This window comes from Hydra viridissima, unplaced genomic scaffold (genome assembly GCF_058129835.1).
Source record: "Hydra viridissima isolate aposymbiotic clone 2 unplaced genomic scaffold, HvirCarnegie_v1 scaffold_10, whole genome shotgun sequence".
NCBI classification, from domain to species: Eukaryota; Metazoa; Cnidaria; class Hydrozoa; order Anthoathecata; family Hydridae; genus Hydra; species Hydra viridissima.
Window position 1 is genome coordinate 17,848,919 of NW_028324309.1, and position 119,185 is coordinate 17,968,103.

At 31.4% G+C, this 119,185-nt stretch overlaps 6 protein-coding genes, 1 long non-coding RNA gene and 4 pseudogenes across 9 annotated transcripts; 6 read left to right on the top strand and 5 right to left on the bottom strand.

Moving 5' to 3' along the window:
- Window positions 1–17,280: 17,280 nt before the first annotated feature.
- LOC149883449 (uncharacterized) lies at window positions 17,281–18,598 on the bottom strand (annotated as a pseudogene).
- A 1,288-nt stretch (window positions 18,599–19,886) lies between these two features.
- Window positions 19,887–21,154, top strand: LOC149883450 (uncharacterized). Its single transcript, XM_090101194.1, has one exon. It carries the CDS (start codon window positions 19,887–19,889, stop codon window positions 20,682–20,684), a length of 798 nt encoding a protein of 265 aa, XP_089957320.1. The 3' UTR covers window positions 20,685–21,154.
- LOC149883451 (uncharacterized) lies at window positions 20,730–25,153 on the top strand. Its single transcript, XM_090101078.1, has 4 exons — window positions 20,730–20,740; window positions 20,800–21,427; window positions 21,515–23,819; window positions 23,895–25,153. Exons 1-4 carry the CDS (start codon window positions 20,730–20,732, stop codon window positions 25,151–25,153), a joined length of 4,203 nt encoding a protein of 1,400 aa, XP_089957204.1.
- A 7,497-nt stretch (window positions 25,154–32,650) lies between these two features.
- LOC149883452 (uncharacterized) lies at window positions 32,651–33,698 on the top strand. Its single transcript, XR_016456687.1, has 2 exons — window positions 32,651–32,885; window positions 33,313–33,698. It is a non-coding gene; the product is annotated as an uncharacterized LOC149883452 (long non-coding RNA).
- Window positions 33,699–43,333: 9,635 nt separating this feature from the next.
- LOC149883453 (uncharacterized) lies at window positions 43,334–44,140 on the bottom strand. The gene has a single exon (XM_090101079.1). The coding sequence runs from the start codon at window positions 44,132–44,134 to the stop codon at window positions 43,334–43,336; it is 801 nt and encodes a 266-aa protein (XP_089957205.1). The 5' UTR covers window positions 44,135–44,140.
- A 53-nt stretch (window positions 44,141–44,193) lies between these two features.
- LOC149883454 (uncharacterized) lies at window positions 44,194–45,466 on the bottom strand. Its single transcript, XM_090101080.1, has 3 exons — window positions 45,123–45,466; window positions 44,255–44,933; window positions 44,194–44,199 (listed from the first exon to the last, which is right to left on the bottom strand). The coding sequence occupies exons 1-3, from the start codon at window positions 45,464–45,466 to the stop codon at window positions 44,194–44,196; spliced, it is 1,029 nt and encodes a 342-aa protein (XP_089957206.1).
- An 8,638-nt stretch (window positions 45,467–54,104) lies between these two features.
- LOC149883455 (uncharacterized) lies at window positions 54,105–62,014 on the bottom strand. 2 transcript variants are annotated; one of them, XM_090101082.1, is made up of 6 exons: window positions 61,981–62,014; window positions 58,629–58,890; window positions 58,381–58,409; window positions 58,258–58,303; window positions 57,966–58,158; window positions 54,105–54,494 (listed from the first exon to the last, which is right to left on the bottom strand). In XM_090101082.1, exons 1-6 carry the CDS (start codon window positions 61,996–61,998, stop codon window positions 54,290–54,292), a joined length of 753 nt encoding a protein of 250 aa, XP_089957208.1. In that variant the 5' UTR covers window positions 61,999–62,014; the 3' UTR covers window positions 54,105–54,289. The 2 variants fall into 2 exon arrangements, with proteins under 2 accessions (XP_089957208.1, XP_089957209.1); XM_090101083.1 differs by lacking the exon at window positions 57,966–58,158.
- Window positions 62,015–65,983: 3,969 nt separating this feature from the next.
- On the top strand, window positions 65,984–67,994 carry LOC149883456 (uncharacterized; annotated as a pseudogene).
- A 1,573-nt stretch (window positions 67,995–69,567) lies between these two features.
- On the top strand, window positions 69,568–82,728 carry LOC149883457 (uncharacterized; annotated as a pseudogene).
- Window positions 82,729–83,137: 409 nt separating this feature from the next.
- Window positions 83,138–86,770, top strand: LOC145185199 (uncharacterized; annotated as a pseudogene).
- Window positions 86,771–100,155: 13,385 nt separating this feature from the next.
- Window positions 100,156–101,537, bottom strand: LOC149883458 (uncharacterized). Of its 2 annotated transcripts, XM_090065581.1 has the most exons (3): window positions 100,816–101,537; window positions 100,521–100,586; window positions 100,156–100,250 (listed from the first exon to the last, which is right to left on the bottom strand). In XM_090065581.1, exons 1-3 carry the CDS (start codon window positions 101,522–101,524, stop codon window positions 100,219–100,221), a joined length of 807 nt encoding a protein of 268 aa, XP_089921707.1. In that variant the 5' UTR covers window positions 101,525–101,537; the 3' UTR covers window positions 100,156–100,218. The 2 variants fall into 2 exon arrangements, with proteins under 2 accessions (XP_089921707.1, XP_089921706.1); XM_090065580.1 differs by having other exon boundaries at window positions 100,207–100,586.
- Window positions 101,538–119,185: the final 17,648 nt, after the last annotated feature.

Sequence of the window (119,185 nt, forward strand, 5' to 3'; positions counted from 1 at the left end):
TACCGTTCAAGTCTTGATGAGAAAGCTTAATGCTAGTATCGGTTTTGTCTTGAATGGCTTTTTTAATTTTATCAGATTGGCTCTGCGAGATGTTAATTTTGATATTTTGATAATTGCTCATTTTTTTATGTATTAAAAATTATTTATTTCACTTCTCGAATATGATATCGTATTGTAATATCCTCTCCACGAAAATCAACCAAATCTCCATTCTGATCAATGATGCGAGTAACCATTGTTGAAATTTCAAACAGTTTAACAGGAAGATAAATCAAATGCGTTGGTCTCTCGATGATTTTATAGCCAGGACTAACATTCGGATAAAACGAGTAAATGCAATTGAGTTGGGTTCCATTAATATAGGATGATCCAATAACGTTGTTAACGATTCTGATGGTGTTAATGCTTGAAATTCTAACGATATGATCCGACTCGTATTCGGAATTGGAATTTAATTTTCTTTTAGTAAATCCTAAAAGTGAAGAGATGCTATTCTCCACATTAAAGTCAATCAAATAATTCAAGCCAAGTTTAATGGTTGATTTTAAAGTATTAAGATTGATTCCAATTTGAAGGTTGTTTGGAGAGTAATTAATTTTATTTGCAATAATATAACTTCCACGTTGAGCTGATTTTATTGTGTTTAAAATAGACTTTTGCAAATACTCATTGATGTCTTTAATGTCATAGCTTCCTGATGGAATGATAATGTTCTCCCAATTAGCTCCATTGTTCATGCTGTATTTGAAAGAATTGTTTTTACTGTTTACATTTGGAATGCTGTTGTAAGTCTCAAGACCGAGAAAAGCCATTTCATAACTTTTTCCTTCGTCAAAAACGATTTTATCCAAAAAATCAGTGGTAATAACACTTGATTTTCCATCTACACCGATTATTATACCTGTCATTTTTTTAAATAAGAATTATTTTTTAAATTGTTTTAGAAAAATAAAAAATTGTCAAACCCGCTTCGGTACTTTCCCTCGTTCTTTTTAGAAGAGAGATCAATAACGGCAAATCCGTGAGGTTCATTCCAGCCATGATTGCAAAAGGCTTTAAAATCTTCTATTTTCATATCGCACAAAACGTGGTCTTGATAAATGTGATTAACGCTTTTTTGGTCCTGTTTAAAGAGGCAAATAAAGTTAGCATTTTCTCTGATGGTATGTCTTGGAATCTCAAAATAGTTTTGAGCGAGGTAAAAGCAGTCGACGTTAGAATGTCTTCCTCGGATGTAGTATTTTTCGCACTTGTTTTGATTGGTTAATTGCAAATCGTCAAAGATCATTAAATTGTTTTTGGTTGAGTCTAAGGATTCAGGTTCAGGCACATCGTCCGCTGTTTCAAAAAATTGACACTCCATATCATCATTGTTGGAATATTTTTTTGAAAGGTTGTTAATAACATCTTCAGGGTTTAAATTCAATTTTTCCATTTCGTCTTGTACATCATCCGTTAACAAATCAACAATATCCTTTTTAGGAAGTTTATTTTCGAAGGATCTTTTGAGTATTTTGTATTCAGGTTGAAAAAGGGATTTTCCAAAGACATACAATCGGTTGTAATCTAGCCATCCCGGTCTGAGAAGTAGATTGAGCACCAACGTTGTTTTTCCATATCCAGACTTTCCAACGATGATTCCTCGAATGCTTCTCGGTAAAAGCTTGCTGTTGTTTCTTTTGGTTTTCCCAATTTTACACGACAATTTCATCACTTCCATTTTTTATATTTAAAAAGTTTTTATATATGTTAAAATGTACTGCGTTAAGTGTAGAAGAGAGACTGAAACCATTCACTTGAAAAACGAGATCACAAAAAACAACAGACCTATGTTGAAAGGGACTTGCAACTCTTGTGGGATAACAAAATGCAAGTTTGTTTCTTCTCATACGCCCAAAGGATCATCTTCGCATGCGGTCAATGGAGGAGACTTGGTGGAATCGATCAACAAACTCTCAAACAAAATAAAACTTCCATGGGCAAAGTTTCCAGGAGAAATGCACGTTCCAGGGATGAATTTTGCAGGACCTGGAACCAATTTAGACAAAAGACTCACTTCCACGGACATGTATCAAGATTGGAGCAAACCGGTGGATAGAGTAGACAATGCTGCATATCACCACGATTTAGCTTATAAATATTTTAACGACCGACAAAACAGAAATTTAGCAGATCGAATGATGCTTGAAGAAATGAATTCGATTCCCAATCCCACTCAAAAAGAAATGAACGAAAGAAAACTTATCGCTCCCATCATCAAAGCCAAAGCTAAATTTGGATTGGGTGTGAGTGATTTGAAATGGACGGATCAGCTTGCAGAGGAGCTTCATAAACCGGTGATTCATCATTTTAAAAGAAGAAGGGTGATTGTAAACGACATTGATGAAATATGGGCCGCAGATTTGGTGGACATGCAATCGTTTTCAAAATTCAACAAGGGCGTAAAATATTTGCTAATGGTGATTGACGTGTTTTCAAAGTATGGATGGATCGTTCCGTTAAAAAGCAAAACGGGTCTTGAAGTGGCAGAATCGTTGAAAAAGATTTTTGGTGAAAGAAAATGCGTCAAATTGTGGGTAGATAAAGGAAAAGAGTTTTACAACAAGCACGTGAGAGCGTTGGGTGTGCAATTATACTCCACTGAAAACGAGGAAAAAAGTTCTGTTGTCGAGCGATGGAACAGAACGATGAAAGAGAGAATGTTTAAATATTTTTCAGCCAACAATACCAATAAATATATTGACGTATTAGATGAGATGGTGAAAAATTACAACAACACAAAGCACTCTTCCATCAAAATGACTCCATTGGAGGCCAGCGATGAAAAGAATAAAGGTAGGGTATGGTGGAATCTATATGGAAAGGATCAAACATTACCAGCAAAACCGAAATTCTTAATGGGTGATCAAGTGCGGATTGCAAAAAAGAAGTCTCATTTTGAAAAAGGGTATACGCCGAGATGGACTGAAGAGGTTTTTAACGTGTCAAAAGTTCAGTATACGAATCCGCCTACGTATAAATTCGCTGATGCTAACGGTGAAGAAATTCAAGGCACTTTTTACGAGCAGGAGATGCAAAAGACGCAACAAGACGTATTCAGAATTGAAAAAATCATTCGCAAAACCAAGAGCAAGTCGTTAGTCAAATGGTTGGGATATCCAGACTCGTTTAATTCATGGGTGAACAATAAAGAATTGTTAAGTTTGCAAAAATGATCTAAAATTTAATTTTTAATATGAAAAATGCATGCTCCTCACAAGTTTTTTAGAAATGTTGTATCAGCAGAAGTTCACAGTTTGGATTTGCAATTAAAAATTTTGGAAGAGAGAGTTAGAGAGTTGGAGGAAAGAAGACCGAGTAACATTATTGTGTCTACGAAAACGTTAGATCATCCACCTTATTTCAACGTTAACGAACAATATGAGATTTTTGCTCAGAAAGAAATTAAATTTGCTGCTCTCTCACATACAATGATAGCTTTATCCATTGGGCTGAATTTGGAGAAAGGTATTGCAGTGATAACATTAATGAATAAAATTACTGATCAATTGAATTATAGAAAAAACGAAGTTATTATTTCAGAGTCTGTAGATGATGTTATTATGGACGTGAATAGTAACAGCAAACAGGACGTGATTGTTAAAAAAGGAGAAAAACTTTGTAAGATTAGTTACATTGATTTAAAATATTTTTTTTCTTAATAAAAAATGAAAATATTGAATGAAAAACTTTATCCAGTTCTTCCATCAGCTCCTATAGAAGAAGGAGGGCATGTTTACCGTCTTCAGAAAATAAGCGAAATTCAGAAAGAGATAGAGAGTGAAAAAGCAAAGCGAGTTCATCTAAGCAAAAAGTACCATCGCGTGTTTAGGATCATTTCTAATGTGGATAATACAATGCAAGCCTTATGCATTGCTTTAGGTGCGACTGGAATTGGGCTTTTGTCAACCATTATTGCTAGTCCTGCAGCGATTGCGTGTGAAGGTGTGGCTATTGGTATGGGGTTTTTATCCATTGTAGGAGGGCAAGTGAATAAAAAACTAGCATTAAAAGCGGAGAAGCATGAAAAGATCAAAGTGTTGGCCGAGTCAAAATTGAACACGATCAGCGAACACATTTCCAAAGCGTTGATAGACGGAAAAATAAGCGATTCAGAGTATGAATTGATTTTAAACGAGCTTCAAAAGTTTAAATCCTTAACAGAGGAAACAAGAACTAAAACAAAAAAGGGAATAGATGAAGTTACTAAAGAAAACTTGATTCAAAAAGGAAGAGAAGATGCGATTCAAACGTTCAATAACCTTTTTAAGAAAGGATCAACGTAGTCGTAAAACCAATTTATGTTTTTTTCCACGTATTTTAAAAAGATGTTTTTCTTTAAAATACAAGACATGAATAAAAGGGATGAAATTGTGAAAGAAATTAATGACAGAAGAAACGGCAACATTTCAGATGCTAATCTTCAGACTGATTTGAGAAAGCTTTACAAGCCTCTGATTGAAAGCAATGAAAAGATGATTAAAAGCCTGTCAGTCGATCAAAAAAAGAAAAGACCTTTCGAAGTGAACAAAGTTGGAGATAAAATGTACATTGGAAAAATGGAGGTTGAAATAGATGGAAATGATATCATTGTCGGTGAAGAAAAGTATAATGGAACAAAAGGTCTTTGGGAACTGATGACTGAATTAACAATACCAAAGAGCTATACCGATGAAGATTTGCAAAATTATGAAAAAATTTTAATGGATAGTGATGCTATAAGATCTGATTCGCAACCGCATAAACCGAAATCATCAAGAAGACCAAAGTATCAGCAACTTATTGCTCCTATTTGGGAAAAAATGATGCGTATTGAAAAAGGTAAAAAAGGTCGTGGAGTGATCATTCTTCCGAGCGATCCTAATGCGTTGGTAGAAAAGCTTGAATTGAGTATTGCTGCATGGCATGCTGGGAATAAAGAGTCAAGAAATGTGGCTGTTGCTATTTGCGATGAGCTGTTGAGACAGGGGGAGATTAATAAAGAGGAATATAAATCGTTAATGAGGACTATTGATAAAATTATTTAAAAAATTGTTTTTATTTAAAAAATGCTCATTGTGAACAAAAGAAGATATGTGAAAAAGAACGTTGTTGGTGGAGGTGGTATTGTGGACATGATTAAAAATTTCATAAAAAGAGCAGCTGCGTCAAGTGTGTCAAAAGCAACAGTGAATTTGCTTAAAAATGCTGCAACAAGTAAAATTGGACAAGAAGCGATTACAGCTGCAAAATCTGCTGGGACAGAGTTAGCCCTTTCAGCCATTTCCGCTGCTAAAGATGTAGCTATTGATAAAGGTAAAAAGACCATTGAGAAATTAAAGACTGGTTCATCTATTCAAATTAAGAAAATGTCTAAAAAGAACGCGATTCGAATTCAAGACCTGGTGAAAATGGGACAGGGCATGAAAATAGTATGAAGATAGCATTTTGTTGCGATGACTTGCAATGAGAGACATTTAAATGAATTAAATAATTTTTTTATTATATAAAAAAATGATAAGTACTGAGCGATTAAGAGTTACTGAGAACCCAGAGTATGATATTGGTATTGAAAAAGTTGATTTTTTTGAGTATCTTCCAACCAATCTCGATTTAAATTCTTCAGGCACGATTACTTTTGAGATTGATTGTCAATCGATTCAAACAGTACCATCAGAGGCTTACATTCTTATTGAAGGAGTGTTGAAAAAGAGCGATGGAACCTTTTACGATGCCAAAGACAACATTGCACTGGTGAACAACGCTTTGATGTATTTGTTTAATGATGTGACTTATGACTTGTCGGGAGAGCAAGTGGAAAGAGTGATGTATCCAGGTCCAGCCACCACCATACTTGGATTGATGAAATATCCTTATGGATTTCAGTTTGCTGATGGATTAAAGCAAATGTGGTATATGGATACGTCAAATCTTGTTGAAAATTCAGGATTTAAAGTTAGACGAGACCATTTGTTTGCAGACACTACATCCGTTGGAGCTTTTTCGTTTAAAATTCCGTTGAAGCACATTTTTGGATTTTGCGAAACCTATGACAAAGTTGTTTATGGGTTCAGACATACCATCACCTTTACAAAGAAAGAATGCGATGATGCGATTTACAGAGCGGAGAGCGTTAGTGCAGGAATGATCAACCTTAAAAAATTCAGACTTTATATGCCTCGCGTTGAATTAGATATTTCGAAAAAGACTGAATTCATGAATTTAATGGCTCAAAAAATTCCCATTCAAGTGGCTTATAAATCAAACAAATGTGAAAGACAGCTTATTCCAGCCGGTCAAACAAAATTTACCTGGTCGCTTGGAAGAGTCACTGACAAAAGCATTCCAAGATTTATCTTGTTCGGACTTCAGACAAACAGAAATTCCAGTCAAACAGTTAATCCGTCACTATTCGACCATTGTGATGTTAGCAATTTTTACGTGACTGTTAATGGAATAAAGTATCCAAATTACAATTACGACTTGAATTTTGGAGAAAAGAGAGTGGTTATGGCTTATTCAGATGCGTTCTCTTTTGATGAAAAATATTACGGCACAAATGAACTTGTTTGTCAATCTGGGTTAAGCTTGCTTGAATATATAAAATTATATCCGTTGTTCTTTGTGGATATCAGCAAGCAAAATGAAAGAATGACGTCGGAAACAGCTGAATTAGTGGTAAACCTTAAATTTCGAACTTCAACTATTGCAAATACCGTTATTTTTGCAGTGGTTATTTCTGACAAACTGCTTAAATTTGTTTCAGATGGAACCAACATGACTGCTGTTTATTAAGTTTATTAAGATGTCTTTTCAGGAAAAATTGAATTGACTTAAAAAAAATCTTGGTATAATAAAATGAGATATACAACATCGTATTTGAAAAATTTGCTGAATGAAAACGGTGTTAGTAAAACAGCAAACGATTTAATAACGTTGATGATGCTTGCGGTTGAAAATAATTTAATCAGTAAAGATGAGACTTTAGAAAGAGCGAAAGAAAAGAAAATACGTGAAATAAAGGAAAAGAAACCAACCGATCCAAAATGGGAATGGCTTCGTTTTGTTAAGAAAAAGCCCATCACTGTGAGAATAACCAACATTGAAACGGGTGAGGTGACTGAATACAAGTCTCTTTACAAAGCGATGGCAGGGACTGGACGTGGATGGAGATATTTAGAGCGTCGAGATGGAAAGGTGGATAATGGAATCAAGATTGAATTTTTAAATTCTGAAAAGCTTGAAAAACGTAAAAAGCAGCAAAATTGATTTTTTAACTTTTAACATGTTAAAAAATTGACTTAAATAAAATTCTTGGCATAAATAAAAAGATGGAGAGGAAGTATGTGATTGAATTTGATACCATGGGTCGTGCGCATCTGTTTGATGAAGAAAAAGAAATTCATGCGGCTGGATGAGAATTTACTGCACATGACGAGTGGGGAAGAAAGTATACGATTAGATTTGATGAAATGGGTCAAGCACATGTATACGACTCAATAAGCGAAATTTTTGCCAATTATCTTGTTTCATAAGTTTTTAATTCTCCCGCGAAAAGAATTAAAAAACGGTAAAAACTTTTCGAAGAAGAAAATATGCTGAAAGTATGCCAAGATTTAAAAAAATTGAATTGACTTAAAGAAAATCTTAGTATAATAAAAATGAGTATCTATTCTTCAAAACCGGAATTAATTGATAAAGAGCGAAAACTTGAATGCATCGAAAAAAATTTTCTTTCCATTAATAAAATGGGTGATAAAACTGATGCTAAAAAGCAAAAAGCAAAAACTACCGCCAAAGAGCGAAAAATTGAAAGTGACATAAAGAAAAATCTTTCCGTAATAAAAATGGAAAGTAAAACTGTTAAAGATCGAAAAGTATCAATGGCATCATTAAGAAGGGATGCTAAAGAAAGAGCTATAAAAGGCTATACCAGAATGACCAGGGAAGAGCTTGTTGAGGCTATTAAAACAACAATACCTGTCATTGCTGTCAAAGAGCCTGTTAATGATCGAAATAAAATGACTGTGAAAGAATTAAGAGAGATGGCTAAAGACCGTGGTGATATCAAAGGTATCTATAAAATGAAAAAAGCCGAGCTCATTGAAGCTATAGGACCTGTCATTGGTTATGGGTCTGCTCCTCGTAGACGAACGACTGAGGCAAGACCGTTGTCTGTTAATGAAAGACCTACCGTGGTTAGGTTTGTTCGACCAGCTGTAAAAGTTTCTGTAAAGCCGACAAAAGTTTCAATAAAGCCGACAAAAGTAAGGATTGTTGTCAAACCTTCCACAGCGATAAAACCACCCATCGCTCCGAAACCTGTCATTGCTCCTAAACCATTGTTCATTCCACCAAGACCTGTGGTAAAACCTCCTATTGCTCCGAAACCAATTCATTTGCAAAATCCTAATATTCGAAGACCTGTTCCAACTCCAAGACCAAGGTCTAGCGACTTGATTTCATTCGAGCCTTCTGCTCTCTTGCAAAATAGGATGACAAGAGATGAACCTTCTATTCTTAACACACCAGTTATCGATTCAACAAACGTCATTACACCTATACCGGTTCCAGCACCAAGACCTTTAATTTCAAGTCTGAAAGCAGTTGCAAAAAGTGTGACGTCCTATGTTAAAACTAAGTTTAATGATATTAAAGAATGGATAGATCCTTACGTTCCTGAAGTAGTCAAGAATAAGGTAAACGAATCAGTGGATCAAATCAATGAAAAGGTAAAGTCTATCAAATCACTTGTATTAAGAACAGTGTATAAACAGCCAGTGTCAAAACCTTTTACAGTAAAGTTTAATATGACTGAACATTCTGCAGAGCGTACTGCTAGACTATTTTCTTACACATCTTCTTCTCAATACCAAGACATTGTTCCTTTTTTAAACTTGGTGAGAGAGTCGGTCATTCAAACCATAGAAGGAGAAAGAAACACAAAGGTAAGAATTGTTTTAATCTGTGAAATGACTCGCGTAAGCATCTTAACAGGTGAAGAGACTACTCAGATGGCTCACTTTTCATCCAACTTGAAAATTATATTGGAGGGTACAGATGTAAGAACGGTTGTGAGTCAAATGGAAGAAAAAATCTTGGAGCGAAGCGCTAATTACAACAAGATGGGATCCAATTGCGTCTTGTCTAAGATTTTAAAAATGGATATCGGATTTATCGATTATGAACCTTTCAAGGGTTCTTCCTACATGGAGCTGTCTAAAAAGCTAAAAGGCAAAAATGCCATCATCAACATGAAAAACGATGACGATCAATGTTTCAAGTGGTGCGTCACCAGAGCGCTTAACATGAAAAATACGCATAACGAACGAATTGATGATGACTTGATTCTAAAATCAGAAGAGTTGAATTGGGAAGGAATGGAGTTTCCTTTAAAGGTGACTCAAATCGAAAAGTTTGAGAAAAATAATCCTGACATCAGCGTGAACGTCTTTCACTACGAAATGAATAAACCTCAACCTATGCAAATATCCAAATTTCATGATCGAAAACACTGTGTTGATTTGTTGTATATTTCAAACGAAGAAAACAGCCATTATTGCCTCATTAAAAATTTCAGTCGGTTTGCTCGTTCTTCAGCATCAAAACATCAACATAAAAGATATTTTTGCAGAAGGTGCATGCGCGGCTATGATCAAGAAGAAAAGCTCCAAATTCATCGAAAATACTGCTATGATAACGCGCCTATGAGAATCGATCTTCCAAAAGAAGGGTCGACCCTTGAGTTTAAAAACTACAACAATAGTATGAGAGTTCCGTACTGCGTCTATGCCGACTTTGAAAGTTTCATCAAACCTATCGATGATAACACTGAGTATAATAATAAAGAGTCATATACCAAAAAATGTCAAAAGCATGTTCCAAGCTCCATCGTCTATTATATCAAATGCTACGACGAAACCATTTACAAGGGAAAGCTTGAAACGTATACAGCAGAAAGCGATGAGGATGACGTTGCTCAAAAATTTGTTACCATGCTTGAAGCTAACTTTATAAAGATTTATGACGATAGTTATTAACGGCAAGAACAATGGAAAAATAAGAGAATAGAGACTGATAAGGATAAAAAGAATTTTGAGGTTGCTACCCAATGCCATATTTGCAAAAAAGATCTTAACGGTGATAAAGTATGGGATCACTGTCATTTGACCGGAAAGTATCGAGGAGCTGCTCATAACAAATGCAACTTGGATTATAAACTTCCAAAATTTATTCCCGTTGTCTTTCATAACTTGTCTGGCTATGACAGCCATTTGTTCATCAAGAGATTAGGTGGAAAAAAAGGAAAGATCACTTGTATACCTAATAACGAAGAAAAATACATCAGCTTCTCAAAAAGCATCAAAGTGAGAGATTCTATTGATAAGAAAGGTAAACCAAAAATAGTGTATAGAGATTTACGGTTCGTTGACAGCTACAGGTTCATGTCAAGCCCTTTAAAAGATTTAACTGACAACCTTGTTAAAGATTTGAGTGAGGAGTGCTCAAAATTAGATCCAAAAACATGCAAAAAGGACTGTATGGTTAAGAAAGGTAAAAAATGCAAATGTAAAGACAATTGTGAAGATTGCGCTCATAGAAGATCTAAAAAAGGAGACATCATGTGCAAAAACTTAAATTCATTCCACAGCGGAGCAAAACGAGATTTGCTATTAAGAAAAGGTGTTTACCCTTACGAATGGGTGGACTCCATTAAAAAATTCTCTGAAACACAATTGCCACCCAAAGAAGCCTTTTACTCTAAACTAGACGATAAACACATCAGCGATGAAGACTATGCACATGCTCAAAACGTTTGGAAGGTATTTGGATGTGAAACGTTTAAAGATTACCACGAGCTTTACAACATCTCAGACGTGCTCATTTTAGCTGATGTCTTTGAAAATTTCAGAGACACTTGCATAGAAAGTTACGGTCTAGACCCTCTTTGGTATTACACCTCTCCTGGTTTAGCTTGGGACGCCATGTTAAAGGAAACTAAAACTAAATTGGACTTAATAACCGATATTGATATGCTCAACATGATCCAAAAAGGAATACGCGGCGGAATATGCATGATCTCCAATAGATATGGAACTGCTAATAACAAATACATGGGTAAAGATTATAAACCTTCAGAACCTTCAAAATTCATTCAGTACTTAGACGCTAATAACCTTTATGGGTGGGCCATGAGCAAACCTCTTCCCGTTAGAGCATTCAAATGGATGACTGATGTTGAAAATTGGCGTAGCATGCCGTGCATTTTGGAAGTTGATTTAAGATATCCTGAAGAGCTTCACGATACACATAATGACTATCCTTTGGCTCCTGAAAGAATGACCATTTGAAAAGTGAATAAGCTCGTTCCAAATTTAAACAACAAAGAAAAATACGTCGTTCATCACGAAAACCTAAAACTCTATGAACGATTGGGTTTAGTCATCACCAAAATTCATCAAGGAATCACCTTTAAAGAAGAACCCTTCATGAAAAAATACATTGACCTCAACACCAATAAAAGAAAAGTCGCTAAAAACGACTTTGAAAAAGAATTCTTTAAACTCATGAACAACTCCGTCTTTGGTAAAACCATGGAAAACATTCTAAAGCATGTCGATATTAAACTGATCACCACTAAAAAAGAAGCCTTAAAATTATCCAAAAGCCCTCGATATGATCGGTACACCATTTTTGATGAAAAACTCATCGCAATTCATATGAAGAAAACACAAGTCACTTACGACAAACCCGTTTACTTGGGAATGAGCATCCTTGACATCAGCAAAACACTCATGTTTGAACACCACTATGACTACATGAAGCCTAAATACGACGATCGTGCAAAACTACTCATGACCGACACTGACTCGCTCATTTACGAAATCAAAACAGATGATTTTTATCAAGACATTGCTGATGACGTACTTGAAAAATTTGACACGAGCGACTTTCCTAAAGATCATCCCGCCATTCAAAACGCTGGATTCAAAGTAGGCGAAAATAAAAAGATCATTGGCAAGTTCAAAGATGAAACCGGTGGAAACCAAATCACGCAGTTTGTTGGTCTTCGACCCAAACTCTACTCTTACTACATCCCTGAAGAAATAGATGATCAAGAACATAAAAAATGCAAAGGTGTTAAGAAGTGCATTGTTAAAAATCACATCACTCATCAAGACTACTACGACTGCTTAATGAACAAGACAGAAAAACTCACCACCATGAACGTCTTCCGATCACGTCATCACGATGTCTACACCGAAGAAATCAACAAAGTAGCACTCAGCGCTAACGACGACAAAAGGCACATCTTGGAAGACGGTATTCACACCTTGGCTATCGGGCATTACAAAACAAGGCAATAAAGAAGAACAGGCATCTTGAAGAACTGGTATAGAAATAACATGATTATTTTTATACTTCTTCTTAATTTTTAAAGACGACTCTTAAGTATTGGTTTTGTCCAAGAACATGATATGAAGTGCTCACCATTTTTTATGCATCCTTAAGTATGGGAAGGGGTCGATGTCCTGGAACCGCCTTTTGACTATATATTCGCTCATTTACAAAATCGAAACGGAAGATTTTTACAAAGATATTGCTGATGATGTACTAGAAAAATTTGACACGAGCGAATTTGACAAAGAACATCCTGCCATTAAAAATGTTGGGTTCAAAGTGGGAGCTAACAAAAAGGTTATTGGCATGTTCAAGGATGAGACTGGAGGCAAGCAAGTTAAACAATTTGTTGGGCTTCGACTTAAGCTCTTCTCCTACAATGTCCTTGAAGAAAATGAACACAAAAAATGCAAAGCTGTTAAGAAGAGCGTCGTTAAAAATAAAATAAATCATCAAGTTTACTACGACTGGTTAATGAATGGAAAAGAACAACTTGCAACCATGAACGTCATCCGATCTCATCTTCACGACAATTACACCAAAGAAATAAACAAAGTTGCACTCAGCGCTAACGATGACAAAAGAATCATTTTGGAAGATAAAATCAGCACGTTGGCAAAAGAACATTACAAAAACAGACCTTGCCCTGAGCCTGCTTTAAATTAATGAATTATGATAAGTTTTTCAGTCCAGAAGAAATTTAAAAAAGTAAACAAATATTTTGCTAAGAAAAAAATTTTTATTATATCTTATTACAACAAGAAAAGAAAATATTGTAAAAAGAAAGTTTTATTACATCAGCACGGGAAGAAAAGAAAATATTGCGGTAAGAAAAGCGCATGAAAGTTATCAAACTTAGGATTAAAAAGAGACGCCATCTTGGAAAATTTTAAAGATTTAAAAGATAACCTTAAGTATGGGAAAGGTATCAATGTCCCAGAACCCGCATTTCCTAGTAGTGTTACGATTCTCCAATTGGAAAGGAATTGCAGAGTTTTTTGGGAATGCTTTGAAATTAAATTGTTGAAAACTTAGGGAACAAATTACAAGAGCGAAACTAAAGTAGAACTAACGTACCGGTTTATTTCATGCTTTAGTACCTCCATTTTTTTGTGCAAATATTCTTTTCTTGGATCTTTAAATAAACAGCTGGTTGCTTGACAACACCAGCGTTTGTTTCGGCAGTTTTTGTCGAATTCATATAAGCCAGTAGGTAAAAAAATTTTAAAATGAAGCTTTAACCTAAACATTAAATACAAAAGACTGAATCATGCAACAGCAAACCATAAAAACCAAGAAACTAAACAAAAACCCATATCAAATAAATAAAAAGTTTGAATCGGTTTTGTAGTAGGAAAAATTAACAAACTAGAGCTGTGATGAACGAAACTGAATTCGGTGTGACCGTGTTTTAGTTGTTATAATTTGTATTAAATGGGTTTTAAGTACATTAAATCTCTTGCAATGAGATTAAACTGAGTTACTAATTGTTTTTAAATTGATACCAGATTTTTTTATTTTATAGAACAATAGCCGTCGATGAATTACTCATAATCAAATGACATGGGTCAACAAAGTAATTGATGAAATTATATTACTTAAGCAAAACACGTGCAAAACGTTTTATCCTAAAAAAAGCCACAACGGAGGATCGCTAAGAAATCAAATTGAAAAACTATTATTAAATTGTTTTTATATATTAAGTCTATTACTAAATTGTTAACAAACATCAAGATTTGCTTTTTTCCGTTAATGACAAAAAAACAACGAAATTTAATTCGTTACTTATACTTTTAATTTATTTTTCACCGAAACCTTCAACAACAGTATTTGTACGGTGTTTATCATCACCTAAAATAAACTGTTAAGTAATAGATAATAAGGAACAGTGGAAAAGTAACGGAGCATAAAGATGTTTGAAATAACCGAAGAAAGCTTCGGAAAAACCTTTTCGTCTTTTTCGATTACGTGATACTATTTTAGGTAATTAAAATATGGTGGCATTATAAATCCAGCCTAAGTATCCCTTCCTTCTTACTTGCTCCCTTACAGAGTGTATTACCTTAAAAAAAAAAATTTGGGCCGAAAAATTATTTAATAATAAACAAAAAAAACTTCATTATTTTGGTTACAAGAGTGATGTTAAGAGATTTCTAACTATTAAAATTCATGTACTCATACATCTTTAAAATATTCTCAAAGTAGCTTTAAGTGATATAATTTAAATCTCTTTACATTCTTACGAAAGAATATGTTTCCTAATAAGAATGGAACTGAATTGACTGGTAGGAAGCAATAAATCACTGGCAATTAATATTACTTATACCAAGATACATATCTCAAAAGCATCAAATCAAGAATACACTAAGACAATAAAATAGTTGCTCTTATTTCTTCCTGTGCTCCTGATCTTCTTGATCGCTGATTTTTTTGTAATCGGGTACTTTTGTGGTAGACTGATACTTTAACTAATTGGTTAACTGGTTTAAAAAAGGATGAACATTTTGAATATGTATTTACGTTTCAGCAATTTCGCAATTCAGTGTGCTGCTAATAATACTCAGAACTGCTTTTTGATGAATTTAGTTCCTCAGTCTTTACTATACACTTCCTATAAAGCTTCATCTAAAACATCAAACAGAGTGCAGCAAAATGAATAAAAATATACCATTTTGTTGTATGATTGTTTTGATGAAAGCTGATTGTCAAATAAATAATGCGTTTTACAAAAACCAAAAGTAATGTATGGAATAGTGAGCAGAAGCAATTAAGTTATTGATTATAATTGCAGCATAACAAGCTTAAGCACATTGCTCTGACGTTTATAGAATGCTAATTGTAACATCTTACTTATGTTGACTAATTTATAAATTTTTAGGGGAGATCTGACAATGTTGCTGATGATATTGTTGTTTTAAAAAGAAAATTCATAGATAAATTTAGAGAAAAAACTTTACTAAAATTAACTTTGAAGTTAAAAAATTTAAAGAAGAACTATAAATAAAAAATTTACAAAAAAAATCTTTCAGATGAAACCGAAACAACAGATTTTAAGAAAAACAATTTAATTTAAATTATTAAGAAAAGCAATATACATTTAATAATATTTATTTACGAATGAAATTTGAAGAAAAAGCTAAAGGATGAAATTTAAAGAAGCAATCTAAAAAAGATATTAGAAAGAAAATCAAAGAAACTTAAGGAAGAAAGTTCGAGAAGAAGTTTTAAAAAGTAGTTAATGAGGACCTTTAGTAAATATATTTAAAGAATAAAATTAGATAACAAGACTAAAGAAGGTATTTAGAGAAGTTTAAACAGGAAATTTGATAATGGAGCTTAATAGAAGAAATATGAAAAAGTAACTCTATTTAGAAACTTTTAAAAAAATTTGAAGAAGAAATTCATTAATAAGTTTAAACAAAAAATGTAAAAGCAGGAACTTAAAGAGTTTTGAAGTTCAAAAATAAACAAGTAAGTACGAAGACAATTGCAATATAAAACACAATATCATTAATAGTGTTAGTAAACATAAATATAATTGAAAAATGTAAACGAGGAACCAATCATATTTTGTTCATTAAGAAACGAAACTCGTCAAGAAATTAATATTCGTCAAGATCCAAACACAAAGAAATCAACATAAAAGAAATGTTAAAACATCGCAATTTGATGTTAGAGATTTAGCTTAAAGGTGTCGAGAAAGAAAAACATCTATTGGAATAAGCAAAAACAATCAAAAAAAAACCAAAGTATGAACGTAACTGAAATAAGTATGAGTGTTACCATTAGTCAAAATCTTGCGCCATACCGAGAGCCTTGTGATCCAAGTTATTCAAACCTTTATTGATATTAAAAGTACTTTTATTTCTTAATATTTTGAATTTTTATTAAGAAGCTTAAGCAGTGCTTTGTTATTTTTACTCAGTTCGTTAACCAAATTTTTGCAAAATTTCTAATCAGTTTTTAAAAAAATGAATTAAAATATCTTTATTTTGAATGTAATTTTACTCCTCATAAAACTTTTAGCCATCTGAATATTACTACAAACAAAAAGAATTAAAAGCGCCGAGATGCTAAATTCACTTCCGCCGAGAGGATTAACACCCATCTTTACCAACTCAATAGTTATTTCTGTTTAGTTAGAATAAGAAGATATGGTAAACTTCTGCAAGCCTTTATCTAAACTATTCTTGAAGTTAACAAGTTTGTCAGGTACTAAGTTCGCGTCTCTATTGGTCATAGATTTGAAATTTCTTATTTCAATGGTTTTCTTAGACTTCAGAAGAAGTTATTAATTTGAAGCATTTAGGCTTTTCAAACCCGATTTTTTTTTCAACCTTCTTACAAAAGGTTTCAATATTTTCAAAATTCTGTTTTAAACTTATTTTCAGATTGAGATTAGTGTCAGTAAGACCTTTTATAATATGCACACCGTTTATTATATCTTCACCCCATTTTTCGTTTAAATTTGAGTAAACACTTTTTAAAATCTTTTTAACTTGATTTTATAAAGCTGCCATTTGTATATTGATCATACAAACAGTTTTTTATTTGGCTTCTAATTCATTTCAAATAAACTGCCTACTCTTTATGAACATCTTCTGTTTTCGACGATTTCCTAAAATTCCGAAGAAGTTTTTTGTTCAAAGCTGAGAACCCGCAAAAATACTAGAGGGCTTACAATATGAAAGCTGCAACGGTAACACAAACAATTTATGTTAATAATCAAACTGTACTATTTGTATACTGTAATAAATAGCTTATTTTATTTAAATATTACATTCTTCTATTGTGTTATATTACTATATCTAATAAAAATACAATATGAATTCATTACCATAACATAAATATTAGTTATCACTAAATGGTACTTTTAATAAAAAATATAGTAATTAACTCTTGCATTGAGGAGAGAACAGGAACCTCTTGGTTTCCTTGTAACATATACTCATGAGTAATGAAACCATTTTTGGAACAACTTGTATTACTGCATGAAATCATGAAACCAAATTCAGGTTTCATGCAATAACAATACTGTTTTCTATGTTGAATGTCTTTGTCTCTTTTTCTGCTGACAATTTCTAGTAAAATAACATTGAAGAAATATTTAGCCAAAAAATTAACAACTACTTTAAGAAACTCATTATCATGCTGTACACTGTAAATAATTGTTTTGCTCAACTGGGGACCACATAAAAAACTCACCAAAGGTAACTTTGCAAACGAACATCTGTAATTCCATCTGGGAAAAGTAAGGGTGATTTGATTTTAGACCATTACTGTGAAGGGGAAATTTTTCATCACTTTGCCAGTTAATAAAAACATTTTTATAATTATATGGGCATTTAATCTCTAAAACACTCTTTCCATGACAAGAACAGGTAAATATTCCATCAGGAGAAGTTCCCAAAAAAGGCATATCAGCCATAACATAAAAGCTAGAGTTAATAAACGAAAAATTGCTGTGCTTCTTTAACTGGACCTCATAATATGTATCTTTGGCCCAATTTTCCATTTTCTTACCGTATTGTGTAAATATGCTATAAAAATCTTTTTTATATAGCATGATTTCTTTGATAAGAGATTCACTGAGAACAAATTTATTTGTGTGAAATACATTAAAACATATTGAAGCTGTAATTCTTCCTGCCCAATGAACTTGCCCATATGATGATAGATTTTGTTGATATGTTACTTTGGCAAGTTCAGAACCTGACTTAGTATAACTTGATTTATGATGGCTATTACAATCTAAGCTGGTAAATATAACAGATTTAGGATTGGATTGGTGTAAGGTGTTAAAGTCGCTGACTGATATGCAAAATGATGGGTCAATATATGAATAATATCCATTTAATTTAAACATAGTTGATGCTCTTATGCTTTTCGTTTGTTTTTTTTAATACAAGATCATTAAATGAGGGTAACTCTCCTCTTTTTTTATTTTTGCTAAAAATCATAGCCCTTAATGGTGTTGAATTAACATTGAGCTTTGAGGCATTCCATGAACAAAGCTGACTTGTTGACGCATCTTCTCTATTTAAACGGTGGTGCACAGCAGCCTCAAGTTTAAAAAGTAGAGCTGCAATATGTGAGCAAGCTGAACCTAGTCCCACTGGACAAGTGCAGCTGCTTTTTTTAACCCATCCATCTTAGTAAAGACAAGCCCATACATCATACATGGAACTTTTTATGCTGACTCGCTGGCTTGAAAGAACCAACAATCCTGCACATGGCCACAGAAAAAATAAGTTTTTTTATGCCTCGAATGATTTATATGCTTTGGTATTTTCTTTTGTAAACTCACTAGGAGTGTCTATGAGAAAAATTAAAACGTCTCTCCAAGTAATTTCAGGCAACTTTGTAATGTCTTTCTTCCAAACACTTTCATTTAAATTTTCTGGATTAATTCAATTGCGATTGAAATATTCATTTTTTATTTATTGATAATTGATTTTAATATTTTAAATAGTTATGTTTATCAAGTTAAAATAAATGTTGACTATAGTTAAACCGCTATTTTAGTTTTGTTTTGCCTGCCAGTATCCGCGCGCTTATTGTTTACATTTTGCTTATACGTCACATGAAATTGGTCTATAATAAAAACCAGGCTGGCAATATTTTGCTTTTGAGAACAAAATCAACTATGTTAGTTTATTTAAGATGGTGAATATTAGGGATTGTTGCATTACTTTTAATGCAACGAACTATTTTATGGCTTTTTGTTTTTAAAAGAATGCTTTTCTCGCAACGGCTTTTTGTATTAGAAAGAGGGCTAAAGCATGCGAGCTTTGTAATTGATTTTGTTATTGTATATATATATTACTTACTTCTTGATCAAGAGCTATCTTTTACTTATACTTAACTGCTTATTGCAAAAGGTAGTTAAACATGGAGCCCACGGAGTTTTGTTTGTGATTTAAGCTTGTTACAGTAGTGATTATCCTGAAATCTTATTCGGTTGGATGCTAAAGATATTTCCAGATACTTGCAGCTAAGTTATTATTTTTCTTCTGTAATATTTTAATGTTAAATACGTTGTCTCTATTTGGAGTAATTATATTTCGAAAGACAAGTACTGTAATTATTCGAAGTGCATTTTAAATTGGTCTGGATTTAAAATAATTTAAAACTTTCTGCTATTTTGGACTTGCTTTCATTGAAAACATTAAAGTTAATGTGGTTACTGGTAGGCAGTCCTAATATGCTTTACATTGACTAAAAGGAAATTTCATTATACGTGCAGATTTTAATTGTTATAATTGTTCTTTAGTACAATCATCTGAGATTCATTTTTATCTTAATTATTTGTCTAACATATTTCATCTTAACTATTATCAACACTTGCATTCATCTTAAAGAGTTGTGTATAAACTCATTAATATCATTATTCCCTTATTTTTTTTTTAAAAAAAAAAAAAAAAAAAAAAAAAAAATTTTACTCTGTGAGATTCTAGATTTGCACCATGTCCAATCTTTCTACTAAACGCAGAGTTCGTACAATGAACATAAATTCAGTTATAAAAATATTTAATCAAACTAATGAACTTATTAGAGCTGATAATCACATAGAAGTTTCAAATGAGCTTATAACCTTACAAGACACTGCTGCAGATAAGTTTGAAAAAATCAAAATGTTAGATGAAGAGATTTCTGTTTTAATTGAAGATATTGATGAATTACAACTCGATGATGACAATTCTACTCAATTTACACTTAACTATAAACGTGAAATTTTGAAAATTAATACTTTCTTAAAACAATTTGATTCAAAAGGTAATGAATCCAGTTCCGTTGCTACATTTAAAATTAACAAGGTGGTTAAACTTCCTGCATTAAACCTTGAACCATTTGATGGCAAAGCAGAAAATTGGCATTCATTTTTTGAAAACTTTAACTGTGCTATTAACCAAAATGAAGAACTGTCTAATATTCAAAAAATGACATATTTACGAAACTTAGTCCAAGGCCAAGCATTATCTGCAATCACAGGGTTATCACTTTCCAATGATAATTATGTAATTGCATTAGATATATTGAAAGATCGTTTTTCAAATAAACAAACATTGATATCTTCTCACATGAAAAAGCTTTTATCTCTAGAGCGTGTAATCAACATAAAAAATGTCAATTCTTTAAGAAGAATTTTAGATATGATTGAAATCCAGGTTCGTAGTTTAGAAAACCTTGGAATTAATTCCTCAATATATGGTCCTTTGTTGATCCCAGTATTGCTTGAGAAGTTACCTGATGAACTTACCTAATTATCAGTCGTAAATTAAATGATAATGAAACTTGGGAAATAAGAAATGTACTTGATGTACTAAAATCTGAGTTAAGAGCACGTGAACAGAGTAGCAATTCTTCAGAACCTTCTAGTTTACCATTCACAGCCAGTACTTTTCATTCTACTGGAGCATCAGATAAAAGGCGATCAACCTATTTTGAAAGAAATAATTATCATGTCAATAATATACCCTTTAATAAAAATAATTCTACTGCTACTCAACTTTCATGTATTTTCTGCAATAATAACCACAAGCCACATCAATGTCAAGTTATTACAAATGTTACAGCTCGAAAGAAGATTTTGAGCGAGAAAAGGCGATGCTTTCGTTGTCTTCATGATGGACATTTTAGTCATCAATGCCCTTCTTCCTTTAAATGTTTTAAATGTGGTGGTTTACATCATATTTCAATTTGTGATCATGACAATCGAAAGGATCATGCAAAATCTAACAATGAAAAACAAAATTCAAATTTAACCTCAGTTGCCAGTGCTTCTTTACTTCAGACTGAAGCTGTTTTGCTGCAAACTGCATTAGTATTGGTTGAAAATGAAGACCACTCCCAATCTGCAACCTGTCGACTCCTGTTTGATAATTGTTCGCAGCTCAGCTATATTTCTACATCAGCATGTGCCAAACTTAAATTAAAACCATTGTGCAAAAAAGAAATCCATATCAAGACCTTTGGACATGGTAGCATTTCAGAGGTCTTAGACAGAGTTAGGTTGTGTGTCAAAAGTACTTATGGTTATTACATTGTCATAGAATGCTTTGTTAAAGACATTTGCTCTCCTTTAAATGGATAGCATATTGGTATTGCTTCTAGTAACTATAGCCATTTGAGAGGTCTAAGGTTAGCTGATGATAATAAATTAAGTGATACTTTATCTGTTGATATATTGGTTGGAGCTAATTTTTATTGGAAATTTATAGAAAATCAAGTCATTAGAGGAATTAGTGGTCCAGTAGCTATTAAATCAAAAGTGGGATACATTGTTAGTGGTCCTATGATCGTTGAAAGGGATAGGGTAGATAATTCAACTGTTTTATCAACACATGTTTTAAAAATAGACTCTGAATTTGTCAATAGCCAATTAGCAATTAAAATGGAGTTTAATTCTTTATGGGACGATACAAAGTTTAATGTAATTGATGAGGTCATATGTGATCAGTTTAAAAATAATATAAAATTTGATGGCCAAATGTACGAAGTTGAATTACCATTCAAATCAGACCATCCTGTGTTAGGTGACAATTATAGTTTATGCAAAAATAGGTTGTTGGCTTTAGAGAAAAAGTTTATGAAAGATTCAAATATGTTTACATCTTACAATGACATTATTATAGAACAATTGACAAAGGGCATTATCGAACGAGTGTCCAAATTTGAAAGCAATATTGGCGATGTTCACTATTTACCCCATCGTCCAGTTATTCGTAATGATAAGCAAACTTCAAGAATTCGAATTGTCTTCGATGCAAGTTCTTCTATATCTGGTCCCTCATTGAATGAGTGTTTGTTTTCTGGACCATCTCTTACAACTTCTTTATTTGGAGTGTTATTACGTTTTCGTTCAAAGCGAATTGCCTTCATTGCAGATATTGAAAAGGCATTTTTAAACATATCATTGGCTAAAAAACACCGTGACTTTGCGCGTTTTATATGGTATGATGACTTGTTTGATTTAAATAACACTAAACTGAATTCAGCTGCATTGAGTACATATCGTTTATGCAGAGTTTTGTTCGGTGTAACATCTTCTCCCTTTTTATTGTCTGCAACACTTCTAACTCATGCAGAACGTTATCTAAATAGCGATCCAAAGTTTGTTAAAAAATTTATTCAATCACTTCATGTAGATGATTTAAATACAAGTACTGATTCTGTTTCTGAAGGACTTAGATTTTATAAAAAATCCAAATCATGTTTAAAAGAAGGTGGATTTAATCTGAGAAAGTTTGAGTCAAACTCAAAGGAGTTATGCGATTTGATTCAAGAGGATGACTTTATTTCGCACAATGTATCAAAAGTTTTAGGTTTAAAATGGAATAAATCAGAAGATTGCTTTATTTTTTCGTTTCAAGAACTTCTTACAACTGTTAACTCTAACCCAACAAAAAGAGACATTCTTAAATTTATAGCTAGCTTCTACGACCCTTTGGGACTTCTAAATCCTGTCATTGTAAGATGTAAAATATTGTTTCAGTCTATTTGTAGGCTGAAACTCGGTTGGAATGTTGAAATAGATGGTGATATTTTGAATGAATGGGATCATATTGTTCATGATTTAATTTCTGTACCATTTGTTTGTGTGCCAAGGTGGCATATAAAGTTGGCTGACAAACCAGATAATTTTAAATATGGGTTGTATGGTTTTAGTGATGCAAGTCTAAAAGCATATGGGTGTTGTGTTTATTTGAGATGTTGTACTAACAACAATTACAATACTTGTTTGGTCACTTCTAAATCTAGAGTTTCTCCTTTAAGTAAAAGTACAATTCCAAGGCTGGAATTAAGAGCCATGTTATTATTAGCTAACTTAATGTCAGTTGTTTCCAAAGAATTATCTAGTGTTTACAATATTTCTGAAATAAAATTATTTTCTGATTCTATTATCTGTCTAAATTGGGTTAATAATGAAAATAAAATCTATGAATTGTTTATTCAAAAGCGTTTAGAAAAAATTCGGTTGTTATATGATGTTAAATTTTGGGATTATATTGAAAGTGAGAGAAACCCAGCAGATATTATATCACGTGGGAGTAAATTTAGTGATTTTCAAAATAATGAACTTTGGTTCAAAGGTGCCAAATTTTTGTATAATGATTCTGTTTCCTGGCCATGCTTTGATTTCAAAAAGCAGGGATTATCATTCCATTCTGATGTTGCAACATTGATGACATCTGTCGATTCTCCTTTAAATTTAGAATTTATGCATATTGAGAGATTTAAAAACTATGACCATCTTCTGAGAGTCACTTCATTTGTTTTGCGTTTTGTCCGTATAGTTAAAAAAGAAATATGTGTGCAAGGGTTTTCTTCTACTCCGAATGCCATAGAATTAAACCAAGCTGAAACTCTTTGGATTACATATATTCAAAAAAATATAAGTTTATTAAAATCTTATAATCAGTTGAAAAAAGATTTAGGTTTTTTCATTGAAAGTGGTATTGTTCGTTGTTTAGGTCGTCTTGGTAATGCCCCAATTCCATACAATTCAAAACATCCAATATTTTTGCCTAAAAAAAGTTTATTTAGTGAACTATTAATATTACATTGCCACTCAATAGTAAAACATAATGGAGTAAAGGAAACATTAACTCAATTGCGTTCCAAGTTTTGGATTCCAAAAGCTCGAAATACTATTAGGAAGCTGATTAAAAAATGCTATGTGTGTAGACGATATGATAGCAGACCTTATAAATATCCTATTTCACCTCCCTTACCTTTGTCAAGACTAAATGATGAATACGCCTTTAAATGTGCTGGAGTAGATTATTGTGGTCCGATTTTTGTTAAAAATATTTATTTTGGAGATGAAATGTTTAAAGCTTGGATATTTATTGCAACTTGTTCTAGTACACGTTTTCTTCATTTAGATCTTGTTCCTGATTGTTCTGCACAGTCATGTATTCGTTGTCTACGTCGGTTTATTGGTCATTATGGTTCACCCTATGAGATTGTCAGTGATAATGGCACATATTTCTCTGCAGATGAAACCCAAGCTTTTGTTTCTTCTAAGCGTATCCGTTGGCATTTCAATGTGGCTGCAGCGCCGTGGTGGGGTGGGTTCTTTGAGAGAATGGTTAGGACAATAAAAAGAACTCTTAAAAAAATATTAACAACATCAAGATTAAACTATGAAGAAATGCTTACAATTCTTTCTGAAATCGTAATCATAACTAACAACAGGCCTATTACCTTTATTTATGAAACACCTGGTGATGAATCTTTAACACCTAATCATCTTATGTTTGGGCGTAAGCTTAATTTAGAGTCGTCGCATTCAAATATCCTTTCTGATGAGGAACATAATTTAAGTAAACAGTATTATCATAGTAAAACCATTCTGGAGCACTTTTGGCAGAGATGGAAAAATGAATATTTAATTGAACTAAGAGAATTTCATAAATGTCGCAAATCTCAAAGCTCTGGTCACATCATTAAAATTGGTGATGTCGTTATAATAGATGATCCGAAAACGTCACGTTGCGAATGGAAGTTAGGTATCGTACAGGAATTAATACCATCAAATGATAATCTAATTCGTGCAGCATCAGTTAGATGTATTTCTACTAATAAACCTCAAGTTATAAAAAGGCCAATTAATAAATTATATCTATTAGAAGAACATAAACCTATGCAAGCTCCAGATATTAATAACAATGTAAATATAACCTTTATCGATGAAAAGAATATACCTTTAGTGAATAAGGACACTTAAGTGGGGGCCAGTGTTGCATTACTTTTAATGCAACGAACTATTTTATGGCTTTTTGTTTTTAAAAGAATGCTTTTCTCGCAACGGCTTTTTGTATTAGAAAGAGGGCTAAAGCATGCGAGCTTTGTAATTGATTTTGTTATTGTATATATATATTACTTACTTCTTGATCAAGAGCTATCTTTTACTTATACTTAACTGCTTATTGCAAAAGGTAGTTAAACAGGGATTGTTCGTCCAATTTTGTATTTTCAACTTCAGTTTAGTGCACTTTTCATTAACTTTGAGACCCATGTTTTATATGATTCTTAATCAGCATAAAATTCTCTATCAGAATCAATTATAAAGTTAGGGTGGAAGGGGGGAGGGGTGGTATGGAGAAAACCGAGTAGCGCCCACATCTGGTATTTGGGTATTTTAGTATTACTAAGAACTACATACTGATCTTGATTAGACCTCATTGATGGAAACAACAATCTATACATATTGCTAAGTTCTTACTCATTTTTAGACTTTTGAAGGAAATGTGAGTCATTCACAAGCAAATCGTCATACTTCAGCGAGTAAAAACGATGAGGAGTTTTCGATTTGTAAGAACAAAAACTTTTTCTTCCCCAATGTTGTAAGCAATTTTGTATCTCTCTTGCACTAAAGAATAGCCGCACACTGCGTTACTTGCTGCCATGTCGACTTTGATGCTAAGAAGTGCTTTGTTTGATTTTCTCAAATTATTTATAACGGTCAGCGAAAGTATCATTTATTTCTTACGGAAATTACATTTTCTTTTGTCGGTCTCACATCATAGTTTTTAATGTCTTTTCTAGATCCTTAGCAAAAGCAGATTTTCCATATATAGTGAGGAGCTTCATATACGATAGATTGAGTCCCTTTTCCTTTATCACACCTTTTCTCCTCAAAGAACGAAAAGGCTTCAAAAGTTTTTGCATTTCACCCAAGTTTGCAGTTAGAGGTCAATACCAGAAAACTTATTTACTTGAAATATTTACAATGAAAATTTGTTGGAGGTTTGTGCAGGTAATCAACACTGAGCGAAAAAATTTTTTAAAAATGTCATAATTAGAATGCCATTAAAGGGATGAAATCAAAGTCTTCTTCTTTGGTGTCATTGGCAATATTTGCACGAGTTATCCTCTCTACTTACTGGGTAGAACATTTAAAAGACCAGAAATATGTGTTAATAAGAACTACAAAAACTTTAGACCTTAGTTTTGGTAATAAAACTCAAAAACGTGTAACACCTAAAAGCGAGTTACAAAAAGTTCCTATGAGTTACGAAATGAAAGCGTGAAAAATAATTTAAAGGTACAGGGCTTCAAGAATTGAAATTTTGTAATACTTAAAAGACCGTAAAACTATAAACCGAAATAAATAACGCGTAAATTTCAGCGTTTTACATAACGATGTTCTAGAAATTGCATGCGTTTGAGAACAAGTTGAGAAAGTTTGGTATGCGTAACTTTAAAACTAAGTATTTTTTTTATCAATGGTGTCGTGAATAAGTCTTCAAGATGTAATTAGCTTGTGCGAAGGTGTTAATGTTTTGTAGGTGCTAATGTGTGTAGGTGTTAATGTATGTAATTGTTATTGCATTACATGTGTGAAATTGACGCAATTGTAAAAGTGTATAAAAAGAGAGTGTATTTTGTAAAGTGTATTGATTCGCAGTCAGATGTAAAAAATATTATCAAGTTCAAAAAGTGACTCTTTAGTATCTCAGAGAAAGTTTAAATAATTCCCCACACTCTTTGGTGGCGACTACTGCCAGGACGAACGAAACTTACGAGTTAGCGAAGAATGGACCAAGAACGAACTTACCAGAGAGAAATCAACATGATAAGAATAATCATTAAAAGCATAAAACAACACGATTAATGGCGACAAATCAAGCATAATCTTGGCGCTGCACAAAATAACAAATTTATTGGGAAGATTTGAAATGGCAAAGGATGAGCTGACCAGAAAAATGCTCGACGACGGCGAAAACATCGATTCGGTAGAAGAATGGCTTTCAAAACCAGTAATGGAAGTAGAAGCAGCGATTGAAATTAAAAACAAAATGGGGGACAAGTTAAATTCGATAAAAAAAAACGAATGCATCAGAAAATTTGAGTATGAAAAACAAATCATGGAACAGTAATTAATGATTCAAAAAGAAGCAGAACAAGCCTCATGGAGAAAACTTCAAAGCGAAGAAGAGTGGTATCTAAAGAAACTAAAAATGAAAGAAACATTGCGCAAATCTCTTGGAAACGAAAACGAAGCTACTCAGCAATACGTCAAGCTTCAAAAGTACACAATCACAAAATTTAATGGCGGTTATAAAGACTGGTTACGGAAGAATTTACGGTAGAAGTCGACAACTCAAACATATCAAACATCAGCAAATTCAACTTCTTACTGGAACTCGTCGAAGGAAAGCCCAGTGAGGACATACTTGGTTTACCACATTCGTTGAAGGGATACGATGAAATTAAACGCATACTACAAGAAACTTACGGAAAAGATATTTGGGTTCACAAAGCATTGATTAAAGATTTGGAAGGATTGACGGCTATACACAGCACTCACAAGATCAAAGAAGTTCACGACTTTTACAACAAGCTTGCGAGAACTGTACGAACATTGAAAGCTATGCAGAAACTACAAACGGCTCAATCATTCGTGTATTCATTGATGGATTAACTTGGACCAGTTCGAGAAATACTCACACAAAACGATGATGGATGGGAAGAATGGGGACTGTAGAAAATCTTCGAAAAGTTGCAAAAGTACATTGAAAGGAATCCGTTGAACTCAACCCAAGCGACGAACAAACAAAGGGCGATAAAAAGAACGCAAACGTACAGTCAAGGTCCTATGAGCATCGAAGCACTACATTTAAACAATACAATGGCTGTCTTTATGACAAAGAAATCATGGCAAGTAGTGGTAAGCCTGGATGTATCTACTGTGGGTTACAAAACCACAAAAGCGAGGATTGTACAAAAGTGCTAACTGTTGCTAGGCGCAGGAAGATTTTAACAAGCAAAAGATTATGTTACAACTGCATTGATTACGGACACTTGGCGGCAAATTGTAAATCAAGAGGATGCAGAAAGAGCATCAAAAAACATCACTCGTCCATTTGTCAAGATGGGAACGCAAAAATGGATGGTAAAATGGAAAATAAAAAAGAAACCATGGGAGCGGTGCTTAATGCAAGTACAACTATTCACCCAACAGTGATCGCAAAAGTAAATGGCGAAAAAGCAAGAATAATGTTGGATACGGGTGCTGGAAGTTCCTATATATGTACGAACTTGATTACGAAGCTAAAGCTGAAAGCTACACGAAAGGAATATAAACCCAGGAAAAAAAGTTCTATAGATTTTCTATAAAACTATTTTATTTCTATAGGAGTTCTATAAAAATAATTGAATTCTATAAAATTTCTATAGACAAATTCTTAAAGTCTATAGAAATTTCTATAGACTTCAAAATATATTTTGATTTCTATAAACTTTAAGAAATTGTCTATAGAAATTTTATAGAACTCAATTATTTTTATAAAACTCCTATAGAAATGAAATGGTTTTTATAGAAAATCTATAGAACTTTTTGTCCTGGATTCTAAAAACTTTGTCTATAGAATTGATCTAATATTAGATCATAGATATATTCTACAAAAGAACATGTCTTGAGAAAATAACGTCTATTGATTTTTATATTGTGGATTTTTATATAAAAAATTGTTGTAACATATGTTACAATAATGTTTTATATAAATCATATATTGATATATATTGATATATATATATATATTTATATACATAAATAGGCTAATTTTATATTTTATAAATAATAGTGGAGCTGTAGCATCCCAATATCTAGGAATTTTTTCTTTTCAATTTTAGTAGTTTATTTCTTTACAAAAGTAACAAAACGTATGGAAAACAATACTTTTTGACCAACTTAATATACTCTAAATTCAATCTGAAAAAGTTAAAAACTCATACGAAAACATTAGTATTCGCCATTTTTTCAACGCGAAGACGAGTTAAAAAGTGAAATAAGTTATTCAAAAATTAAACATGGTTTTCACTGCTGTTTAAATTTTTTAATTTTAAGCGGTTCATCCAAATGCTAATCATTGCGAAAACTATGATAAAACTACCAAGCAATAAAAACCAGGTCTATAAGTGAAATATTTTAGTCATTTTTTTAAATTCGTCATTACGTTGAAAAAATGGCGAGTTTTAGCGTTTTCGTATGAGTTTTTAACACTTTCAGATTGAATTTAAAGAATATTAAGTTGGTCTAAAAGCATTGTTTCCTATGGTTTTTATTAATTTTGGACGACTATCTTTTGTAATCTGCAACAAAAAAGTAGGTGGTTACGAAAGGAAAATAGCGCCATATATATATATATATATATATATATATATATATATATATATATATATATATATATATATATATATATATATATTGATTGGTTATGTATTATATCAAAATAATACAAAGCTCTTGTGCGTAAAAGAGTGCTCAATATTATAATAATAGAGCAATATATATATATATATCTGTTATTTAAATGGAGAAAAACAACATTTTAATAGTACTTAAAGTTTCGTGCCTTACGGCAATCGTCAGCTATTAATTACAAATTAAAAACGTAAAAAACCGTTTAAAAACGAATCAAATTTACGGTAGAACGAATTCTGGCGTAATAAGTGAAAAGACGCATTCATTTAGTCTTCAGTATCAAAAGAGGATAGAAGGAACTTGTTAGCATGTCGACATTTAGATAATATTTCGCTTCTTTTGTTGAGAAGGTTGTTTTCTTTATACGATAAAATTTCAAACTTCTCGTGAAGGCAAAGGTTACAGGTCTTGGTTTCAGGGTTGGAAGGTTTGCATCGCTTTACAATTCTCCACTTTATTATAGGTGTGATAGCTTTTTCTTTGAATTTCCAAATTTCCTTTGAAAGTTCGGTATCATTCTCATACCTGACCGTATTAAAAGATTTTACATGGTTAGCATATCTTAGCTTAAACGGTGTCTCGCTAATGCCAAAATAAACTTTTTCTTTGAGTTCAAGATTTTCGGAACTCACGATAGCTTTATAAACGATATTGCTTAATAAACATTGATTGTTTAAAGGACACGCAGTTTTGTTGGTACAGTTGCAGGTGTTTTTTGGTATGCTTCTTTGGTCTTGTAAAATTTTGTGATTATGCGAATTAATGATGGATTTTACGTTTTCGCATACTGGTTTAAAAAAATTAAAAACAAACGTCTCTACAAATTTCTAATTTTTGACATTAATGATTTTTATCCTTCAATAAGTGAAAAAATTCTCAACGCTGCAATCAACTTTGCCGAACAGCACCTTCTAATAAACTCGGAGCAAAAAGCAATAATAAAACATGCAAGAAAATCTTTACTTTTTAACAACAATGAAATGTGGATTAAGAAAAATGGGGGGCAGTTCGATGTTACAATGGGGGCTTACGATGGTGCTGAAGTATGTGAATTAGTAGGAATCTTTCTATTATTTCAACTTTCGCAACATTATAAAAGTGAAGATTTCGGGCTATATCGTGACGACGGGCTAGCAATATTTAAAAACAAAAACGGCCAGCAGATGGAAAAAATCAAAAAGCATTTCGTGAAAATATTTAAAAGTAATGATTTTCTTATTTCCATCAAATGCAATATGAAAATCGTAAATTATCTCGATGTGACACTTGATCTTAATGATAATTCTTTTCGACCTTACTCGAAATGTGATAACGAACTGAGTTACTTCAACTGTGATTCCAACCATCCACCAAGTGTTTTAAAAAGACTACCTCGCACTGTTGAATTAAGATTATCTTCAACTTCATCAAACGAACTTATTTTTAAAAGTGCTATTCCACCTTACGAAGAGGCTTTAAATAAAGCAGGCTATAAATGTAAACTTAATTATCAACATCAAGTTGCCACGACTAAAAATACAAAACGCAAGCGAAACATTATATGGTTTAACCCTCCATTCAGTCAAAACGTGGAAACAAAAATAGGAAACCGTTTACTTGCATTGCTTGACCTTCACTTCCCGGTAAAGCATAGATTGCACAAAATTTTCAATAGAAGTTCGATCAAGGTAAGTTATAGCTGTATGCGAAACGTAAAATCCATCATTAATTCGCATAATCACAAAATTTTACAAGACCAAAGAAGCATACCAAAAAACACCTGCAACTGTACCAACAAAACTGCGTGTCCTTTAAACAATCAATGTTTATTAAGCAATATCGTTTATAAAGCTATCGTGAGTTCCGAAAATCTTGAACTCAAAGAAAAAGTTTATTTTGGCATTAGCGAGACACCGTTTAAGCTAAGATATGCTAACCATGTAAAATCTTTTAATACGGTCAGGTATGAGAATGATACCGAACTTTCAAAGGAAATTTGGAAATTCAAAGAAAAAGCTATCACACCTATAATAAAGTGGAGAATTGTAAAGCGATGCAAACCTTCCAACCCTGAAACCAAGACCTGTAACCTTTGCCTTCACGAGAAGTTTGAAATTTTATCGTATAAAGAAAACAACCTTCTCAACAAAAGAAGCGAAATATTATCTAAATGTCGACATGCTAACAAGTTCCTTCTATCCTCTTTTGATACTGAAGACTAAATGAATGCGTCTTTTCACTTATTACGCCAGAATTCGTTCTACCGTAAATTTGATTCGTTTTTAAACGGTTTTTTACGTTTTTAATTTGTAATTAATAGCTGACGATTGCCGTAAGGCACGAAACTTTAAGTACTATTAAAATGTTGTTTTTCTCCATTTAAATAACAGATATATATATATATATATATATATATATATATATATATATATATATATATATATATATATATATATATATATATATATATATATATATATATATATAGAAGTACATGATGGTGATGTTTTAAGAAGGTATCTTATTTGATGAGACGAATGAATTGGTTTTAAAATCCAGGCACAGAAACAAATTTCTCCTTTCCAAATTTGACACTGGCGACTAGGCCTAAATTCTTTCTTTCTTTCTTTCTTTTTTTCTTTTCTTCTATTTTTTTCTTTCTTTGTTTCTTTCTTTCGTTCTTTCTATACTTCCTTTCTTCCTCCCTTTCTTTAATAATGTCAGAGCACATGATACAGTAATTTTTGTAATTTTGTAACGGTTTTTACATTTTTGATTTGTATTTCATGGCTGATGATTGCCATTAGGCATGAAACTTTAAGTACCATGCATAGTTGTTGTTTCTTTGTTTTATATATATATATATATATATATATACAAAATTAAATTTAATCACAACAAATAATAAAAAAAAATGAAATAATATTAATTAGTAATAGTAAAAGTATTTCTTATTACTAATCATTTGTTTTATTGCAGCACTTTATTTCTATTTTATTTCTTGTTTGGCTGGTATAAACTGAAAATTCATTTAAAGTTTTCCATTTGTCTGTTGGAAAACTTATATCATTAGTATATTAATACGTATTACTAGTTAACTAATTTCATTTAGGTTGTTCGAATGGACTTAATTAAAGGTCCAGTTGTATATGGAGAAAATGTTGTTGTACAGTGGTCATCAAGTTATTTCAATGCAATGTTGCAGAACCAGGCATTAAAGTCTGGTTCTCCTACTTGGAAAAATTATGAGGCAAAGGTCATAAAATCAGGGGTAAGCAGAATTTAGGATATATATACATTTATATGCAGGAGTAAAATTTCCATTTTTTTAAATGAAGCAAGTATTATACTATTTTATATTTTAAATAATGAAGATGATTTGGAGGAGTTGAACAATCAAGCAAACATCCTTGTAAAAGTTGTTCCACCATTACCAAATCAGATAACTTTAATGGTGTGGTTATGATGAACATTTTTAAAAACTGTTTTTTATAAATGTTAAATGCTATTTTAAAATATTTCATTCAAGTTCATCAGCTTATTTTAGAAATATGATTGTAAAAGTTGTGCAAAAACTAAACGATTGCTTGTTGAAGAAAACATTAAATTTATTGAAAACATTGTATATGTATTGTATATTGTAAATACTTCTACTTTTAGCAAGTTAACTTCAGTATTCCTTTTTGTTCTTATTTTAGAATGCAGATAAAGTTGCTTTAGAAATTAAACTTGATGAACTTATTCAATGGAGTTTTGCAGTTAAACAAGCCCCGTGATTTATCTTCCTTAACACATCATATACCAAAATTGACAAAAAGTCTTTCCTCTAACTCAAATCAATATGCAAGTGACTTTAATGTAACTCAAAGTTTTCATTCATCTTTTCAGAAGTGGAAGGGACCCAGCAATTTATATGGGTCTAGTAGAGCAACCTCTCACACTCAACTCTTTTGATATGTCTGATCAACTTAATCATTCATTTAGCATTACAAATAGTAATGCTTTTAATGACAGTCTTGTTTCTAAATCAAATCTTACTGAAACGCATACCAATCTGGAAAGAACCAAATACCCAAATGGATCTAGTAGAGTAAGAATTTTTATGTTACAAAATTTATCTATTTCTTTATTTATATGTTTAATTATTTAAATTTTATTCACAGTACTTTTACTTTGTAATTTAGAAACAATTAGTGCCAGGTCACAAAATATACATTGACCATGTAAAATTCAGCAAATGTAACAAATCGCATAGTACAAATAAATTTGTACACGATCTTTTGGTGTCATTGGTGGGAAACACAGACTATCTGAGAAGTGTCAGTTTTTCTGGCAAGCAAAGTAATGCTCACTCTGACAAAGTAGCAAAACCCAAAATTTGTCAAGACCATGTTGATGGTGTTGTTGGTAAATAGTTATAGCATTTGAATTTCTTCATTAAACGGAAGAAACCAATGAATAAATGAACTCTTTTGTATTTTTAGCCTTTGCCTATCAAATACTGGGTGTGTCGTCAAAGGATATGTGAACAGCAATCAAATTGAAATTAAATATTGTGTTGGAAGTTAAAAAGAGTTAAAATATGAAAGATGTTATACGAATGTACATAGTGTATTTCTGTCTTTTTTGATTATTTAATATTTAGTCTTTTGTTTTAAAAGTTTATAAATGCATTTTTTCTTGTTTTCTCTCCCAATAGCAAATATTCCTCATATGTAATATACAGATGGTTTATGGAATATCATAAAAAGTCTATGAAATTGGTATAGGAAGCAATTATATTGTCTGTAATATATGTAGAATATTATTTATGTAATATATAATATAGACTATATTCGATGGAATATATCCCATCGATTCTATAGACCATCTAAATGATAATAGAAAATATTTTCTATACACTCTCGAAAAATACGATCTATTGAAACTTCTATAGACTTTCTGTAGTTAAATTTCTATAGGCCTATAGAAAATAATATTGATCTTTTCTATAGAAACTTCTATAGACTTTCAATTGCATATTCTATAGACTTTTAGTAGTTGAATTTCTATAGAGAGTATGTTCCAAAAGCCTATAGAAAAAAGGATTGATTTTTTGTATAGAAAATCTATACAAATTTTGTCCTGGGAAAGTATTGAACAACTCTATGGAACGGTGGACAAGTGTGTGGAAATATATAACGTTACGCTTGAATCAACAACGATACCGGAATTTCGCATCAAGGTCGAATGCACCAACGCAGAAAAGGAAACACTCACCTTTTTACCGAATCCGATGATCAAGGATGTTAAGAAGAATTTTGCAAAACTGAGGAGACTGAAATTTAGCGATGATGAAGGGAGTGAAGAACTTCAACCTGTTCACATTGTACTTGGTGCTGCTGATTATCAACGAATAAAAACCACGGAGCCGGTAGTTCTCGGAAAAAATCCGGATAAAGATCCAGGAGCCGAATTAACTATGTTGGGATTGACTCTTTCTGGGAGACGAACACAATTGAGTACTGGTGTTGAGAAAAGTTTCTTATTGAAAACTGGTCGGGATCAGTTCGAGCAAATGTGTAGTTTAGAAGTACTTGGATTATCAGACACAAAAGTGAGTCAATATTCCACCAAGACTTCAGCGTAAAGCTGCATCAAACCGACGAAGGTTACTATAAAACCAAAACTCCATGGAAAAAGGGTATTGTTAAACTGCCAAGCAACAGAAATCTGGCTCATAAAAGATTGGGAAGTGTAACAACTCGATTGAAAAAGCTTAAAAAACTAGAACAGTATAATGATATAATGATGGAACAGATCAATGAGGGAATATTGGAAATGGCACCAGAAAAACCTACGGGAGAAATTATTCACTACGTTCCTCATCCAAGAAAATGCTGAGTCAACGAAAATGAGAATTGTTTATGATTGCTCAGCAAGAAAAGACGCTCAATCACCTTCATTAAATGACTGTCTAGAAGTGGGATCATCGCTGCAACCGTTAATATTTGACATACTCATACGAAATCGGATGAATAAACTCTGCGTTTTAGCTGACGTGAAGAAGGCGTTTCTACAAACTAGAATATACGAAATGGATAGAGACGCACAACGCTTAATTTGGTATAAGGACTTAAAGAAAATGGAATAAACTGAGTTATGATTTGCAAGGGTGATTTTTGATTCAAGTTCAAGTCCTTACATTTTCGGCGCCACGATTAAAAAGCATATAACAAAATGCAAGGACATTTATCCAAAAACGTTGCTTGCTTTGGAAGAAGATACTTATGTCGATGATATAAAAGCAGGTGGTGAAACGGAAGAAGAACTTATCAGGTTTAAAAATGAATCAACGCAAATCTTAATGGAAGTTGGTTTCCAGCTGCACAAATAACATAGCAACGTAAGCAAATTGGAAAGCGACGCTGAGGTCAAATCAACAAAAATACTTGGGATTCCTTGGAACAAAGAAACGGATCAACTATTGATTGACTTAACTGCATGCATCACTATCGGAAATAAAGAAGTGATAAGAAAAAGGAAAATGCTATCCGCCATCAACAGTGTCTTTGACGTATTGGGATTTAGTGCACCTGCATTAATTACTGGAAAAATACTATACAGTCGACTATGCTTATTAAAACTCGGATGGAATCAACAAATTCCAAATGAACTTTCAGAAGAATGGAAAACCTGGATCAAGGCGATTAGAATTAAAAGAACTATTTCAATTCCGCGGAGCGTTTTGTCTGAAAGAATCATTGAAATGGAGCCCCATGGATTTTCAGACGCAAGTAAATTAGCAGTATGTGAATGCGTCTACTTTGCAGCCAGCCATCAAAACTTAAAAACAAGCAACCTACTTATAGCAAAAGTAAGGATTACACCAAGAGATCTTAGTATTCCGAGACTGGAGCTGGTAGCGGCGCATACCTTGAGCAAGTTAATGAATCATGTTAGGAAGACATTAAACAAGTATAATTTTATAGAAGTATATCACTGGGTTGATAGTACTGCGCTACTTTACTGGTTAAAAGAAAGGGGTAGTTGGTATCAGTTTGTCAGGAATTGAGTTCAGCAGATACTATTGAATGGAGAAGTAAAATGGCTTTATGTCCCAACAAAAGAAAACCCAAGTGATCTTGGGACAAGAGGAGTTAGTCCTGATAAATTATCAAGCTTGTGGCTGAATGGACCTATATGGTTGAAACACAAAGAAAATTGGCCAATCCAACCAGAAATAATTGAAGCGCCGTACGCATCATGTGAAAATGTTGGTGTGAAAGAGAACGTCAGAATGGCAACAGAAAAAATAAAGGAACATAATATATTTAAAGATATGTTGAGTAAACACAAAAATTGGAAGATCAAAAGAATATCATCCTTCATAAAAAGGTTTATTTACAATTGTCGGAATAAAAGAAAAAATAACAGGACCACTGGAAGCTGAAGAGATGATGGAAGCGGAGTTGAAGAATCTTAAGTTACTACAAGAAGCTGTTGCAATAAAGTCCGATGTGGAACTTAAACAGGATGAAAAACAGCTTTGGAGATATCACGGAAAAGTTTCTGGGTATAATCCAATATTTGTAACAAAAGGATTTTAACTAACTCAAAGAATTATTGAGTATCATCACGCGAAAACGTTACACGGGGGAGTAGGAGATAACGGGTGATGACAAAAAAATGAGATTGCATTCAATGTAAATTTGGATGTACTAATACCATTAGCTGTATATATATTTTGTATGTATTTTATTGCAAATTTATTCTAGTTTTAAATAAAAAAAAAAGTAATTAAAATTTAACGATTTAAAAGGAAAATAAACAAATCTAAGCAAGTGCTTCTCCGTGAACGTTTTTATGGTATTTATTTCCATTAAGAGCAGAGTCACAAAAACGCAAAATAAGAACCAGATGCAGTCGATTATACGAAAAATATAAAAATCACGATTGGATAATTGATGATGAATCTTATTTCACTTTGAAACATAGCACCATTAACGGAAACCAAAAATTCTACTCAAGTAACACTGCTTTGACACCGTCTGGCGTAAAATATGATCCAGTTGAAAAATATGAGCAAAAAGTGTTGGTCTGGATTTGCGTTTCGGCTAAAGGTATTTCTATACTTTTTTTTGTACCTTCTAAGCAATCAATCAAGCAAGAATTATACTTGAGCGAGTGCATCAAAAAATGACTTGTTCCTTTTATCAAAGCAAATCATCTAGACGACAATTACATATTCTGGCCTGACCTAGCAACATCACATTACGCAAAAACTGTAGTGGAGTATTTCAGACAAAATAACATCAATTTTGTTGAAAAGGAAGACAACCCTCCCAAAGTACCTGAATGCAGGCCTATTGAGGACTTTTGGTCTCAATTGAAAGGAGAATTATACAAGAACAACTGGCAAACAGAAACTATTGATCAACTTTGCAATAGAATAAAGTATTGTTTGAATAAGATCGACTTTACTGCCATACAACGCCTTATGGGATCGGTAAAAGGTCGAATCGATAATATTCGTAGAACTGGAGTAATAGAAGATAATTAAATAAATGTTTTGAAAGCTCGAAAAATTCTCTACTTAATACATTTTTAATTTTAAAAAAATCATTTAAAATAAAGGAGTTATGCCCTTTTAAACGCAGTCTCATTTTTTTGTCATCACCCGTTACCATGAGTAGCATAAGAGAAAGATTTTGGATACCGAAAGAGTTGCCGTAAAAAAGGACATTCGTGAATGCAATCTATGTAAGAGATATAGAGGGAAACCGCTGTTACCGCCAACGAGAGCAATTTTACCACCCTTTAGAACTGAAGATATCGAACCGTTTATGGTTACAGGTGTTGATTTTGCCGGTCCGCTAAAGGATAAAGCGGCAGAAAAGTTGGTCGAAAAATATTGCGTTGCACTCTTTACATACGCATGTACAAGAGCTGTCTACCTTAGACTTTGTCATGATCTATCGGCAGGAGAATTTCAGAGAATTTTAAAGGAGTTTGTTGCAAGAAAAGGATCACCACAAATGATGATTAGTGATAACGCAAAGACATTTCTGGCAACAGGGAAGTGGTTACTAACACTTAGGAGGGATGAAAATCTCGCAAACTATCTTGCTACCACAGCCATAAAGTGGAGGTTTAATTTATAAAGAGCGCCGTGGTGGGGAGGTTTGTTTGAAAGATTAATTGGAATAATGAAGAAAAGTTTGACAAAAACAATCGGTAAGGGCATCCTAAGCGTCTACGGAGAGTCAAGTTTGTGAAAAATTGTAAGGATCACTTAGGGAAAAGATGGATGAACGTACGTGCACGCAATGGAAGAACGAAAACAAGCAAGGGAAAAGAGAGGCAACGTGAAACTCCCAGGTGTCGGAAGTGTGGTGCTCATTAAAGACGATGTGAAGGACAAGGCACTTCTCAACATCGGTCGAATTGAAAACAACATTAAAGAGAAAGATGGATTTATTCGTGGCTTTAAAATACGCCTGGGAAACGGTTGTGTAATTGAACGACCAATTCAGTTGGTGTGTGACTTGGAATTGAGTTTTGGGGCAGAAAGAGAAATCGAATCGGGCGAGAGTTTGGAAACCAGAGCCGAAAAGGATACCTTGAAAAGAGAAACGAGACTGGCGAAATTGGATGCAAGACAAAAGATCAATTACATCATGGAAGACGAGATGGAAGATAGCTGATTAAAGCCGAAGTCTCAGCTTTAATCGGGGGAGGGTGTCGAGAAAAAGTCTTCAAGATGTAATTAGCGTGTGCGAAGGTCTTAATGTTTTGTAGGTGCTAATGTATGTAGGTGTTAATGTATGTAATTGTTATTGGATTAAATGTGTGAAAATGACGCAGTTGTAAAAGTGTATAAAAAGAGAGTGTATTTTGTAAAATGTATTGATTCGCAGTCAGATGTAAAATATATTATCGAGTTCAAAAAGTGTCTCTTTAGTGTCTCAGGGAAAGTTTAAATAATTCCCCACAATGGTCTGATGTAACTCTTTTACACTAATGTTTACGGCTGATTTGAGCAACTTTATAATGTTGGAAGGGAAAACAAAAGAAATTTTAAATATAATCTTTAAGTTTTTACTCAAGTATAAAACGCATCTCATTTAAGGAGCGAGACACCCAAAACACCAAGTGGACATACATTTACAATAGCATGAAAAATAAATCAGTCATTAAAATTTGTAACTTTTTACGCAAAACGTAAAACCAGAAACTCAAATGTAATTATATTAATAAAATGGTAATAGTTCAATTAGATTATTGTTTATGATTTAACAAAAAAGTCAACATCAGAGACAAACGCAAATCAAAAGATAACTGGTAAAATCTGTATTAAAGAACTATAAGTAACGGGTGATGACAAAAAAATGAGACTGCGTTTAAAAGGCCATAACTCCTTTATTTTAAATGATTTTTTTAAAATAAAAAAGGCATTAAGTAGAGAATTTTTCGAGCTTTCAAAACATATATTTAATTATCTTCTATTACTCCATTTCTACGAATATTATAGATTCGACCTTTTACCGATCCCATAAGGCGTTGTATGGCAGTAAAGTCAATCTTATTCAAACAATACTTTATTCTATTGCAAAGTTGATCAATAGTTTCTGCTTGCCAGGTGTTCTTGTATACTTCTCCTTTCAATTGAGACCAAAAGTCCTCAATAGGCCTGCATTCAGGTACTTTGGGAGGGTTGTCTTCCTTTTCAACAAAATTGATGTTATTTTGTCTGAAATACTCCACTACAGTTTTTGCGTAATGTGATGTTGCTAGGTCAGGCCAGAATATGTAATTGTCGTCTAGATGATTTGCTTTGATGAAAGGAACAAGTTTTTTTTTGATGCACTCGGTCAGGTATAATTCTTGCTTGATTGATTGCTTAGAAGGTACAAAAAAAGGTATAGAAATACCTTTAGCCGAAACGCAAATCCAGACCAACACTTTTTGTTCATATTTTTCAACTGGATCATATTTTACGCTTGGCGGTGTCAAAGCAGTGTTACTTGAGTAGAAATTTTGGCTTCCGTTAATGGTGCTATGCTTCAAAGTGAAATAAGATTCATCATCAATTATCCAATCGTGATTTTTATATTTTTCGTATAATCGACTGCATCTGGTTCTTATTTTACGTTTTTGTGACTCTGTTCTTAATGGAATCTTTGTTTTTTTTTTGCATTTAATATCTGTGTGTTTCTTCAATGTTTTGCATATAAAAGACTGATCGCACACAAATTTTCTAGCTGCTTGTCTTTGTGAGACGCCATCCTTGTGGTCAAACATGGTCTTCAGCTTAGTAATGTTCTTTTTCGTCATTTTTTTTGCGACTCGACCACTTCCTTTAACTCTTTGAGTTCCGATTCCATTTTCTGCGCGTTCAATTATACGGTATAGGGTTGCTTTTGGTATTTTTTCTGCTTTAAAATGACAATAAGTGTAATATTTACCATTTTGCTTATTGTCCATGTAAAATCCATACACACGTTCACGGTGAAGCTCTTGCTTAGATTTGTTTATTTTCATTTTAAATCGTTAAATTTTAATTACTTTTTTTTTTTATTTAAAACTAGAATAAATTTGCACTAAAATACATGCAAAATATATATACAGCTAATGGTATTAGTACATGCAAATTTAAATTGAACGCAGTCTCATTTTTTTGTCATCACCCGTTAATAGGTCGAATAACAAACACGTAACGAACTTGAAGATAAAATGAATTCTTTTTACTTGAACAGCATCTTATATAAGAAAAATATGCGGAGACTGAAAAGGAACGGTGAGAAAATCTTGGGAATTTTAATGCGAAGATTTTTATGACAGAAAATGAGGAGAATTTTTATTTTGAAGATTTTATGAACGATTGATGAAAGATGTGATGGGAGAGTTGATGGAAGAATTTTTGGGAGATTTTGGATATGAGGTTTTTGGAAAAAAAAGAGTAAAGTGATTGTGAAAGCATAAGTAAAAGGGTATTTTTCAAAGAGAAAAAGAAAAGTGAGAACTGATCTTTAACAGAGTGGTTAGAGAATATTTTTTAGTGACTTTTAATTGCATTGTACCGTCTGTGTTTTTAAATATTTAAATAATATACTTCAATTATATATTTTAGAGTATTTATTAAGTGAAACAAGAAGGACCATTAGCAAGTATGATCATATTTTGTTTTCATTTTGTTTTAGGAAATATTAAACTGCCGTTGTATCAAGAATTTGTCGCTAAGCTTAATGTAGGTCTAAAGTGTTAGAAGTTAAACAAACCATAAACGAACCGTACGCGAACCACACACACACACACGCACACACGCACACACAACACTGAGGACATACAAGCAACTCTACCATAAACAGCCCAACACCCCTAAATAACCAAACAAAACAAACACGTTCTTCGAAGACTAAATAATATCTCCACGCTCACTCTTATTCGTCGCCCTCACATTTCACCGCCCAAACAAAACTCCGCACTCATCATATAAACGCGCTTTTAATCTCAGCCCTCATAACCTCCGCCCTAAAAAACTCCGTCTTCAGAAAATATGTACCCTTACAATACCTCGCTGAAAAATTTTTTAATTCGAGGTTTGCTAAGCATGGTGGAAAACATTAAAATTCTTTTAAAAAGATTTTTTTTATTTTTTATAAACGACTCGCATGATACGGTCTCGCAAAATAGCCCACAGCTACGTTTATGGACCAGATTTGAGCGCAATTTAAAGCCAAACTACTTAGTTTTAGATGTTTTTTTTTAAATTCATTTCCAAATATATAGATTTGCGTTGAAAAGCATTCCGAAAGTCTTGTTTATTTTAATTAGGGTAAGGAAATGAAGGTCGAAGTAAGCTTAAATTTTCAAAAAAACCATCTTCAAAGTCTTATTAGGAGAGCGGCAAACTTTAATGGCAGCTGAATTTAAAATTGAAGCCAGGACGCACTATGAATCCAAATCTCAAAAATGTGGCCAAAAGTCGTTTTTTAAAAGTATTCCAATATAAAAATATTTTTTATAATTTAGAAAGAATATTTACCCAATAGCTGAAAAAAATATTTTGCAGAATTTTTAATACGTCCTTTATATGTTTTGGGAGTGATTTATTGCGCTTAAAAAATAAAATAAAAATTTCCAAAATAATTCACAAATTTTTGTATTTTTTTAAATAAGACAATTTTTATATTATTATACAACATTTGTAAACTTTTTTAAAATTTCATTTTCATATATTATTGTTAATATGGTTTTAATCAAAAAAGAAGTAATAACTCGATTTTTTAGCTTTAGATTTTGGGTTTTTGAAGAAAGGAGTAAAATTTTTAAAATATGTATTTCCCCGGTTACAAAAAGTGATAAAGCTTAAAATGTCCACTTTTCACTCCTCCTAAATTTCTATCACATTATTATGAAGGTATTGGGTATAAAACAAATAATTTTTTAGCTGCTCGAATTTGCTCCATTTTGGTTTTATGTCAATTGTTTCAAAAAAAGACATTAGAAAAAGCCCGGGGGGGGAGGGGTGAGAACAGCAAATGCAAGACTTCATTTCAACATTTTTATAACTTGAGATCTTTTAAAGTTTATATATATACCTTAAAAGATCTCAAATATATATACACACATACACGCATGTATAAACCAATATTTGCAACATTTAGTAATATAGTAAAAATTATTTTTAAAAAATATTTATTGTTCATCAAGCAAAAGGTTTAAAACTTCAGAATCTTAGTTAACAGCACTAATAGATTTAGTTTTTTTGAAGATGAATGATGATACTATTGGATCACTACGTAACAGCAGATAATGATATTGGTTTTCCATTGCATTTTTTCTAGAAATTTTACATGTATGGTTTAGTCTTGCATTTCGAATGTATTTGTTTTGTGCTTCCTGTGCCTCTTCTGAGTAAATACCTATTGGGAGTTCAAAGCAATCAGAAATTTGATAACCATGCTCTAATAGCTTGTGTACTGTAGGTGGCATTATGTACCAGTTATATTTTTTAATTATTATTTCAGAAGTAGCTAAACAATATTTTTTGAAGGCCCCCAAATCAAGGTGGTATCCACTGCACACAGCCTTCATTATATTTCTCAATCTAACAATTATTTTAACATCAACTCCTGTAATGTCTGCAAAAGTATCTGCATTGTCAAATGCTCTTCTGGCTGTGTTACCTGTGTTTGAGGAACCATAGCCATGCTTTGGCATATCGACAACAAGGCTGAGCTCGCTTCTAAACCTATTCTGAATTTCATTTTTTTGCTCAATAACAAAAAGCTTATGTTCTTTTGATCTAGCCTGATACTTTTTAATTTTCATTTTATATCCTAAGTGTAGCACATACTCAAAAAGTCTAATCCAACAATGTAAAGTAGATAGTCCCATAGTAAGAGATTTTTTATTTGGAGTAAACATTCTGATTTTTACTAGATTGTTCATCTCACTCGGTTTTGCAAAACAAATATTGCACGATTGTGATGAATTCGAAAACATGATAGCATTTACTGACTTGCCATCCAACATAGTCAAGTCAACAACAACTTTAATTTTTATGGAACAGTGCTTTTTACTACTGAGAAGATCTAGATCTAAAATATAGTCTTGTAGATTTTCGATTTGTTTTCTAAGATTTATTTCTTCTGCTGCAATGAGTTCATTTGTTTCCTTTAGGTATTGTAGCTCAAGAGGTCTACAAAAATGAGGGCTGGATGGTTTAGGATTATTCCAGATGTTTGAACCCCCAATTTTTAATTTCAAAGGAACTATTGCAGTTTGAAATACTGACTGTTCATTCTGCACTCCAGTAGTAAGATCAGTATCATCAAACCTTTGATTATAAATACTTTGTGAAGATGCACCATCCATGCCACATTTCAAATTGAATACTCCATGTGTAACTGTTTCATCTAAATTTTGAAGCTGCTCAGAATTTAGTTTCAAAATTCGAAGCAAGGTATGGTTAACCATGTTCTGCAAACTACACTTCGCAGACGTTTCTGTAATATGCAAACCCTCTGGATAACAATCTGCTTTTGATTTTAGGATTGCTTTTAATGGGGGATAAATGTCAGCATTTTGCATCAGAGATGAGTTTCGAATAATCTGGTATTGTAAATCACTCAAATCACATTGAATTTTAAGTGATAAAGCTTGATCAGCAGACATCATAATTGGCTGATAATTATCAGATTGGTAAGTTTGGCCTGGTAGATCTTTAGAAAACATTTTAACATTTTTTCCCAAATCAGATTTTCCAGGACTTGAATTTGCACGTACAACAGCAGCTTCTGCTAATTCTTCAGTTGTATGAGTTTTAGCCAAACTAAAATAAAAATAAACAACATCATTATTTGATAAACTATTTCCATTATGATAATTTCAAAAATTGATACTATGGAAAACTGCCTTAACCACACAAGTGTGGAACTGTGGGTGTATATTTTTATTAAAAATTATGTATTTAATCAGTGACTTTTAAAAACAAAAATAGCAATTCTAAACTAGATACTACCTTGAAACTTTCCTCCTTTTTGTTCTTAATGAACACTCTATCCATTCTTTTTCTGGTCGTCCAGTTTTTAAAGTTGAATCAAGTTTAGTATTTTGATTCTGAAACAACTCACCCTCTAACCAGGCCACTTCTTGTTTAACTAATCTTTTAAAATTACGATTATGCTTTGCATATTTAACCCGAAATTTATAAATAAAAAGTCTATTTTTTTCTGAGAGTTCTGCATCAGACAGTTCTTCATTGGTTAGCAATTTATTTTTTCCTTCAGTTTCTAAAACGGCTTGCAAATTCGCATGATTAACATCAACTTCTTGAATTACGCTTATAAGTTCTAATCTTTTCATATTTAATCAACAACAAAGAAAAAACACCTGTATAATCTTCTAGATGCACTCTTTACAATTAATATTTTATGAAAACAAAGCTATAAATTTTCTTTACAGAAAACGACTCTATATTGAGTTTAAATAACAGTTTACATCTGTTTAAAGTAAAAAGATTGCACAAAGTTCACTTTCTGTTAAAAAAAAATCGGAAAAAAGTTTTGGCCACTTTTTCGCAATTTGGACTCATTGTGGGACGTGTTAAAGTTGAGCTTTAGAGCTTAATAAACCAAACTAAACTAAACCAAACCGAAAGTGCTTACACTTAAATCTTTGAATCGCAGTTTATGTTAAATATACCTATCAGAAAAAAATGTAGTTTAAAGTCGTAAGAGTGCTTGTTCCACTAATAGTTTTTAAACTTTGGAGGTTTTTGTTAAGAGTAAGTCAAAGTTCTACAAATTTAGAGCCAAACTAACTACGAAAAAGAGGTTTGTATGAACCTAATTTTTTTTAAATTCGAAAGACCATTAGAAAAACAGAAAGAGAAAAGCAGTTTAAGCGAACCCTAACTCTAAGTAGTACAGTCCCACCGGCAGAGCACTTAAACCCTCATTCCATGTTACACTTTTTGAAATAATTTTGAGAGTTCGGACCCTTGGAGTTTAAACATCCAGCTATGAAATTTGGAGTTTAGGATATGAGAAAGTAGTTCCTAAAGTTAAAAATAGAGGTTAGAAAAGTGATGGACTAATGAATTACAATGGCTCATGTAGAACAAACGGCTGTTTGCAGGCCATTGAAAGATTTGCTAGATATGTTGTAATAAATAACAAGTGCCCAAAAATATATAAGACAAATCTACTTCACATAAAGTAACTTAGTTCTGCACGCTAATTAAGTGTCTTTTTTTTTATGATAAAACTACTCTTAGGCTTCCTATTCTTAACCGTTCATCAACTATTTCATTATCACACAATTTCAAAGAAATAATATAACCATTAAACGAGCTTACCTTCCTTTTAAAATTACTTCCAATTACCCCAAGGGAAATTTTTTCATTTCAAATTAGTCAATGGAATATTTTAAAAGAGAGTTAAATGTATTGGTAAGTTCCCAATCATCTCCAGAGCGAATAAGGATTTCCAAATTTAGAAATTATGCAAAAAGTAGTTTTAGTCGAGGAAGGTTTTCATACACTAAATACTTTTGAACTATGTAAGAAAGTTTGAGAGATTTAGGGATATGTGAAAAGAAGAAGAATGACATTATTTTACCGAAACACTAATGATAAAATCTAAATTAAAAGATAATTGATTTTAAAACCTCAAATAAACAAAGCTGATTTGAGTTTAGTGATGAATGAAATGTTCTATTCGGAAGTTTTAGAGGGAAACATGCTTATAGAGGAGCTAAATTGAGGAAGAATCCATAGATTACGATTAGGATTAGGGTTATGATTATATTTAAGGTTAGAGTTAGAGTTAGGGTAAGATTATCTTTAAATTCAAGAAATCCTAAATATTTTTTCTTAGGCAAGTTTCTAAATTATTTTTTTTTTTATGAACGTTATTGCTTTTTTTATTTTATTTTTCATTTGTTGATTTTTTTGTTTAGCTTTACTCTAAATTTGTATTTTAAACATGAAACTCCTATAATATTTGAAAAGAAAAACATCCTTTTCGTCAAGATAAAAAGTTACTAGAAGAATGTGCATGTAACATTTTATCTTTACAGAAAGGCTTGTAACAATAGTGTAACAAAATATCTTTGTTTACATATATGTTGAAATAAAATTTAAAAAAAGCCAAAAGCTCTGATAAAGTTTAAGATGAAATATTGATAAAACAAAAGTTAGATTCTATAAAAAAACGTTCTGTATTGCCCAAAATAAAAATTGGCTAGAAAGAGTTTTTAAGTTTATTTTTTTGTCTTTTAATTTAGTGAATCAATATTGGGGTTTTCTTAAGCGCATTTGTGTTTCTGTTGTTTTTTTTGTGAAGTGATGTCAGAAGTGTTTAACTGACCATATATATACATATATGGTTAGTTAAACACTTCTTCACTAAAGAATTCTCAATAGCTCGTTGGCAAGAGCAATTACATTAAAAATGCAGCGAAGAATAATAACTTTATGGGTGCTAAAAGTTTCATTCCGCCATACCGGCAATCATCAGCCAAAATACAGAATGAAAAACAGTTATAATAGAAAACATTAATCAAAAAGAAAACGCCGTTTAACAATCCGTTAAGAAAGGATTTGTTCTTTTTAATGGTATCACAGTAGTATTTCCGGTCAAATGAAGCAAGTATGCATTTGTTCATATGCCTACACTTGCTTATCAGTTCTTGTTTTTTCTCAAATAATTTTGCGCTCCTATAGATAACGATTTCAGTTTTTTCATTTAAGCATAAAGCGCATCTTCTTGTGGTTGGTTGATTTGGTTGATATTTTCTGATAATACTCCATTTAATTAATGGTTTTCCGTTATTTTATTTTACCCGTCAGACATCCATTGATTTTTCGGTGTCGTTTTTGTACCTTGCAATAAAAACCGACTAATTGTGGTTTGGTTAACGTAACTTTAAAGGTGGTTCACTTATCCCAATATATACTTTATCTAAATAGTTTGGAAGGTTGGTCCTGGCAGTAGTTAACGATAAAAGATTTCACCAAGACATTAGTTGGGTGGGAAAGTGGTAGGAGGGCTTTTTAAGCGAATTATTTTGTCACATTACTGCAATTACTGAAATTTCAACTGAATTTTGAAATTTCAAACCAAGTACAGTTGATAGTCCTATAAATGGCACCTTTAACGGATAATATTTATATCATATTGAAATCAATTACAGACTTAAAATGAGGAACATTTGAGGGAAATAAATTTCGAAAAACATCTTTGCTTCATCTATTTGCAAGTACTCAGAACTTTGAAATAAGTTCTATAGCTATAACTTATTAAAACATAAGGAAATGCAAGATTTGACTAATATATTGGTTCTTTGCTTGTAAAAGACTTAAATTTACGGTAGCAAAAAGGATATTAGAATCGAATTCTGTATTACCAGTTGCTACGGGTTGATCTTTAAGTAAAATCTATCTTTAAAGTAATCATAAAATCTGTATGGCAAAAAAACTAGATAATAGTAATAAATTACGAAAAAATTTTTTCTAGAGAAGTCCAATTAGTTAGGCTTTCCATCTCTGTAACTAAAATAAGTACAGATATAGGACGGCTCATATAAATTTTAGAAAAAACTACTCCTTGGCTGCTCATCTACTGCGTTTTTTCGTTTAACCCATTTTTTAGCAAAAAAAAAAAAAAAGAACTTCATCAAAAATGTAATCACTTTATTCACAGCTAAAGATCTGATTCTACCATAATTGGTTGTTTCTATTTTAAAAGCAACGATCCTCTAAAATTTATTTGTAGTGCTGCCAGAAATGCTTGGGGTTCGAGCTTGATTTTATTTTTCAATTCATCATGATTAAATAAATAGTATACATAATATTTGCTAATATTTCAAATGTACTTATTTGTATTCAAATATTTAGATTGATTTACAATTACTTTATTAAAATTTTAAACCTACATTCATCACAATTTAAATCTGTGTAACTTTTATATAAATGGCTATTGGTTTCGTTTTAGAACTCTTACTTCAGTTCGATTTAGATACTGTCTTTCAATGATAGAATTAAGCATTATTGACAGTTTAAGTATTTTATTGTATTGATAAATCGTGGTAAACTTTCGTGTTATGTTCAGATGTTTAATTAATCATTATCACAATTTCTGCTAGTGCTGAAAGCAATTCTTTTGTAAATTCAAACTGAAAGTAATGTTCTTTAAAAGTAATAAATGATTTTCACTAATCATTTTCTAAATCAAGGTTCAGAATATTGTTAAAAAAAGTATGAACTTCTGCATCAGTCTCTTGAGATTAATCGAATTTTTTGAAGTTTCTGAAATAAAAATCTTATTGTGTTAAACCTAGCAAATGATTTTGGTGTGCCAAGTTATATGCATAATAAAATTTATTTAGCAATATTCCACGATATTATATAGGGTTGAGATTAAATTGAAGTTAGTATGTGATGTCAGAATAAAATAAATTTTTATGGAACTTTGTATCTTTCTTTGAGATAAATTAATGTAGATTCGATTGAATTCAAAAGACAGATCTAGAAATTACTTATTCTCTTTTAACGGAAAATCCAAACACCGATGCTTCAGATTAATGAAAGAAATGATATACCTGAGGTTATAAAATTTCAGTAATGTTTCAAACTATTTTTAAAACATTTTTGAGATTTAGTTGTGTTTTATATGGATACGTATTCTATTACGGGGTTTTAATTTCGGTAGCTGTAATATTGGCTTCAAACTTTGTTGTTCTCGTTACAGTGTTGTTATCACTAAGCCTTAGTAAAAAAGCAATGTTGTTGGCAAAGCAAGAAAATATAAAGTAAATAACGTAACATAAAATGTGAGTGGCGAAACTAAATAAAAACCTTTACGAAGAAATTAGGAAAAGATTTAAAAAAAAAAAAAGAAATATAAAGAAGATATGAAAAGAAGAAATTTACAGGACAAACTCGTAAAAGAAGTCTTAGAAAAAGTTAATTGAACAAATTTAAATAAAAATAATTTATATAAGTAACTTTCACAAAAAATTTTGATCAGAAAATAAAAATAGAACTTTATATAAGAAATTCAAATTAGCATTTTATAATAAAATTTTACAAATCAAAATTTAAATCAGAAATTTAAATAAGAAAGTTAACTTAAAAATTTAAATTTGAGATGTAAAAACTACATTTAAAAAAGAAATTTAGAGAAGCGATTGATTAAAAAGAACAAAATAGGGAAAATGTATCAGTTAATTAATGAGGTTTGAATTTGTAATTTAATTATAAATTTGTAGAGGTTTTCTCAATGGAGCTATTTCCATTAAAGAAAATCATGTTTTTCCGTTAGGACTCCAATCAATAAAGGGCGCAAAATAAAAAGAATACTTTAGTTAGATTTATATCACCCTTGATATTTACTAAAACGTTTTTGAGAATTCATAAACATTCAATTTAGGATCGTTCATCCTTGTCTTGCGACATGGATTTGTTGTTTCATATATAAAATTTAAAAAAGAACGGATACTCCAAAGAACAGTGGATTAAGTAAAATATTCTTCGAAAGGTTTGAAGTAATTATGATTAAAACTTATGACATTTAAAAACTGCAAGAGCTGTTCGTCTCAGCATGATATAAAAGATATGAAATTCGCAATCAATGTTTCTCAGTTTTCTTTGTATAAAGAGCCCAAGATTCCTGATGAAAATCCACTTCCTTGAAGGTATTTTTGAAAGTGCATTTTGACTCATAAACATTTTAACTTAGTCAATTGGCTTTCAAATATATATTAGACTTCAAAATTAATCTTGAACTTATTTCTTTGTTAATAATTTCTTAAAAGTAGTAACTTCTACTTTTTAAGCTTATTATATACAATACTGCTATACTTACTGTTATATGTTATGGTTGCAGTTATAAAAAAATTAAATATTTTTATCACCATATACAGTTGCCAGAATGTTTTATTTTAACGAAACTTAGAACCTATCATTTTAGAACCTCTGAGGTAGCCCCCTGAGGTAGCACTCTGAGGCAGGGTATTCTTAAAAAACTCATATGAGATAGGGATAGCCATATCTTAGTATTGAGCACTCGGTCAGGAATTTTAGGTTAATAGAGTTACGCATAACGGTTAGGAAATGAGACCTGCGGCTTGGTAAACCTAATGCTCTAATATTATTCAAAGCTCTGGGGTCAAAAGCACTCGACGCGGCCAGCTAACGACACGGTTGACAGCGAGTCTAAAGTAACGGATTCGATGAAACCACCACCACCGAACTGAGCTAAAGCGTCTAGCACTGTGAATACGTTAAGATCGACAGACAAGGTCAAAGACGCTCTATGAGTCATATATGTAGTAATACCACCACCATTGTTTCCCAGTTTTAAGCCTGAACCATGCAGATGCTGATCGCAAGTGCTACGATAGTCGATAGTGAGGAACTTACCCGTACCTGTATACCAATCATTAGGGGATACAGTTTGAGAGGATAATTCATTGGCAACCAAATTTTTTTTAGAAGATATGCGATTCATTCCAGAAAGACATCGGCAAGTTTCTTTGTATATCCTGTATGGGGACAAACCGCCTGAGTATAGCGAGTTGTTCTTCCCCTCAATAGCTTTGTTTATTCACTGAGGGAAGGGACTTGGCTGTGTCTTTTCTGGCTGACATGCAAAACTAACTGAGCTGGGGCAAGCGATAATAATGTATTTCAAACTTTCATAAGCAATATTAACATCAACCAGCCAGCTGGTTACCTTACCAGATAGATTTACCACGGTTATACCACGAGTGGGTAATTTTCTAGTGCCTAGGACCTTACCAACGTTAAAGCAGCTTTGTCTAATGGTTATAATATTGTAAAGCGGAGAAAAATAAACTTTTTTGAAAATTAAGCATATGAACAATGACTATGAAAACGAAGGACCAAATAGCCCCGTATTGTGCATTCATCACTTATAAGCTTATTCCATTATGGTGATAGTCTAGTGACAATGCCCTTTTTCTAAGGTTTTTTTTTACCGTTACTTTCCAAAATGAAGTTTTTTTTCTACGATGACTTGAACTTGCAGGTTGCTAAGTTTCTCCTTTTTCCTGTACCCACAACTTAAAACATGTTGACTGCGTAATCATAGTTTAAGTCTTCGATCATTTTTGTTAACAAACATGAATAAATACAATACGGTGCTGCTTTTTCATGGATTGTTCTTTGTTGCGTCTCTGTGTTTAGAAAAAGAGTTGATATAAACTAAAAATTGTCATTAGTACGCGTTGGTAACGCATCAAATACTCCAGCTATAGTGAGTGTTTTGGGCCTTCGCCTCTATTGAGTTTGTATGGCAACAAATGTTTAGAAGAGATTAACTTAAACTTTTTTGGGAAGCCATATGGTTTAGCTTCTTGCTGAAAAGCTAATTTGTCCAGAGTTAGTAGCATTGATGTTATATGGCAATACGCGCACTCAATTTCTTTTTAAAACAGTTTTTTCAATGTTTTAATACGATAACTTTTGCATCAGTAAGACTATTAAAGGCGAGCTACCCTTACTGTCTAAGGACTGAATCTATAGTGTGTTTAGTAATAGACCAGATATGGTTCGTAGCGCGGCAACGCCCACGTTCCAGCTCGCCTTGTGTGTAAAGGTAACGTACGAGAGACCCAGATGATATTATTTGCTCTTCAAGACCAACTACTCTCCAAGCAGGCTGTGAGGGTGCCTAAGACGCCTTTGTAGAATTGATTTGCGTCTTTTGGTTTCATACCTAACAATCTGGTTGGCTTGTCGTTGAGGAAGACTAGCATTGATGGTAGTGACCTCAGCCACTTGGTCGCTCTTGGTCGGAAGACCCATTCCCTTCAACAGCAACTGATTTGCGTTCTTCGCGCCGAGCAACCTCTTAGTAAGAGTGCTATGGATGCGTTCAACTATCCCTTTAAGTTCCATTCCGGGACTGGGGTTTAAACCGCAGATTGCGGGCATGGGAGGCAAACGGTTTAACTACTATAGCACAATGCCTCCTTAACAAAAACTAAATCCGTCAAGTTTGGTGAGCAGGGAGATACTGGAAAAAAGGTGCACAGAGCCTTTGCAACCTTTCGAGAGACAGCAAGTGGTGTTGAGCAAGCGCGTTCTCTAATATCAATCGAGCTGATTTGGTCAACCACGCAGGTAACCGTTTCACTCTCTTCACAACGACAATTGCTATATTCAAAGCTATCGCAGCTATCACTACCACTATCGCAGCCTATACTATTAAGATCCACATCAAAGTTAGTGAAACGATAATCAACATCATCAAGACTTTCACCGAACTCATAGTTAATGCTGCAGCAGTTGTCACTGTTATTGCAAGGTGTTGAGACTTCTCAGCAACATTTTCTCTTAACCTCTCTCTATTAGATTACCTCTTTGTCAAAACTATAACAAACATGTTGTAGCGTTGACCACTAGCCATCTTTTTGTAAAAGCTTAAAGTTGATTTTTCGATATAATCATAACACTTTTTCAGTATTGTGAAAAGAGAAAACAAAAGAGGTTTTTAAAATCATCAATAAGTTTTGGTTGATTCAAGCATAAAACACACAACTTTAAAAAAAAGTGCGAGACAATCGAATCACCAGATGGACATACACACCAAAAGAGACAAAACTTTATTGTCAAAAAATTTCATCATTAAAAGTTCAAGTTAAAGCTCAATTTACAAGAAGAGAAAAAAATATCTACAACGCATCAGAGTTACATTCAGAGAGTTCAGTTTGTGGATTTCTTTACAATTTAATTATTTTCTTTGGTAATTGCATTATAGCTATAGAGTCAAATAGAACAACTAAAAAAAACGTTAACATACTTAAAGTTGGTGCTAAAAGATATTTACTTACTAAATCTCTACATGTATGTTACACACGAAAAGTGAAGTAAACTCAAAGTATTTAATTATCAAGAATATCATAATTTCTAATTTGCAATATTTTGTTACTTCTTAATGCTACTATTTTTTTTACTTGTTTTGTAATTATTGTGTCTTGCTTGTTATTGCACTTATTATTACTGAATTTATTATTGCACAAATATGCTATACTTATGCCTCTGAGTATTTCTAAAATTATTTAAGCATAGTGAATTCTTACTTAAAGCTAAACAATATTTAAAAATTAAATAGGTTTTTTAAAATGATTATAAAAAATCTATATATAGTCTGCAAAAACCTATATATAATCCGCAAAAATCGAATCCCTTCTAATCTCGCACGAACAAGATCTTCCAAGTAGTAACGTGAATTGCTGATTTGTATTGGTATTTGTCACTGTGACTGTAGCCATATTTGTTGTGCAAGAACCTTCCCCTGAGAAGCAGGATTCATAAAAGTTATCGTCTTGACAAGTGATGTAAAAATGCTGACGAGGCGTGAAACTAAACATATATACTTAAAGTTAATTATTCAAATAGTATTTAGTATTTTTCAAAAACTTTTAAAAACTTATATTCTAAGTTCAAAAAGTAATGGGGTTTCTTTACTTATACAAGTGAGTTTTGCATCCTGATAAAGAACTCATATGTAAATTTCAAACTATTTTTATGTTTACAAATGATTGAATTTTGAAAATTGAAAATTAAAAATACAGACGCTTTAACTTTGATAAAAACTTCAGCAAACAAAAAAGGCGAGTTAACTTTTTTCTCTGCTAAAACTTTTTGTTCACTTTGAAATAAAAATTGGTTGTTTGCTTAATTTAACTAACTGATCCGATGATCCAATCCGACGATGATCAAGGAATAATATTGGACTTATGAACTGTTTAAATATTTCTAAGATTTTTTTCTTTTTTTTTAATTAAAATGTTAATTTTATTAAAGAAGATTTTGAAAAGGTTTTTTATAGTAAATACAAGATATTAAGTCTTAAGTATTTATTTTTTTGAATTTGAAAGGACCAAGAATCGATATTGACTGTATAAACTCCTTTGTATTAAATCTAACTTTTACTATTCTAACATGTAATTGCAACCTTCATACAGTTCTGTTATTCTTCCTATAGACAATTTTTTTTAGGGCTTACCTAAAGAAATTACAAATATGATTTCATCTTTCTTTAATCTCTGAATATTCATAATTCTATTTATACTATTGTGATAGCTAGGAAAGCAACTTTTACATCCATCTTTTTTAAAAATAGCGAAATAAATCCTGCACTCGATGTCAATGCTTCTTAGGATGCTAGCCTTATCTATCAACTGAATCTGGAGCAAATTGTCTTTAAACTTAGCCGGTAAAAGCATGATTAAGAGTTAGTGGTTTCTCTATTATCTATCTCTAATATTAGCACTTTGATTTGTTAGTGGTATAGAGCTTAAAAAACTTTTGGTACCTGTTAAGCTTCTACGAAATTCTTCACTTGTCAAATCAGCTTTTCCAGTTACTGCATTAATCGCTCGTTTTGCAGCTTTTATCATTATTTCAAATGCATCACCGAGGCGTGGTTCTGAAAGTTGGTTGAAACTCTATTTGATTCCTTTATTGTTTGTTAAGCTATTAGTTTCAGTTTTATCTAAGTTTTAAGAAGTACTTTGATTTACTTTTTCCTTTAACAAAAAGTGCCTGGTAATATAAAAAATTGTGAAACTGTAAATTTATACGAAAAAGAAGGAATTACTCAAAATACAATTTGCATTTAAAGGTTCTCTAAATTGGATGGATAAATATAATAATGTTGATAAAGAATCCAACCAGCCAAATATGCCACAAACATGACTAATTGAGAACTTTGGGTCATTTACCTCAAGGGCTTACGAGGGAGGTTGATAAGCTTCATTCAGCAAGTCTTGATTGATTGTATAAAAAAAACTAAAGTAAATTAATTTGAACTTTCTACAATCGCGTTTTTAAATTTTCTTCAAAATTAGATGCTTTATTTTCAAATAATGTCAAAAATTTTTTTCTGTGTATTTATAATAAAGATAATAACGTTTTTATTTTGTCTAATAACTTATGCCTCACCAGTATATTCTTTAACCATGGCTACTCGGTTACTTCATTGGCTACTTACCGGCTCCATCACTTTCATCCACCTAAACTCGCGATTATCTTCTTCAGTAATATAGTTTTCCAAATCAGTGCTACTTTTTTGTACCATTAATTAGCGCACTTAAACTAATATTTATCAGCCATATAGCTATCTTCTAATTGCCATTCAGCTTTTCGACACCTTTTTGTTTCTTAATCGCATCGCTTTGAATCTCATTTGCCCAAGTGGATTGGTGAACCGCTTTCGTTGGTTACTTGATTTATCAATATGGTTGTTAAACATCCATCTAGTCATTAACTCCAAAGCATCTGCCAAGTCGTTATTTATCTTCTCAACTGCTTCATTGAGGTTTCGTATTCTTTATCGTCTTGGAGCTCATAATTGTTTTACAATTCAACTCAAAGACTTCTTCTTGAGACTTTTTTCTTAAAACTCGGACTTTGGCCTTACTTGAGGTTCATAATTGCCAAGCATTTGAATGAACTGGTATCTCGTTTGAGTTAAAGGAAGATTTTAAAATAAACTTCTTTTTTGGTTTTTATGTAGATATTCCTTTTTGAGCAGCTATTCGATCTTCAATTTTGTTTCGTAGATTTTTTATTTCTACTTTCATTTTGGGATTTTTTCTTTGAATAAATTTCCCTCTGCTGCCAGATTTTAATCCAATGCTGATTAAAGAATAATATTAGTTGTATACAGCTTGAAAACATTAATACTTTTACTTGTTTTTCATTGAGTTTGTTGGTTTTGTCGAAGAAGTTTTCGAAGGAATGTTTTTATTTATAATTTACAGCTATTTTTATTAAAAAAAGAGATTAAGTCTAAATTAAGATTACTTAATATGTGCGCACGCTATCATTTAAAGGCTGTTGCTGTGAAGGCGTTCGTAAATTTAGAATAATGCCGTTTTTATGATAGCAAGCACTCACCACAAAAAACGTAGGTTTTTGTTGAAATCTTTTCTGATCAATCATTCTTAGTTGATTGTAAATTAAATTACGTTTACGTAAAACCTATAATTTTCTTTTTTTCTCTTGCCATAAATTAAAGGATTTTAATCTTTAAAACTCAGGGCGCATAAACATGCTGTTATCAGTAGCTTTTTTTTCAAGCTGAATACAATGAATATACGAATTGTTATATATATTTTTATGGTTATGTAATCACATTTATTCAATATATACATTTCCATATTTCCTTAACACTTTATCTTTTTCCTTATTTAACTTCTCTACATGCTGTCATTTGTTTTTTCTAGCATTAAAGAAGATTATGGGTTTTAGAACTCATTGTTATGTTATTGAGGAGGGTCAACAACATGTTTTAAAAAAAAAATTCTTTGAATGATTTAGATTTAAAACTTAGATTTATTTAGATTTCAAATTATATTTTAGATACATTTAAGTAGCAATTTATATTATCACAATTCATCTTTTTAAGCATACAACAACTTTATCGGCATAATTCTTTAATATATATCTTTGAAAAACATAAAGTGCAATTCAAGAACCATGAATAACTGATCTTTAACCCTAGAGAAAACTTTTCAAGTTTCAAACGTCAAAAATCAAAGTCATAAGGTTTTTTAAGTAATATTAGCAAAAACTGTATGTTGTAATGCTGCACCTGAGAGTTATACCTTATAGTTCTTAAAGGAATATAGATGGAAAAACAAAAAAGAACTTCCAAAAAAGGTTTTTTTTCCTCTTGTTTAGCGCTCCTTTCTTTTTTTTAAATTTCGGAAATGACAATAATTGAGAAAAAAGGTACGAATACAAGCGCATTACAAATACCGAGTTAAAAACTTCACAACTCATGATTTGTAGTGCACCTTCGTTATTAGTTTGCTATTTATTTACCTCGATGGAAGTGTGATTTGGTGGACACATTCCTTGCAGAGGTTGAAGTTGGTTCCGCCGGTATTCAACGTTTTTTTTGGTGTACAACAAGATCTATTGTTGCAAAAAGCAATTGTTGTACCGGTCGGCAATCCATCAGGTACTCTCCACGTAAGTGTACTTCTCTTTTTTCGAAATAGTTTCAAATTCTCAACTTTTCATTAAAAAAAATGACAGAAAAATAAGAGTGGCCTAAAAAGCGTTTCTAATAATTTAAATCTAGTTTTTTTGTATTAACAATAACATGACTCACGCATTATAGTTTGTGTCGTTCGTTCTACATCCTGTTGTTCTTTAAGCTATGAAAATATAAGTGTTTATGAGAAGTTCAAGCAGCAGAAATATTTTAAAAACTATCCGACGTGCAAAGGTCTACCTGAGTATCTCTCTTTTTTCTTGACCATGCTAAAATTAGATTAATATTGTTAACAAATATATTGAAAGTTCATTAACTAAAAAAACACTAAAACGTAAATAACCACTAGAATTCTGAGAAATGCAAAATAATTTCTTTGAACCCTATGCAACAACTTTGAACTTAATTTTCTGTCTAAACATGAATGGTATAAACACATTGCAGGGGAATTATTTAAGAAACGTGCAATAAACGTTTGGGTGACTTACTTGGACAGTAAAGCATGTTCTGTAACATCTTATTTTTAAGCAATGTTGACATGGAGAGGACTGTTCCCAAGGAGGTGTAGGCTCGAAAGCAACTATATTCAGCATAATCTTTGTTTATCTTTTCAATGCTATTATCATATATGGTCGAATTCCAAGAGCCTTCAACAAACGATGTTTGCTGTGAAACTGTTAAACCAAAAAAGCAGCCAAACAATCCAAACCAAATAGCAATTGATCTTGACATTTCTTCACTTTTCTTTAACTTTAAAATTTTAGAAACAGAAAGTTGACTAAAATTTGAAAGCTATGGTTGACTATTTACAGCTCTAATTGATTGCAGAAGTAAAATGTTTAACTAAAGTAAAAACTTTAGAAAAAAAAAACTATTTTCATTCCTAAAAAAACTTAAATTCAACAAAAGTTACTTTGCTTTCCTATATTATACACCAACAACTTTTATTCCATTACAACTTTATGTAAATAAGATTTATTTTCTCGTGTAAGAAAGATTTTCTTAAACTTAAAATAGGTACCCAACCCAAATCCGATGTTATTTTTAAAATACAATTTTAAACCTTTCTTTAAGCCGAATTTTAGAAAGATTTTTTTCCAGTATTATTAACGGAAAACTTATAGATTTATGAAAAAGACCAAGAGGTTTTTAAGACAGACTCTTTCTGACAATGTTCGTAATTAAAAGGGTAAGTTTATTTCTGGCGCGACACTTGAGCTAGATTAAAAAACTTATATGAAAAACCTGACAATGCACATAAAAGTTACATAAAAGTTGCATAAAAGTTCCTGTTCAAGAATTGCTTTGAGATATTACTCACATTTTAAAAATTTTAATGAACATTTTCAGAGTATATCAAAAATTTCATAGACTTTTCAATACCCTCTTGTTAAAGACTTTTTGAAATGCTTTTGCTTAAAGTACTTTTTCCAATGCTCTCGTTTAAAGCACTTTTCGCAATGCTCACAATTAAAAAATGTTTACCTTGCATTTTTACAATCCTTCGCGGTAAAAGCAACAAGAAATTGCAGGCTATCAGTTTCTGGTAATTATCAAATAATAAAAATTAAGACCCAGACACCAAAAGTTGAGTTTCCTGTTTCACACTATGAGCATGGGATACATATGAAAGAGTTTGAAATGCTTGAAGATATGAGACCAGGTAAGTATTATTAAGTTATTATATAAAGTAAAAGTTGAAACTATTTGTGTCATGAGTTTAGTAGTTAATAAGCGTTTGTTTTTTTTATTATGAGAGTTCGGCCTGTTTAACAACTAAATCAATATTAAAAGCAAATTTTTCTGAAAGATAAGTGTTTCATTTGATAATAAATAGTCGACCATTCAATTATATATTGTCAAAGTTGTAATATGTGTAAATAAATATCAGTACTTTGATCTATTCACTAAGTGGACCTAAAGTTATCATGGTTTCGTTTCTTACTTCATTATCTATAAAGAGGAAAAAAACTTACAAGAAGAAATTATTCAAAGTTACAAGAAAAAACTTCATAAAATTTTTATTCCAGAGACGTTTGTTTGTTGTCGAAGAAATACTTGAAATACTTCAAAAAATTATAATTAAATTTAACGTAATAAGAACTTATAGTATTAAATCCTTAATTAAAACACTTAACAACTTAGATATTTAAAAGAAATGACTGATTAAATAAAAAAACACCCTTTAACTTTAACTTAAAAAAAAATCTATTAAGCTTTGCAATGAGTTTTTTGAAAATATATAAAGAACTAACTTTGAAAATAAAAAGTTCTTCAAAAGATTTTCTGCTAGGCATGTTACTAATCTGGCCTGCAAATAGTTAATCCCAGTTCCCAGTTTTATATTGAAAAATTGAATAATAAAAGAATGTTGAATACGGAATTAATACAAGAAGTTTGGGAAAATAACCACAATCGACCATTCTTTATTTATTCAAAAAGAATTATAAAAACTTGCTGAAATGAAATGCTTGCTTTAAAAAGAAAATTAAATTTATGATGAAAAAATTAATGAACTAGCTTATTTAAAGTATTTAGCTGTCATTTTTGGTTAATTTGGTTTAAAAAAAAGATTTTAAAAATGAATCTTTTTTAAGAAAATAAACATATCACTTCGTAGATATATGGTATGTGTAGATATATCAAACACACACATACTGTACTTATATATAGATATATAAATATATGTAAAGATGTACACATATAAATATATGTATGTATATATATGAATATATATATATATATATATATATATATATATATATATATATATATATATATATATATATATATATATATATATATAATATAAATAGATAGATAGATGGATAGATAGATAGATAGATGAGTAGAAACTTTGCTATATTAGGTCTCCATTTAGTTACGGGCGACATATTTTGCGTGGGCCTTAACTCAAGCGTAACTCTTTTGCGGATACTTTTTCACAATTCCAGTTGTTTTCTTTGATCTTTTTTAGAGTTTCCATTTAACACTTTTGTTTTTGTTAAAAATTTCGACGAAAATCAGCGTCTTGTCATTTAGCATATATATCGTACAAATCCATAAAAATTAAGATTTGGTCTACGTGAGTATTTTAACAATTATTTATATTTCTTCAAATCTATATTGATGATATAAAAACTTTTTAATAAACACTTTTTGAATATTTATTTAATAGTCATTTTGTTTTTTCAAGAAAAAGAGTAAATGGCGAAGTAAACAGATTGTGCGTTTTCTTACGCTAAGACTAACTAAATTTGGCACGCAATCAAAGTTATGTAATTTTATAGTATAATAGAAATGGGATGACGCTTAAGTTATGAAAATTTACTGTAGATTCATTTTTCTAAGCCTAAACCATATTAGTTATGTCAATTAAATAATTATGAAAGTTTCTTTCCAAATCTATACTTGCCATCAAAATTTCTTTATATTTTTACTGCGCTCAACAAAAACTGATGCTTATGAAACACACTTTCTTGTAGAGAATACTTAAAAAATTGTACTGAAAGTCAATACCAACTGGTTATATTTCAATAAAGTAATACAACGAAATCATTTCATACTTCGAACTTATTCTCTTATACTTCAAAAAGAAAATAAAGCTGTGATATCGATAACATTTTATAATTACGCTGTCTTTAACTGCATATATATTCGAATACTTAAAAGTTTAAAAAAGGCCTTTTAAGATATTAATTTAACTATTTAAGCAAATTCGAGTCAATCCACTAAAGTATTGATAAATGAAAATTGATATATAAATAAAATATGATAAACAGATAAAGTGAAATAAACAAAAAAAAAAAAGTAAATATAGAATATAAATATTAAACATACTGTAGAAAAATGAATCATGATATGCAAAATTGAAAGAAATACAAATATATAAAATTCTACATATATTTATATCATAATATGTACGTAATGTATGTCGTAAATATTAATCAAATAAAAACTTATTACTCTAGCACAAAACAATAAATTAAAAAAAAGATGCTTAAAATTGGAGATTAGGGTTTAAACGGAACAATTAATATTTCGCAGCGTGTTCTGTTAAGCTCCAAATATACTTTAGAATATCTAATATTGGAGATTAGGCCATCAACAAATCTATTAAATGACATACTTTCGGGTTAATTTTATTATTTCTCAAAATAAATAATAAGTTTCAAAAAAGTTTTGGCTAAATAAATATAAAAGTTTTGGCTAAATAAATATAAAACAATACACAAAAATAAGATACTTTTGAAGTAGGAGTTTAGGTCAATATAGAGTTTATACTATTTTAAAGGGTGTCATCTTAAACTGTTAAGATACTTTCGATATTTAAAAATAGAGATTTGGTCTCCACGAACTTTTTAAAATTTTACATCGTGTTGTTTTAAACTGCATATACACTTTTCAGTACCTAAAGTTTGAAATTAGCTCCATGCAACATAAAGAAAACTTAAAGCAATATCCCTTAATACTGCACCTTCAGTTTTGAAAGTTTCAAACTGCTTAAAAAGGCAACAAAACGAATATATAAATTTTAAAGCGATATTCCAAGTTTCATTATGATATGTTATTGCTAATGTCACATATTTTCAGCTAATTTAAATAAGAAATGATAAAATTAATGTAAATTTAAAGAATCAAACATATCAAGAAACGAAACAAAAGTAAATTAAAAATTCAGAAATAAAAAATTTTTCATATTACAGCTTACATGAGGAAAACTAAATCAGAACTAAGGCTAATTTCATTATGAAAATGGTGGATATGAAGTATTTTCAGACTTATTAGTTATTTTCAAGCAATATGTTTAATTTCAATTTAAAGTGTAATTAGTAACGGATTTTTAATAGATTATAGTTAAAAAAAAATTGCACAGGTTTTATTTAAAAAGTATTAAGTAACATAGTGGTATAGCGAATGTAGTATTATTACTAATGAGCTCACAGTTTAGTTTTTGGAAAGTTTTTACTATTATTATAATTGTTAAGTTTATGGTATTTTTTAAGCTGTGTTTTTTTTCAATGGCACTGATGTAATTACAAATGATGCAGTTACAGATGACTAAGAAAGCGCAATTTTGTTAATACAAACAACAGTTTTGAACTATTTTAGGAATCTGTCGAGCTATAAATAGCGTCTTTTACTATAAATAATATCGTTTACAAATAACATTTAATTTGAAATGACAGAAATAGGCGCAGAAAGTTTTAAAAACAAGTGGCGGGTATTACACAAAAGTATTCATTAATGCGAAAAAAAATTGAATTTAATCATAAAGATTAAAAATATTCCAGAGAATGAAAGCATTTTAGATAATTTAGCGAAACATAGAAAAACTGTTTGAAAAAAATACAGTATTTAGTTTTTTTAGATATATAAGAGTTTGAATATATTTGTTTTACAAAGTATTGGCACCTGCATTAAAAAAAAAATTTATCCGATAAATTTATTTTCTATTTTTCCTCAGACTTTCATTTTAATTTCATTCATAAAAACTCAGAAAGTTAATCATAGTTTTAAGCTTTAAGTTTTGCTTTGAATAAGAATGTAATATCGAAGATAAAAACAACTCACTCATTTAGGGTTAGGGCTAGGGTTAGGGGTAGGGGTAGGGTTAGGGTTAGGATTAACCGTTCGAGTTTAGAAACCAGACGTTTTTTCGTAACCAAAGAGACCGGCCGATCCGTTTGCAATGCTGAGGAAAGAAAGAAGATGGAAAACGACAGGATATTACCGTAACAAACCTCTGTATGTACCTCTATCTCGAGTGGTTTTTAGGAAACGTTCGCGTTAAACTCAAAGGGATGGTTTTTGAAGCTTACAAACGCCTGATTAACAATTTTCTAACGGTAGAGATAGTGCTTACGATGGATGCAGGCCGTTTAACTGAGCCCAAAGCGTAAGACCTATCAGAAAACTCCTCAAGGTTGATGTAACGAGACAACTAGACACGTACACCTGGCCGCACGTTACAACCGAATGATTCCCTCGTTGGCATTTTTACCCTACCAATAACCCAAACGTTAACTCTAATCTTATCCCTAACGGCCAGAACGGAAAGAGTTAAGAAAAACAATCACAAAAATGTTTAAAGAATATAGCTTGAAACTTATCATTAAATGCAACTTAAAAATTGTTATCTTTCTGAATATCATTTAAATCCAAAATAATCTACTTACCAACCCTACTGAAGGCCAGGGAATCAAATAACCTATACATAAAAGGAGTCAAACCACCCTCTTAATATTATTAAACAAATACCCATTTAATTAGAACACAGGTTATCAAGGTTATTATCCGATGAGAAGATATTCAATAAGAAATGCAAAGAAGCTACGTGTTATGAAGAAACATTATATCAAGGAGGTTATAGCTGTAAGTTGAAATATAATAATAAGGATACATCTAATGAAAAATGCAAAAACTACAACCGCAAGCCTATAATTATATGCTTCAACCCACTATTTAAAAAAAATGTGATCACAAAAGTTGTCAAATCATATCTTGATTTAATAAACAAGCATTCAACAAACCATTTTTGAACAGGATATTTAGCAGAAACATTTTAAAAGTTTGTTATAGCTGCACGCTAATATATAATCATTAATTTCTGGCATAAAAACAAAATAATCGACGAAAAATCAGTTCAAAATAAGAATACCTGGAACTGTATCAGCAGTTTGGATTATCCCCGACACCAAAATTGCCTAACTGTTATTTCTTCCAACCTTCCGAACTAATTAGATAAAGTTTGTATTGGGATTAGTGATCCACCTTTTAAGTTGCGCTACGCAAACCACATTAAGTCGTTTAATACTGTAAGGTACAAAAACAACACCGAGATATCAAAGGAAGTATAACATAAAGGAAAGAAATTCAATACTTAAATATAGTATTAACATGCTTTCCAACCTTATTAACCAACTAGGATATAAAAGCTCGTCAATAAGTATGTTTTTCTTTTTTTCCATGTCAAAATTTCCGAATAGAAGATTTCCTAGCTAATGAAACAATAATTCAGCTTTGTTAGTGTGAGGTTTTCATATTAATTGTTTGTAATCCGGATTTATCATTAGTGTTTTGGTTTAACAATATTATTCTTCTTCTTTTAACACAGCCCCTATATCTCTTATACTTTTTTACATCGTTCAAAAGTATATAACGTATGAAAACTTTCCTAAACTTAAGCTACTTCTCACATCTAAACCATAACAGAGCCTCTTATGAACGCCTTTTTCTTGTTTGTCCCGAAAATGTAACGAAATAAGTAAATTGATCGCTACTACTTTTCATGACCTTCTTTGAACGTTTTATAAACGGTGCAAAAAAGTATGGATTTCAAAAATGGCGATTCTTACTCTTGGATCTGAGTATTTTTTTTACTTATTTATATCCTATCTTTTTATGTTTCCTAACAGTTACCTAAATAGTAATTGTGAACTCGTCGAAGATTTTTCAATTACTATTTAGGTCACTGTTAGGTAACATAAAAAGATAACATAAATAAAAAAAACATACCACTTAAATTTTATTTACTGCAAAAAAATAACAGTGTATAACCTATACACTGGTACTATATTATGGTTGTTGTTATTATTATTAATATCAAAGTGATTCTTACTTTAGTTTTTACTTCCATGTAAAATTATTTATATTATTTATATTATATAACAAACTTAAGATTGGTTACTATAACTAATTTTAATAACTAATAGAAATTTTTTCAATTTGATTTTAGTTTGATTCACTTTGATTGACATTGAACAATGCATTAACTAAAACTAATTTGGATAGTAAATGATGACTTAATAAGACTGTAACTGATTAATATATGTTAAGTATTATGTGTTTTTTAGTTAATAAATGTATTTATTTCACAAAAGTGTCCGTCATTTTTTTAAAAAGCACAGCTAATATTATAATAATGGCAGCTTATGTAAGAAAATGGAAAACTACAAATAAAAAAGTTTTTGGATTACTAGATTTTAATTTTGAAGAACTTTTTGTGATTAAAAAACATGAAAATCTAGTCTGTGCTGAATTAAATCTCTCTGAACATTCAAATAGCAGTTGCATTCTTTGTGAATTTGATAGCAACAATGATAATGATTCATGTACTCTTTCAGATGCTGATGAATCATATGAATCTGAAGTACCTGTCTTGAGCCACACTGCAATGATAATGATACTAAACTTGATGATTCTAGTTATAGCCTTTGCCAAAAACTTACTGCTTGCTCCATTCGTAACAGATGGACTAGAGCTTCTATCAATGAGCTTCTTAATATACTTTTTGAAGAAGGGCTTGAACTTCCAAAAGATGCCAGAACATTTTTGCAAACTCCAAGGAAAGAAAATATTATTCAAAAATTTGGAGGTACATTTACCTATTTAGATATTAAAAAAGGTTTAGAAACAATATTTTTGCATCACAATTTCACTGAAAGATGCATTGCATTATGTTTTAGTGTTGATGGTTTGCCATTGTATAAGCCAAGCAGTACACAGTTGTGGCCAATTTTAGCTTTTTTTGGTGGCTTTGATATATTTGTTGTTGCATTGTATTGTGGAAACAAAAAACCTGATTCAATTTATGATTATTTAGAGGACTTTGTTGCAGAGTTAATTGAGTTAATGAAACATAGTGCATCAATCAATGGTAACCAATATGATGTAAAGGTTAAGTGTTTTTTGTGTGATACCCGTGCCAGAGAGTTTTTGAAACGTATCATATCCCACACTGGTTATGACTTTTGTGAAAGATGTTGCATTCATGGAACACATGAAGTTCTTGTTGTTTTTAACGATGAGATTGATTATCCTTTTAGGGAAAACATAACTTTTAAAAACTTTGTATATTATCACCATCAAACATCTATATCTCCTTTAGTTTTGATTAATTTAGATATGATCAATAATTTCCCTTCGGACTACATGCATCTTTTATGTTTAGGTGTTGTCTGTAGGTTATTGAATTATTGGAAAATAGGTCCTGGTGGTAAAATAGCTGTTCATCAGTATGAAGAAATTTCAAGCTGTCTCCTATCATTGAATGGACACATGCCAAGTGAATTTGTACGTCACCCACGGAGTCTCAATTACTTAGATCGATGGAAGGCAACTGAATTTCGTCAATTTCTTTTGTATACCGGTCCAGTTGTTCTACGATGCATCTTATCTAAAGATTTATACAAGCATTTCTTGGCGTTAAGAATTGCAATAAGTATTATGTTACAGTCTGATGATAACTTTCGGATGCAGTATATTGGTTATGCAAGGAGTTTAATAACACAGTTTGTTTATAATTCCAAATATATCTATGGAAATACATTTACAGTGTACAATATTCATAATCTATTACATTTGCCTGATGATTGTTTAAACTATAATAGTTCATTAAACACAATATCATGTTTTCCTTATGAAAATTTTCTTCAGCGTGTAAAAAAAGCTGTAAAAGGTTCTTGTAATCCAGTTGCACAAATTGTAAAAAGACAAACTCAATGGGAAAGTTCATTTGGGTTTCTAACAAAAAAAAACCTCTCAACCAAGATATCTAGTGGAGGAAAAGATAATTGCTTTCTTCTTAAAAATAACAGCATAGCATTTGTAAAAGAAATCATATCAGATGATTCTTTTTTATGTGATGTAGAAAAATTAGGCACTTGGGAAATGTGTATAATACGCAGATTAGGTCTTCATATCTAAACATAGTGTTACTTCCACATCGAAGCAAAGTAAAATTGAAGAGTAAGATCCTTTATAGAGCTTCCTTTATTAGGAAATGTGTATGCCTACCGGAACAACGTGGACTAGCAATATTTCCAGTTTTGCATGAAGTAGAAAGAGGGTGATTCTCCTCAAATAAATCTATAATGTGTTGTTTTTTAATTCAAGGGTGTCATTAGCAATGAAAGAACTTAGCCCATTTAAAATGTTTCATATGAATGTAAATGTCAAATAATGATGTTTCTAAACAAGTGTTGTGACCAAAACTAAAAATTGTTACTAACATAACTAAAAAATCCTTAACTAAAATTAGCCGACTAACTTTTTAGTCTAATACTGCAGTTGGTTGATGTTTTTTGACGTAACAATATTTCACTGCCGGACACCAACAAATCCTTTTGCACAACTAAAGGTTATATATTCCTGTATGTAAAACAATCGAAATACAAACCGTTAAGCGAATAAAATTTGTTTAATTGGTCTTTAAAAATAAAAAAGATTTGTGTCTTGTTGGCGCCATTATATTACGTCACGGTTGTAGTAATAACCAAATTCGGACGAATAAATACAAACATGGCAGGTTGTTAACGATTGAACTTTGCAATGACATCGCAAACGGTGGACACTTTTTATTAAGGACTATAAATAATTTTTTAAACAGTGAAAAAAGAAAAAGAAAAATTAATAAATCAGGAGAAATTTTCCTTTAGTTATTTAAAAATAAAATCAATTATAAAGAAAAAACGAAATATCTAAAAAGAAGAAAAAAGAACGTGCTATTTGAAAGGATATAAAACAATCTACAAAAGTAACGAAAATAAAAGTAAACAAAAAAAAAATTTAAAAATGAATAAAAAAGGAAAGAAAACATTCGAAAATTTGGGAAAACATGGCATAACAAGATTTTATATTGTATTTACTTTTTCATATTTTGTTAGTTATTCATTTCATATTATGATTTAATTTAAGGTAGTTTTATTTAGCTATGCAATGATATTTTCCGTTATGTAATGATATTTTCTTTTCTTTAGTTTTTAGTATATGTTGTGCATATAGTTTTACTTATTATTTGTTGCTAATCATTAAAATCATTTGCTAATTATTTACATGTTATTTATCATGTTAGTTTTATAAAGTGTTTTTTCTTCTTTCTATGTTTTATGAATAATTTATTGTTACTAGTTTGCTTGATAACATTATTATGCTTTGTACTTTTTTAGCAGTAATTTTGTTTGTAATGTTTATCCCTTTTTTTGGTTTTGGTTTTTTTCACAGTGTTTTTCTGTTGTTTTTTTTTTATTTATTGTGTTATTATAAGTGCAATATATTATGGTTTTCCTGTTTTAACAATTATGATTAATATATTTACTAAATTTATATAATTTTTTCAGCAGCAGTTGTTTTTATGTCATCTTTAGTTATTTTGTTTTGTCAATTTTTTACTGTTTGTAACTGTAACAATGTATGTATAAATGATTATTGCATAGAACGTAATATTGATTTGTTTTATTTATTAGAATTACTGTATTAATATTATTATCATTATTACTATTGGTAATATAATTAATAATATTACCAAGATTTTTAATTGTATATATGTAAATTATTTTTTTAAGGTATTTACTTGTTTGCTCTGATATTGTATTACTCTGTATGCTCGTCATGCGCTTTTCATTTCATTCAGTTTTAATAACAATCATGTCTACCAGTAAAAGAAGAAAAGTAGAGCTTGTTGATGTCACACAAATTCCTGAGGTACTTGTTCCTGTGTGTGATATCAATCGGGAATTGTGCATTTTGTGTCAGCGCGTTTCACCCGAACCTCTTATAATTCCCAAAGAGGCAGGTTATAAAACTCTAAGTGAAAACTTAACCGAGTTCGATAATCATGAAGCTTTGCCACCAAATATTCGCTTGGATAAAATAAGTGATGGAAAGAAGTTATTGCACGCATTAATTGTTAATAAAGCAAAGAACCACAAGCTTTGCCGAAACAAGTATGACTCTCAGAAACTGAAGAGAATCATTGAGAGAAACCAAAATGTGCAAGATGATTCTGAAAACGCCCAGAGCTCTGCTAGGTGCATGCGATCCTCATGTGAAGCAGTTGACATAAAAATTTGTTGTTTGTTTTGTGATGGTGAATCTGTGACTGGTAACCCCTTGGTACAGGCAAGCACAAAAGAAATTGGCCTAAAAGTGTATGCTCTAGCCATTGAAATGCAGGACACAAAGCTGCTTAACAAAATAGCAAACCAAGATTTCATAGCACTCGAAGTCAAGTATCATAAAGACTGTTACAGGGGATTTCTCAACAGGACCCGCAGTCATGAGCGCTCCTTTAGCAATGATGAACACAATCTCTATCGATTGATTTATCTCTGTCATTGCGGAATTGGTTAGTTACTTGGAAGAGATATTTCTTTATAGAACATCATCCCCTGTTTTTAAACTGTCTGACATCACTAACCTTTGTGCAGATTGTATGTCGTGTCTCGGAGTTCAGTCTGAGTCTATCAACCGAACTAGACTGAAGGACGGTTTAATTTCCTTAGTACTTGGTTTGAGGGAAGACAAGTGTGGTAAAGAAGTCATCTTAAGCTTTGAGCCAGATGTGGGTAATGCCATACGTGATGCTTATAAGTTCAACAATAAGTCGGACGGCATTTGAATTGTTCGGGCAGCTGGTATTCTCCGTAGAGATATGTTTAGAGAGTTTCCCAAATTCAGCGGGTCGCTTATAAACGACTTTGGATCTCGTAATTGTGTGCCACCTTCCCTTGTAAACTTTGTTAATACTCTTTTAGGAGGCTACAATATTGACATTGGTTCACCTGCTTCCGCACCCGAGCAGGAAGCAGCTTATTCCATTGCACAGTTAATTCGATTTAATAGTGTAAAGTGCAGCAGAGCCAAGAGACCTCAACAAATACGTCATCAAGCAAACCAAGAAATTCTATTGGCCGTGTACCTTGGTTTGATGATCCATAACTGCACTCGGAAAAGATCAGTTGTCGACAAATTGAATTCTCTAGGTTTTAGTATTTCATATGACTGAGTTCAAGAAATTGAATCAAGTTTGACTAATGAAATGTGGAAATTTTATGAGCAAATAGGTCATGTGATACCAAGTTGCCCGACTGAAGGTGTTTTTACGACAGCTGCGATAGACAATATTGATTACAACCCAACTTCAGCTACATCTAACGATTCATTCCATGGCTCTAGCGTCACAATTATTCAGCATCCGGATACTCCCCATTCGAATTCAAAATCCTCTTCAGGTGGACTCCTTTGGTCTATGAAAGTCAACAGTAAATTGCCAGATGCATGCACTACTCTCCCTACAACGAATAATGTTGTTTCCGAACCACTTATGACCACCGTGAATGCATCACCTATTGCTAGTAACCCAATAACCATTGAGCAGTTGACACCTTGGCTAAATTCTGTGGAGGAGTCTGTGTATAACACATCAACAAATAAAACTTCATTCGCTGCTTTCCATTCGGAAAGAAATATTCATCCAGTAACCTTTCCATTTCATAAGACACTATTGCCATTGCTAACAGATCACATTCAGCCTCCAGCAACAGTACGCCATTTGATGCATGTAATATAAAAAACTAGCAAAGAGCAACCCGTAATACGGGTTATGGTCCGTCTGTTACTTAATTTATAATGGCTGTTTTCCATATTTTAAAGTTGCGAAACCTTAACTATACCCTTTTAGAAAAACGCCTTCAAATTGAAAAATTTAAACCATCTGTAAAATTACAATAAAAAGTATGCGGAGGTATAATAATTTACCAATTATTTAACATTATTTGAGTAATTTACAACTGATATAGGTCATATCAGCGTAAGGCAGAACCATTTTCCTCGACATTAGTAAGTTCAAAACAATATAATAATAAATAATAACACAAAATAATAACACTTAATCATGCTTTTAATTGACAAAAAAGTAAAGCTAAATTCTTGTTGTATTTTTTATAAAATGAACTTTAACTAATAAGATTAATATAAAGCGAACGTAAATTACACATGAGTAATTAATTTTTTGGTATCCACTTGATACATATTTCTTTAAAAAAAAGGAAATTGACTTTAAAACGTTAAATACACACAACTAAATAAAGTTATTAAAAAAAGGTGATCATTTGACCATTACTATATATGGCACTAATCTGACCATTTTTATATATAGCCTCTTTGTTTCAATAGTTTGTAGTAAACGGTAATTTGCTACCATTTACTAAAAATTCCTTTTGTTACTCGAAACTTAATTTTCTAAAATATTTTGACACTAATAAAGGACCTCCTTTCCCCGTTTTTGTCCTAATGGTGGTAAGGAGAATAGAGTTATTTTTATTAAGAGTAATCAAGTTTTTGATGAAGAAATTTTACCAGAATAATAAAATGTAAAACAATAATTTACATGTAAAAGAATTTTTTCATTTTAATATATATAAGAATTTAACATAAATAAGATTTTTTTTCTTCCTCAAAAGTGTTGCTAATGCAAACTAAGCTAATTAATTAGTTAAACACCTTTTAAAATTTAAGTAACTCGATATTTGACAAATACGCACAACTAAAATACTCACCACCCCCCACCCCCCCCCCCGTTTAAAAAGATCCCCTAAGTTACGTACAACAAATTATAAGGCATAAATAGAGAAAATTTTAAAAAAAATTGAACTAATTGCTTATATTTATATCATTTTATCTGACAAAAAATTACAATAAAAGGTAATCAGGTTTTTTTTTATAAATCGTATAAAAGCGTAAATCGTAATACTTAAAGAAAAAAAAAAAGGAATTATGATACCATAAATACATCAACAACAAAAAAAAAACAAATCAAAAAAACACCACATAAAAACTGAAAATCGATTAACCTATTTATAGTAACCTATTTTGACATGACAGTTAATATAAACATTTATCAAAAATGTAACTATAAAATCTATTTCGAAGTACAAAAGGATTAACAATATTATAAAAAATATTAAAAAAAAAAAATTGCATTTTTAGCATAATGTTGTCTTGGCTTTTAGTAAATAAATAAAAGCAGTATGTTCCAATAATGAAACTACCTATTCATTTTTAACAATAGACATCATCACGTTGGTGACAATAGCCACCAACGTGATGGTCTTTATTGTTAAAAATGAATATCAACACAAAACATCACAACAATAACACTTAACAATAGAATATTTACACCTTTGATTGTTAAATCCAGCGAAAATAACAAACCAAATTAAAGTATGAAAGGCAAAATAAGAAAACCAATTTAAAGTTAATTATATTTATCTTTTTACTAAACAAACATGTTAATAAAAACATATTCGTTTTTATTTTCAATATTAGTTATTCAATTACTTTAGGACATTAATACAACCTAGATCTAAAGATCAAATTTGCATACTCTCTCATACACATTACGCTAAACATTAACAGACATTATTATGTGTTTCCAGAATAATTAAAAAAGGCTAGACAACACAAACTAGCTCTAAAGTTGTAACACCGCCTGGCACTAAATGCTGCCAAGTAACACCTCTGCTATAAGTACATCGATTGGCTGGCAAGGTTATCAATCTTGCTTAACATACTGCCAAGTCACACCACTTTGAAAACTTGGAAACAACATAATTTAAACATATATACAACTATAAACAAATATGGTTTTATATAACACATATAAACACATTTTATAACAATATCAAATGACAGATATATTTATCAAAAACTATGAAAAAAATATTAAAAGAATAATGTTATATATACTAAATGTGCTCAAAACCTACAAATAGTAAATTTTCGATATAAAAATCTAAAGACTATAAATTAAGAACATTAGAAAATAAAACATTATTTGTGTAACACTTTTTACCTACCATACCTTGAATGAGATGTTTATCAATTTTGAAAAACAAACTACTAAATGCTCTAGTTCTTGAACATGCAAAATATAGTTGATCATGAGAGAAACACGGTTTTTTGAGATATACCCGAACTCTATCAAATGTTTGGGCTTGACTTTTATTAATTGTCATTGAATAAGCCAATCTGAAAGGAAACTGAAAACGTTTCAGAACAAAAGGTAAATTAGAACCTGATAGAGCCAACTAAATTCGAGGAACAAAAGCCTGTTTACCCCCAGAAACACCTGACAAAACCTCTGCATCAATATAATTGTTTTGAAGAGCACAAACTTTCATTCGAGTATAATTGCATAATCCAGCTTTGAGATCTAATTTCTAATCAGCATAATTGCACAACCAATTTTCAATTTTAAACAATGAGGTGGCATACCTGCAGGAGTTAAGCTGTTCCAAAGCTCAACGGGAAAGTTACTTCTATCATGAAGGTCATCAGTAACAATTTGATCAGCACTTAAATAAATTTTGACCTCACTCAGTACACATTTAAGCACTTCTTCATTAATTGATAATGAATCAACATTAGTTAGTGTTAAAATCACGCGTTTAGATTAATCATTTTGATCATTTTGATCAGCATCTCCAAAAATCTTTTCAACAATCGATTCATTTTCTCTAATAATGCACTGATTTAGTATTTCAATGCATCCTTTAATTGGACCCTCCTCTTTGACAAGTATTTTTCCATTCCCAAGTTTTAGTAGCCATTGGGAAAATTCACCTTACCCATCTTGTACTCTCATGCTTTCAGTAAATGCAAACTTCTGCACCCATTGCCAATGCAAAGAACATTTTATACACGATTCTTTTATTTCAGCTGGTTCTCCTCTTTTCACAACAGGCAGAACTTGCCTGAAGTCACCACCAAAAAGAATGATTTTTTTTCCGAACGGAAAGTTGTAGTTGCAATTATCTTTAAACAACCTATCAATTGCATTTAAGGTATGTTTAGGTATCATGGATGTTTCATCAAGCAAAAACAAACCAACTTGTCTTTAAACGCCCGTGTATAGAATTAGGAGTTACATTACATGAGCTATTATCCAAAATTGGAAAAGGAAGTTTGAATAAGCCATGCAATTTAGATCCATTTGTAAGAAGAGTTGCTGCTATGCCAGTCCATGCAGCTGTAGCAGATTTTAAGCCCCTACTTTTGGTTTCAGCAATCAAATAATTTTAAGTAAAGAGTTTTCCACTACCAGCTGGTACATCTATGAAAAACAATCTAGAATGTTGATTTTCTACACTTGGTTGCTCATTCAGTGCAGCAAGGATGGCATTACATACATTTAATTGATTGACATTAAGCAACAGTCTCATTCGATTGGCTATGTCAGTAGATTGTTGAACATTTTCATCAAAACTTTCTAGATTTAAGCCTATAAGCTCATCAATAACAGGTAGATTGTAATCAGCCAGCATTTTACCACTCTGATTAATAATCTTTTCAATTTGATGAAGAGTAGCTTGTTCAGCTATTAGAAGTGGGACTGAGCGGTGAATCAAATCTTCCATCATAAATGCTTTGTATGTATTCCAGAGATGTAAAGGACTGTCAGGCTTACAAAAGGTGAAAATAATTGAAAACAACTGTCTAATTTGCTTTGGCATACGTGTTAAAACCGCCTCAGAAAGAGTATTCCGCCATTCAGTGTCATCTTGCTACAAACCTTTCAAAACACATGCTTCACAAAACGTTTCAAGGACAATACCATTAACAGTACGCACATCCTCCTAAGATGTTGCTCCTTTTGCTTGCAAAAGAAACAGTCTAAGAAAAAACAATTCTTCAGTAGGATTAACTTTATACATTCTTACTATCACCTTATTACCACCCCTTTATCTAACCTTCCATTTACAATGTTTATTATCAAATATAAAGTGATAAGGAATGTCTACATACGAATAGCAATATGCTCTTTTATTTTAAGTATTTAACTTAAACCATGCCGTTAGGTGCGTGTCACGTTGAGCTGCACGATCTAAAGCCATTTGTTCTGCTCATTCTCTAAAATACACTAATTCATTTTCAGGTAGATGAAATTTAAGGCGTATGATAGTGTGTGACATATGACTTATTGGATACTCAAAAATTTGCCACAATGCTTCAGGTGCACTAACATAACGACAATTTAAAAAAGTGTTTACTTCATCAAGATTAATTTGTTCATTTATTAAAATATTGGCACAGTTGTGACTCTTGTATATGTATTTGTACAAATATTTAACAGCCTTAACAGAAATGCAAGCTTCAACATTAATGTGAGCTTGATATTTTTTTTATAAACATGGATTGTAAGGTACCACCCAGCGGTTATCTACATTGTTACCTTTAATAATGATAACCAAACCATTATCACGACGTCTATAGCGTGGATAACCATTATGAACTGCTACTAAGTTAGTATTTAATTCCTTAAGATAGTTTTTGCTGCGCACCCCATCTTTCATGCAGGGAGAATTCGGATTCAGTAAGCCACATAGACCATGAATCATGCAAGTTTTAACAATGTCATAAAAATCTTGCTTAAAAATCCGATTTGGAATTTCTGCAGAAATTAAATTATTGATATCATGTGCTGTTTCAAGCTTATCATCATTTGCAAAGTGAAGTAAAATATGAACATGTGGCAAACCGCACTTTTGAAACTCAATAACCTGAACATGTGTTACAACTTTCCCTAATACACCGTGCTTAAAAGTGTCATTGAGAAGGTTATTTAATTTGAGTTTAAATACTCGAATAACCAAATCAGGTTATCATTTGTTGTCTGACCTGGATATAAATTTTCAGTTATCTCGCGCCATTTTGGGTTGCAAGTGAAAGTAATAAAAAGATTTGGTTTACCATACTTTTTAACTATAGCCATAGCATCTTCAAAGTTTTCTTTAAACTGAAAGTTTATAATTAATTTTCTTATAACTGAAAGTTTATTATTGTGATACTGAGATAATGTAACATGCTTTTAACCAATGTAGCACGTTCAGGGTTGTGAACCAATTGATTATGCCAACCAGCATTCCCCCTCGGAAAAAATAGAGGATAAACCATAGTATCTAAGTTGGCAGACATACTTGATATAGTTTTAACAGGATGACCTCTTGGGTAAATGACAACTTCCCTGGAAGCAGGTGGTGCACCATCATCACCAACAAATACAACTGCAACTTCATTATGTGAAGGGAGATTATAGCAACTTACAGCGATTATAGCAATTTATGCTGAAACATCATGATTCCAAAATCTTTAATAATAAAGGCTTGAAAACAGCTAGACCTAAAGCAGTAACAGTTTGACACTAAACACTATCATGTAGCCCTCTGTTAAAAGAACATCACTTGACTGGCTAAGTTAACAAATCTTGCTCTACACGTTTACCAAGTCACAGCACTTTGAAAACACGGAAACAACATAAAATAAACATATGTACCAACTATAGACACAATAAATGTGTTTAAATTTGTTTATAAGGTTAAATATATACCTTATATACATATTTAAACACATTTTGAAAACAATTATATAACACATATTACCACATACACTTACATATCAAAAAAGCACATATGCAAACAATAAACGTGTGCAAACAAAAATTTTAAAAATGATGCGAGAAAATTTAAAAAGATTCAAAGTAAACAAAATATATATTTACAAACAATACTCTTTACCTTCTTTGTTTTTTCATTAGAACTTTAATCCTCATAACAAATTTAACCTTTACATACAATAAGATGCGACATACCATGTCAGTGTTGGCACAAAAGTTTAATTTATTTTTCTAAATTTTCTAAGAAAGAACAAAAGTAGTTAATAGCATCACAGAAATTTCAAAGTAGCAATAACCATTTTTTGGAAATAGCATTTCTATAACTTTAAATAACATCCATTCTCCTATTTTCCTTCTTAAAAATAAAATACTATAAATTAAGTAACAGACCGACCAAAACCCATATTACGGGTTGCTTTTTGCTAGTAAAAAGAAAGCTGCTAAAAGAAAAACTAAAACAAAAAAAATATAAACAATTTCAAAAATTAAAATCCTTTTTACTTTAAATCTTTTCTACTTTATCTAATAAAAATTTAAATTCTTTCTACTTTATCTAATAAAAATGTATATATAACTATTTTATATACTTACTTCAATTATAATACGATCTGAACGATAATTATTTATCTTTATGATTCTTTATGCAATATATCTAAACTAATAATTAAATTCAAATAGGAAAAAAGTATTAACAGGCTTAAGAGATCTTTCTCTAATGACCGCGTGTATTTAGAAAACGCGCACTTTCAAAACCTAGTAGCTAAGGCAGGGCCGGCCTTACGAATTGCGGGGCCCAATTTAACGAATGCTTGCGGGGCCCACCTGATTTTTTTTTTTACAATAACTACTATTAATAAAATTATTGAAACACATTTATTATACAAAAAAACATAACTCCACAAACGAATCAATAATAAAAACACGGAAACAACATAAAATAAACAATAATAAAAATATTACAATGAATTTAAACAAAACAGTTCTTGTTATTGTCATAATAAACAAATAATCTATAAGTCAAAGTGGATCTTTCTTGCTTTTTTGCTTGCGAAATCTTTTAGAATTTTTTCATAATTAATTTCTCTACTTATAGGAGATTCAATTAATATTAGTGCCAAATTGTTTAGTCGTTCTTGGTTAATTACTGACCTAAGGTAGGTTTTAATTAATTTTAGTTTTGAAAAACTTCTTTCACCGGAAGCGACTGTAACTGGAATTGTCATCAGTATTTTTAGGGCTATGAACAAATTTGGACATGCAGTCGACCTATCATTACAAGCCAAATATTTAAAGAGTTCTTTGGGTTTTTGTTGTTGAACGGGCAGTATTGGCTTAATTGCCTCCATTTCTTTGGAAAGCATGAACCCTTCTATATCTTTTGTAATGTCTGTCAAAGCAATTTCTAGGTCGGCTGAATGTTTTCTGAGATCTTCTTTAGACATATTTTGAAAATTATATAGAAATCCAAAAAGTTTATGGTGTTCTTTCAGCTGCATAAAACGTGGTTGAAGAGATTGCAATGCTTTGTCTGCAACTTGATTGAAAAAATTTACCCGGAATTCTGTCTTGGGGTCTAAAATTGGTTCGTCAGAAGATTCATAAAGAAACATTTTCTTTTTCTTGTAACAGCGCTTCTGTTGAAATACGGGTTCAACTTCTAACTCATTTGCAAGCTCTTTGCCATCAATCAATGCTGCTTCAAAGCCTGTCTCTCGGTATGTCTTCAACCAATCAAACAATTTTTCAAAAGATGTCAGCCCCGCGGCAATGTCTATGGTATTGCTTTGAAGTTCCTTGCTAGTAAAATTTACTTGAAACAATAAAGAGTGCCAAAAACATAGTGCAATCAGAAACCTATAATTTGTCATTTGGCTTACTAATGATTCAGCCTCACTTTTCCCTTGAGCATCATTTGTGCTTTTTGCTAGTTCTTCTAAAGCATCACACACTTCTGCGGCTTGAAATCGTACAGCTTTAACACTTTCCATTCTACATTCCCATCTTGTTTCTGATAATGGTTTAACAGACAGGCATTTCACATGCTTTTTAAAAACAGTCCATCTTTTTGTAGATGAAGCAAAAAGGGTGTAAATACGCTGCAGGGTTCCAAAAAATGTCATGGCATCTGAACACGTTTTAGCCATATCTCCTAGAACAAGATTATAATTATGGCACACACAAGGAGTATAGAAAGCTCGTGAATTTCTTTCCAAAAGTCGTGCTTGCACTCCAGAATTGTGCCCTTTCATATTAGCTCCATTGTCATACACTTGTCCTCTGATGTTTTCAACATCTAGTCCTAGCATTTCAATTTCTTTCACAAGAGTGTTAAATAAATTTTCACCAGTGCTGCTCTCAACTATAATAAACTTTATAAAATGTTCATAAATTCCTGCTGGGACATCTGAGTGTGTGCCATCAGCGACATATCTTAGCACCATTGACATCTGTTCCTGATGGCTGATATCAGGAGTGCAGTCAAGAATCACTGCAAAATACTTTGCCTACTTAATTCTAGCAATAATTTCCTGTAGAACAGCTTGGCCTATAGTATCAATAATTTCATCTTGTATGGTCTTGCCTAAATAATGATCATGAATGTCTTTGTTAATAATTTTCTGTATATGATCTTGCATAACTGGATCAAATTTTCCTAGCAATTCAATGACGCCTAGAAAATTGCCATTATGTGGATTTTCAATTTGTTCTTCAGACCCACGAAATGCCAAGTTCCTCTCTGCCAAAAACTGTACAGAAGCAACAAGTTGCTCAAAGACTTGATTCCAGCGTTTTGTTTCCTGTCTTATTAATTTTTCATTTAATGTATCAACAGTTAATCCAGTAGATAACCTTTGCTGCAGTTCATAGCAAATAAGTGTACATTGCAAATGTTTTTTTGATTTTTCATGATCCTCTAATCTTGTATGAATATTTGACCAGCTGTCAAATCCAGAAGTAGCAAGTGCAGAATCAGAATTTGTGTCAAAAAGTTTGCAATAGTAACAGTAAACTTTATCAAATGATTCAGAATATATTAGCCATGGTCGTTCTATAACTTCCCCATTTTTTAATTTTCTTTTACAATGAAATTTCGAAAAATGTAACCCTTTTTCATTTTGCGGAAAATTTTCTACAGTGATCTTAGGGGGTCCTTCGTTCACTAAATAATCTCTGACATTTTGATTTATTTTATTTGGCCATGTAGCAGGGTCATCTTTTATCTTTAAAATATCACATAGTGCTGGGTTTGAATTTTCTTCTCTTGATTCTGAAATATCCTCATTATCCTTGTGTGTGTTAACAGATATATTTATACATAATTCAGATGTATTTTGTTGAGCATTACATCCAGAAAGAAAACTGCTACTACCTTCTGATGTAATTTCTTTAGAAATATTTGTTTCAATGTCGTCTGACTCGACTTGTTTGTCTGATTTTTCAGTTTCAAACAGATCTACTGATTTACTCAAATATTTATCTAACGCACCTTTTTCTTTTTCTGCTTCAGTTTTCTTTACCTTAGCTAAGGTTCTCTTCATGTTACCACTTAGATATTTTCTACCGACGTCCCTTTGTCTTTTACTCATATTTTGTCTTGTGTTCTTCAAAACTAAAAACTTATCTCTTTTTTTACTACTAAATTGCACAATAAAATAAAATAGTTTAATTAAACAGTTTAATTAAACGATTTTATTTTATAAGATTATTTTTTTTTTTTAAGAGTCTTAAAATTATCCAATAAAATTTATATTGTCTTAAATATAAAATATTTACTGAAAAGCGAGAAAAGTTTGCGTTAAACAAAAGTAAATAAAACTAATAGTAAACAAAATGAAAAATAATTATAGCATAAACAAACAAAAAATATATTACAAACATTTCAAAAGTAAATACAGCTTAATCTTTAACAATATAAAAGCTGCCGCCATGTTAATTGCTTGCCCCGTGAATTTTCGGAAATAAGTACTTCTGGAACTTTCGAAAGTAGATTGGAAACTAATATATTTTATACCATATATCGCAATAACTAAGATAAACTAAAAATAACAATAGACGTTACCATGCGCATTAAACGTTCAACGTTAACTGTACGAATTATATTAAGATTGATAGAAATTTATAAAAAAAAATTACTGCCATTTATAATGATATGCTATAAATTGCGGGGCCCCTACCAAGCGCGGGGCCCTATTTGGAGCAATCGGTCAAATCGGCCTAAGACCGGCCCTGAGCTAGGACGAAACGACGTTAAACATTAAACATTTCTGTAGGAATTATATTATAGATAACGAGTGGTGTCAATAACAAACAAGGTGCTGTTATAACTGGTGATCAGCCTGTGTACGCAGTTGCAAAATATATACAATGGAAGTTTCCGGATGTTTATGGGGAGGATAAAATAGTCGTTATGATGGAGGGACTCCACATTGAAATGGCCTTTCAAAACATGATTGGAAAGTGGTTGAAGGGCAGTGTTTGGACTGAAATGTTCATAAAAGCAGAGGTTGCTAGCTCTAGAAGGAGTGAGTTGGTGCTTAAATCGTCGCACGTAAAGGGAAAAAGATATGCGCACAAAGTGAGCCTGGCATCTTTTTTTATTCTTCGTGATGAGGCTTATAAGCTAGATTGTAAGGACATGATTGAGTCATTCGAAGAGTGGATTTCCAGGAAAAGCAACAAATCTAATCAGTTTCTTTATTGGCAAACCGTTATGAAGTTGGAGAGCCTGCTACTGAGTTTTGTGCGCAGTATTCGCGAGTCAAACTTCAAGGAGTACGTGCGAATGCTAAAGCAGATTGCTCCGTGGTTCTTCGCACTTGATCTAACTAATTACTCTCGCTGGTTGCCGGTTTTCATCAAGATCTTGGAAGAGCTATCTGTCCGACACCCTTACGTGCTTAAGGAATTCAAAAAGGGCCACTTCCAAGTAGGAAAACTAACGCGGACTTCTCTGCCATGTCTGATGACCAGCTTCACGAACAGAACAACAAGTTGATCAAGAGTGACGGAGGAGCAATCAATGTACTTCATAACAAAACTACTCTTCTTAAGTGGATGGTGGTTGGTCCAGAAATTTCTCAAATGATTAATGATTTTGAGAATGAAGTTCTCAGTTCTACTTCTTTGGGTAATCAACACCGTCGCCATCACGAAAACAGAAATAGTTTTCAGACTCGTTATACTCATCACGTGTCTGAAGTGGTGAAATCTATGCGCGATGATTGGAATCCTTTTGCGAAGCAGTTACTGCAGTCAGCAGACGACCATAAGATTATAATGTCCAATTCAGCCGAAAAAACTGTTCAAGAAGCCAACATCACAGGGCAACAGCAATAAAACAAAAATGTAGCTGACCGTCTTGTGTCCAGACAAAAGTCAATCCATGAGTCTTTGAAAAAAAAACAAATTTGAATAGTTCCACAGTTTGAAAATTCCAGTTTCCAAACATAAAACTAAAATCACTGATCTTAAACATAACTCCAACTACTTTTCGTCAGGTTAGAATTACTTTGTTCTATCTCCCATTTTAAACGTTGAAAGAAAGTTTTTGATTTTTTTCTATAAGTAAAGATTACTTAAAATTTTACTATTACTTTTTTAAAAACTAACTTACTCTTAAAATAATTTATATTTAGAAAAAAAAATTTAAAAATAAAATGTATTTTAAAAGTGATCATTACTTAGTAAAATTAACAATTCCTTTTCTCCCAACGTTTAAAATGGGAGATAGAACAGAATTATTCTAACCTGACATTTTGTAAAATGTATGTAGCAAGTCAAAATCGTGTTGCTGATGTCGAGTATTTCTTTTCACACGAAAACAACCGTTATCCGCCGTCAATTTCTGAATTCGGAAGGAAGCGTAAAGCCACCAGCGAATCAGATGTTCTCATTTGTTTGGAACAGTATGGTAGCGAGAAGCAACAAGACTTCAACCCTGACTATAAGGTTTCTGCTCTGATTGTTGATGGTGCAGCACTCGTACACATGCTTCACCCGAGATCGTCAAAGACATTCTCTAACTATTGCGAAAATGTGATTGGACCATTCGTGGACAGACTTCTGAGAACCGTGCAGCGCCTTGACATTGTTTTTGATCGGTATTTCCCAAAAAGCTTTAAGTCCGAAACACGGGAAAATCATGGATTTGGGCAACGCATAAACGTCACAATGGGTACACTTATTCCAAAAAAGTTTGACAAATTCCTATCTGTGGACTTCAATAAGACGCAACTGTTCGGCCTAATTTCCAGATTCGTTTTAATGCAATCCTTACACGGTGATTCAATACTTATTAAAACTTGGGATTTTATTATGCGCATGCGTTAGCTGCAAATATATAAATATCATTATTTTGATTAACTGTGTTAAGCTTTCATTATACAGTGCTTACCAGTTTGCCCGTTTGCTTGTATTTTTTTGTTGTTGGTAAACTTGATCTTGTAAAATAAAGCAAAACCGATCACAAATGAACTTGATTGAGTATTGTAATTTTTAGAATTTGAAGTAGTAAAATTGCTTTACTGGGATTAACAAAGCTTTTTTTTTTTAGCGAAATTAACACATTTTATTCACTTATATTTTAGAAGAACTGAAATTTTTGTAACATTTTGGTAAGTTGTTTACAAAACTCCTCCTTTTTATCTTTTCAATTAAAAAAATAGTCCCTATTACCAGTCATTTTTTTATGAGAAAATATAATGTTTTTGAATTGGGTAGGTTTCACGAAAAAAACTCCGTAAAATAATCACCAACGAAAACTATCCAGAGTATGTAGAATATGTAGAAACCCATCAGGAAAAGACAGTTTAAAAACTGACAGTAAAATAGATCGAATTTATAAAGCTTTTGGAACAAATGTATCAGAAGATTCTCAGTGCAGTCATCCAGGGTAAAATGTCCAACAGTCGAATGCAAATGTGTTTTTGGTATTCCTGGTCGAAAACCTCTATCTAATGTTGGGCGACCAGGAAAGATTAAAAAATGGGCGAAATTTCATATTAAATCATTTCTTGATTGATTGCCTATACAAGAAGATAAAAAAACTTTAACAGAACTAAACCATGAACTAAATCCACATATAGTTTTATGTATTTGTAAGATTTGAGGGGAAGTTATGAATCAGCCTGTCATGCTAAAGAACTGTCAACACTCATTCTGTAGCTTGTGCATTTTATCAAATTTTAAAGATAAATTAAAAAATGATTCAAATTGTCCATTATGTAAAACTAACATCACAATTGACAGCCTATCATATTCTGTCCATATATCTGAAATTATAAAACATTTAACTATTATATGCAAGAATTGTGACAAAAAAGACAAAAATTTTGAAAATCACGACTGCAGAAAAATATCAAATAACATCATAAATGAAAACAACCAATTAGTTAGTATAAATAGTTTTTACCAAACTACTGACACAAATGAAATCGCACGAGAAGCCAATGATGCTGTTTTACATATCATTAAAAAAAAGTTGAATCAGTCCAAAGCATCTACAATAGAATTTTCATCAGGTGGGCCTAGGGTAAGTAATATGTTTTAACTTTATAGCAAGTTAAATAGTATTTACTTTTCTATTACGCTAGATATAATTATAATTATTTGAATTTAGTAGTATTTAAACTTTATTATATCACTTTAATGCAATCTACATTTTAAGCAAGAGTAAATTAGTTTAATTTAGTTTTTTTAATATTAAATGTAACTTATAAAAAAAATATAAAATATTATTTTCTATTTGAAGTAATGTTTTGTTTAATTTACAGCCACTTTGTTTCGTTTCTGCTCCCAAAGCTTATAAAGATAGCGCAAACTGTAGTAATAGCACTCTAAGAAAAAGACAGAAATATTTATTAGAACAATTCAACCATACAGCTGATAGTTCTCAAGACTCTAAAATATGTCAAACAGCTGTAATGTTAAAGTCATGATAATGATGAAGCAAATAAAATTTTAAACAAAGCCAATATTGGAAGAGTGGATTTAAATGCAGAAGAAATGGTTATTTTAAAAGCTGATTTGGGTATTCCTTGGAATAAATTGAAAACTATGGCTAGGTAAATATAAATATGGAATTTAAAATACTTTTTGTAATTTCGTTTTTTAATTGAGAACTTGTAGTTCATTTTTACAATTGTTTAGAATTGCAAAACTTATTGCTTGTATATTAATAATGGTTAAATTCGAAAAATATTAAAACTGATTCAAACAACAAACAAAGAGTAGTTGCAAAGGAATGGGCTGGAAATGATTTAGCTGTTTTAGATGGACCATTTACATTTCAAAATGAAAATAATAATGCTGTTGTTGAAATTAAACAAGCTCCTTGGGCATATATCAATGACCTACCACAAAATATAAAAAACCTACTAAATCTTATGGAAAAGTAATAACTTGTTAAATTGAGATATTTTTAGTAAACACTTAAATTTATAAGTTACTAGAAAAATAAAAATTAATGTTTATACTAATTTATGTAAGATAAGTATATGTGTGTGTGTGTGTGTGTGTGTGTGTGTGTGTGTGTGTGTGTGTGTGTGTGTGTGTGTGTGTGTGTGTGTGTGTGTGTGTGTGTGTGTGTGTGTGTGTGTGTGTGTGTGTAAATACAATAAACTGTTTTATTATATGTAATAAAAAAGTGTATTGCATAAAATAATATATTTAAAGCTCAATGTTTATAATGCTTTGATTTATGAATTGATTTGACTTTTTTTGATATTTTTTTATTTATAGCATCAACCGTTGCTTGGCTTATGCAATTCGATTCCAAAGCTAGTTGTAAACCTTGGATTTATAGATACTGGTGTTCACTTATTATCTATCGATGTGAGCCAGAAATTTAAAAAGTTGTTTTCATATTATTCTAAGTGTCATTAGATTATAAATAGTAAACACTATTTCAAAGATAATTATATTCAGGAGCTTGGTAAATATTTAACTAACTTTTTCGATTTTACTCTTGTAAACTTTTTTCTTGATTGTAAATTGTAATACCTAAACTACTTCTTGCTATTTTTATAGTATGATATTATTGAGTATTATTTTTCTTTTTGCATTGTATAATAGAAAATCTCGTCAATTTTTAGATTTAGCAATCAAAAAACTCATGGAATTTTATAGATTTACATGGCCAGAGCTTCTGTAACACTTAAAATGCATTTACTTGAAAACCATGTATATCAGTTTATTGAAAAATGGAGATTAGGAATCGGTGTGTATGATGAGCAAGGTGGTGAAAGTTTACACGCCGAATTCAGCAATCTTAATAGATTATTCTGGCGTATGAAGGGTTGTAGTCGGCTAGAAAGCATTGTTAAAGAACATTTTTTAAGAAATCTCCCTAGAGCAAAAGATATAAAGCCAATTGTAAAAAGAAGAGAAATGAGTTAATAAAATTTTACAAATATTTTTGTAAAAGAATTTTAAAATTAGTTGAAAATTTATTAAAAATTTTAAAATTTTAAAAGAAAAAACAAAATCCTAATTTAAATTTCATTTTCAAATTGACCTTATTTATTTCAATCCTTAGGCATAAATAAGCTAACCTTACATTTTTTTTAGTCAAAAAAATAAAATAATTTTTGCCTAACGTTATATAAATTATCTCGATTTAAAAAAATGACTGGTGAAAATGATTAACATAAAATTTTTCCTTACAGTATCGAGAATAAGAATGTGTTTTAATTTTAATCCAAAACATTTTCAGTCGCAAGATATTCTTTAAATGATTGAGGGTATGCTGTTTTTTTTTCACCTAAAAACTTAATTATTTTAAGCAAAAAAATATCGTACTTTACGACTTATTATTATTATTATTTTAATTTAATAAAGAGCTTATCAACTATATAATTTAAAAACTCTTTTTACTTTTTTGATTGCGAAGACTAAATAGACATTTAGAAAGAAAATCAATCACTAAAGTTTTTAGTTTTTACGGAAAACTGCTCTGCCATATTTTATTATTTTTTATATAGTGTAATTTAATGCGCATGCTCACAATAACATCCTAAGTTTAAATCACCGTGCGTAGTCGGAAAAGTTATTGTTCGTACCATTGAAGAAACTGCATGTGCCAGTGAACAAGATTTAGATGCATCGTCCATATCGCCATGTAGTGCTGAAGAGCCAGATAGCCGTCTTTTGCTCTATGCTAATCATGCACTGAAAAAAGGCAACTTAACTATAACTATACGCACTGTGGACTCCGATGTGATCGTTTAGCTCTCTCTGTTTTTAGCCAGATGATTGGAGTGAAAGAGTTCTGGATTGATTTTGGAGTTGGAAAAGGAAGACGAATGATCGGAGTTCACCATCTACATTAACACATTCCAGATGGTGCATCATCAAATTTACCATTCTTCCATCCCTTCACCGGATGTGACACAGTAACAACATACTAAGGATTAGAAAACTTACGGCATGGAAAGCGTGGATGAACTACCGAGTAGTTCTGCTGCATTTCACAATCTTTCAACGCAAGACTTAAAAAATGATGTCTTAACTAATACGGCAATGAAGGCCATTGAGCGATTTGTAGTATTGATGTACGATCGATCATCAACCGCTGCTGGCGTTAACGAATGCCGCCGTGTCCTCTACACCATAAAAAATAGAACAATTGAAAACACTCCGTCGACTGCAGACGCTCTTCTGCAGCACACAAAGGGAGCAACACTGCAGGCACACTTAAGGAAACAACGCTTGTCTGCTGTTACTCCAGGATATTTACCCACTGAATGGGGATGAAAAGATACTGCTGATGACTGCTATACACCACTTAGGTGCACTCTGCCGGAGATTTCTCGACATTGCCTGGAACTAAATCGTTGTTCGTGCAAAACTGAGTGTAAAAACTATTCATGTAAATGATATGGTTTATCATGCACTAAGCTGTGTGCATGTAACAGCTATTGTTACAAAGAGACAAATGGTGATTCATATGAAGAGCAAGAAGTTGAAGAAGACCCGGAATTTGACCATGTTCTTCAGATCTCCTTCCATGGCGAATCGTAATCCAAAAGACTATTGTAAATATGTAAATACGTAAGTGTATGTAAATATGTAAATATGTAAATATGAGTTTCTTGTCATCGAACAAGACGGCGTTTATTTTAAGTGGATGCCACTACTAGTTCTAAAGTTATAATCATTTAAAAACTTTCAAGATGGCCGTTGGCAGCCATCTTGAAATTTCAAAACATTGATTTCAGTCAGTTTTATGTAACTTTTCTCTTAGAACAAATAAACGTTTTTTTGAAATGAATTTCGCTTCTGGTTCTACAGTTATGACCATTTAAATACATTCAAAATGGACGCCATTGGTCATTTTGAATAATTCATCTGTAAAACGATTCCAGATGCATAACAAATTTGTGTCTCGCTATTTTTTTGTTGCTCATACCGTCCACTATCACTATGCAAAGTTACACGCTGGTGTCCATAAGTGAAATATTTTTATGATAGCCAGCTGCACTATAACTAAAAATAGTCGACTGATTCTTTAGTCGAACTAAGTTTAGTCAACTAACTTTTTAGTCGAACTAAATTTAGTCGACTAACTTTTTAGTCGAACAAAAATTAGTTGACTAACTTTTTAGTCGAACTAAATTTAGTCGACTAACTTTTTAGTCGAACTAAATTTAGTCGACTAATTTGCGAAAAATATATTGTTACTTTTACCCAAAAACTACTTTTTTTAATTTTTTTTTATGTGTTAGTTGTGAAGTGGTTTGGGCGCCATTTTTTTAATAACAAGTTGCTGTAAGTTCAATTTACATCTCCAGGGCATCTTTTTCAAGGTCGATTTTCAGAGTTTTTCAAGTTTTTGGAGAAAGGTTTGCGACATATATACTTGGAATCTTATAATAAAACTTATCTAATAAGTCCCCCGTTATTGTTAAGTACTTGCTTTAAATTTCAATGAAAAGCGGTTCAGATCTGAATTTTTTCAATTTCTAATTAAAGGGAATTATAAATTAAAAAACACATGTGAAATCATTTTATAAAAAAAAAATGGTGCCATGTTTTTGAAAGGTATGTCATATGGAGAAACATTTTTGGATTTCCTTTATATAATACCTGCAATGATTTTTTAAGGTAATAATACCTAATTTATTTCGTTCTACACTCATAAAAATGCAGTTTTTACAGTGACGACAGTATGATTGCAATTGTTACGGAATTAATATTTTTTATTATTTCTATTTTGTGTAATTGAATATATATCTTGTTCGACTCTCAATTTTTTTTTTTTTTTTTTAACTATTATTAAAATGCTAATAACTTATCATCCTTTTGACGGAGTTGTTCTACTAACAAACCAACTTTTATTTAACTTAATAAAAGAAAATGTGGTGTACAAACAAAACATTTTCATTACCTAATTGTCACAAATTATATAACGTATTTTAAAATTCTTAAAAACAATAAATTTTAATGAATGTCTTTAAGTTGATTTATATGTCATAATTCATAGTATGTGTAAAATCAAGACGACGATGTTTTCATTACAGTTATGTGTTTCTCTCTCTCTCTTTCTCAGCTTTTACAATTTAAAGAGGTTTTCCAAATTTATTGTGTACAATGAACTTTGTACAATGAATTATACTATGAATATGATGCACGCACAACGCTTCTTCTGCGGCGACACAATGATGCAATTTTTTTACGCTAATTACAACATTATGTTCATATAATATTTCAACACAATAAAATTTAAGGGATATCTTAACTGACACCTTAAAGTAATAGTTTTCCGCTATATACTAGATAAACTGTTATTCTCAAAAATATCTTTAAAGTTACTACAAGAAATTGTATTTTAAACTATAACGAACAATAATGCTTTTCTCCAATTTAATATGCTGCTCCAATATCTGATTTAAAGAAAAGATTGGATAAAAGAAAGTCTATAGATGAACAAAACCCTTAAATCATAACGATAGCGAAACAAGTTCAAGTTTTTCATCCGATCAAACAGAAATTGAAGTTGATACTCAGTCCATTCAAGAAGCAGCTAAAACTACATACGAATATTACTTAATCGAGGAGGAAACATAAAAATGGATATGCAATCAATGTAATAATAACAGACCTAAAATGTACTCATGTAAAACATCAAAGAGTATACTAGATTACCATCTTGAACATGATCACGAAAAAATAACGCCGAAAAAAAAAACGAACTACGATTGGCTTGTCAAAAGAAATTAGCGATAAGATTGATAGAGCTCTTTTAATTTTCATTATTGCTTGTTGTCTTCCATTTATGTTGGTAGAAAATAATGCATTTAAAGAATTTATTTTGTGTTTAAATCCAAAGTATAAAGTGCCTTGCCGAAAAAAGTTAAGATTTCTTTTAACTGATTTATATCGAGAAAAAGTTGAACTTTTGAAGTCAAAATTACTATCAAGTAAAGTTTTATTTATAACTACTGACGGATGGACGTCCTGTCAAAACTATAGTTACATATCTGGAACTGCACATTTCATTTCTGACAAAACAAGTTTCTTCAGTTTTTGTTTGGGCTTTGCATACATTAATGGCCGCCATAATGCAGATAATTTAAAAGAGGCTTTGCTAAAAATCGTAGAAAAGTTTAAAGTGGATGATAAAATAATGAGTATAGTATCAGACAACGCCAGTAGTGTACGCATTTGTCTAAGTTCTTTAAAAGTTTGTTTAAACATTCTATCAATAAGATGCATGGGACATGTTTTGCAATTAATTGTTTAGAATGTCATAGTTTTAGTTGAAGAAGGTGAAAAAGATAGTTCGTCTAAATTCTTTTTCATTGCAAGAACATTAACTAAGTGCAGGAAAATTGTTACATCTTTCAATCATTCTTTTCAACTTAATGGTTTATTAGAAGAAAGTCAAATGCGACAAGGTGTTGAAAGAAATCACATACTTCATTTGATTTAAGATGTGAAAACTCTTTGGCACTCTACGTTTCTCATGGCAGAGCGAATGCTTAAGCTTCACTTCTACGTAAAAGATATCTTTAATTCGAAACAACAATACAAAGATATGAAAAAATATTTACTCGGTGAAGATGAAATTGTAAACTTAAAAGAAACGGTAAATGCTTTATTAAGCTTTCATCAAGTAAGCGTTTTACTACCTGGCGATAGGTATGCAACGTGTTCTCTAATTATTCCAAGTATAAAGTACCTTGAGAAGCAGCTAATTAAGAATAAAAGTGAAACTCCTCCTTTAATTGTAATATTGAAATCACATTTGTTAGAATCTTTATAAACTTACAAAGATTCATATGAACTAGAGAATAATTCTTTTTTATTGTGTGCCACTTTTTTGGATCGAAAATATAAAAGTTTTCATTTCTTTGAAAAGTACGAAAAAAAAAAAAAAATTTAAAAAGCGTGAAAGAATTTTTGTCAGATTTTTTATCTCGGAAAAATAGTTGGTAAAATAATTCCAATTAAAAAGGTGACAGTGGAATCAAAAAAACATAAGTTGTCATTTGAGGATGAAGAAGATGATTCCGGAAGTGATAGTGACAAAAATGTAACCTTAGATTTAAAAAAAGAAATCAGTGAATATATAAAATTGTCAGTGCACAAAAAAAAAATGTTATAGAGATTTGGCATCAAAATCAATATGTTTTTCCAATATTGTATTGCATTTCAACAATAATTTTATGTACACCTGCTACCAGTGCACCAAGTAAGCGCCTTTTTTCTGACGCATTAAACAATTTGTATGCGAAGCGAAACAGGATGACAGCTTAATGTTTTCAAATCTTGATGTTTTTGTACGAAAGTTTGGAATTTTTTAATTTGGTTTCAAATTAGTGCAATTTAATCAAAGTAATACGGAAGTATCTTGTTGTAGTAATTACTTTTGAATTTATTTTATTGTTCTTGAATAACAACTCTTAAATTTAGAACTTGAACTTTTCGTTGCGTCATTGTGTAATTCATTGTGCACAAAGAATATCTAGTTCGATGACTATATATGGTTCATTGTGAACAATAAATGCATAATTAATTGTGCACAATGACTTTAAAAACGATATAAAAATTGTAAAAGCTCATGAAGCTGTCAGATGAAATATATAACGGATACAAAATATAGTCGTCTTGATATTACAGAACTGTTTTGTTTTAAAAACAATCAAATAAGGTTGCAACATGTTTAAAAAATGATTTTATAAATTTGTTGCTCTCATGTTTGGGGGGGGACCCCAGAAACTTGAGGGCTTTTATGTTTCTAGGCTCCAATCATCGCAATTTTTTGCAAATTATCATCTGATTTTCAATTTTTTTTTAGAAAAACCAATTGCTAAATAAGACTATAAAACTAAGTGCAAAATATGAACGTTGCAAGTCTTTCCGATTCTATGTTATTTAAATTTACATTTTTTTACGTTTGTAAATGAATTTTACATTTTAATATATTAATTATGACCCACCCAAGTTTATACTTCATAATGAATTAATTCATTAACCTTACCTTTTCTTTATAATTCTATAAAAAATGGCGTCTCAAATGCGGTTTATTTAAGTTGATATTTCAAACTTACTTTTTAAATAATATAGCGTCCAGTTGACTTTAGATCTTACTTTTCACGCTAAAACTCTTATTTTCTTATAAACTATCTGCTCGAGCTTGAAGCAATTTAATGACAAAAATTGCTGCTGCCTTGTATACGACTAAAAAATAATTTTTTGACCCCAAAAAAATACAAACATTTTGGGAAAAATAAATCGTATCTTAATTTTTTTTAACAAAAAGTGAAAATGTACTTTAAAATGATAGATTATATTCTGCATTTTGTAAGTAATTAAAAAGTGATAAGAAATTTTCTGGTTTGATAAAGCGACTGCAGCCATTCAATAGAATGCTTATCTTATTCTAGAGTTATCAAAAACGATTTTAATTGCGGAGGTTGCATTTTTAAATATGGACGATTAGCTTCTCAGTAAATGATATTAAATGTTTCGCATTTTAAAAGCTCTATCAATACGTTTAACATTTGGTAAGCATTTTATAATAAATAAATTGCCGAAGCTTAAAGGTACTTAAATTGTAACAAATATAACCTAAATAAGCCAACCAATTTAAGCGCAATTCCGTATTTATTTGTCCGTACGTTGAAAAAATGAGAAACTGATAAAGTTTTAGTTATGAATGTAATGATAGTGTTGCATATGTAAGCTTTCACATTAAATGACAAGTTTGTTGAGAAAAATGATGGATGTTTGCGTTAATAAGTTGGTACTTCTTATCGCTGATATGAAATTAAATATTTAGAGACTAAGTATATTTGCTAGTACACAGGACCGAGGGGGGGGGGGGGAAGGTGGTAAGTTGAAAACTGCCGTAAGAATATTTGCCGATTAAAAGTTATATTTCCTGAGTATAAAAATATCTAACTCGGTCGCTAAGATTTGCTAACTAGTTATAATAACATCTAAATTTGACGAATGATCAAACTAAATATCGGTAATAGATAGTGAGTGTCATACTCCCAACACCACCATCCCTTCTCGCTGGCTCCAATATTATATATCACTAATATGAAGTTGATAATTTATTGGCAATCTATAATATAATCCAATTTTATGGATGTTACTTATCTAGAATAATTTTTCCTATGTTGCTATTTTCAGCCTTTGAAATAGGGTTGTTAACCAATAAAATATTTCAAAAATTTCAAAAATTTTAGAATTAAAAAATGAAATATTTCTGGAAAAAATCCTTTAAAAGGGTATATACAATTAGTAATTATTTAGTTTTAGAATAATGCTCTTCCAAAACTTTTGGAAGTTAGGGTTAGGGTTAGGGCCCAAGAGGGGCGTTTTTCAATTGTAAAATACCTTTAGATGCACGTGTCTAGTCGTCTCGTTGCATCGACCTAGAGGAGTTTTCTGATAGATCTTGCGCTTTGGGCTCAGTTAATCGGTCGTTATCCATTGTAAACACGGTCTCTGCCGTTAGAAAATCGTTAACCAGGCGTTTGTGAGCTTTAACAACCATCCCTTTGAGTTTAAAAGGAAAGTTTCCCCAAAAGCCACTCGAGATGGAGGTACTCACGGAGGTTTGTTACGGTAACAACTCTGTGGTTTGCAATCTTCTTTCTTTCCGCATCGTCGCAAACGGATCGGCCGGTCTCTTAGGTGACGAAAAAACGTCTGATCTCTCGACTGGAATGCTAAACGGACTAAGATTAGTAGAGTTAGTACTAAGAGTCGCAACTGGCCGCCGTAATTTTCTTCGATGATGTCTAGCAAATTTCGTGACGTCGTTTTCAAAGCTCTAGGGTCGATTTTAACCTTCGACCTTAAAGTCGATTTTAGCCTTCGGTGTGGCTCTGTACAACTTTTGCGGTGAAAAAGGTTGCGCGGAGTTCTACAGTTGTATTTAGCCGACAGACGCTGGCAACGCAGAAACAGAATGACTCTTGGGCGGCGCAAACCGAGCGTTCAGCAAACTTGTCGCCTTTTTCGTCAAAGCGGACAATCTGCACGACAAACAAAGCTAACTTTCTCCTTTGCAACAGTTAGTCACTGGACGTTGGACGAGTGTGTACAGCTGTTTTGCGTCGAAAGCCGACCGGTGGCCGGATGCGACTCTTCTTTTCACTCGAAAATCAGAACCTGGCCATCAGTCGTGTATCACCATCGAATGCTTAATGTAGTGATTTCTCGAAACGACAAAAGCTTGTAAACGCTTAGAGTGCACATTCGAAAGAAGAAAATCCGGTTAAAAATGATTTCTTTTAATTTGATGAGACTACGCAGTTAAAATGTAAACCTTGAAAACACACCAGCTAAATAAATCCTAAAACAAACAGCTTCGCTGTACTGTTGCCTAATATGTTAACGGATGGCCAGGAACAACCTTGGTCTGTAATGAATGAGTTCGTTTTTCCATTCGATGCGCTAATTACTGCAGTTTTAAAAGTCACCTAAAATATAAGCTCATCTCTCCATTCAAGAAAAACAAGCATCAGAGTTTCGGAAAGTTTGTATGCACGACACCACCATCGATGATACTTAAACAAACAGAAAATGAATTGCAAAACAGAACCACTGAATTCCAAAACATAACAACGGACAGCTTGTAAAAAGCATGGTGATGAGCTTCTTCAATCCAATTAAGGAGCCAAGCATCACAGTTTCGGCAATGGTGCTCGTGCAAATCAGCAAACTACGATACTTAATCATCAGTTCAACTTTTCATTCAAGGAATTAAGCATCTAAAATCAGAAAAATAAAAAGAAGGGCTCTTTGTTAGAAGTTCTTCTTTTTATTTTTCCTCAATTTCTAATTCTTTTCTCTTTTTTCTTTTTTTATCTATTTTGTTCGTTTAATTTAATATAACAGGCGTTTTAGGTCGTTTCTGTAACTAACTCTGAAATATTTTTTAACACTTTAAATTGTAATAAATATTTGAACAGAAGAAAATACTTTTCGTAACGTTAAAATGTAATAAGAACATTTCATCTTAACAAAATACACTTGTAAAAATAGTTTCACTTTTAAAGTTTGTTGTTTTTGTCTTTTAATTTAGTGAATCGCAATTTGGATTTTCTTCGGCGCACATCTACTTTAGTTGCTTTTTCTTAAGGAAAGGTCACCAGAATTTTTTTACACAGCTCCTGCAGCATAATCTTTAACAAAATATTCTTTTGAAAATTTTTACATTGAAATAAACAAAAGCCATTTGCGTAAATAGAGATAAATTAGAAAATAAAAAGTGCATAAACGCCTCGCTACTTTGATGAAGAAGAAACGGATGACTGGATGCAACTTTTTAAATTCGTGTGCTATCTCTTTCAATTAAGGTACTTTTTGAAAATTTTTTCAAAGAAATGTTAGCGTAGTTTTCCTTTTTTAAACTTAAATCATGTTTAAAGGTAGTTTTTGAATGCTTTTTCAAAGAAATGTTAGCGTAGTTTTCATCTATTAAATCCAAATCATGTTTAAAGGTAGTTTTTGAATATTTTTTCAAAGAAATGTTAGCGTAGTTTTCCTTTTTTAAATTTAAATCATGTTTAAAGGTAGTTTTTGAATATTTTTTCAAAGAAAAGTTAGCGTAGTTTTCCTCTTTTAGATCTAGCTTATTTTTAAGGTAGTTTTTAAATAATTTTTCAAAGAAGTGTTAGCGTAGTTTTCATCTTTTAAATCTAAATCATGTTTAAAGGTAGTTTTTGAATATTTTTTCAAAGAAAAGTTAGCGTAGTTTTCCTCTTTTAGATCTAGCTTATGTTTAAGGTAGTTTTTAAATATTTTTTCAAAGAAAAGTTAGCGTAGTTTTCCTCTTTAAGATCTAGCTTATAATTCAGGTAGTTTTTGAATATTTTTTCAAATATAAATTAGCAAAGTTTAGCTTATTTAGCATGACATCACAAAATACTAAACTCAAAAAGGCAAGATAAAGTATAAGATAAACGTAAAATAAGATATAGATGAAACAAATGTTAGGCTGCATAAAATCAAAAACTGCATTGCCTATCATAAACACAAATGTCTAGTGAGAGCTTTTAAAGTTCGTTCTTTTCGTCTTTTAATTTGGTACATCGCGATTAGAATTTTCTAAGACGCACATGGCTCTCAGTTGCTTTTTTCTTAAGGAAAGGTCACCAGAGTTTTTTTACGCAGCTCCTGCAGCATAATCTTTAACAAAATACTCTTTTGTATATCATTACATAGAAATAAACAAAAACCATTTGCGTAAACAGAGATAAATTAGAACGCAAAAGTGCATAAAAAGCCTCGCTACTTTGCTATAGAAGAAGTGGATGACTAGATACAACTTTGTAAATTCGTGCACTATCTCAATGGATTAAGGTATTTTTCAAAAGTTTTTTAAATGGAAAAATAGCGTAGTCTTCCTCTTTTAAATCTAGCTTATGTCTAAAGCAGTTTTTGAATAGATTTTCGAAAAGAAAGGTTAGCGTAGTTTTCCACTTTTAAGTTTAGCTTAAGTAGCATGACAAAACAACACACAAAAAGACAAGATAAAATATCAGATAAACGTAAAATAAAATATAAATGAAACCAAAGTTAGGCTGCATAAAAAACCAACAACTTAATAATCTACTAGGCATGTTTAAGTTGAATTAAGTAAAAATCTTTGCGCAAATTTGGGTAAATAAGAGAGTAAAAATCCATAAAAAGCCCCGATACTTTGCTGAAGAAGAAGATGACTATATGCAACTTTTTAAAATTGTGAGCTATCTATATCGATTTAGGTCCTTTTTGAGTACTTTTTCAAAGAAAAGTTAGCGCAGTTTTCCCCTTTTAAGATTAGATTATGAAGCTTGACATAACAAAACACAAAACTAACAAAGGCAAGATAAAATATTAGGTGAACGCAATATAAAATATATATGAAACTAAAGTTAGGCTGCACAAAATAAACGGGTAACAATGCTCTACTATGTATGTTTAAATTGAACTAAATAAAATCCTTTGCGCAAATATAGGTAATGTTAGAGATAAAAAGTGCATAAAAAGCCTCGCTACTTTGCTGTAGAAGAAGTGGATGACTAGATACAACTTTTCAAATTTGTGTGCTATCTCTATCGAATAAGGAAGTTTTCGAAAGTATTTTCAAAGCAAAATTAGCGTAGTGTTCCTCTTTTAAATCTTGATTATGTCTAAGGTAGATTTTGAATAGTTTTTAAAGAAAGGTTAGCGTAGTTTTCCTCTTTTAAGTTTAGCTTATGTAGCCTGACATCACAAAATACAAAGCTCAAAAAGACAAGATAAAGTGTAAGATAAACGTAAAATAAAATATAGATGAAACTAAACTTAGGCTGCATATAAATTCAACAACAGAATATTGTACTAGTTATGCTTAAATTGAACTAAATAAAATGCTTTGCGCAAATATAGATATGTTAGAGAGTAAAAGTGCATAAAAGCCTCGCTACTTTGTTAAAGGTAGTTTTTGAATAGTTTTTCAAAGAAAGGTTAGCGTAGTTTCCTCTTTAAAGTTTAGCTTATGTAGCTTGATATCACAAAACACAAAACTCTAAAAGGAAAGGTAAGATAAAAGTTATTCGTAAAATAAAATGTAGGTGAAATAAATGTTAGGCTGCATAAAATAAAAAAAAAATCATAGCATAATAATCTTCTATATATGTTTGGATTGAATTAAATGAATTCCTTTGCGTAAATGTAAGCAAACTAGTGAGAAAAAGTGCATAAAAAGCCTCGCTACTTTGTTGTAGACGAAGTGGATGACTAGATTCAGTTTTTTAAATTTGTGTGCTATTTCTATCGAATAAGGTAATATTCGAAAGTTTTTTCAAACCAAAAATAGCGTAGTGTTCCTCTTTTAAATCTAGATTATGTCTAAGGTAGATTTTGAACAGTTTTTCAAAGAAAGGTTAGCGTAGCTTTTCTCTTTTAACTTCAGCTTATGTAGCTTGACATCACAGAACACAAAAAGATAAAGCAAAATAAATGACAAACGCAAAATGAAATATAGATGAAGCTAAAGTTAGACTGCATAAAAAGCCAACAACATAATAATCTACTAGGTATGTTTAAGTTGAATTAAATAAAATACTCTGCGCAAATATAGGTATGTTAGAGAGTAAAAGTGCATAAAAAGCCTCGCTACTTTGTTAAAGGTATATTTTAAATAGTTTTTCAGAGAAAGGTTAGCGTAGTTTTCCTCTTTAAAGTTTAGCTTATGTAGATTGACATCACAAAATACAAAACTCCAAAAGACAAGATAAAATATAAGATAAACGTAAAGTAAAATATAGATGAAAGTAAAGTTCGGCTGCATCTAAAACCAAAAACATAATATTCTACTAGTTTTTTTTAAATTGAACTAAATAAAATCCTATGCGCAAGCATAGGTAAGTTAGAGAGTAAAAGTGCATAAAAAGCCTCTTTACTTTGCTGAAAAAGAAGATGAATAGATGCAACATTTTAAAATCGTGAGCTGTCTCGATCGGTGTAAGGTAGTTTTTGAACATTTTTTCAATGAAAAGTTTGCCTAGTTTTCTTCTTTTAAGTTTAGATTATGTAGCTTGACATCACAAAACACAAAAAGGCAAGATAAAATACAAGGTAAACGTAAAATAAAATAGAAGTCAAACAAAAGTTAGGTTGCATAAATACAAAAACTGCATTGCCAAAAATAGAATTTGTTGCCTAGAAAGACCTTTTAAAGTTTGTTTCTTTCGTCTTTTGACTTAGTGAATCGCGATCTGGTTTTTCTTAGGCGCGTTTGTTTCTTAGTTGTTATTTTTGTAAAGAAACTTTATTCAGACTTTTTTTTTATGCAACTCCTTTAACATTATTTTTAACAAAGTATTCTTTTATACGTGTTTACATTGAAACAAAACCCTTAGCGTAAATAGAGATAAATTAGAGAGCAAAAGTACATAAAAAGCCTCGCTACTTTGCAGAAAAAGAATTGGATGGCAAGATGCAACTTTTTAAATTCATGTGCTTTCTCTTTCGTTTAAGGTACTTTTTGAATATTTTTTCAAAGAAAAGTTTGCGTAGTTTTCCTCTTTTAAGTTTAGCTTACGCAGCTTGACATCACAAAACGCTAAAACAAATAAGGCATAATGAAATGCAAGATAAACGTAAAATTAAATAGAAGTGAAACAAAAGTTAGACTGCATAAAAAAAAAAACAAGCAAAAAAAAACATATACTTCTATGTATGTTTACATTGAACTAAATAAAATTCTTTGTGTAAATATATGAAAAAATAGAGAGTAAGAGTTCATAAAACAGCTTTATTCTGTTTTCTTATTTACTTTTTTTTTTTTTTGTTGACCTTATTGTTTGCAATGATAGCAATAACTGGTTTTTGAAAGATTACGTAACTGGCATTGGCTAACTTCTGCTTTGTTTTCCTTCGTTCTTGGCTGAGTTGATCATGAAAAAAAATAAAACCATGTTCATTTTTCTAATTCATAAAAACCATTAACAGTTTCTAAGTGTTAGAGATGATAACAAGCTGTGCATGATTTCTAACGGTCATGTTTCTAACTTTATCATTAGAAATCGGGTAGACACAACTTTCTAAAAGTGCACTTAGCAATGATGGCTAGATTTTATTAACAGTTAACCATCTGAAATTGTGCAAGAAGAGGTTTGTGTTTATATATGTTTGTATAAATTAGGTTTTACATTACCGATGAGTTCTTGAGTGAAAGATAGCATTTCCAACTTGATTTTTTTTCTTCTAGGATCTTTTACTTCTAAAACATAATCAGTTTTAGTATCATTCACTTGTATAAACATTTAAGCAATCACAGAATTAGTCCTGCAACAAATACATACACACTTCTGCGTTGTTGTTTTTTTTTTTTTTGTATTTGTTTTTAGTGCTTTAACAATAACAATAGGGCAAGGAGTTGATTAGGGCATTTTCATTTTTTGAAAGCGTGTTGAGATTTGCATTAAAATCAAAAATCAAAAAGAATTTACCTCTGGATGTACTGGCAAGACTTTGGCTAAATAGACTACCAACAGATTGAAGAGCATAAGGTGAGAGCTGCTTTGCAAGAACAGTACCAGCCTCTTGGACTGGAACAGCTGAAACTGGATCAGATGAAAGAAACAAACTGGTTTTGGCCAATGTTTGCTGAAAAGCAACAAGGCTAGGAGTCAGAGGAACAGAAAAGACCTCTTTTGAAGGACAGAAAGCGACTTGCTGAGAAGGAGAAGCAGAAACAGGTTTGGCAACCACTTGCTCACTAAAGTAAACTGGAGAAAGTTTTTCATGGTATTCAATAAAATCCGGTTCATCAGGAAATAATGTTAATGCAAGAGGAGAACTAGCTGTGTCATCAGGAACAGCTAAAGTCTGATCTACATCCGTGCAAACAGCTTGTTCGTTAGGAACTAGTTCTGCAAGAGCAGGGGATAGCTGAAGAACTGGGCCAGCGAATGTTTGTTCAGATGGAACAGACGAAACAAGAGTTGAGGTAGGTTCACACAAGAAATCTACGGCATGTTCGTTGCTGTCCTCTAAAGGAACATTGTTTTCTACAGCTGGAGCAAACAGAACCACTGTGGTACAGCTAAAAGTAGCAGAATATTCTTCAGAGTTAGAACCGGAGTCTAAATCTCCCTCAAAGATGTCCTCAACCTCATAAAAACCGTACTCCTCTGCATTAGTTCGGAGCCAGTCCATCACATCCTTCTCCTTCTTTGGTGGTCTCTCAGACTTTTCAACAGTCAAAGACTCTACGACTCCGAAGGACTGTCAGATGCCCAGGGCAAAGCGCAACTCCTCTGCAGCGTTTCACTGGGACACATAAAAGCTATCCATTATGTTCCTGCTGTGCTTCATGTAGAGTGTAGCAAACCGCTTGCGATCTTCTTTGCTGTTGTTGGCAAAGTAAGTGGCTATCGAACCGCGAATGCAAGTGGGAGTAAGACGCTTCATGGGAATGTTTACTTGGCTTTTTCTGAAGCAGGACGTCAGGCAAGAGGAGATTGCAGAGGAACCCATCTGGTAAACAGGCACTCTAGTTGCACCGAGTGTCACACATTCGTCTTTGTTGGGTCTCATCGATGGAAAAAGGGGCCTGTAGCAGTCGCTCAACTCCAAAACAGTCTTGGTGTCTGCAGCCATGTAGTGAGAGTCGTTGACAAGAAGGTCTCTGTATCTCAGCAAATAAATATCGATCAACACTTTCAAGTCGTTCGGCACTAGAATGTTTATGGCTCCGTGCTTGTATGCTGTTTTGTAGCGCTCTTGCACAATGCAATATCCACACTCACTCTTCTCAGCCGCCGTGTAGTCTCTAATGCTTAAAAGTGCAATGTTAGACTTTCTTAAACTGTTAATTACATGACAGAGAAATTAATGACAGAGAGCAGAAGATGGTTTCGTAGAGACACAGCATTGTCTCTAGTTGGTGTAAGAGACGGCTTTCTAATCGATTCCACTAACTCTCTTACTTATGCAGACTTGCCATATTCGGTCAGCAAACTGGCATTGATGATGTTGGTGCATTTTTTGCTTTTCACAAGGCTTCTCCTCAAAGAACGAAAGGGCCTCAGCACTTTTTGTAACTCCTCCACCTTGCAGCGCAAACGTCGGATGGCCTCATGAGAAAGTCCGAAATAGACGTTTCTGGCTTCACTGAAACGAAACAGGAGACAAAGGTAGACGAGGCGGTTGTACAACGTGTGACAAGACATGACTTTTGTTTGGTCAAGTTCACTCAGCTTGGAATTGAGCTGAATGTTTTTAATGTGCATGGAAAAGTATCTATCCTCCAAAACGTTGGAATTGGTGAGAACGTTCGGGCGCAGCGTCAGCGTGCTGTCACAACATGTCAATATTTCCACAACTGCATTTTTGTAGATCTTTGTGACGAAGTGTTGTTGTTGGCTAACACAATCCACTTTTCAAAATCTCTGAAGAGCTCATCTGCTGACTGGTAATAAAAGTGAAAAGCATCTTTGTCCAGCTGAAACAAGAGTCTCTTATCTTCTGTCAAGACGGAGGAGTTGGAAACCAAGTGCTTTAAGGAATTAAAATCAGAGTCTAGGACGGATTCGGCTTTCAGCTCTTTGTTTTCTACAGAGGTGCATTGGTTTGCAGAAGGAGCCTCGGACGAACCAGCAACTGGTGAGGGCAAGCTTGAAAGAGGATCAGAGGAATGAACCGGAGAAGAAAAAGACGAGGAAGGCCCAGGAACAGAGGATGCAGAGCCTGAATCAGACGCTTGTTCAGCTACTGGCTTAATACCAAAGAAGGCAGGTCGAATAAATTGGGCGACATAGAGCTTCTCGTTGTCGTATCGCTTTGCCTCTGCAATCTTTTGTTTGATCGTCTTGGAATCGTAGAAATGAGTCTCTTTCAAGTGTATGTCCAGTCGGTCGTAATACTTCCAACATTGCAAACAGGGGTAAGGTTTTGGACAGCCGGACTTGCGATCGAGACGAGCATGCTGAAACTTCCTGACCATTGCAGAGTAAAAGATGGAAGCTTCATCCAAAGTCCAAGAATGATCTTTTTTAGTCAAGTGTTTTTTAATGCTTGTGGACGAATGTTTGCACAAAGGCATCGGACAACTAACAGCGTACCTCTTCTAGGTACCATAGAAAGGTACAACCCTGTTTACGGACCCACACGCTGCAACTAATACGGCCCTGACTTTGTTTTTGAGCTTTAAGTCTCTCTGTTCTTGTGACTGCCTTCTTTTCTTTTTTTTTCCTTTAAAGTTTGGAGAAGAAGCAACTACAGAGTTGTTTTCTTGTGAAGAAGACATGTTCAGGTGTTTGTTTGCAACAGTTTAAGCTAAAAAAAAAGAAAACAGTTAGTGAGAGTTTTTTATCTTCTGCCTGCATCCAAGTTTGTTTCCTATATTTTAACATAGGTTTGATTCCTATATTTTAACATTTTACAAGTTTTAGTAGTTAATGCTGTAAAATTAGCAGTTTAATAAAAACGAAGACAGCAAAGTCAGCATCATTTATAATAAATTATATAAAAAAATATTGAGCAGCTTTCACTGAAAATGTATCTTTTGCCAATGCATTTAATTTATCTTCATCAAACTCTCATTCTCAATCTGATTTTTTCAAAGAAATGTAAGAGGATAGTGAGAGTTATATTTCAAAGTGTTCACACAATGCTTCCCTAACGATAACTGTAAGTTCAAGTGGTCATACTCACTTTAATTTCTCAGAAGAAACAAATCCGTTTGAAAGTTCAAACTCAGAAAATGAAGATACATGTTTAATTAAGCAAGCTGTGCATGAATTTTTATCAGCTCCTACTAAATGGGTAGTAAAATACAAAATCCAAAGAGAGTATTTTAATGAGTTGTTAAACTTGAAACAAATTAGTGGTTGTTTTCATCAAGAAGGCATTCCAAAAGATTCTCACGCTTTACTTTTTATGCCTCGTAATGTAAATGTTGATAAATGTAATAGAAAATATGTTTACCTTGGACTACGAAGCTGGTATTTTATTACTTTTTCAAAGAAGCACTGAAGAAAATAGGTCTTTTGAAGTGAGCATAAATATTGACAGCTTACCTGTACATAAGTCATCAAACTTACTCTTTTGGCAGGTGGGTTTTGGCAGCATGGAATTTCTAATAATGACATTGGATTGCCATTTCCTGTTCGCTCATCTATTTGTGATGCACCTGCACAAGCATTTATTAAACATGTAGCGGGACACACAACAAAGTTTGGTCGTGAAAGATATTCAATAGAAGCAACAAGAGAAAATCATGGAATATTTTATTTAAAAAGTGGTAGAAAATTAAGAACAGACATAGTTTTAGGTGTTTAGCTGATTTTACTCCAGATAGAAAATATAAGCAATGCTTACCCATAATATATACATTTTTTAGTTCAACAGTTTTAGTCAAATCACATCTAAAAGCAAGCGCTCAGTGCTATGACAGACGTAACAATATTTTAAGTTCAACATCATTTGTTGACATTTAATCTCTGTATTCACCTCGTCATTAAGTTCATAAAGTTTTAGCTACAAATAATGATTTAAAGAATCAATAACAGGTTAAAATAGATAGATAGGACAGTAGCTTAAAGGAAACTAACCTCTGCCATCCCTGCACTTTCAGTTTGCAAACTGACAGTTGCAAACAAGTAGACGCTGTATTTTGAAACGTTTGACAGCATGGTTGTTAGAGTTTTTTTGTGAGGTGGTTATGATACATCTCAAGAATAATAAAGTAAGAGTGAACAAAAAAATTTCATAATAAAGCCAAAACATAACTAATTATCAAGTAAAAAAGCAATCTGGTATTTTTTTATTAGGAGTACTGCTCTTATGGGTATAGTTTAAAAAAGCCTTTTTTTAAAGCACACCCATTAGAGTTGAGGAGCTCAAGAAATTAACTCTTCATTTAACTCAATATTTGTAAGCTTATTGAGGTCACCTAATTTTAACTTTAGTTAACAAAAATCGTAATTTATTCTGTTTTCAGCTCATTTTTCATTTCATATGAAGTTTTGTATAAACCTTAACAATTCTACTCTTTATTTTTACGACTTGTTGAACTTAGTTGTTGTTGAAATTACTTGTTCCCTATAAAATCGACGCTGATAATCTTAATTGAAACTCGGATATTTTTCCCCCTTAATACTTTCCGCCCCTGAAAGTGCAACAAGAATTCAAAAGTGATAGAATTTTAACATAACAGTCGCTAATACTTCGGTTTTCTTTGGGAGATACTTGAAGAAATATTTTACTATAATAAGGGGGGAAGAGTGAAGGTTGCTTGTCACATCTTTTACATTTTTAGACTGATTTCAGTTTATTTTTAAGTAAAACAATCCAAGTTTTGCGCAAAAGTACTTTAATTATTAGCGGTATTGCAACGTTTCATTACGTTTAAATAAAGCGTTTTGCTGTAAAAACATTTCTAAAAGACCTCTTCTGTTTAACAACCAACTCCACCTGCGGGGTCGGTTGTCACACAGTGTGGAGTTGGTTGTCGCTATTCTTGGTTTTATTGGATTATAATCAGTTAATGTGTATTTGAGTTAATTTTATAAATACAATTATGATTACAAATGAAATTATAAATTTAATAAACTTAATTTTGTATATATAATTCTTTTACATTGAAAATATTTTAGCAGTTTTGAATTTTTGAAACAGGTTGCGAGAAAACTTTGAAATACCTCATATATAGTTATTAGAAATTTAAACTTTTAATAATTATTTTTGAGATATTATTTAATTTAGGTTTTGGGTATTTTGGTTACTTTATTTGCATCTTGGTACTTAGTTTTTCTTTTCTCGCTCTTACAATTCTCTCTTTGAAAAAGTTTGATGGCTGTGTTAAACTTTAATCAAAACTATAATCAAAACTTCGAAACATTTTTCAATGCTTTAAAGTATAAAGCTTCTGGAAAATTCACTACATTTAGATCAAAAATAAACTTTAACTTTTCGCTTCAAAGAGTAAATCTGCTGAGTTTTAAAAAATAATTAAAACAAATTGTTTATCGTATTTGAACTTTATCAAAATTGAGCATTCTTAATTTGTTTTATCAAATAATCTTAAATCATTTTGAATGTCTTAAACCTTCATAAGGAAAAAAGTATGATGGTAAACTGCTATGTATTTATGTTTTGTTGAATGAAAGTATGCAATTATACTTTCTTAGTCTTTTTTAATAAATAACATTTATTTTTGCAAATTTATAATAGTGATTCTATATAAAAGAAAAACAGCTTACCTCCTCCTTTCTTGAAATTTTTATTACTGATTATTCGCGGTTAAGTTTGAAAGTTTGAAATTTCAACTTAACTTAATCTCCCGCTTGTTCCAAAGTGAAGGCTTTTCAAACATCAGACTAAAAAGGTCTTACGAATGTGTTTTTATTACATTAAAACTCTTACATAGCTTGAAACGAACATTTAATGCTTCAGAGTTAGTGTTATTAGGCCTCCTTTCTATTTAAGTCAGAAATAATGAAGATTGGGTCACAATGAAGCAAACGTAATATTTTCAAGTGATGTTTTCAACTGTTTTTGTTATCAATAAAGTTAATCACAAAAGTAGTCTGACGTGTTAAAGTTGTGTTTTCGTGTTAAAGTCTGACGTGTTAAAGAAATTGTTGAGAATATTTGCCATTCCTTGGGTTCATAACTAATGTTATAGTTTGCAATCTTTTTCTCTCTTTGTCACTCTCTGTCACATGGTTTTGTGGATCGGAACACACGTTGGGTCCCTTATTACTTTCTTCAGTTATCCAATTTTCATTAAAAATTAATTGCTTTTTAAGTCAATATCAAGCTTTTCGTTACATAACGAGTCCTTTTTCAATTCAAAAAGTATCACGTCCCTAATACTAAGCTTGAAACAAAGCGACATGCTTTTCAAAACAAAATTTTTTAAAACAAAATTTTTTAATTTCACTCAAGAGGAAAATACAGAAACTCTGAAGAAATCTCACACTTTACTCACGAAACTGTTTGTTCATATTTTGAGTAGTGATTACTTCTAGAACTTCTAAAATACAATTTCAACAGTGCTAAAATAGTGTTCAAGATAGAATAACATAAAAATCAAAAAAAGAAATTTCAAATTTTTCTTTTATGGTGAAGCTTATGTTACATTTAAATAAAATATAAGCCTATGAAAGCAGTGGTGCAAACGGCTGGTCAGCGGGTCAAAGTTTCTTAGTCCACAAAATGCTTTAAATTTCAGAAAAAAGTTCTAATACGAAAGCAATTCACAACACCTTTTTAGAAACTGCTTCACATGTATACTACATTTCTTTACATGTTATATTCTGAAGTTTTAGAAATTTAGAAGCTTTTCAATCATCGACTGTTTCAATTATCGTCACACAAGCGAAGTTTTGGTGAAAGCAAAAACGATTTTTTGATTTAGGCTTTTTTATGTCATTAAGACTATTTCGCAACGTAGTGTTAACATGTTTTGTAAGTTTTACTTAGCGCAAAGTGTTGTAATAGTATGTCATCTTGTTTTTAATTCAGAAGGGAAATTAAGATTGAAAATTGAGTATGCTACTTTTCAAACACCAAAACCTATTGATTCTCTGAAAAAACGGCCAAAACATTTTTTTAGATCAAAAGTTTGGATTTAATGGAGTTTTCCTTAATTCATTAAGTTTTCTTAATTTGTTCAAACAAAAACCAGATTTCATTTGGAGAAAAGTCACAACCTTGTTAAATCAATGTTGTAGATATTCAATCCCAATTCGGAAAACGTTTAAAAAATTATGACAAGTTTTCCTGGTCTCACAGCCTAAATTTAAAAAACGCATTCGTATTTTCAATAATTCGATTATCACTTAAAAGTTCTTTTTTATAATAAAATATTCTAATAAAAAAAAATCAAACTCATTGTTTTTCTGTTAGTAATCTTCTTTTGACAACTTTTAAGTTAAAGAAAAAGTTTGTTTTAAGTAAAAAATGATTTTTTTTACTCAATTAAAAGAAGGATATTCGTAAACAAATAAGCAACTGCTCGACAAGCTGGCTCCAACATGAGTTAGCTGATTCAGCTCAGCATAAATAGATTAAGTTATTCTCAGCATAATAGAAATAGTTATTCATAAGTAAATTACATGAAGGGAGATAACTATGGTGAAAATAATGAAACATCACCATCTTCCTACGCCGTAAGTATGCTGAGCTGATTCAGCAAACTCATGCTTTTCGAGCAGTAACTAATTTGTTTATGAGTATCTTTCTTTTAATTAAGTAAAAAAAGATTTTTTTACTTAAAAAGAATCTTTTTTTTACTTATTGATAAAGCTCGCGGCCACTGTTATTCTTTTAAAATTAACGAGGTGCCACGCAATTTAAAGCTGTGTATCTATCTTTTTAAAACTAAGGTGATAGTAATTTCCACAACCTTAGAGACTATGATGGCTGTCTAATTATTTCTGCGCTTTTGAATATCAGGAGAGGTAAGTGCATCCTAAATAACATAAAAAAATAATGGCCTTCAGCGTTAGACAGTTTGTTAGTTTGATAAACCATTGAAGGAAGCTTTCTATAGTCAGCTGATTCAAGTTTACATCACAAACGAAACACTCAACATTGAATGTAAAAAAACTACAGTAAGTGGTTGAATGTTTGGAACACATTCGCATTCAAAACGCTTGGTGATTACCACGACAAATGAAAAATGATGTATTCCTACTCGTTGATATTTTAAAAAATTTAGAAAAAAATCTATTATCTTGATTCTACTATTAATGTGTTCTTGGCTAACAAGTAATGAGATGTACTCATCAAAAAGCTAATGACAGACATTGACATGCAGTTGTTTATTGAAAAAAACCTACATGGTGAAATCTCGATGGTATCAAAAAGGTTTACTATGGCCATTAATTTACAGTGGTTGCAGTATGACAGCTTATAATTGAATCTTAAATCTCGTGAGAAGTAATCTTTACGGGTGGGTCATAAATGAGTTGCTACTAGTAGGAGGGTTCCTATGAGTTAATTTTAATCTTACCATTAATGAGATATTGGCTACTCCTGATAATGCAGAACATGGCTGATAAAAATTATCCTGAACAGTTGCATGATGCTCATTGTGGCTACTACAAAGATGATTGTATCACCACCGGAGACTATGGGAATAATCTAATTTTAGGTGAACAGGCTGCAGCCGCTTTACAATTCGATCTGGTTGTGACTCAGTATCCGGTGGGACAACCATCAGATAATCTATTACCACTAAATTGATTGCGTCGATAGTTTTTTTTTTTTTAATAAGGTCTAATTAGTATCATCTTTTATATCCCACAATTATGCTGGTCTGATTCAGTAAGCTCCTGTGGAACCATTCCAACTTATACTGTGAAAACATGGAAACTTGTCAAACATCAGATAGGCGACAACCTTTTTTCGCATGATATTCATTTTAATTTCTAACACAAATATATAAAATGAATACCATTGAAAATCACTACTTTACCGAACCACGATATGCTAAAATGTAAAAGAATGTAATCGGAGTTAATTGATATCAAAGCCTAAAAAAGATTAAAACAGTTTATATCATAAACTATGCTTATATAATTTACATATCCTCTGCTGAAAAGTTAAATAAGTGAGAATCTTTTAAAGTGAGGGTTTCTTTTTTTTTCAAAACAGGGTTCAAATGAATTTGATTATTATAAAAGAATAAAAGAACATAATATTAACTTTAAGTTTAAAATACAATTTGTATTGTATTTTTAACTCAGGTTTACATCATAAAGTGCTTTTTTGAAAGAATGAATTGATATTAAAAGAAAGTTCATATTATGTTCTTATAAAAGAACATAATATGAACTTTAAGTTTAAAGTTTGGTTGTTTGTATTTTAAACTTTAGTTTACATCATTAAACTTTTATTTGCCAACTTTCACAAAACTTTAAAAAAAAAGTTTGCAAAATTAAGGTGGTTCACCTATAAAAAAAAAGGCACAAAATTCAAAGAAAATAGTTTTTTCTATATTGGATGATTTTTGTAAAAAATTTATTCAGCTTTCTTATTGTGAAAAAAAAAGTTTAAAATATATTTTAGTTTTTTTGTTATTAAACAAAATCTTGTACTATGTATTTTTAAAACGCATAGCAACGCACATAGCAACATACTGGCAACCAAAAAATTATTTATATCATCCTATCCTTAACTCATTTAAATTATATTTTTTGAAATATGAATGTTATGTATACTTTGCTTTATTTGTTATGCAAATTATGAACACTTTTAGTCATGGTTTCAAGTAACAAAAGCACATTTTTTAAGATTAAAAATAAGGCTTTCAGCTGTTCTTTGAGTTGCTTTGAGTTTCATATCAGCTTAATATATATTTGTTATACAAACGTTTCATGCTAGGAATATGGAGATTGTGAAACTTTCTAAAAAACAGAACTTTGTGCGTTTAAAAAAGAAAAAGTTTCATGGAAATCAATTCACAAAAGCAAAAAGGCAGAATGTTGTATCTGTTCAACACGAGGTAGCCTCTTCAATTGAAAGAAAATTAGTTACAAAAAAATATCAATGCAATGACACAAACAAAAGTATTAATAGCAATGAAAATTATTTATGTATTGTAAACTTTTGGAATTTAAAGATTCTAGTATCACTTCTAAAATGCCCTGAGTGTAACAGTACAATAACGTTAACAGATAACCTAACATCTCGAAAGGCTTTTTGCCATTTATTCAAAATTAGTTGTACTTGTTGTGATTGGAATGAGTCTTCATACACATCAGTGAAGTGTTCAACTACAGATAAGTCTCAAGGAAAAACTGTGTTTGAAATAAACCTACGTGCTGTTGTTGCTTTTCGTGAGATAGGAAAAGGTTTCAGTGGAATGGAGAAATTTACAAAATGCATGAATATGTTTAGTATGACAAACAATTCATTTAATTACTTACAAAAAAAAAATTGCAAAGGAATATAAAAATGTAGCCATTATATCCATGAAAAATGCAGCTTGTAAGGAAATAGACTTTAATAATGAACCAATAAGAAGATGTATTAAAATTGATGGTGCTTGGCAAAAAAGAGAATATGTTTCATTAAATGGTTACATGTCTGGAATCATTGCAGACAAATGTGTTGATGTAGAAGTACATTCTAAGTTTTGTTGGGTATGTAAAATGTGGGAGAGTCGTAAAGGTTCTTTGAAATATAAAACTTGGAAACTATATCATAGTTGTTCAATCAATCATTTAAAATCTTCTCGTTCTATGGAAAGTGCTGGTGCGATAAACATTTTCAGTCGTTCCATTGAAAATTATATCATTTATGATAGATATCTTCAGGGTGTTAACTAGCTGATGGCACCGCGTATAACGCGGAATTCCTAATTTTTAATATTTCCCAAAAGTTCATAAAATCATTTAAAAAAAACGACCTTTAATTAACAGAATTAGATTTTAAGTGTTACGCAAGAAACGCAGAAATACTTAGTAAACGAAGAAAATAATTTAGTTGATGGAAAACAATTACTTTCAAATTTATTATCAAGTCGAAAAAATGCGACTAAATATTTTAGGTAGAGATCGTCCATCAACATTGAATACAAAAAATAATGTAGCAAGCTGTTTGAAAGATATTTTAAAACGGATAGAAATGGGAAATCGAAGTTGTCTATTAATTTAATCGTTCTTCAAAACCCTGATGAATGTTAATTTATTTTAAAGATGTAAACAGATTTATTTGATTTATATTTCTTTTTTTATCGTAAGTTCTTTATCCAATGTACAATAAAAAAAGTCTGAAGATGATAGAAGTTGTAACAAAGTAAAAATATGATGGAGGAAACCCATTAGAAAATGAATTTGTTTTGATAAAATGAATGAAGTTAGAAAATGAATGAAAGTTTGTTCGATTAAGTGTAAAGTTAGTAAAAATTTTTTTACAGTCGGAAAATTAAAATCGTGAAAATTCAGATAAAGACCCTTCGGACAAGTTTTAAATAAACTAGGAAAAAGTAACCCGTAATACGGGTTATGGTCGGTCTGTTAATTTATGGTGGCTGTTTTCCACAATTTAAAGTTGCGAAACCATTACTAATACCCTTTTAGAAAAACGCCTTCAAATTTAAAAAATTAAATCATCTGTAAAATTAAAATAAAAAGTATGCGGAGGTAAAATAATTTACCAATTATTTAACATTATTTGAGAAATTTAAAACTGACATATGTCATATCAGTGTAAGGCAGAACCATTTTCCTCGACATTACTAAGTTCAAAACCATACGTTTTTAGTTACTGACAGAAAATAATAAAACTTCATCATGCTTTAAACTGACGAAAAAAGCTAGATTTTTGTTATATTTTTTATAACAAGAACTTAAATTATTAAGAGTAATATAAAGCGAACGTTAATTATACATGAATTATTAATTTTTTGGTATCCCCTTGATACATGTTTCTTTAAAAAAGGAAATCGTCTTTAAAACGTTAAATGCACACAACTAAATAAATCAAAAATAACTGAACATTTGACCATTACTACTTATGGCACTAATCTGACCATTTTTATATATGGCCTCTTTGTTTCAACAGTTTTTAATAAACGATAGTTTGCTACCATTTACTAAAAATTCCTTTCGTTACTCGAAATTCAATTCTCTTAAATATTTTGACACTAATAAAGGACCTCCCTTTCCCGTTTTTGCCTTATTGGTGGTCAAGAGAATAGAGCTATTTTTATTAAGAGTAATCAAGTTTTTAATGAAGACCTTTTACCAGAATAATAAAATGTGAAACAATGATTTAAGAATTTAACATATATAAGAATTTTTCTTTCCTCAAAATTAAGCTAATTAATTAGTTAAACACCTTATAAAATTTAAGTAACTCGATATTTGACAAATGCGCAAAACTACAATATTCACCCCCCGTTTAAAAAGATCCCCTAAGTTACGTACAACAAATATTATTAGGCATAAAATAGAGAAAATTTAAAAAAATTGAACTAATTGCATATATTTATATCATTTTAACTGACAAAAATTTACAATAAAAGATAATCAGGTTTTCTTTTTATAAATCGTATAAATGCGTCAATCGTAAATCTTAAAAAAAAAAACAAACCATATAAAAACTGAAAATCGATTTACCTATTTATAGTAACCTATTTTGACATGGCAGTTAATATAAACATTTATCGAAAATGTAACTATAAAATCTGTTTCGAAGTGCAAACGATAAATAATACTAAAATAAATTAAAAAAAAAAAAAAATCAAATTAAGATATACACTGCATTTTTAGCATAATGTTGGCTTTTAGTAAATAAATAAAAGCAGTAAGTTCCAATAATGAAACTACCTATTATTCATTTTTAACAATAGACACCAACGTGAAGGTAAGCCAAGCAGTCTATCAACACAAAACATCACAACAATAACACATAACAACAGAATATTTACACCCTTGATCCTAAAATCCAGCGAAAATAACAAACCAAACTAAAATATGAAAGGCAAAAGTAGAAAACCAATTTAAAGTTAACTATATATTTATCTTTTTACTAAACATATAACTACATAAAAGTATATTTGTTTTTATATTAGTTAATATATTGTTCAATATTAGTTATTCAATTACTTCAAATTTAGGACATTAAAACACCCTAGATTTAAAGATCAAGGTTGCATACTCTCCCATACACATTACACTAAACATTAACAGACATTATTGTGTTTCAAGAATAATTAAAAAAGGCTAGACAACACAACCTAGCTCTAAAGCAGTAACACCGCACGACACTAAATGCTGCCAAGTCACACCTCAGCTATAAGTACACCGCTTGGCTGGCAAGGTTATCAATCTTGCTCAATATAATGCCAACTCACACCACTTTGAAAACATGGAAACAACATAATTTAAACATATATACAGCTATAAACAAACATGGTTTCATATAACACATATAAACATATTAAATGACAGGTATATTTATCAAAAACTATGAAAAAAATATTAAAGTAATAAAAAATATATAACATTATTCGTGTAACACTTTTCACCTGCCATATCTTGAATATGATGTTTATCAATTTTGAAAAATAAACTATTAAATGCCCTAGTTCTTGAACATGCAACATATAGTTGACCATGAGAGAAACACGGTTTTTTGAGATATACCCCAACTCTATCAAATGTTTGACCTTGACTTTTATTAATGGTCATTGAATAAGCCAATCTGACAGGAAACTGACGACGTTTCAGAACAAAAGGTAAATTAGAATCTGATGGAGCCAACTGAATTTGAGGAACAAAAACCCATTTACCACCAGAAACACCTGTCAAAACCTCTGCATCAATATAATTATTTTGAAGATCACAAACTTTCATTCGAGTACCATTACATAACCCAGCTTTGAGATCTAAAGTTCTAAGTAGCAAAATTACACAACCAATTTTCAATTTTAAACAATGAGGTAGCATACCTGAAGGAGTTAAGCTTTTCAAAAACTCAACAGGAAAATTATTTCTTTCATTAAGGTTATCAGTATCAATTTGATCAGCACTTAAATAAATTCTGACCTCACCCGGCAGACATTCAAGCACTTCTTCATTGATAATGAATCAACATTAGTTGATTCATTATCAATGAAGAAGTGCTTGATCATTTTGATCAGCATCTCCAAAAATCTTTTTAACAATTGATTCATTTTCTCTAATAATGCACTGATTTGGTATTTTAATGCATCCTTTAAAAGGATCCTCCTCTTTGACAGGTATTGTTCCCTTCCTAAGTTTTAGTAGCCATTGGGAAAATTTACCTTCCCCATCTTGTACTTTAATATTTTCAGTTAATGCAAACTTCTGCACCCGTTGCCAATGCAAAGAACATTTTACACACAATTCTACTATTTCAGCTGGTTGTGTTTATACACAATTCTACTATTTCAGTTGTTGAACATTTTCATCAAAATTTTCCAGATTTAAGCCAATAAACTCATCAATAACAGGCAGATTGTAATCAGTCAGCATTTTACCACTCTGATTAACAATCTTTTCAATTTGATGAAGAGTAGCTTGGTCAACTATTAGAAGTGGGACTGAGCGGTGAATCAAATCTTCCATCATAAAAGCTTTGCATGTATTCCAGAGATGTAAAGGATTGTCAGATTCACAAAAGGTCAAAATAATTGAAAACAACTATCTAATTTGCTTTTATTAAAATTTTAAAAATGATGCGAGAAAATTTAAAAAGATACAAAATATATATTTACAAACAATACTCTTTACCTTCTTTTTTTTCTTCATAAGAACTGTAATCCTCAGAACAAAATTTAACCTTTACATACAATAACATGTGACATGCCATGTCAGTGTTGGCACAAAAGTTTAATTTACTTTTCTAAATTTTCTAAAAAAGAACAAAAATAGTTAATAGCATCACAGAAATTTCAATGTAGTAAAAACCATTTTATGGAGATAGCATTAGTATAACTTTAAATAACATACATACCCCTATTTTCCTTCTAAAAAATAAGATAATAAAAACAAAACTGCAAAAAGAAAAAATAAAACAAACAAAATATTAACGATTTAAAAAATTAAAATCCTTTCTACTTTAAATCCTTTCTACTTTATCTGATAAAAATGTATATTTAACTATTTTATATACTTACTTCAATTATAATATGATCTTAACGATTATCATTTCTCTTAATATGATTCTTTATGTAATATATCTAAACTAATAATTAAATTCCAAAAGGAAAAAAGTTTCAACTCGCTTAAGAGAACTTTCTCCAATGGCCGCGTGCATTGAGAGAACGCGCTTTTTCAAAGCCTAGTAACTAATGACGAAACGACGTTGAGCATTAAACATTGAACTTTTCTGTGCTAATTATATTAAGATTTCAAATGATGTTTTATGTAAAAGTGAAATATAAAATTAAAAGTTCTATAGTGTTTGTATGACTGTAAAACTATTAAATTTTTTGTTTCGTTAGCAATTAAAATGCCGTAACTTTAAATATTCATAATTATTATAATCAATTAATTTTCTCATAATTAAACTTGACGTCAAATAAAAATGAGTCTGGGAAATATACAATTAAACTATATATTTATATAGGGCTATGCAAAAAAAAGTCTTCTAATCAGTTTATAGCAAATTCCAACACAACAAAATAAAGCAAATGTCAAACAAAATGTTTTAATGCATAATAAAGCAATGTTATAATGACAAAGCTTCACAAAAGTTATTACTGTACTGGTTTATGGTTTAACCCTAACATATATTTTGGCGAAACGACAAACAAGTCATCTTACCCCATTCATCTTGCCCCATTCATCTTGCCCCTATGCTACTTAATCTTCAAAATGACTTAGAACTCTACATAAATAAGTTATTAAAGCTTAATACTACTTGTATGGTTTCCAAATTGAACAAACTGAATGAGAAATTCTTGCTTACCTTTGGCTGGTGATGTAATGATGAAATAAATCAAACACAAGTGGATAATTTTTTTTTCTCCTTATTATAGGAAAAACCTTTTTAAAAGTTATCTTTGATTCTGAAAGTTATATTTATAAAGATAGCATAAATAAATCTAGTAGATGTAATCTTCTTCGCTCTCAGCTACAGCCTGATTTTATATTTAGTTGAGTTTTGAAGATAACAATATGTTTTCATCTTGCCCCATTCGTCATCTTACCCCATGTTCTCCTATCATTGTTTTCCTACGGCTTTTCATTAAAAAACAAAAATTGAGAACAATCAATTTCAAAATTATAAATCATGTACACTACTTAGATAAACCATTAAAATCCACCAGAACAATAATCATTTGCAGTTTGTTTATCTAACTTTTGTTCAAAATAGTTTTTTCTAACAATTCTTATTTTTTTTCTTCTTTTTGTTTCACCTGACATTTTTTTGTTCATATTTTTTAATCGTATGGAGTTGTTTTTACTTGCACCAATTTCCCAGTGGGTACAGGAACGTTTTGCAAACCTTTAGTAAACGTTTAATGGTCGGTTGAACGACGAATGTATTTGTAAAACGTTTTAAAAACGTTTGATAAACGTTTTGATAAAATTTTTTAAATTATTTTTATTATAAATATATATATATATATATATATATATATATATATATATATATATATATATATATATATATATATATATATATATATATATATATATATATACAGTGGTGGCCAAAAGTCTTGGAACAAAATATTTTATGTTATGATAAATTTTTATACTAAAAATAATAAACGATAACAGTAAAATAAATAAGTTCTAAGTATTCTTTTAAATAACATTCTCTTTAAAAATATACCTCAAATCTTCAAAATTTGTACTTTAAATAAAAAATAATTTTTTTTGGTCGTTAAATGTTTTGTTCCAAGACTTTTGGCCAACACTGTATATAGTATAATATAATATTGTAGAAGTTATGTTAATATTTCCAGTAAGAGTGCTCAATACAGCGTAGAATAAGTAGAGCAAATGTATTATTATTGTTATTATACAAATTAAATAATTAGCCTGGTTTATATTACATTACTTGAAGTTTCACCCAATAGCGATCATCAGATGTTATAAACCGTAAAAAAACGTAACGACAAAAAATACGGAAAAAGTGCTATGGAGTGTCTGCTATGATGGCATTAAAGTTTTTTATTAAAAATTTATTTTCATGGCGGCATTTTGATGTTAATTCGCTTCGTTTGTTAAGCAAGTCTAGTTTTGAAGTAATAATGTGGTACTTTTCGGTCAAGCACAAATTATAGTAATTGCCACCAGGTTTAAATGGTTCTGCCTGATCGAGAATGTTCCACGTAAGGATGGGTTCTAAACCTTTACTTTTGCACTCCCATACAAATTTAGAAAGTTCAGTTGAGTTTGCCTTACTTTCATACCGAAAAGAATTTCTATGCTTATACCATCCGTCTTTAAAGGTTTTTTCAGTGAGCCCAATATAATAATGCCCCTATTCTTGCTGCTGAGTTTTTACATTGCAAATATAAATAAGGTTTTTCTTAAGGCATTTTCCATTTAGTGGGCATGCAGCGGTTTGACGGCAATTGCATGATTGGTTATTATTGCCAGTAGTATTAGATAGAATTCATTTGTTATGAGCAGTGATAATTTTCTTAATATTTGGAAGGCAGCTGTAACTAACTTTTACGTTGTTCCGGTTAAAAGGTTTGTGAAGCTTATGGTTTTTAGGAAAGCATTTATCAATTAAAAATATCTTTGCTACGTTTGTTCTAACGATCAAAAAACAAGCTTTACGGCAGGACGTTTAGATATTTAAGCACGACTTATGGAAACGAATACATCCTTCTTAATACTGCAGGAAAGTGAAATGGCGTTGTTTTGAAATACATTCGAATGCACATCGTTGGCGCATCTGGAAACTGGTGCGAGTCTAGAGTCAGAATGTATGACGGTGGAGTTCTTCCTCCTGGCAACGGTACTGTGCTTAGTCCGTGGACGACCTACAGCGCAAACAATTACACCACTTTCCCTGGGTATGACGGCGACAGCAAATGCATCTTTTCCTCGTCTGGATTGGAAGACTTTTACTTATCCTCGTGGAACGGTTCAAACGTGACTTCGTTTAACAAAAAATCGACGGGACTTTTGTACCAATCCACGTCGACTATCGGCTCCACCACAACCATTTCTTTTTACAGAAATTTCTGAGAAGCAGACTCCATGCCCACCGTCTCAGCTGGCAGAAGACTCGTCGTCACGCTCAGCTCTGGCAAAGCGCAAGTTGGAGAAGTCAAGTTGGAAAAAAATATCTTCTCTAGCATCAGATCATGCGTAACGCGTTAGAAATATAAAGGAGCTTTTATTGGGTGGATAGATTTTTACA

What these genes read in the sequence shown, in the direction of transcription:
- LOC149883450 (XM_090101194.1), top strand. Translation starts at nt 19,887, where the DNA reads ATGTCCAATCTTTCTACTAAACGCAGAGTTCGTACAATGAACATAAAT.
- LOC149883455 (XM_090101082.1), bottom strand. An exon ending in GAACATGCTTTACTGTCCAA is followed by an intron (nt 58,410 to 58,628) that starts GTAAGTCACCCA and finishes ATCTAATTTTAG; the next exon opens with CATGGTCAAGAAAAAAGAGA. An exon ending in GAAAAAAGAGAGATACTCAG is followed by an intron (nt 58,304 to 58,380) that starts GTAGACCTTTGC and finishes ATATTTTCATAG; the next exon opens with CTTAAAGAACAACAGGATGT.
- LOC149883453 (XM_090101079.1), bottom strand. Translation starts at nt 44,134, where the DNA reads ATGTTGGATGGCAAGTCAGTAAATGCTATCATGTTTTCGAATTCATCA.
- LOC149883458 (XM_090065580.1), bottom strand. Translation starts at nt 101,524, where the DNA reads ATGGACTGGCTCCGAACTAATGCAGAGGAGTACGGTTTTTATGAGGTT. An exon ending in TCTTGCCAGTACATCCAGAG is followed by an intron (nt 100,587 to 100,815) that starts GTAAATTCTTTT and finishes ATTATGTTTTAG; the next exon opens with AAGTAAAAGATCCTAGAAGA.
- LOC149883454 (XM_090101080.1), bottom strand. Translation starts at nt 45,466, where the DNA reads ATGAAAAGATTAGAACTTATAAGCGTAATTCAAGAAGTTGATGTTAAT. An exon ending in AAAAGGAGGAAAGTTTCAAG is followed by an intron (nt 44,934 to 45,122) that starts GTAGTATCTAGT and finishes TTTTTATTTTAG; the next exon opens with TTTGGCTAAAACTCATACAA.
- LOC149883451 (XM_090101078.1), top strand. An exon ending in TTTCAGAGGTCTTAGACAGA is followed by an intron (nt 21,428 to 21,514) that starts GTTAGGTTGTGT and finishes TTAAATGGATAG; the next exon opens with CATATTGGTATTGCTTCTAG. An exon ending in ATATATTCAAAAAAATATAA is followed by an intron (nt 23,820 to 23,894) that starts GTTTATTAAAAT and finishes TTCGTTGTTTAG; the next exon opens with GTCGTCTTGGTAATGCCCCA.